The sequence below is a fragment of the Centroberyx affinis genome, unplaced genomic scaffold, assembly GCF_046629955.1.
Source record: "Centroberyx affinis isolate AG114_WGS23_722 - 3 ecotype Tasmania unplaced genomic scaffold, CSIRO-AGI_Caff_v1 ptg000243l_1, whole genome shotgun sequence".
NCBI lineage: Eukaryota > Metazoa > Chordata > Actinopteri > Beryciformes > Berycidae > Centroberyx > Centroberyx affinis.
Genome location: NW_027278927.1, coordinates 13417 through 157060, shown reverse-complemented (window position 1 = coordinate 157060; position 143644 = coordinate 13417). Strand labels below are relative to the sequence as shown.

At 43.5% G+C, this 143644-nt stretch overlaps 9 protein-coding genes across 13 annotated transcripts in view; 2 read left to right on the top strand and 7 right to left on the bottom strand.

Moving 5' to 3' along the window:
- The window catches only part of pan3 (poly(A) specific ribonuclease subunit PAN3), a 14023-nt gene extending 12256 nt beyond the window's left edge, over positions 1–1767 (top strand). The window contains exon 18 of the mRNA XM_071544025.1: positions 1–1767. This exon is cut by the window's left edge and continues 553 nt beyond it. The gene's annotated coding sequence lies outside the window, so the exon portion shown is untranslated.
- Positions 1768–2832: 1065 nt separating this feature from the next.
- On the bottom strand, positions 2833–50941 carry flt1 (fms related receptor tyrosine kinase 1). Its single transcript, XM_071543923.1, has 30 exons — positions 50529–50941; positions 47248–47341; positions 45716–45927; positions 43681–43805; positions 40629–40794; positions 40264–40400; positions 39343–39517; positions 38974–39091; positions 37965–38134; positions 37673–37820; positions 16773–16896; positions 15829–15937; positions 13556–13855; positions 11496–11642; positions 11270–11401; positions 9983–10089; positions 9342–9477; positions 8638–8742; positions 8252–8365; positions 7883–8002; positions 7097–7198; positions 6823–6920; positions 6602–6724; positions 5921–6032; positions 5555–5654; positions 5061–5166; positions 4657–4772; positions 4066–4135; positions 3811–3902; positions 2833–3600 (listed from the first exon to the last, which is right to left on the bottom strand). The coding sequence occupies exons 1-30, from the start codon at positions 50590–50592 to the stop codon at positions 3432–3434; spliced, it is 3891 nt and encodes a 1296-aa protein (XP_071400024.1). The 5' UTR covers positions 50593–50941; the 3' UTR covers positions 2833–3431.
- A 2528-nt stretch (positions 50942–53469) lies between these two features.
- On the bottom strand, positions 53470–64056 carry LOC139665201 (suppressor of tumorigenicity 14 protein). The gene is made up of 19 exons (XM_071544193.1): positions 63976–64056; positions 63140–63326; positions 62886–63010; positions 61619–61686; positions 61262–61452; positions 60545–60640; positions 59961–60180; positions 59431–59573; positions 59111–59208; positions 58866–58975; positions 58303–58436; positions 57716–57820; positions 57311–57421; positions 57054–57167; positions 56130–56249; positions 55808–55991; positions 55234–55505; positions 54732–54868; positions 53470–53637 (listed from the first exon to the last, which is right to left on the bottom strand). The coding sequence occupies exons 1-19, from the start codon at positions 64054–64056 to the stop codon at positions 53470–53472; spliced, it is 2664 nt and encodes an 887-aa protein (XP_071400294.1).
- A 761-nt stretch (positions 64057–64817) lies between these two features.
- On the bottom strand, positions 64818–73798 carry tmprss7 (transmembrane serine protease 7). The gene is made up of 16 exons (XM_071544203.1): positions 73691–73798; positions 73505–73572; positions 73083–73276; positions 72963–72998; positions 72468–72696; positions 72100–72224; positions 71839–71951; positions 71538–71644; positions 70810–70946; positions 70071–70178; positions 69751–69858; positions 69516–69632; positions 67792–67984; positions 66874–67142; positions 65163–65299; positions 64818–64986 (listed from the first exon to the last, which is right to left on the bottom strand). Exons 1-16 carry the CDS (start codon positions 73781–73783, stop codon positions 64825–64827), a joined length of 2196 nt encoding a protein of 731 aa, XP_071400304.1. The 5' UTR covers positions 73784–73798; the 3' UTR covers positions 64818–64824.
- Positions 73799–75890: 2092 nt separating this feature from the next.
- On the bottom strand, positions 75891–92178 carry spata13 (spermatogenesis associated 13). The gene is made up of 13 exons (XM_071543935.1): positions 91749–92178; positions 84076–85689; positions 81709–82164; positions 80389–80533; positions 80011–80135; positions 79504–79683; positions 78713–78892; positions 78202–78381; positions 77795–78027; positions 77459–77588; positions 76934–77309; positions 76707–76781; positions 75891–76604 (listed from the first exon to the last, which is right to left on the bottom strand). Exons 1-13 carry the CDS (start codon positions 91755–91757, stop codon positions 76423–76425), a joined length of 3885 nt encoding a protein of 1294 aa, XP_071400036.1. The 5' UTR covers positions 91758–92178; the 3' UTR covers positions 75891–76422.
- A 751-nt stretch (positions 92179–92929) lies between these two features.
- c1qtnf9 (C1q and TNF related 9) lies at positions 92930–94436 on the bottom strand. The gene is made up of 3 exons (XM_071543945.1): positions 94250–94436; positions 94052–94114; positions 92930–93780 (listed from the first exon to the last, which is right to left on the bottom strand). The coding sequence occupies exons 1-3, from the start codon at positions 94434–94436 to the stop codon at positions 93011–93013; spliced, it is 1020 nt and encodes a 339-aa protein (XP_071400046.1). The 3' UTR covers positions 92930–93010.
- Positions 94437–95969: 1533 nt separating this feature from the next.
- On the bottom strand, positions 95970–108013 carry tagln3b (transgelin 3b). The gene is made up of 5 exons (XM_071544112.1): positions 107995–108013; positions 97968–98149; positions 97443–97617; positions 97130–97232; positions 95970–96997 (listed from the first exon to the last, which is right to left on the bottom strand). Exons 1-5 carry the CDS (start codon positions 108011–108013, stop codon positions 96856–96858), a joined length of 621 nt encoding a protein of 206 aa, XP_071400213.1. The 3' UTR covers positions 95970–96855.
- Positions 99730–105247, bottom strand: abhd10b (abhydrolase domain containing 10, depalmitoylase b). Of its 2 annotated transcripts, none has more exons than XM_071544237.1 (5): positions 105129–105247; positions 104155–104338; positions 102185–102296; positions 101782–101919; positions 99730–101599 (listed from the first exon to the last, which is right to left on the bottom strand). In XM_071544237.1, the coding sequence occupies exons 1-5, from the start codon at positions 105220–105222 to the stop codon at positions 101258–101260; spliced, it is 870 nt and encodes a 289-aa protein (XP_071400338.1). In that variant the 5' UTR covers positions 105223–105247; the 3' UTR covers positions 99730–101257. The 2 variants fall into 2 exon arrangements, with proteins under 2 accessions (XP_071400338.1, XP_071400346.1); XM_071544245.1 differs by having other exon boundaries at positions 104155–104335; positions 105129–105222.
- On the top strand, positions 105835–114111 carry ythdf3 (YTH N6-methyladenosine RNA binding protein F3). Of its 4 annotated transcripts, none has more exons than XM_071544096.1 (6): positions 105862–106162; positions 106608–106632; positions 106991–107070; positions 107418–108272; positions 108420–109181; positions 113083–114111. In XM_071544096.1, the coding sequence occupies exons 1-6, from the start codon at positions 106139–106141 to the stop codon at positions 113104–113106; spliced, it is 1770 nt and encodes a 589-aa protein (XP_071400197.1). In that variant the 5' UTR covers positions 105862–106138; the 3' UTR covers positions 113107–114111. The 4 variants fall into 4 exon arrangements, with proteins under 4 accessions (XP_071400189.1, XP_071400197.1, XP_071400201.1 ...); XM_071544100.1 differs by having other exon boundaries at positions 106985–107070; XM_071544088.1 differs by having other exon boundaries at positions 105835–105872; positions 107418–109181.
- The last annotated feature ends 29533 nt before the right edge of the window (positions 114112–143644 follow it).

Below are 143644 nucleotides of genomic sequence, written 5' to 3'. Positions count from 1 at the left end.
TTTTTTGTTATTTTTATGAATTTGTGTGAGTGGCCTACAGGGTGTACAGAGAGCGCTAAAGTCACACACACACGGACGTAAAATACAAGAGCAGACTAAGAATTAAAAAAAAAAAAAATCCAGCTTTTCTATTGACTGTATCTCTCTTCCGGCTGGAGACCACACCCCTTCATACTGACGCACTAGGAGACGGGACACACCACTCCAGGCTTTCATAGAGGGTTGGGATGGAACCCATTTGTGAAATGGGCCAGCCCACCTTCGCCTCGGTTGTTGGTTCCCCCTCAGAAAGGACAAACCACTTGGGTGGGAGGGAAGGGTTAAAATGGGCTGGGTCAGTGGATTAGCGACATCTTGGTTCAGGAGGGTCAAGGGTTGCGGAACATTGGGCTCATAATGCGGGAGGGTGGGCTAGCGGATGCGGGGTCGGGGAATGAAACTGTGTGGTTTCTGTTGGCACTGAGGAAGGGGTGTCTTCTCCTGATGCTGTCTACCAAGTGTTTGTTACATATGCAGAGTCATGCAGCAACCACCTTTGGTTAATGGACACTGTCGTGATGTGAACCGCTAGGGATGGGTAATGTCGGATCGGCTGTCCAGCACTTGGGTGTCGCCCGCGGGTGGGGCTTCTCTCGAGGTGGAGCCACAGCTGCCTCTTTGTGGAATGTCCTTATTTTGGTCCCTGAGCCCCCCCCCCCAACCTTTCTCTCCCTTCTTCTTCCTTCCTTTTCTTCCTTCTTCCTTCCTTCTCCCATCCCGAACTTCCCTTCCCCTCAAGGTGTCCGGGCCCCGCTACATTTGAGAATAAGTGATGCTTTTTGTGACGATTTTTCTAGCTGGTATTTTTTTTGCTCAACTGTCGTGCAGGGATGCATGATGGGATATGGGAGTGCAATTATTTTTTTTGCCTCAATACAACTCTTTATTCTGTGGACCAATTCCAGCAGGGGTTGGGGGTTTAGGGAAAGGGGAGGGGGATAGTGGGCGAAAATGGGAACAGGGCGCCAATGATTTTGTTTTATTTGACTTTTAAGATCATGAGACACAAACGTGCTGGAGACAAAGCAGTGACATCACCAAACCCCCCCCTCCCCCCATGCCTCTGACCCGGGGGTCGCCCGGGGCAGTGAGTCAGAGGTTTGGGGAAGGGGGCGCTGGCTGATGCACTCACTCGGATGGCTTGGATTTCTCTCAGGATGACGAACAGCTGGAGGGGCCCAATGATTGAATGTGTTTGGCTGTCATTGGTCGCCCCCCCTCCAGTCAGATAGATGAGCTACGATGGAGTGGGCGGGACGTCTTCAGATGGGGGTTTTGGGAAGTTGAAGGTACTGTGGAGATCATGCTGTGAGGGATTACGTGTTGCCCTTAAGCACAGTTCCATATTTGAATTGGCAGTCAGGGCAGGTTTTTTTTAATTTTTTTTTATTGTTTAAAACATCAGCATTCTTCCAATCGAAAGTGTCCAGTTTGTAAATCGAATGCGTTCGGTGCAAACCTGCTTCGCCTTGATAGAAAACAAATCCAAGCTGTGCCAAACCACTTTTCTTGATTCCCCTCTTTGTCTACCCTTGTCTTGTTCCCAGTAGCCATTGGAGAAAGTAACGGGTGCAGACCTTTTAATGCTGTAGAACAGGAGAGTCACAGGTGTGGACCACATCCTCAAATACATATGAAAGAGACGAGGAGAGGTGAAAGGCGTAATCGAGGACAGTGCTTTGGCTGCAGTTGGTTTTACCTGCACTTGATAAAAGTGTTGTGGGAATCGATGGTCTGTACTTGGGGGCAACCCACCTGCAGGGAACTGGCTATGTTAGATCATGTACTACTTCCTCTGTTTTAGTGAAATGAACAGACAAAACATATTTGGTGAATGTGGTGCTTTAGAATACCCTCAACACACACACACATACACACACACTCTTTCAGACACACACACACGCACCTCTACTTGGCCTACACAATGTCAGTGTTCATATCACTATCTTCCACGTCATAACACACACTCCAGTAATATTAGTGATGACCTTCTCTCCCCCCCACACATCAACATACCTACAATCACCATCTTAGTATGTTTTATGCCCCTCTTGTGTTCATTGTCTCAAATTTTGCAATATTTGTGTGTACAGCAGTATTTTAATAAAGAATACCAAAACTGATCCATGCGGCATCTTGCGTCATTTTTGCGATTGTAGATGCTGATGATGTAGCAATTAGTAACTTTTTTTCAGTCAAATTTTAAATGTTTTTACGAACAAACAAAAAAACCGTAACAGTGACATCAACATATGGGCTGCATCGACATTCAAATGTTTGCGTTTTTCAGTAGTGATTAATGGCCTTGAAAATTGAAACATGAAAATATTGTCACTTTCTCCTAAAGATACATTTTCAGATCTAATTTCACCTGAACACAGTAGAACTTTGTGTAAATGTTTAGTGGATTAAGCCCTAAATTATCAATCACTTATGAATAGTTTTAGTAACAGGCTATTTTCAATTTGCAATATAATTTCACTTCACTTGTTACTGCTTATTACAGCTGAAATACACATTTTGAGATTTTTGTGTTTGAGTAAACATTTGAGCATCACTTAAAAGCAGCTGCAGTACTTAAATATAATCATTCTCTCTTGATCTATACTTTAAACACAAAGTTGGCACATGCTGCATTGATTGTTCACCACAAAAAAATACTTCAATGAACAGTATGAGAGCACAAAATTTACAGTTTATAGGCTCCTGTCAGTTTTGCTAAATGTATTGATAGTGATTCTATATCAAATAATATTTGATATAGAAATGAATGTAATTTATATTCAAATAATGTCAGCTTGAGATCAAATTTATGGCACAAAAATGACATATCCATGAGATAAAGATTACAGCATTAAAATAAATACCAATAGATACATTCTGTGTAACACATATAATTCCATTAATTTCTTCCAGCATATAGAAGTGTGAGAGGAACTATCATCATTTCAAACAGCAGTGTTCCTCTTCCACAAAGCTCGGTGCACAAGGTACCAACATAGTAAGCTCTAATAATACTAAGTCAGTAGATACATTCTGTGTAATTGCATGTGATAAGTACTATCAGGCAATACTTAGCTGCTCTTGGAAGGGGTTAGGTACAGGAGCATTATTGAGGTTGTACGACAGCATATGTGATATATAGTTTAGAAAAGAATGAAGTTATGGGTATGGTCTAGACTCTAGAGATGTGATATTGAGCTTTGAAGGAGGAAAATGCCAAAAAAATAGGCAATCAGGAAGTATATATTTCGGTGAAGGAAGAGGGAGTGATAACCTGCAGATACTACAATGAGGTAGAGGATGCAGACAGGTTAAGTGGACAAGGAGTGTGAGTTCCAAGTAATGAGTAGAAAAAAATAAAGATTCATTATAGTTGATAAAGGCTGATGCTAGAGAGAGGGGTAGAGAAAGGCAGAGTTATAGTCGGGAGGAGGAGAGCTCCCCTCCTCAGACTCCCAGTCGCACGGCAGGACAGACGGCTCATCGTCATGGAGACCTGTGATGTCATCGCACAGGCAGGGCACCTGGTTCTCCCGGCACTTACTGAAGGTGAAGAACCTGAATACACACACACACACACACACACAAGTTATTGTCTTGTTTGTGACGTATTACATGAACACAGCAGTGGTTGCAGTCGTGTAATGTAAGACTTCTTCTTCCAGTCTTGACTTTGTGTTTTCATGAGCATTCAGAGAGGATTACAGTCCGGACAGAGCGGCGAGGAAAGTAAAGGGTTAAGAGGTCAGGGATTACAAGTCACACCACCTGCTGAATTTCCTGTTCTTGGTGCCGCCGCTCCATGTCAGACGCTTCAGCTCCTCCGATGGCAGGACCATCCCACTGTCACACTGCTCATCCTGAAACACACAGGTCACACACATGCAGTGCATCAGGGAGTTCCTAGTTTGTGCCTCTGTTTGCTTCTATTTGCGCTGAAATGAGTCAATTCTCACTATTAGTTGTTGTGCATTTATTGTCTCCTCTCTCTGTGTGTGTGTGTGTGTGTGTGTGTTTTCTTACATCAGGGCTGGCTGGCTCCTTGCACTGTAGCTCCTCAAAGGTCTGAAGTGTGGCCATGCCCCTCATGTAACTGGATGGATCAGATTAAGATTCAAAACAAAAACGTTCAAAAGGTTACACTGAATTTCTCTTCCTTCTCAACCATATTCCTGTTTTGTGACCTGTTGTTGTTTTTTCTCTCCCATCACTTCCTCCTCTACTTGCTCTGAAATGCACCTGTGTTGAAAAAATACTTTCTCCCTTCTCTCCCTTGGCTCTTATTTCCTTACCTGCTGTAGCACTTATCTACTATACACAATTACTCTAGGGACACAGTAATAGCTGTAACATCTATTGTCTGACTCACATGCTGCTTACTAATGGTTACTAGTGATGTTTGGTGATCTAAGAATTTAATCTTATTCTACTGTGTCAGCTAAATGCCTTAATGTGCCACCATCACCACAATACTGTAAATGTGAGAACAGAAAAAAGAAAAGAGAAGAATGAAAAACCAAACAGCCATAAACAGCGCACTATGTAGATATTCATCTTGTACCTTTTCATTTTCTCATTTTCTGTTCTCAGTCAGTAGCAGTGTGACTTCCTTACCCCAGGTTGGTAACTGCATGCGGCTGTAGGTTGGTGGAGAAGTTCCCTGTGTAGCTCTCACTGCTGTGCATGTCTCCACTCATGAAAGATCCCAGAGGAATATAGTCCTTCCCATCCTGTTCAAGGGCAGCAACAAGGGGGCAAATCTGTATGACCTTATTTTGTGAGTGTGTGTGTGTCTTTGGGTCTTTGGTTTTCATCTAGCTTATCTCTGTTCACACACTGAATCATTGTCCTGGACAGTGGATAAATGTCACCACCTTATGACAAGCTTATATACAATATAAAATGACATGTAATGTAAATGTCACAACCCTATATGAACTGGAGTGTCCTTACTGAAGTTCTGTTCGCTGTCTCCATATAAACTTTGTGTGTGTGTGTGTGTGTGTGTGTGACCTGACCTGCTGAACCCTTGCCTGTAGCAGGTCTCCCAGTGTCTCCACCAGGTCAGTGAAGGTGGGTCGGTCTGAGGGACTGGCCTCCCAACATGCAAGCATGGTGCTGTAACTGTACACACACACACATATATAGTGTTTGTTAAATTGCAACCAAAGCACATGCAATATTATCTCTTGTAGGATCTTGAAGGATAATCTTTTACACTTGTTTTAAAGACCAAATCTATAGAGACATATGGGCAGCCCTGCCACACAAAACTATGGATTTGGAGTCATTTTTGTTAATACATGAACTGAGATAATATTGAAATACTAAAAGGTTCAAGGAAGGAGATGTCTGAAAAGCTTATTTGTTTGCAACTGCAAATTCCCCTCTTCAGAGATATGGAGATACCCATAACTGATCTACTCTGTGGGCCCCTCTACAGGAAGGTCGGGTTCAGCTACAGGACAGCTGTTTTTAGCAGTTTAGAGCGCTGTGAAAAATATCAACCCACATCTCAGGTGTGCTGTACTCTGGCGCTCGCATCCTTGTGCCCCCCTTCAGCCTGTGACAGAACTCCTCATCTATGTGAAGACCGGGGTATGGAGAAGCTCCTGTTGGACACACACACAAAGAGCAAGACATGAAACACACACACACACACACACGCAAATACATGAATATGTGAACACACAGACAACACACCCAACCCCACATGAATATAGACTTTGATTTAACTCAAGGCTTTCACACACACAGCATCTCCTATATATTTTTTTCTGCTCAAACATTAGAATAAAACACAAATCCCACACACACACCATATGCCAGATATGTACTGTACATGTCTACTACAAACACGTGGTGGGAGGGAGCGTACCCAAAGAGAAGATCTCCCACAGCAGAATACCGTAGGACCACACGTCACTCTGGGTGGTGAACAACTTGTCGAAGATGGACTCTGGAGACATCCACTTCAGGGGGAGGCGGGCCTGCTCAGCCAATCACAGTGCAGGTGGAGGGTTACAAAGAGCCATTTGTATGAGGAAACGTTAAAAGTTTGACATGTTGAAAAGTTGATGCAATTTTTGTATTCCCAACCGCTACTTATCCATTTTTCCTGATGTTCATTGCTCAATATTTATTTATATATAACAGTAAACATGTCGTCCCCCCAAATGATGTAGGCACCTCATGGGCCAATCAGTAACAAGAAGCATCAACCCTCCATCCTTTCAAAGTTTAAAGTGATTGATTTTGGCGATGTCTTTGGTGATAAGCAGTCATTGTTTTGCACTCAGTGTAGGCACTGTCCCAACATACTGTAATAATAGACACTCAGTGTAGACTGCGGCTTCTTCCATCAGTGTAATTGATTAAATGCGAGTGCCAAAATGCATCATCCCTCCAAGTTTCCTCATCAAAATTAGACAGTGATGTCTGAGATATCATGTTTGAAGCCAAAAACTTCAGTAACATTCAATAATGAGCTTTATTATGATGCCATCAATCATTTTGAACAAGTAATTGTGATAAGTATTCAAATGGTGGATATACTCACATCTCCCTTGCGGACATAGTCGGGGTCTTTGTAAATGTCCCTGGCCAGGCCGAAGTCACAGATCTTCACCACTTTACTCTCAGACAGCAGAATGTTCCTGGCTGCCAGATCTCGGTGAATACACTGATGTAGGTACAAAAAGAAGGAAGAAATGAACCACTTGAAACACACACACACACACACACACAAATACACACACACAGGGCAGAGGAGTACCAGACCTTGCGAGAGGCCAGAAACTCCATTCCTCGTGCCACCTGGAAGCTGAAGGAGATGAGATCCTTCAGGAACAAGGGAGAGTTGGAGACAGACTTTGGATCTGGAGAGAGAGAGGGAGATATTTGACACAAGGATCTGATGTCACTTTCCCTTTTTGTAATGATCTAGATACATATAGAAACCTTTCTTGGATGTTAAGAGGACAGTGTATGTCACTGATCAAGCAGCTTGAATATGCACCAACAGAGGAACATATTAAATCGTCTTCTGTCTTACCCTGGTCATTGTCCTTCTTCTCTCTCTCCTCCTCAAACCCGGAGTTAATGCTGCTCTGGCTGCTGGAAACGCTGCTCACACTCCTCGGCCCTCCATCCTTTTCTCCAATCAGCTGAGAGGGAGTAAAATCAATTGAATATGATTGAAAATCATGTGGCAGAAAGAGTGAAAGATACTGAAATGGATACAGTCAAAGGAGGTTAATGGCATAGAGATAAAACAGTTTTATCTCTATGGTTAATGGTTAGAATGGAGAGGCTGGGTTGTGGTATTTTTTATCAACATGTGGTGGCAGTTTTAAGCTGTTCAGTACAGTATATATTTATTTTTAGCGCTATTCTGCATTTTGTAGCTCTGCTACAGCAAACATTGTACTAGAAAATGATATTTAGTAACACACACAATATCAAGAATGCTGATCAGCATATGTATGATGTGTTGAAGCTTTGAAGATGGCACTATAATGCTTCGATTTTGAGTTATGTCAGCTTAAACTTTGTGAATAAATGTAGGAAACGCACCTCTTTTTCTGGTACAGATAACATCTTAGAAGCTTAAATAGATTGCAGAAGCGAGGTTTTGAGTATGTATGACTTTGTGTTTGCATGTTTGCATGAGGGGTGAATTTATTTAGCACTTAACCGAGAGGGGAAGATGAATGTGAGATATGTATGTCGTGTGTACTGTATGTGTGTGTGTGTGTGCGTGTGCGGTGTGTGTGTTTGTATGTGTGAGATATGGCCATCATGACACCATCTGGGTGTGTGTGTGTGTGATCGTAGACACGGGTGGCTGAAAGCTGTTGAGCTGAACTCACCCTGTTGTGCACAAACACCTCCCTCTTGCTCTTCAGGTAGGTAGAGAGATTTCCATAGCGACAGTACTCCACTATGACCATCAGTGGTCCTGCACACACACACACACACGCACACACACACACACACACACACATCATGATTATGGCAAGCATGCACAAAGACACTCACAAATATGCACACACAGTCACACGCTCACATGAATGCACATTACAGGCACAATATATGCAATGTAGGGACATGTGCACACTTAGAGATGCATGCATGCATGGTAGACACACACACAAACACAACACACACACACACACACACACACACACACACACACACACACACACACCTCCTGGCTTGGTGCAGGCTCCCAGCAGGTTGACTACATTCAGATGGTTTCCAATGTGGTTAAGGATCTTCAGCTCAGTCATGAGAGCTTTGTGCTCGCTGGCTGTAGCTCCCTCTGGTGGTGAGACAGGAGCAAAAACCGTGATGCCGGAGAGTTCAGTGTGCTAATGCTCTCACACACAACTCTAAACAATATTAATATTTAGATAAGACATTGTAGAGACAATCCTGGAAGTGCTGCTGCTTGAGTAAGATACAGTTTTATTGTGGTGTATTGCTGACACTGTGTAAAGAAAAGATAATTTGTTCTTCATAAACAATAAATAGTTATATTCTATTCTATGCATGCAGTCTATTTAAGGATCTTTTTTTAAATCCATTTTCTACCTTTGAGCATCTTAACAGCCACGGTCCTGCAGCTTGTGGCGTTGTCTATACCGAAGGCAGACGCCTGCATGACTTTCCCAAAGGCTCCACGGCCCAAAGGTTTCTCTGAGAGAGGGTGAGAGAGAGAGAAAGAGAGAGAGGGTGAGAGAGAGAGAGAGAGAGAGAGAGACAAGGAGAGAGAGAGAGAGGGTGAGAGAGAGAGAGAGAGAGAGGGGAGAAAGAGAGAGAGGGTGAGAGAGAGAGAGAGGGGGGGAGGGAGAGAGGAGGAAGAGCGAGGTGTGTTTGTGTGTTAAATTAAGATGCTTCATTAATTAGTATTATCATCCATCATAGACTTCAGTACAGTGCATCCAACTGGAGCACATTCTTAATCCCACCCTAGAGATAGCGAGAGCTGATTAGTTCCAGTAAACATAGTTTACACACCGCCGGCAGAGTTGATTAGCTCACCACAGACAACACACACAGTCTGATTAATGGAATGAGAGGCACTCCCAATAATATCTGATAAGACCTCTGAGAAAGACTTCTCATCTGTTTGGCAATCTTAAATACCTCCCCTCTTTCTCATTGTTATCACATTCCCCATTCATTCCCTCCCATTTTTATATCACAGTCCAAGCTAACAGTAGCATAAGAAGATCCATTTCTACAGTTTTTCATAAAGAGAGAACTCAGTATAGCTGTTTCCCAGTGAGGAGTACCTAAACTGAGGCGCTCCCTAGGAAACTCCCATTGGTTGGCATCGTACTGCAGCCTGTCACACTGCTCCTCCATTGGCCCCTCTCCTGTGTCCAGTATGATTGACAGGTACTCTGGCTTGGTGCTGGAGCGGTTTGGCTGAGGAGAAAGGAGGAGTGTTATGTAAAAATGAAATATTGTGCTCCAACAACAGAAGCAGATGAGCACACACCACACTTTAACCATTAACGGCAATGTTCAGTGGCTACAATTGTTTGAAGGGTGAAGTTTTACACATTCATCAGACAATCACACACCACAAATGATGATGACTCATGATGATGAGGTGGTTTGTGTTCATCACAAATCTGTTGGGTGGAAATCTTGTACTTCCCAACAGTCATATTATGAAGAATATGATTACCTAGAATTACCTAGAATTTTGCAATGATTTTTAAATAGGTTTCACTGGACCAACATTTATGAAATTGGACATTTGAAGGGCCAAGTAAACTTGAAATTCAATAAAAAGAAAGAAAAACATACTTACAAATCTTTCAAAAAACAGCAGCATTATACTTATCAAATACAAATGATGATATTCATTCATTTGTTTCATCATACTTATCAGAGAAGAGTGATACATCCTGCTCATTCCTCTCACCTGTTTGAGTTTGCGTATGAAGAGAGTGAGCAACAACCAGAAGAGAGTGGCCACCACACAGGTACAGGTGAGGGTGGGGATTTCCAGGAATGAGGCTTCTGAGGCACCTGCATGCACACACACACACGCACACACACACACACACACACATGCATACAGAAGTCCTTAGTCAGCATTACAGTTCCGCATCAGAAATACGTTGTAAGCACTAGTGTGTGACTGTTCATGATGTGTGTGTGTGTGTGTGTGTGTGTGAGAGTGAGAGAGATAGATCATTTGTAGGTGCTTGATGCTTTCATCATTCCCCACCCTTCCAAATGGGGGCGCTATTCTTTCACTGTCCCACGCTAATCCCCACATTTCTAGCCGTCTACCTCCACCGATGTGGAAACCGGCGAGACACTACCACCCATCCTCCTCATTAATCTCAGCCCCAGTTGTTGTTTTTTTGTTTTTCTTTTGGAAGATGTAGAAATACCCAGTTTACTGCAGAGTGGGGCCCTTCGGAGCTGCAGGCTGGGCCCTTCCGGAGGAAATAAAAAAGGGAGACAGTTTCCTTCCTGACTGATCAGAACACAACAACACACACACAGCCACTCCTCTTTCCAGGCCCGGGCTGGGAAGCGTCCGCCACTGCCCAGGGAATGGCACTCAGACAGGGGTAGTAGAACCATCGGGCCTGCCTCTTCTGCCACCGGATGTATATGTGTGTGTATCTGTGTGTGACTGTGTGTGTGTGTGTGTGTGTGTGTGTGTGTGTGTGTCAGCGAGTGAGGACAACTGAACAAAAGGCAAAGCAAGTTCCACATTGGAAGTATGCTAGACATACTTTGATATGTGTTTATTTTTGGAAATGGATAAACAGACATATCCTTTTCTGCAATTTAATATTGGGTGAGGCACCTTATAAGCCCTTCTGGGTTTCTAGCCCCATCCTGCACTATGTATAGCCTACATGTTTTTTTCTATCTATTTTGGTCTTTTTAATAATTGTGCAAATATATAACTAAACTAAACTAAACTAAACTAAACTAAACTAAACATTAAGGATTCAGTTTCCTCCACACCTCACTGTGTAAATACTAATGTGACTATATATATGACTATATATATCAGACTCAGGCAAACTGTTCTATTTCCAGAACTTGGAACAAAAGACAGTCAGACATCGACGCACCCATATATGGAAGAGACCCATCTTTGACAAGTTCATGGTAAACGCAGCCAATCAAGGGGAGAGACAGACACAGTTGAAAAACACTATTGGGTCAAGGAAGGAATGCTTACCGCTGACCCATATATAGGCAGAGCTCTCTGCAGACCCCCTCTCATTGGTGGCCTGGCATGTGTACAGGCCCTGGTCCTCCACTGTGATTCGATCAATATGGAGGGTCCCGTCCTCCGGTGTTATGACGATACCTGATGATGAGGAACGGCAAAAATGGACAAACTCTCAAGGCACCAGCTTCTTTACCTCTGAAGTTTGTTTGTCTGTGGTATTTTTTTTTTTTACCTGATCCCTGTGACAGAGTGCCTTCGTTCTTGTACCATGTGATGGTTGGGAGAGGTACGCCGTGGGCGGGGCAGCTGAGGGTGACTGAGCTGCTAACATTCACACTACAGTCTGTCAGATTGTGTAGCAGCACCGGAGGCTCCAGGACTGAAGAGGGACACACACACCATGAGTGTTAAAGAGGATAGTGCATATAACTGTGTGTGTATGTGAGAGAGAGAGAGGGTGTGAAAGGGTGTGTGTATTTGTGCAATTTTAGCAAATTACCTCAAGATGTAGAGTATATACTGTCATAATACAGTAATCGTTATTCATAGACTGAAATAGATTGCTCTTTGTCAGTTTCTCTGTGAATTGAAACCAGTTCTATTTCTTCCTGCTGTTCTCTGGAACAGTGCCAGTCTTGGACAATAATGCGCGCTGTTAGTGACACATTTCTGTGAAAGAGTGGCCTCGACTTCAACCTGTGAGTCAGCTGACATTAAGTTTCTCTTGGGTCCCTTAGTCACCCTGAAATACCCTGCCGTACAAACCCATTTCCTAAAATCCTCAACAATGTAGTATTTCATCATCCGGACTGTTATTAGCCTGTGAGTAAGACACAATGAGTCACAAACCATTTTTCAATTTCCTTCTCACCTACGGACACTATATTTAGACCAGATGACTCCCATTCTCTGTCTCTCGCCCATCATGCCTGAATTTTTCTTTCCATTTTCCCTTCCTCTTTCTCTCTACATATCTCTCCATATCACTCTCTTTCTGTCTCTCTCTCTCTCTTTCTGCTCCCCCTCTCTCTCTAGTAATTCCCCTGTGCTGGTCCTAGAGGAGGAAGTCTACGTGTTGAGCTCTGATTGTATAGAGAACAGCAGTAAAAGACATGAAGAAAAGTCACTTAACCAAGGCGACTGATTGTTGTTTCCCCTATCTTCCTCCTGGACAACAATTGATGATTGTCCGCGGGGCTGGGGCCTGACAGTGTCTGATTGGCTGATTGTTCCTCTGGCCCTGTGCAGGGGCCTGTAAATGTGGCATTGTGGGAAGTGCCATTGTGTGCTCTTCCTCCAGACAAGAGCTCATTCCCACGTGAAAGAGGTGCTGAGCTGGAGCGCAAGAGCAAAGGCAGGGTGGGGCCCCAGGAAGCTGAGGGGACCCAATTCCCAAGCACCAAGCCCTCTGTGACAGGAGGTGTTTGTTTGTATGTATGTGCAACATATGCACACGAAATGCAGGTGTTGTGTGGGGAATGGGGTGAGCTCAATTCATTTAATACAAGTGAAACTGCTTTGAAAATTGGTTTTCCGTTTAGTCACAAAATGATTGCTCAAGGGAGATTTCAAAAGCAGTTTCGAAATGGTTTTAGTTTTCAGAACAGTTTAGAAAATAGATTTTGCCTGTGTTGGAGGGATTTTGTGTGTGTGTGTGTGTGTGTGTGTGTGTGTGCGTGTAGATTGTAATACTTACCGTAAGAGTGACTAAAAGTGGTAAAAATATAGTACTGGACACAACAGATAATCATTTACGGTCAGCGTAACAGTCCTTTGTACTCAAGGTAACTAGTTACATAATGTGTTTGTTTTTTTCAATTATTGTCATGCATTATTTGTTACTTTTTAAAATTATGTTGTTTGTGTATGTGAATGTGTATTTTTCATTCACATGGTTTCATTTTTGTTAGCGCAAATTTAAGAAAAAATAAGTAGAAAAAAGTGAAAATTCCTCAGCATCTCATGCAATCTAGGTATGCTTCATATAAATGAGATTGGCTTACTGTTTGAAAATGCATTGAAAGACTATTGCTCTGTTTTTAAAACAGTAAGCCAATCTCATAAAAGTACTCTAACAAGCTACTTTTAATAAAGAGTAACTTTGTTACATAAATAATTACTTGTTGAGGTACATAATGAAGTAAAATAACCCATTCCTTTCAAAAGTAACTTACAATAATGATGATGATTATAGATGATGATGAGGAAGAGGAGGAGGAGGAGGAGGAGGAGGAGGAGGAGAAGGATCATCATGATAAAGATGATGACAAAGTTGATAATAAAAGTGCCCACCTGTGACGGCCACCTGTGTGTCCAGGTGCGTCTCCTGTCCAGTCAGCAGGTGACGGGCGGAGCAGCGGTAGGTTCCGGACTCGCTGGGTGTCAGGTTGCTAAGCAACAGGGTCAGAGAATGGGAGAACTCCCCTGATGTGAGCTGACCACTCGGTCGGGCGTGCTCTGTCCGTACTGTGTCAACCATTCGTTGCCATGACAACGCTGTGTACAGGTACTTATTGGCTACGCAGGTGAGCTTGAAGTCTCCGCCCTCTCTAGGCTCCTCCCCCTGGCTCACACTGAAGCCCCCTGGGACGTCTAGGGGGAAACACAAAGGAGGAGAAGGTGAGAGGAGAGGAGAGGAAGGGAAAGAAGGAGAGGGATAGGGAAGGAGAGAAGGAAAGAAAGGGGAGGTCGAAGCAGGGTAGTAAAGGGGGGCGAGGTAGGGATGGATGGAAAAAGGGAGGGAGGTGGAGGGAGCAGGACTGGAGGGAGAGAGAGCTCAGATCCAGAACATATAGCTCCTCACTGAGCTCCTGTTGGAAGAATAAGCCCTCTCAGTTTCTCAACATGTGGCTCTGGATCCTGCCCAGTGGCTGAAACCTACACTTTAAGAGTTGACTCGACCAAACCTCCATTTTCTTAACCTTTGATGACAATGTTGAATGGCTATTGTGGGTAAAAGGAGCTAGTGGAATACAGTGAAAAGGCTTTTTATTTACTTTAGCCATTTGAAACTTCCCGTGGAAACGGCGCAAGGGTTTCCTGATGGCAGATAGTGTTTATCTTTCCCGAACACCCCCAGGCCTCCCGAAATAAAGCGGACCCGCCAGTCCAAGGAAGTGCGCCGCACGGGGAAGTGCAACGATAAGAGCCCCAGGTTCCTGTTTCACTCTTGCTCACACACTCAAAGCTTGGCCAGCGCACACTCACTCACTCACACACACACACACACACACACACACACACACACACACACACACACACCTTCTTGTGTATCCATGGTAACAAAACCACCCTCACATCACGCACACAACTACAATATGTACACATACACAATGCATGACAACTACTTTGTCCTGCCAAGTATTGTAACTTACACTTGTGTGGTACCTTTAGGCTTTCTAAATTCAAAGAAGTAGAGAGAGATTTTTTTTTTAATTATATATATTAATATTTTTTGTTCTTTTGAAGATGTGTCACATACAATCACATTTTTGTGATCTATACATAATAATCTAATACATAATAGATATTTGATTAACTTCTTTGCGTCTTGTATTTAGTAGGTTGCCACACAATAATCATGCAATTTGTAACAAGATACCACTGAAGTAGACCGAAGCAGCATTTTAAAAACATTAAAATATCCTCTAGCATATATCAGACTTTTAAATATGAAAAGTAATATTTCTATATGAAAGTATTTGCTTTTGCTTGCAGCTTTGTGTTGTGATATATTGGCTGATGGTACAAACAATACCAGAGCGCTATAGGAGCCGCCCTCCTGCTCCTTGCCAGGAGACGTCAAACTCTCCCTTCTCATCGGTGACCCTGCTATCTCTCCACCCGTCCTTGACACTTCTACCTCCCAGCTCCCTAATGGTGGAGTGACCCTGCCACCCCAGTAATGACAGCAGAGTCACGCCATATCTTCTTTTGCAACCTGAACACTAATTTTCCCACTCCCTGCCCCATCTTTTCTGCTTGCACTCCTGTTAAAAACCAAAAAACAAGAAAACTTTGCTTTCTTTCCCTGGCTTATTTCTTTACATAGCATTTTACCTTTCTCTACCTTTCGCACATGGTCACTCTGGAATATTCTTATATCAGTTGTATGGGCACTGTGTCTTTCACCCGCTCACTTCTTATTATTGGTTGCTTATGATGACAATCTACACATTTAAGCTTGTTCTACAGTTGCATTTACTGTTGTCAGCATTTGCTGTTCTGGATTAAAACCTAAACTATAAATGCAAAAATGATTTGACTGGCCAACAGTGATAAAACATCAAGCGTATCAGCTGCCTCTCCGTTAACCACTTAACGAAAAGAGGAAGAAGGGGGGTTGGGGGGTGAGAAAGCCAGAAATGACAGAAAGAAGATGATAGAAACTATCTGAAGTGGGTGGGGGAGTGGGTGGGGGTTTGTGAGGGAACTCAAAATAGTTTTAGTACTGTAATGTGCTGTTTAACCCTTGAGAAAATTGACCAGCTGTGCATAGAAAAAACCCAAACACTTATTGTATATGAGGGCATTTAGTGTCCATGACTCATCTTGTCTGTGACTACCTGTGATGTAGAAGTGGAGGTCGAGCTGGTCTGTGCCCACAGAGTTGGAGGCGAGGCAGCGATACACTCCAGACACAAAGGCTTCTGCCACAGTCAGGACCCCCACCGTCTGTGGAAACACACACACAAACATCCGCATGAACAAACCAGCACTTAGCACACTCTGAAAAACAGGCACACATATGCTCACACAAACAAATGCATATACACACACACACACACACACACACACACACACACACACACACACACGCACACACACTCATTACCTCTGCCACTGATAGCAGGGCTCATATTTTCCATGGGCCCATTGAGCGGACAATGGGGGTCTCTGAGCCAGGCCTCCTGCCCACTTCCAGCCCAGAGGGCAGCTTAACATGCTAGCTTTCGATTAGTAGTTAGGTGTGTATGTGTGTGTGTGTGTGTGTGTGAGAGAGAGAGAGAGAAAGAGAGAGCAAGAGCAAGAAGAGGAAGAAAGAAGATAAAATGTTGAGGAAAAGTATGTGATGGTCCTGTTCATCACGCTATAACAGTTTTCTTATTTTTGATAGTGATATTTGACATTAGTTACCTTTTACCAATGGAAACTATACTGTGATGTGATGTCCCCTGTCTTTTCTTTATCAAAGTTGTTACATATGATCCAGCTTTCATTCAGGATGGTCAATTAATTCTAATGCAAATTGGAATTAAATGGATAATAAATGATTTCTCTGACAGAGGCATTGTATAGCTATTATACCTTTGTGTGGATCCGTATCAGTACACCTTTTAAATATGGTTAAATATGGCTGCCAGCCTTACCATTAACATAACTCTCTGAGTGCTCATAAAAAGCTGGTGGGCACACAGTGTGCCTCTGAAAACCTTGTTAAAAACCCAACATGGCTCCTCCGTCAGTGACAGACAGTGTGTACTCGTCTGCTCACCAGTGCTGCGCTCACCTTATTCTTTCCCTGAAGTACCTCCTGTCTGTGTGTGACGCTCAGGATGTGGTTGTGTGTGGACGTGCCGGGAACTCTCTCTCTCACCGGGCTCCAGAGCGAGGAGGATGGCGGACACACACACCTTGGAGGAGGAGAAGAGGGACAGGGACTCAGCTGTGTTGACACAACTCGTTTTGCACTGCTACCAGGTGTGTGTTGTGTTTCTGCGTATGTGTGTGTGTGTGTGTGTTCCACAGCTGTGCGCTGCAGGAGGAAGACCGGAACTACAGAGAAATGCCTTGATCATGTTATCGTCATCATCATTCACATAATCATAATCACCACCTACCCATTTTTATCAGTAACATCATGTCCTCTAGCCTATACAATAACCATTATCCTCATCCCATGTTATGTGTGTCGGTTAGGGCTGACAATGGTGAATCTTTGGAGTGCTATGTAATGCCTGATTGTTCATCTATAGAGGATGCAGAGGTGGTATTGTCATCCTGTAGATCAACTTCCTTCCATTCTTAACAAATCATCCCACATTTCCAGGACAACAGTTTCCCATCCCACTCAAAGACTCTCACAAGTCTGAATTTATAGATTACAGACTAGTGAAGCTATGGGAACTGGAGCTTATTCTTCCTCCAGCAAGCTGCTTGTGGTTATTTAGGCACGTCACTTTTCTGATGAGTAAAGCTGAAATCATACAGGACCTGACAAAGAGAGAGAGAGAGAGAGAGAGAGAGCTCTATACACACCCTTGATGGTTGGAGGAGGAAAGGTGCATTAGTAAACTACACAGTAATTGATACTGTCTGGAGATGCACGCAATCTACCTCCCTCTCTCCTTTCTGCAGTCTTTGCCAGTGACGAGTTGCTGAGCACTGCAACCCTGATAAACTCTGTAAATACCACTGTTAAATGTCAGTTAATGAATATGTCATGTTCAAGGGTTGTATATTTTTGTAACTATCATTATGAAAAATGGACAAATGTAATACACTGGCTTAAGCGCCGCGCAGTGGTTAGCTAGTAGTTTTATTATGCGCGCACCCCACTGCGCTGATTCCAATCCGAGGGTTACGCGCGGGGACACGCAGCTTCCTGCAAGACTAGCACCTGAGGTGATAAATATGTAAATCAAGGCGTCCACCTTCACATTATGATACGCGGATTTTGACTCTAACTTAAGTCCATTTGCATGTCTCGTGATGTAAAACACCGAATCTGCATAGTTTACTATTAAACGTCAGAAACATCAAATAGGATATGAGCTGGTGATTCACAAAAAACATGAAGCAATAACCAGTATCAGTAAAATTAATCAATATTAAAAACAATCACACGATCTCGGGCCACTAAATCCTTCACGGAACGCTTATTAATGCGCTTTTACGCACGGGCTGCCTTCTCGCCTTTAATCCTACTTTTACACTCTCAAACACAGCTTCATCTCATCCACGAGTCGGTTGAATTCATAAGGGATCATAAAAAGAGACAAACAGCCTGCAGGGCGCACGGGCGTGCTGCAAATGCAAAGTGCAAAGTGCGTCAGCGTTTACGCATGAATGGGACCTCGATGATTGAGCTGTGCCGCGTATTTGCAGAGCCAGATCCCACAGCAGAAATCCCTGCCGCGCTACTCCAGATAGCACGCGCCCTCTGCATGCTGGTGACAGGGGATGAGACTGACGTGCAAAGACAGACAATCAAGGACAAATCCCTTCGTGTTGCGGGCTTTCCGAACGTCATAGGTAATACTGACTGTACGCACGAGACCATCAGGGCGCAGACCGCACAAAACAAATAAATATAAATAGACAACATTCCATTGTAGTAACTGCACCCACACCGTCATTGTCATCACACATCTGGAAGGGCCTTACATCCTGTGTGTGAGCCTCTGCCCTGATAACGGATCAGGAAAGTGGATGGAAAGTGGTTGGATCGTAAAGGAGGCCACTGACCTCTTGGTAAATCACTCCATTTTCACCCTAAGAGCTGATATCAAGGACCAGACCTGGTAAATAACCATAAAACACCAACACTCAGCCCTGTCTTTGGTAATCCCCAAAGAGACAGAGAGTCTGAGATGACACCCATTGGAATGTTGCCAAAATCAAGAGAAATTTTTGATACAGACTCATGAAACTTTGGGTATCACATTGTGGTGGACTCTAATGTATATGACTAATTTTATGTATAACTGTGATGTTTTATATAATAGTTATTTACGTTATTCAATTTCGTTATCTTTACATAGGGCTTCGATAGCCATGTTTGATATTAAAGTGTTCAGGAATTTGTGCTGAGTTTAATAATGTTAATGTTACGACGGTCAATTATAGTGTATAGATCTGGGAACCAAAATTAGGGTTTCATGCATATGTAATGAGCCGTAAAACTAGACATGCCAGCCCACGCACACACCCCTCAACTGATCACAACAAAACCAAACACACACATTTCCAATGCGGATTTCATGCACTTTACGTGGTCGCGACACGTGTGCTAACGGAGTCTGACAACAACTTTGTTCCAAAGTTTGTCTCCAAAGACGGACTCAACTGCATCATCATCATCAAGCCAAGTAGAAGCCTGTTTCATCCGAAACAGTGAAGATTGCCTTGCTGCCTGCCTATCTGCCTGACAAATACACACACACCAGCACGTGTGTCTGTGTGTCCTGCCTGCTACAACCTCACTATCAGCCATCCTGCTGAGTTTAACTCTGAAGAATCATCAGAACCTCCAGAGTGGGTCGGCGTTAGCCTTGAGAGACCCACAGCCCTGTCCAGCAGCCTGTGTGCTCCAGCCTGCGTGCTTCACTCTGCTGCGGCCTGCTGAGATCAACTGAACAGACGTCGGATCTTCATCCTCCAGCACCTCGTCGAGCCGAGACTCCTCACAGCCTCCCGGCCTCAGCGTGCTTCATCTCCCTCCGGACCTCCGCTGGTGTCGTATGTACTGATCATTGTCCGCTGGGCATCATATCATACATCACACATAGCTATTCCATTACATTCACACTTCACACACATATCACACACTTTATTACGGCTCCCTATAGTTATAGTAGCCTAACCATTCAGTTATTCAAGATTCAGTGAGTCAGTGTTCCAGAGAGTTATACTGTTGCCCCTTTATTCCTATCTTGCTGACTCATGTCTTCCACTGCTCATCTTCCATGATTGTGTCTGCTGAAATGTTGGTTTAATTATCAGTATTGCATATTTACATGATCATCTATTCCTATTGCCATTGATTCATCAATTCATGGGCATACCTCTTGTATATACTGTACTATATTCACTTGTATATACCTGATTATTGAGTGTGCTTTAGTTTAGTAATAAACATATTATCTTGCATAAAGTCACCTCCTGTGTTCAGTGTGTGGGTTTAAATTCAAACATGCCGAGAATTCACTCCTTCAGATGAGACCTGTTGATGCTGTCTGTTATCTGGTGCCCCGTTCTTAATTCTCATTGAAGCTAACTCTAAATTATATTGATATCAGACACCATTAATACCTATCACCACTACATATCTGGTGCCCCGTGTGAGGCGGAGTTGTTTGAATTGCCCATACATTTCTGGCACAGCCCGTGGCGGATTTGCTTGAATTACCCACACAATCAACTCAATATTCAGTGTTCATATTTTATAGCAGAAGGTATAGGTGTGGCTAATGTGCTTGTTGTACTGGGAGTACTGATTGATGATGCTTGTCCTGTCATAAGAAAAGTGCTTAAGACTAGTTAAAATAGCAGCTCAAGTTGTGCACTATTAGTGCAGTGATATTAATGTTGCAGTATTGTGTGGCATCCACCATTATGCTGTAGATTGAGGCATTAACGCCTGATTATGCGTGTACCGCATCCTAGCCGATAATAGTGCTATGAGTGTAGCTCATTAGTCACTAGGCTTATTCTGTCTAGACTGTTGTTTTGAAGTGCTGATCTATACGGACGTGCCTATAGATTTAGCCAAGCGATCGCATGGTGTAAAGTTCCTTGGTGATAAAAGTCTAGCCCACTTTTATCGTCTCTGCTGGGCCGCAGATATAGGAACGTAATTTGGGTAAATATCCACTTGTAATGAGTAATTGAATGAGTTTGTAACTTGTTGCTGTACACTCATAGCTGGAGACCTGTTTACCCCTAGAGTAGCTCAACAGATAGCCATTATAGCTGCGCTCGTAGCCAAGCTAACTTCTCAAGCTGTGTTGTAAGCTATTCAGTGAGACCCTCTTGCTTAATGCTCAAATAGACTAAGCCAAAATCGGGTCGAGTGTCGCCGCACAATCACCACTGTGAGCCACAGGGCCATAAGTAAATTTATTGTGGGTAGCGCTTCTCTTGCTGACCTCTGTGCCCCAATCTGCATGAATTTCACCTCTGGTGCATCACCATGGTGACGTTGCAGTAAACCGCTCAGGTTACAGCGCCAACCTCCCACAGTGGAGAACAGCGTAACTGTCGGTTGTAGTTCATTGTAAGCCCACCTCTGTGGCAAAATTGTGAGTGCAGTGCACTTCACCTAAACTGACTAATCAGACGATTAGGTACCATTAGCATACTATTGTGTGAGTGTCTTGGATCAGAGAGGCCTACTAACCAGGCCTGCACCCAAGCATTGTGGCTAAGCTAATCGCTTTAGCCTTTACCACAGAGTAAGGTGTGCTAGCACCCTCCTAGCCTAGCCTAGCCTAGCAACCTAGCCTAGCCTAGCATGTGCTCATTTCAGTTAAGCTAATAGCCTTAGCATAGCATAGGCCGTGCTCTCCTAAACAAATAGGGATTTCTAGCACCCTCCTAGCCTTTATGCATGCTCACATAAGCTAAGCTACTAGCCTTTAGCATAGCGCTAGTTCACTGAGCAATAGTGTCTCTAGCATCCTAATTAGCCTAGCCTAAGCTAACTAGCCTAATGCTAGCTGCATCTGCTTGAACAGACTGGCTTGCTAACCCACTCATTAGCAGAGCTCAAGGCCTGCTTGCCTTAGCAGTGGTATTATATTAGCCAGTGTTTGCTTGAATAAACTGTGCTCACTAACAGCCTTAGCCTTTAGCACAGATAGCTGTAATATGAATGCCCTCTTCCACTAATTGCACTCATTCAATTGGAACATCCAATTTAATTTTGAAATCTACTTTAAGTTGGGATCGACGACCTCCCATCTCAACCTTTCAGTGCAGCCTTGCAACTAGAGCACACTATTCTAACAGTTTGGCTTGCTGCATTCCTTAGCCATCTGTTTAACTGCATGCTTGTTGCCTGTCGGCGTGTGCACACATTCACTATTATTTCTAATTAGTGTTGTGATAAGCAATCTGAGCAATTGTGTTCCACTTAGTATAGAGTTGAATCAACCAATAAGTGAAGTACACAATGGCACCAAAATTTCCTATCATGGAACAACTTGTGAGTGTTCCACCTGACACACTCAACCATACGAACATGGAGAAAATTAAAGATGATACTGACCTGAAGTCAGAGCTATTAGAGAAGCAGAATAAAGCTCTAATGAAGGCCACCATGGCCATGACTGACCTCCTAGCCCAGGTTGAGATGAAAGACAAACAAATAGCAGAGCTGACCCATCATAGTGACGAAATCGCAATCCTTAAAAACCAGGTCACTCAACTCACTCGATATCTTGATAAGTTTCACCAGCGAACCTGGGAAACCGAGACGAAACTGAGAGATGTGAAATGCAAATATACTGCGGAGAAAGATTCATGCAATAAATACATGAATGAGCTTCAACAACAAAAGGAAGCCTTGCAAGAAGCACAAGGTAAGTATGAAGACCTCCTAAAGGAGCATGAGGCAATTCAACTGGAGTGTGCCACCACAAAAGGTAAGTATGAAGACCTCCTAACGAAGCATGATGCAGCTCAACTGGAGCTTGCCGTCACTAAAAAGGAGAATGAGTTCATCTTATCTGAGAAGACGAAGCGGCAGGAGATCTTGAAAGATGCCCTCCCTGCTACCATCTTGATGAATGAAGGTCATGAGAATGGAGCGCCTCCCCATGGCTTGAGTACAGTTGAACCGACGGTGGACAGCGTCACTTCCATCCCAGCTGTGGAAGGAGCCTTCCCTCCTCCTCAGACTCCCCGAGCGGATCTTGAAGATGCACATCAATGTCATCAGCCTCCAGTCCCACTGGGCATGCATACAATAGACCTAGACAAAATCGCTAGGAATATCTTGAAATTTAACCCTGTCCTGGGTGGCTCAAACGACACAGCGACGTACCTCAGACAGTTGGAGTACTACCTTCGGAGACATCCAGAAGCACAATTGGATGACAAGGTGTACCTCTTGAAAGTCACCTCCAGTCGAGAGGTCAACAGCTTCATTGAACGTCAAGTTCCTGAAGTCCAAGCTAACTACGACTTGTTGGGTCAGGCCCTGACGCGGGAATTTTCAAATGTCAGTGACAATGAACCTGACTTAATAACCGCCATGACTGTTAAACAGTCCAAGAATGAATCACCTCATGCCTATTACCACCGCTTGCGAAAGGCATTCTTCGGTAATAGGAATGAACCAGGAATGGAAGAAGAAAAGTCATTTAAACAACTCTTCATTCGCAATCTGCATCCAGCGACCAGCCTCCACCTAGGCGTTGCTGCAGACGAAAGCATAATGTCTAGTCTCCAATTGCGCGAACTTGCCACTAGGGCGTTCAACAAATTGAAAGTGCCGCAAAGTAAGTCTGCTGAGCACCATGTTGTTGTTAACAATCTTAACTCAAAGGCCGTAGGCCTACGACTTGAGGGTGTGCCAACCTCGCACACTCCGCCCATGGCCATTAAGCCATCGCGCTCACCATACAATAAAGATTCTAGGTTTCGCTCCAAGCAAACTTACTTCCAGTCAGGTGAGTCTAGAGCTGGAAACCATCCAACTGGCCAACACGAACGCCAGCCCGTACGTAACCGCCCGTCAACGCGAGACTACGGTAACGATAGGACTTATAAGAGACCAGATGAACACCATCATCGCTATGGATCCCAGAATGATAGGTGGCGCCAAAGGTCATTCCGCCGCCACCATCGTTACCGATCCCAAAATGATGCACCGCATAGAGAAAGCCAAGATCATGGTAAATCATTCAACATGTCAGCTGATGAATTGAGATCCATGTGTAAAGAATTCACCTGCAGAGCGTTTGAGAAAATGCTCAGAGGAAAGAATGGTAAGCAGTTATGACTAGCGGCGGTGGACGATGATCCACCAAAGGATGAGCATAAACGCTCCAAGACCGGCTTGCCTACGACAACTGAAACCAAACAGAACACATGTGTAACTCAGACAGTGATTCCTAACATTGGCAACAGCCAAACCCTGAATCCTGGAGAAACATGTGATGATTTGTATTTGAGGCCAGACAATGTGCCAATGCCTGCCAAAGCTGAAGTTGCAACACTGAAGAGAAGACCGCCTTTCCGCCGGTTCTTGTGCAACCTCACCAGAAAGGGTACAAAGCGAAAGCCCTTTCTTTCAACCAAGCTTGAAAACTCTCTACTCTGTGATGCTCTTGTGGACATAGGAGCTGACTTGACAGTCATGTCAAGTTCCGTGTATGACCAGCTGCAAACAGCCTCGTTTTCAAATGGCAGATACCCCGACATAGACCATTGTGATTTCAGTATCAGAGGTTTCACGGAAAACCAAACCCACATCGATCGAGTGATGCTTGTTGAGCTGAAAATTGGACCCATGGTCCTCATGCATCCCGTCTACGTGTCAGAGATGGACACTTTTCCTCTGATCCTTGGTATGGACCTCCTTGATCGGTTTGAAGCCTTGATCGACCTCAAACGCTTGAAAATCTACGCTCAGGTCAGAGAGCCACTGCCCATTCCTGACAAGTGGTTCCACGAAGACCAGTACGATGCTCTATGCGTGGATATTCTAGCTCAGAAAACCATCCTTGATGACAACCTTCTTGACTCAGCCACAGATGAAACCAGCCAGGCTCGAGAGCCATGGCCACCTGCTGAGTTCTTCCACAACCAAGACACACTCTTGTGCTCTTTGGGCCCGTCACAGTCTGAAGGACAATGCCCCCTTGTGGTGAATGGCTTTGACTTGCAAACCGCTCATGTTGAACATGTGACATTGAGTCTCGGGACAGAAAAGTCTTCCATCAGTCTTGAACGCCAAGTGGGGGACAAGGTCTGCGACACCTTCAGTCAACCAGTGGGGGTCTCCAAGACATTCCTGCCCCATTGGTCAGACCCACAGAAGATCACAGACAAACTCTTCCCAGTGACCAACCAAAGCAAGATCAGTAGGGGTCAGAAGGACCTCACCTTTAAATCGGTTCAAAGGAACCAGAATGAACTGTTCAAAAACCCCATGGGACACGTAGGGGATTCTCCTGTTGTCAAATAAACAACACATAGGATTTCTTTTAAAGCACCCTGTGTGCTCATTCCCTCTTCTAACTCTTTAATTCATTGCTGCATTGAATAGTTGTAACTATTAGTGCGTGATACATTTAACTGTCCAGTTCACTCGTGATCATTTTAGTAAGAATATTCTTCCCTGACAGATATAACTGAGAGTAAGTTGATACTCTGTGTGCCAGAGCACACCTGCTTCATTGGTGGCGATAGACGCCACAGCATAGTCTAATTGCAGCCCTCAATAGTAACCGCTGTGATCTACAGTCTACTATCTTCAACTGCACTAATTCCAATTGATCAAAGCCTTGTTGTGTGCTGTGCTGTTTGACTACTGTGCCTCTTCTAACCATCGTGCATGCCCTCTGTGTCATCCTCACGATGAAGATTTTCTGGGTGCTCGTGTTCCGATTCAGCGCTTATGTTGCTGGTCAGAGCTGGACCAAAGATCAGTTTAGTGATGCTGAGATTGACATAACTCACAGGTTACACCAGTTTGAGAAGTTCAAGTTCACACAAGCTAAGCTGCATGGCTCACAGCGCTCCAAACATTTTCTGGGTGTAGTTGTAACAACTGCCTCCGCTGGTGACTCCCTGTTTTCCATCGGGACCTCCACAGTGAACGCAGTCAGATTGTCCACTGTTAAACAACAGGTTCATGATTTACAGGTAGAACTGCCCAAAATCCATCAACAGACAACCGATCAACTTACACAACCCAAACAATTGGTAGAAAATTCCAAGGCACTGTTGTAGTTCTCAACACTCACAACACTGTTTTCAGCTAAACTTTTCACACTGTAAGTCACTTAATAGAAGTGATGCAGTATGATTTGGCCCATACTCAAAAGGTTAACATGCTAATGACAAACATGCTCAGAGAAGTCAGTTCCTTCATCGACAGCCTGACCATGAGCCGCATCCTTCCATATTTGATGACTTTGAGCCTGGTGAATGATATCCTTTCAAGAACCATAGCTGGTAATGTCATTCCCTTGCAAATGCACCTAGTCTCCAACTTAGGTAATGCTCCTCATCTATACATGAGCACAGAGGCTCAAGAGGTGGTACTCCTGCTCAGCCTCCCAAGTGTAGACCATGAGAATATCTACAGGTTGAAGGATATGATGAATGTTGGCATGTGGAAAAGTGACATCCAGGTGAAAGTGAACACTTCTTCTGTTATGGCAAACCATGACAGTAATTGCAAATTGTACGTAATACCTAACCTAATAATGTGCACATTAATGAAAGACAATCAATTTTTGTGTCCAAGCAGAACCTTTGTGAGGAATGACACCGACCAATCGTGTGGCATTCACCCATCGAGCAACAGCTCGCAGTGCAGAGCCGAGGTTACCTCCCGCTCTGTCACAGACACCAAAGAAATGGTTGGGAAATGTTTGCTAGTTACTTCCCTTGCGTCCATTGCCACTCTCACGCATGGAAGACATGACACGGCTAACAGAATTACTCTACCCAACCTCACTATGTGGATCCAATGTCCTAGCCTGTATCCTCTGCCGAAACAAGCCTATAACAGTGATAATTTTGATGGCCTTGGCACTGGCTCTGGAAAGTTCCTGAGCCTGCGTGCCGTCCACTCCAGCACTGCCCCAGCTTGTCAATGATTCATGAAGTATGCCTTCAATGATGACCTTAGTTTAGCAATGATATACTGTATGTGCTCATTTAGCTACCACAACTTATGGTTAGGATATGAATGTAACTATTAGTTTACACTTAGACTTAGCGTGCAGGTTGTTTGTCAAGTTTATTAGTGATTATTATAGGAGAGACCCTTAGAGCGCCCTATCACACTGAAGCCACTTCAGACAAACACACTTCTGTTAATTCCACTGTTACATATACACACCTCACTGCCCATGTGTCTGACAATGATCATACTGTGTGCCAGTGATGGTTGTTTGTGTCCTGCAATGATGCTCCAGTTCTTTCCAGGAGACGCACCATTACCGGACAAGTGGGGGAATGTAGTAACTGCACCCACACCGTCATTGTCATCACACATCTGGAAGGGCCTTACATCCTGTGTGTGAGCCTCTGCCCTGATAACGGATCAGGAAAGTGGATGGAAAGTGGTTGGATCGTAAAGGAGGCCACTGACCTCTTGGTAAATCACTCCATTTTCACCCTAAGAGCTGATATCAAGGACCAGACCTGGTAAATAACCATAAAACACCAACACTCAGCCCTGTCTTTGGTAATCCCCAAAGAGACAGAGAGTCTGAGATGACACCCATTGGAATGTTGCCAAAATCAAGAGAAATTTTTGATACAGACTCATGAAACTTTGGGTATCACATTGTGGTGGACTCTAATGTATATGACTAATTTTATGTATAACTGTGATGTTTTATATAATAGTTATTTACGTTATTCAATTTCGTTATCTTTACATAGGGCTTCGATAGCCATGTTTGATATTAAAGTGTTCAGGAATTTGTGCTGAGTTTAATAATGTTAATGTTACGACGGTCAATTATAGTGTATAGATCTGGGAACCAAAATTAGGGTTTCATGCATATGTAATGAGCCGTAAAACTAGACATGCCAGCCCACGCACACACCCCTCAACTGATCACAACAAAACCAAACACACACATTTCCAATGCGGATTTCATGCACTTTACGTGGTCGCGACACGTGTGCTAACGGAGTCTGACAACAACTTTGTTCCAAAGTTTGTCTCCAAAGACGGACTCAACTGCATCATCATCATCAAGCCAAGTAGAAGCCTGTTTCATCCGAAACAGTGAAGATTGCCTTGCTGCCTGCCTATCTGCCTGACAAATACACACACACCAGCACGTGTGTCTGTGTGTCCTGCCTGCTACAACCTCACTATCAGCCATCCTGCTGAGTTTAACTCTGAAGAATCATCAGAACCTCCAGAGTGGGTCGGCGTTAGCCTTGAGAGACCCACAGCCCTGTCCAGCAGCCTGTGTGCTCCAGCCTGCGTGCTTCACTCTGCTGCGGCCTGCTGAGATCAACTGAACAGACGTCGGATCTTCATCCTCCAGCACCTCGTCGAGCCGAGACTCCTCACAGCCTCCCGGCCTCAGCGTGCTTCATCTCCCTCCGGACCTCCGCTGGTGTCGTATGTACTGATCATTGTCCGCTGGGCATCATATCATACATCACACATAGCTATTCCATTACATTCACACTTCACACACATATCACACACTTTATTACGGCTCCCTATAGTTATAGTAGCCTAACCATTCAGTTATTCAAGATTCAGTGAGTCAGTGTTCCAGAGAGTTATACTGTTGCCCCTTTATTCCTATCTTGCTGACTCATGTCTTCCACTGCTCATCTTCCATGATTGTGTCTGCTGAAATGTTGGTTTAATTATCAGTATTGCATATTTACATGATCATCTATTCCTATTGCCATTGATTCATCAATTCATGGGCATACCTCTTGTATATACTGTACTATATTCACTTGTATATACCTGATTATTGAGTGTGCTTTAGTTTAGTAATAAACATATTATCTTGCATAAAGTCACCTCCTGTGTTCAGTGTGTGGGTTTAAATTCAAACATGCCGAGAATTCACTCCTTCAGATGAGACCTGTTGATGCTGTCTGTTATCTGGTGCCCCGTTCTTAATTCTCATTGAAGCTAACTCTAAATTATATTGATATCAGACACCATTAATACCTATCACCACTACACCATGATAATTCAGTTGTTATGTGACGCAGATGAGGCCATAACAAGTGTTTGCGCAAAGTTTTATTTTCATGAGAGATTAATTCTGCAATTGGAGAAGGCGGTGAGTTGAGTAGAAAGCAGTGGTTGCTTTAGGGAACTCACCTTTAGACACACACCTATTTTTTTTTAATGTAATAAAAAAATATTTCTCAGTAATTTCTTACAGGCAAAAATGCAAGACAGCCTAATTCGTTTCAGATTTTGCAAGTAGCTATATTTTATTCTGTTTAAATTAATCTCCCATGGGTATGTTGCTAATTGGGTCAAAAGGATCTGGCTGCAGACGTGCAACTATTGCTACTTCATTGTATTTTCTGTAGGCTATTTTTTGGGTCATTTACCAATACACAGGATCTGATGTAACTAGCATCAGATCCTGCTATTGTGGGACAGCACCAACGTAGAAAGCTAGCTCATTATGACTATATTTTCCTTTGCTGTTATATACTAATGCTGCTGAAGACACACCAGTATAGCCTATTTCCCATCTGTCTGTCTGTCTGTCTGTCTGTCTCTATCTATCTATCTATCTATCTATCAGTGAGCAGGGGAAATTATGGCATTTGGTGATGACACAATTCACAATTCACAATTCACTTGGCAATAAAAATTATGTTTGTTATGTTTCGGATGAGCGTGGAACTATGAATTCCTGAATGCAAAGGAGTTATACCAGTCTAAGGTTATTACATAACAATTACATCAAATAAAAATTTTTGATTTGAGGTGTCAAAGGAAATTTATTTGCATCATCAGCACTATATGTCTATCAAATATCTCAATGTTTTGATAAAATGCTGAACAATGGCCTGTGATAACTGTATCCTCTGCTTCAGATATTCACTTAGCTCCTAGCTCATGTGTTTCTCATATTCCTGTCATTGATTTTAAACCCCACAAGCACTACAGTTTTAATGATCAAAATTGCCCTACAAATGTCTTTTTATCCTCAAGTCATTTTCTTTCCAATCGGGCACACAATGACTTTGATCTGGCTTGGGCTACCAGTTCTAACATACTGGTTGTCACAAATCCGTATAATATCATCCTCATTCCCAGAATCTTATGCACTCGTCTGCCTTGGCAGAAAGCTAGACCAAACAGTGTTTCTGTAAACAATCTTTTACAAATCAATACCCATCCTCTTGACTCAGATTTAGAATCTCTGCTTGACTTTAAAGCACGCCATGGTCTGGGTCTCTTGCATCAAATATCCGGAGCTTAATCCCAAAGTTAGACTTCATCACTGTTATGATACATGAATCATCTGCAGACATCTTTATCCTCACTGAAACCTGGCTTAAGAGAAAAAGAGGCCTGGGAGGATATGGGTAAGCTGTTTTCATATTATGCCTCATCTGAATTATTATTATGGGTGACCTGAATCTTGATTGGCTCACTAGTAACTCTGCTGGGCTAAAGGAGCTATGTGCTGAGTTCAATCTCACTCAACTGATATCCAAACATACTAGGCCAAATAGTAAAGATCCTTCAAAATCTACATTGACTGATGTTATAGTATCTAACAGGCCTCATAAATACTTAGCCAATGGGGTCTTTGCCCAGGATATCAGCTATCACTGTCCGATTGCATGTATTAAAAATACAAAAATTCTGAAATATAAAGCTGGTATTATCACAAAAAGGAATTTTAGACATTTTGTGGAACAAGGTTTTCTGCTTGACTTGTACTATTCTGATTTAGGAAGAATCTACCATTCCTGAACCTGACTTAGGCCTAGATCACTTCTCTAATGTTTTTAATTCTATAGCTGATAAGCATGCCCCTTATAAGAACCTCCCAATCAAAAATAGATGCAATCCATGGTTTTCCTCAGAAATCTCTGCTGCTATTCATATCAGAGACAAGAAATGGTCCAAGGCTAGACCTGCAGGCTCTCAGGTTGACAGACAAAGCTTTAGACAAGTGAGAAACCAGTGCATTAGCCTCGTAAGAAAAGCAAAATCTAGCTATTATTTGTCCTCTCTCAATACAAATTCGTCCAGTTTTTGGTAGAATGTGAATTCTTTGACAAAGAAATCTGCCACCTCTCTCCCCTCCCAAATTAACTGTGGACATGGTCTTATCACTAACAAATCAGATATGTGTGAAGCTTTTAACCATCATTTCATCTCCTCTGGGCATTTATTTGAAAGGCTGTCTACTAATATTGTCATTGATAATTACACCCCTATTTCTTCGGTAGAAACCCCCCACTTTATTCCTCTGTCATGAATATAAATTCTCTTTTAGGCCTACAAATTACACAGATGTTTATAATGCATTAATTAATTTAAATGTAAAGAATTCGACAGGAGAGGACAATCTGGATCCTTGCCTTCTGCTCCTTTAATTGCCACTCTGCTTGCTCGCATTTTTAATCAAACAATTTTCTCAGGCAGCATCCCCAAGGTTTAGAAAGCTGCACAGGGATTTCCCCTGCATAAAGGTGGCGATGCCAGTGGTCTAAACAATTATCGTCCTATCTCCAAGCTTTCCTATCTTGCCAAAATTTTAGAATCATTAGTTAATGCACAAGTAAGACCATTTTTGGGCAGGTATAACATTTTACAGTCACAGCAATCAGGGTTTAGACCTGGTCACAGCACAGTAACAGCTTCAAATCTGGTAATAGATGATATTGTCAACTCTCTGGATAAAAAACAACATTGTGCCGCACTCTTTGTTGACTTATCGAATGCATTTGACACCGTGGATCAAAGCATTTTACTGTATAAGTTCTCTTCCATTGGATTTGATAATGCTTCTCTTAACTGGTTTTCTGCTTACCTTTCTGGAAGGACTCAAGGTATTGTTGCTGATGGGGTTAGATCAAGCTCATTAAAGGAGTTTCACAAGGGTTTGTTCTTGGCCCACTTCTTTTTACAATTTATATAAATAATATATTCCTTCCAAAACCATACTGCAATGTCCATTTTTATGCTGACGACACAGTCTTGTATGCCTCTGGCTCCTCTGTCTCGAACTTGCAGTCCGCCTTTGATACTTTTCAAATATCGTTAGTCAGTCACAAACTTGCCCTGAACTCTGATAAAACTAAATGTATGGGTTTTTTTTTTCAAGGTCTCACTGTGTGAATAGCATTATAACTAATATTGGTATTCACACTTTAAATGGACCCCAAACTGAAACTGTAGATTCTTATAAATACTTAGGAATTTGGCTGGACACTAAACTATCCTTTAAGACCCATGTAACACCTCTCTCACAGGCTGAAAGTTAAAATGGGATATCTGTATATAAATAAAGCGTGCTTTTCGATGCCTAATAGAACAATTAGCTAGAAAAATTAGCTCCGCTATGGTACACTGGTGATAAATTTCATATTAACCACTGTGTCCTGTATGAAAAAGTGGGATGGTCTTCTTTGACAAAAAGAAGGGAAATGCATTGTACTTTATAAGGCTCTGCTAGGAAAATTACCCCATTACCCCTCTGTTCTCTAATCAAAATTAAAGCCAGTAAATATGGTACCAGGTCTCATGATTACCTAATCTTAGATATTCCACATGTAAATACAGAGCTTGGCAAAAAAGTTTTTTTTCAATACTATGCGCCTTACAAATGGAATGATTTGCAAAGGTCTTTGAAATTAGAATCCCTTGTCTCTTTAGAAAAGTTCAAATTCTTAATCCGTGATTTTCCTATCATTGACTGTAACTGTTTCCACTGATTTGTCTTCGATTGCTGATTGTTAGCTGCTGTGTAGCAATGTATGAATGAACTTATATGTCTTTTTTATATCTGTTCTGTTAGCAGGTCTCTCTTGGAAAAGAGATCTTGATCTCAATGAGACTTCCTGCTTAAATAAAGGAAAAAATAAATAAAATAAAATAAAAATAAATAAGTCCTATGAAAGCAAAGAGTAGCATCAGACTCACAATGTAAAAACACTGGTTCAATTAATCATAATCACTGTCTATGATTATTGTGACACTGTTCATTGATCTTCTGTCTGTTTATAGAGGTTTTGGTGCCCATTTCAAATTCCCCTCTCTGTCTATCTACGGTATATCTGTCTGTGTCTCTGTCTGCTCTCACTGTCCTGTGCCGCTCCCTCAGGCTGGTTCCTCTCCTCTCCCTGCCTGATTGCTCTTCCTCTTGGCATAGATAGGAACGGCCCACCCTGTGCATGGCACCAAGGGCCCTGACACTCACACACACACACACACACACACACACACACACACACACACACACACACACACACACACACACACACAGGTGCAAACTACTACCAGTTAACTCTCCCACGCCTCCCAGGAAAAGCTTTCTCACTCAATCTTACACACAAAACACGCACGCACGCACACACACACACACATGCACACACACACACACACACACACACTCACAAAAAGGCAAGAGATATGATTTGTTAGATGGTTAGATGCATGGACACAAACACGGTTAGACACAAAAATGTACACGTAAGCATAGACAGTCATTCCACAGCCACATTCACACAGTGTGTGCCTGCCAACAGGGTGAGCGGTCGCCTGTTTAATGTGATATACACAGAGAAGGAAATATGAATGAGAAGTCCCAAGTTGTGTATCAGTGGGGGTCATCTCCTGCCTTTTCTTCCTGTTGCCTAAAATACACTCTAACCGCTGTCCCTGTCCGTTCCTGTCTCAGACCCAAAATAACCACACAGCCATATAAACCAAGCCACAAATGTAAGCAAAGTTTAATGCAAAAACACAAACGACTGATATAACACTTCAAACCAATACATCTTAACAGTTTCATACACGTTTGGCAATTATTGTCATTTATCATATGTAAGTTAGTTGTATAAAATTATTAAATATTAGACTCATATATTACTCATAGAACATCTGTATACAAGGAATGAATCACATTGGGAGAGACCCGTAGAATGGGACACTTGTGTGGAGGTCACAGACACACACACACACACACACACACACACACACACACACGCAGACACATGCATGCACGTCCACACAAACACACACACAAATTCCTGCTGCTTGCACAAGTATACACATGCTCACATAATATACACACTTGCTTTACACACACACACACACACACACACACACTCTCACAAAGAAATGGACTACAATTAAACACTTATGGCAGTCATCCTCTTCAAATGGCTTGTTGTATCACACACACACTTAGTTGATTTTAAGGAACTTTCAAATACGAAGACAAAAGGTGAGATATACTGACATCATTTGACACACAAACAGAAGACATAATTTGACATAGGATGACACTTGACGACATAGGATGACATAATATGACATAGGCAAGTCATAGTCTCTGGTCTGGGGAGACTTCCTACATGGTAGGCGTCTGTGGACCGTCAGTCTTTTAATAGAGAACTGTAGGCATCCCATAGTGAACAACACAAAGCTTGTCCTCTCTCCTGTTCGCCCGTCCAGGGTGAGTGCATTTTGAACTTCTACTCATGACTAAAATCGGAACAGAACTCACAGCTTTCGTGGATGTCAGAATCAGATCAGGATGTCAGGGCTTAGGACAGGCACGGTTCATGCACCCATTATAGTACCACTCTAGGACACAAAAAGCAAAGCAGCTCCAGAAATGTGGCTAGTGGATGGATGGAATTGCACTTCTTCTGGCTCAAAAATGTCTGAGAAAAGTAATGTAAAAAGCGTAAAACAAGTACAGGGTGGCTGGGTGGGAGGGGAGAATACAAATGTGGGCAATGAAGGAAATAAATAAATAATAATCATTAAAGCAGATATCCTTATATCCTCAGTGGCGTGGCATTTATTTTCTTCCTCTTTTCCTGCGATCTCCAAGCAACTCCTCGTCTTCACTGCTCAGCAGTGTTCCAAGTCACTTTCCTCACTTTCCACACCGGTTTGGGGTCACAGGGGCGTCACATAGGGCTGGTGATGTCACTGAGGGTTCTGGCTGCTATGGAGAAGTATTGATGAGTGTGTGGAGGGGTGAGGTGGGGGTGGGGGGGGGGCTTGAGAGGGGGAAGGCGGCAGGGGGTTGTTCTTCTGATGAGGTGGAGGACGGTGGGTCGGGGTGGAGGGCAGAGCTGGCGAGGGAAGGGGTTGGAGAGGTATGTGTGGGGGGCAGCAGAGTTGGGGTGGGGGGGTGGGGTGAGGGGGTCTCAAGAATAGATCAAGCTCTTGAGGAAGCGGACTGTGCCACGTTTGAAGACGAAGGGACAATCACGCTGCTGGGAAGCGTCTCGCGTCGGGGAGGAAGCCAAACAACGAGAGGAAAAGCGCTCTGATTTTCGCACAGGAAGCCCAGTGCGCCTCCTGCCCGGGCCAGATAAGAGCGCTGCGGTTCCCAGGGCCAGACCCAGGAGTGGACCAGGACCCAGGACCCAGGACCCAGGACCCAGGACCCAGGCCCTCTCAGCCTGGCCTGGCCCGGTCCACTGTCCCTGGGCCTCCTCCAGCGCGGCGTCAGGCTCGTGGTGCAGCCGAGCTGCAAAGAACAAGGGCCTAGTGAGGATCCAGCCAGTCACTCTCAATCACTAGTCTAATGTAACACACTCAACACAGTCACTGAAACCAAACCAGAACCAGAACAGAGCTTTACAGAGGACCATGGCTGAACCAGTAAAGGGGCCAAATGTAATCTGCTGGGACATTACTGTGGACCATCACTTGAATTACTTACATATTACCCAATCCGGATGAATTTACATTAAATATTAACCATCAATTGAACTAATTAATCATAATACTTGGCAGATTTTCTTCCACCTGCAGATTGCATCTGACCCTTCTGTTCTCATACTGAAACAAAAACAAAGATGCTCTCATACATACTGGACTTCCGCACAAAATCAAAGTGCGATAAAAGCATAATGCCAAAATAAATGATTACCTCAACATCTCATCCTGTCTTTATATACAGAGCTACTAATGATAAAGGTTGACTTTATGGGAAGATGAAGAATTTGCCTCAGTGTAGCCAGTTTCAGTCTAACAATGAATATCACAAGCTCACAGAGATATGTTGGCGTCCTCAGCTGGCCAAAAAGATGACCATGTTCATTATATAGATTGTATTTGCAGATACGGAGGGGTGAAACCATGTTGGAGGCATGTAGGCATGGCGCCATGTGAGAGTGCCGGGGTTAAGGGTCAAGTACACTGATGATGTCAGTGTGTCTCAGAAGGGGAATAGAATATGGGCGGCTGCTGTGGAGCTCTCAGGTAATACTTAACCTTTCTGACTCGGTCATAACCAACACAATAAGTGTCTGACCTCCGAGAACCGCTCAATCATGTTTTTGCCAAGTGCTTGCTTGACTATGCATGTGTGTGTGTGTGTGTGTGTGTGTGTTGGACTAAATGACTGTCTCAAGGCATCACTGGGCTGGGCCATTTCTCATGAGAACTTTATATATAGTGTGTGTGTCAGATATAAGAAAAAGCATCACAGGATGCAGTGTGCAATCACAATAATAAACAGGCCTCTCACCCTGCGTCCTGCACAGGAAATTCATTAAATCATAGCGTTTGATTTGGAAACCAACAAATCGTGACTGAGAGCACGGAACTGGCCCCTATTGAAGTGTGTTTTTTTCTCTGCCCTTTCAAGTCTGAGTTACACTGTGTACTGAGTCTGTGAATGTACCAGGCACACACACACACACACACACATAGATTCATACACACACACACACACACAGATTCACACACACACACACACATGCACACACACACACACACACACACACACGCGCGCACGGGTACGCATACATAGGCTACACATTCATATACACTTGAACAAACATATGGAAAAAGATGTATGGACAGTAAGGGAACAAACATATGGGGAAAGCGTCACATGAAAGCATGCACATAAACACAAACATGAAACACACGCACACACACACACACAGACACACACAAACACACACTCCTACACATGAAAGGCCTCCAAAGGCATCTGTTCTGGTTACAAAAAGGAAACCCTGTCTGAACACATGCTGAAATAGACAAAACATGTCTCGGTTTTCAAAATGACACACACACGCGCGCACACATGTGCGCGCGCACACACACACAATTAACATGCAACAAATAAGACATACATTTTTTGGACTATTCATTGCCCTTAATTTGATGCAGCTAAAATATGTACAAAATGTACAACATTTTACAACTATTATTATTTAATTAACTAATGACCTAATGAAAAATTATTCCTCAATTTAACGTGGCACCATTTCTGATGGATTTGATTGATGATAATAAGTACCAAGCAGCAAAGGATACAATGAGCTCAGTATAGCTGTATAGTCTTAGGAAACACAAATGTATATTCTATATTCTATATTCATTCTCTCTCTCTCTCTCTCTCTCTCTCCTTATATATATATATATATATATATATACATATATATAAAAATTCCTCTCTTGCTAGGCTACTGTGTGTTAATTAAATGTGAAGGGCTTATATCCAAAATGTTATGTATGCATTTTGGAGAAAAAATACAGTATTTAAAACAGTATTTTCATTGTTCAATATTTTAAAAAACACAAATGAGTACATCCTTTAAAATGTTACTATTTTGTAAAGAGAAGGTTCAAAGCAGCTAACAATTTTAATACTACTGAATAGAGAAGTTTACTTTCATGCTAGTAATCATTATGATGGGGTAGGTGTCCTATATTTAAATGGTGGATAACTCATTTTGAACACTGTACTGTGTCCACTCTGCTGGGCTACTTACAGGCCTTTGGATGGGCAGGGGTGCCAGAGCCACTGGATGTGTGGAGCAGGAACTCCGTGGGACGTGCAGTGCAGGGCTTGTCTGCTCCCCCGCAGGACAGTGCCAGGCTCCTGCAACGACACCGCCTTCTCCCCTATCTGAGGACCCACTGTCAGCCAACAAGCCCACACACACACACACACACACACACACACACACACACACAGATATAAGAGCAAAGTTTAATCACCAAGAAGAGACGGACAGATGTAAAGGTGAATGGTGACTGAAGAATACAACCAGCGTCTCTCACCGTTGACCACAAGTGTGAGCGTGAGATTCTGGTAGAGTCCGTGTTGCTGGTTTCCTACCAGGATAGTGTACTTCCCAGCATCCTCCTCTGCTACATCCCGGATAATCAGGGAATTCCCGTCCACGTGGTATCGGGAGCACTGCTCTGCTGCCACCATGCCATCCTTCAACCTGTCAGAAACACAGAGAGAGGGAATCCTTGAGCAAAGTTTTGGAAGACTCAAAGGAAAGTGAGAGGAATTTCAATGCCAGAATTTCAAGGACAAAGTCCAAACAATTCTCATTATAAGCCAAAGTCATATAAAGTAGCAAAATAATTCTTGGATATACAATGCCAATTTATTAGATCACTTAGATGATGAAATATGTATATCATTGCTTGAATGCCATGGTTAATTTGTATTTTGTAATAATCTGTTTTGCAACTCTCTATCGCTGACTAATAAAACACAACAGTGATTCAACCTATATCCAGTTCATGAAAGTTTATACATTTTCTTTTACAACATCCCCGTGTCTGGTAGGTCTTTCCCGGGAAAAATCCTTGTACAGAAAGTGATGCATTTTATTTACCATTCGCTTGGAATAAATAAATAAATGTATATAATTATATCAATAAAACAGACAAACAGAAAATCAGAGGAAAAAGAAGATCAAGGTACTGGCTACACTGACTGGCAGGTGATCTAAGTGCAGTGCAGAAACACCACAGCAATGGTCGCTTAGCACCAAAGATAGCACCAAAATAAATAGAAAACAAAAAAAACATGCATCTTGCAGATTATGGCTTTAAGAGCAGTGGGCAGTCCACCTACCCTTTTGTATATTTGTTCTTGTTCTTTATTTAGACAGTAGGAAAGGGATGCAAAGGAGACACAGAAGGGGAGGGAGACACAGGAGAGAAAGCTGTGGCGGGATGGGGAACATGTGATTTCAGAGGCAGGGGACTGAACCCCTCGTCTCCCTCTGGGCACGGGGATCTTGGCTTGTCCCAAGCTGTGAGCTCTTACCAGATGACTTCAGGGACGGGGAAGGCTCGGAGTTTGGGAGAGAGCCGGTAAGACTTCTGTCCTGCTTGTGCCTCCATCACAGATCCTTCTCTGGGCTTCAGGCGGATAAACGGACGGTCTAAGAGAGGGGGGGATACAAATGTACACACACACACTTAAGATTGAGACAGTGAATGAAGAATTTACTTAGTACTCGATTGTGACATTTATCCAGCGCCCTAGACAGTGATTCAGTGTGTGGAGAGAGATAAGCCTTAAGAGGATGTCATTGTGAACCTCATGCACGTATGATTAATCTGACCACAGTGATTTCCGCGGTGGGAAAATGTGAATGTGTTGAAGGGAGAGTCTAGGAGGAGGACAGCTAACCATAGACAGTAACAGTAGCTTTGGTTTCTCGTCTGATTTTTTCACCGCTGGTGACGCGGCAGGTGTAGAGGCCTCGGTCTGAGCGCTGCAGCTTGGGGATTGTCAGAATGCTGTAGAACAGCATGTGGGTTCGGATGTTCAGGATCCGCTTACTGATGGAGCCCACGCCATTTTCCTGAAGGTGGAGAGGGAGCAAGAGAATTAGCAGAGAAGGTTGACCTTTTGTCCCTGTTGTCCTGTATTGGCACGGATAAACACTAATATTTGAATGTGTTAAGAGTAATAATCTTTGTGTCGATGTCTGTATGTTTTTTACAAAGGTAAATGCAAACATAACATGACAATGAGGTTGCAACACTGTATTTAGTTAATGGCTGTTGTAGGGGGGAAACCTTGTATCTCCAAAATGTCCAGCTTTTCAGGTAGTGAGAAAAAAAAGCTTTTTTGCTAGCTTGACCACAGTGCGTTTTTGACTTTATCAAATTGGTTTTGAAAAGGTTTTGTAAATCCAAGGGTTGCAGAATTTTCTCAACCCATAGGGAAGCATGTACTGTAATCCTTCAATTATCCTTCAATTCAATCCACTCCAAAAGTGGAGTTACAAGGTTTTCAGCTGACAGCGACGTAATGTTAGCTTATTGTCAAGAGCTGTCTTTTCAGCTGGTTGGTACATTTGTATATAAGGGGGTATATCATTTGTATATAATTGCACTGCTCAGAGGCACTTCAGCAGTACTAGGTGGCCTGCTGCCACATTTCAGACTGCATAAAGACGTGTACTGTTCTCTACTGTTATCTCAGAAAGCAGACTGTACCGTGCTAATAAACCCCCTCTCAACCTCTGTCAAAGGTCATTTGCCGTCTAAACCTGCACTTGGCTAGTTCATAGAAATTCTCCACGGACATTAACGTAGGTCTGACCTTTCCAGGGTAATCCCAGGTGATGTTGACTCTGGTGTTCAGCTCTCCAGTGGCAGTGCAGTTCAAGGCCAGTCTCTCTCCCTTCAGAGCCTGAACAGATCCACTGCTGTTCAGATAAACCTCCATGATGTTACTCACTGCCACAGGGGAGAGAAATAAGGGAGGGAATTCGATAAAAAAGAACAGAAAATATTAGTGAATCAAAAATTTTTTTGCAGGATACAGAGAACAGGTTAGAATTTAAAAAGGCAAATGAAAGTATTGTAGAAGTTGACTTTTATGCATAAACCACTGAAACACACATACACATGTGATATGTATTGAATACATTTATGTTTATGTACTGCAGCAGAGAGCACGCTGACCTTGTCTGTGTATAAAGTATATGTGTGACGAGTGTGCGACGCCGTCAGTGGTGGTCTGGCAGAAGAAGAGGCCGACGTAATAGTAGGTTGGACTGCGAATGGTGAAGCCTTGCTTGCTGTTCCAAACAATGTTCCTCTGGTCTGGGCTCAGGTCTTGGTCAGGGAACTGTGGGAGGAGGGAGGAGAAGACAACACTCATCAACCATTGATCATGTCAACCATGAACAGAACACACCCTCATGAACAAGTGGAAAAATTATTTCTAAGGAACACGAAATTGGTAGAGATAAGTTATCATCACAACCTGCAGAGTAGAAGAGCACAAAAAAGCTTTGGCAGAGTCACTGCTAAACAAAACCACCCATCATAAAGCAGAATCCAGGAGAGTAAGATGAGACAAGAGGCCCCAAACGAAGCCAAAGGCATCCTCACAGTTTTAGAAGCCGGCTCCTTGACTACCTTGACATGGATGGATGCTTGTGTAACCCTGTTGTTTTCTTGGAGGCAGACTCAAGGAAATGTTTACTAGAGTTTCTGTGACACGGTGGAAGCCTCCCACCCTCTCTCAAGGGAACAGGTGGACCCCCCTCAACACACACACACACTTCCCCCCAACTCCTCCACCCCCAGTGTGAACTGGCTGATAGACCCCCTCCCAGACTACGGCAGTGAGGTGACCCTTTCAGACGCCACTGAGCTCCTCCTCCTCCCTTCTCGATCCGGTAAAGTAGATGCTTCCCACCCCTCCCTCCTCCCGATCTCACTGAGGCGCTGTGTGAGTGCCCTCGGTGCCCCTTCTGCCCCCCTCTCCCCCTCTTTCAAGCCTGGGAGCCAGTACATGGGGATATGGAAAGGAGGCGAAGATGGAGGCTGTGGTAGAGGTGACCGGGAGGAGCAGAGGAGTCAGGATGTGAGAAACGTGACTCCAGTCCATCTCCTCACATCCTGTTACTACAGGATATAGACACTTTGACTGGAACCCCAGGTCAACCCCCTCCTCCCTCCCTGCTCCCGGACCTCCGGGACCTCCCGGTCACTTTCACGGCTAGAGCGAGAGAGGAGGGCCTCCTGGGTATTGTTCCCACTGAGAAGGGTCATATTAAAGATCCAGGCAAAGTGCAAAATCCTTCCAGGAAAAAAACACTCCAGAGTGTGTGACAGTGAGTGGATTCCTGGTTCAGGACAGGCCAGTGAGAGGGGTGAGAGTGGGGAGTGGGAGCTGGAGGAAGAGGAGGAGAGGTATTTTTGGAATAATTACCTTTATGGCCCCAGGCATTTTTGAGGGGAGGGGAGCATTTGTGAGGAGGTGTGTGTATTTATGTATGTGTGTGTGTGTGTGTGTGTGTGTGTGTGTGTGTGTGTTGGTGTCCAGCCATGTCTGTCTCGGGGTCAGAATCACGGTACATCCTGATGGAGAACTAGTAGGATATGACATGAAGGGTCTGATTTGTTCTAATGCTGTTTTTATCCTGAATCCTGAATCCTGAGTCTTTCAAGCTCCTGAGGATTTCAGGCAACATCTATTCATCACTCATCGGTGGGATTGCCTAATCCTGTTTTATTCACCTGAGCCTACGTGTAACTGCTAATCTAATACAGTTGTACCACAACACAGCTTCCTACAAGCCATAGTGACATATTATCCAGCGTATTAATGATCAGTGCCGCTTGGGTCTGCCAAAAAATTACAGTGATGATTAAAGAGCATGGACTGCTCTTTGATCTGGCCGGGCCAACAGTAGCTGTGTTGGTAGACATTGTGTTGCAGCCACCTCTGCTTCCTCCACCAGCATGCCAGCTGTTTAAAGCATCAGGGGGAAGTTGGCAGCCAGGACTCCAACTGGAGAGGAGGTAAGAGGGAGAGGGGGGTGTGTGTGGGTGGAGGGGGGTCGCTGGCCGGGGACCAAGGGGGCACTCCAGACCCCACGTCCTGTCTCCGGGGGTAAGAACAGTGCCAACAGGACGCCGTGGGCGCCGCTCGCTCGGAAAAAAAAAAAAACGTAAAGAAAGGGGCATCTCTGACACACCGGTGAGTTCTTTTGAAGACATAAACAGACAGACCTTCTCACACACACATTCACACACTCATTAACACACACACATCCAAATATACAGCCTCATTTACAGACAAATACACTGATAAAGCAACACACGCACATGCTTGCACTCACTCATGCATGCTTGCGTGCAACACACACACACACACACACACACACACACAGCCAGAGCACTGTTATGCTCTTCACTGCACTTAGTAACACTCTCCGCTCTCTTCCCTCACTCAGCGCTCAAGCACCAACACTCACAAACATATCCGCACACACTTTCACACATATCCGCAGACTGACACAAACAAACGGACACACACACACGCCACCGCAGAACGGCTGCCAAGATAAGAACAATGTGGTGAAAGATCTGGAGAGGGAGAAACGACGGGCCGGGGGACTGTGTGCATGTATGAGCCCTGATGGAAAAACTGGGACAGGCTGATGATGAACAGAGAGTGTGAGTGGTGTGATTGAGTGACGGAAAGAGAGGAGAAAGACATAAAGTGAACTGTGAGTGTGAGGAGATAGTAGATAAGAGCAGAAAGTGGCATTGCGTTCCTGTCGACTTCATGTGTGCATTAGGCCTGTCTGGATTCAGATTCAGATTCAGATTTATTGTACTTATAATAAATCTGAATCTGAATCTAGACAGGCCTAGATTCAGATTCAGATTCAGATTTATTATAAGTATATACAGTATGCACATACAAGGAATTTAGCTTGGTAAGTCGGTGCGGCGCAAATAGCAGACCGAAAAAACAAAACAATAACAGTAAAATGGCATCCAGTGCAATATTCAGACACAAGCAATAGACAAGAGGCAATAAGCATATATTCAAGCAGTACAATTAGTAGTTAAAATCAAGAATAGCACTAGAAAATATGAATGAGTATTTGTGAGTTCAAAAGACACACCAAATATGAATTAAAGGGGATCCAAACTGTTAGTATGCTTGATAAATCACTCATATTTTCAGTTATTATTAGGCGTCTGCACTAACCTTAACCAGCGAGGCGGTGATGTTGGGGTGTGTGGCCCGGCAGGGGATGAGCAGCGGCTGCCTCTCCTTCATGTACAGCACATCTGGGCTCTTACCCCGCAATTCCACAAATGGCCGCTGGCTGTCTGAAACCCAAACACTGCGGTCAGGGACACATACGGTACGAATAATGTGCATGTAAAATAAAATGCATAATAAACACAGACTCCAACACACACGCACAATATCACATACACATCGAAAAAAGAGAATGTACACCCATGTGTCATCTTTTAAATCACTTCTTAAAACTCACTTTTGTATGAAGCCCTTCTCATAGTTTTATTGATTTATTCTTTTATTTTATTTATTTTTCTTTTTTTACACCCTTTCACCTGTGTTTTAGCTTTGTTTTTATTGTTTTATTTGTTTAACTTTTATTGTCCTCTTTCATTTGATATATTGTGCTTTGTTTATCCCTTGTTGTGTTTTATTGTAATTGTTATTTTTCTTGTGTTTTGTTTTTTATGTAAGCACTTTGCAACGTTGTTTGGAAAAGTGCTACATAAATAAAGTTATTATTATTATGTGCCAAGTAAGTTTAAATGCATGCACGTAAACAGACAAGAGGACAGCCACATGCATGTGCACGTATACACACACACACACACACACACACACACACACAAGCATTACTGTCAACAATAAACAAAAATAAACATACAGACACTCCTAAACATACACTGGTTCCCCACACCCATTCACTGAATACCCATTCAGCAAATGACTGCCTGTAGTCAACAATAAACACACAGATTGTTTAGAGGCAATCAAACGGCCTCGCTGTGCTTTCTCCTCCCAGCTCGGCTACTGTAATATTTCTGTGCCATTGAAAGGTGTGGGTGTTGCTCACTGTATTGTTTGTTACTGTAGGGTGTTATTCAAGGAAAGCAAATCTCTGAACATTCGAACAAAAGTACCCCAAGGACTAGCGGACTGAGGGCTTCCTTCTCCTGCTTTGATTCCATATAGAGGACTGGGGTGGGGGGTGGGGGGTGGGGGGGGGCGAAGGGCTGAGGAGGGCGAGAGCTGCAGGCCAAGTCTGAAGCTTAATGGACATGGCTACCCGAGCGATTGATGGCTCCCAAGGGTCCTGTTGGCCAAACAGTAGCCTGCCCTGTGACCCTGGCCTCCAGCCCAGCTCCGTGCCCGGCCCGGCCCAGCCCGTCCCGGACAGCGACACCCCCAGGACAGGGAGGAGCCGGCCAGGCAGACATCATGCCTCCTCTGCCCCTGGATACCACTGAGCCACTGGCCTTCATCCTATCCTCCCCAGCTCCACACACGCACACACATGCACGCACACACACACACACGCACATCACTTCCACACACCTCCCTACCGCCACCTTGCAGAGAGACAGCGACATCCCCTCCTGCTCGGAGACCCAGCACACCCCCTCCGGCCCTCCCCTCCTCCCCCAGCACAGGATGCTTCAAGCAGGGCTGAGGAGAGCAGATAAGGCTGATGCCCTGGGAAACTTTGCCCAGGCCTGAGCCTTTCAGCAGCTGGGCTATTCCTGGCCTCGAGGTAGCACGTAAACGAAAGTAAAAAGGGTTTATATATAGACAAGAGGGAGGTAGACTAGGGCTGAGAAAAGAGGCAGGGGAGGAGGGGGTGAAACTGTGCCAGAGTCATCTAGAAGGATGTGTTGTTGGGACAAACAGTGTTTAGATATAATTGGCTCTCTGGCATTGGTCTGTATTTAGCACCCACCACATCCTGTTTAACCTGGGGATATAAACAATGAGCATGGGGGTGTGGGGGGGTGGAGGTGGGGGGGGCTACTCAATCAATGGGAGTAAGGCAGAGAACGGTGTAGAGGAGAGCAAGAAAAAAAGAAAGAGAGGAAGAAATAGAGGGCAGCTCAAAAAGAAAGACCAGGCATGGGAACAAAACACAAGAGGACATCCCTGCTGCAATAATCAATTGATTGTTGCTGATCACTGATTGGCTGACAGCAGCGGTCTCGTCCCTCTAGCTGGAGCGTCTTACCTGTGACGTAGACGTAGACAGAGGCTTGCCTGCGGGGCCGGTGCCGGTACCGGCAGCGGAACAGGCCGGTGTGCTGGGCCAGGCTGCGGCTGAGCGTCAGGCGGCTGCAGTGCTGCTGGCCCGTCCTGCCGCAGCGAGACTCCTCCACTCGTACGCTCTCCGGGTCTTTGGCCACGCCCACTGGGAACGCCCACACCAGCTCCCAGCGGCCCCTGGAGAGGTCAGCAGGTACAATGGGTTGAAGGTTTGCATGCGTTATTTGGATTGATGAAGATACATTGGTAAATCACTTTCTTTCCTTGCCAATGCATCTTCGCACTGTGTTCCAGAGTTTAATGAATTACACTGATTGGCCTAAAGGATATAATAGCTAAAGGTCAAAATCTTTAACTCAAATGTGATATCTCTCAGACATATATCATCCCAGATACCACTGGTCTGATTTTGATGAAACTTGGAGGAATGAAGCATTTTGACACTGAGTTCTGGCATTTACTAAATCACACTCATTGGCCTGATGGGGACACTGTGATGAAAGGTCAGAATTTCAACATCTTAAATGCCATAATTGCTACACCGCTAGTCTGTTTCGACAACGAGGGATGACGCATTTTGGCACTATGACTCTGGTGTTAAAAACATTACACTGATTAGCCTGATGGAGGTGTTATAATTAAAGGGCAACATTTTTAAACTTTGAAAGGCCATAACTGGTGTACTACAAGTCAAGATTGAAATGAAACTCGCTACGCAGCTGTCCTTACAAATCACACTGATTGGCCTAATGAAGGTGCTACAATTAAAGGTCAAAATTTTGATTTTGAGTGAAACTTGGAGGGATGATGCATCTTGTTACCGATTGGCCCAAGGGATGCCTGCATCATTCATAGGGGACGACATGTTTAGTGGTTTCTGTGTAGTCTTTACATCTGTGAACCCACTGACAAATATTATGTTAGCATACTATCCTTTTTTATCCATGTTTGTCTTTTATAGGATTTTTGCCTTTTATAGGCAAAAATGCAAAACAGCCTAAATCATTTCAGAGTTTGCAATGTATTTTTTATTCTGTTTTAATTAAATGAATCTCCCAAGGGCATGTTGCCAATTCAGTCAAAAGGATCTGGTCTGTTGCTGTAGGTTATATTTTGGTTCATATACCAATACACCGGATCTGATGTAACTATCACTAGTGCTATTTTGGGAGAGCACCAATGTCGAAAGCTAGCTCATTATGACTGTATCTATCTATCTATCTATCTATCTATCTATCTATCTATCTATCTATCTATCTATCTATCTATCTATCTATCTATCTATCTATCTATCTATCTATCTATCTATCTATCTATCTATCTATCTATCTATCTATCTATCTATCTATCCATCCATCCATCCATCCATCCATCCATCCATCCATCCATCCATCCATCCATCCATCCATCCATCCATCCATCCATCTATCCATCCATCCATCCATCCATCCATCCATCCATCTATCCATCCATCCATCCATCCGATCCGAGACTCACCTGCAGTTGAGCAGTAGTGTCTGGTTGGCCTCCACGACCAGCTGCCGAGCTTTCACATCCAGAAGAGGGACGCTGTACTTCCGCTTCACTTTATCTGGAAAGTGGAAGGGAATACAGAGTGCAGGTGGAATGGCATTAAAAAGAGACTGGAGATGTGGACTGAATCAGTTACAACTCATTTAACATCCAGTAGCCAAGATCAGTCCACACATTCAACTGGACCACAAAAGCTTGTATACTTGCTGAAATGGGGACTTGAGTCCGGGGGCTTTGTTTGAAAGAAGGTTTCTTGTTATCTGTTGTTAAACTAATGCAGTAATTGGATAAGTGTGTCTTTGCATGTTCAATTCATTCAAATCAGAGTAATTTGATTGGGATACTTCTGGCTACTACAGACTGAATCTCTTTGAATGGATCCAGAGTCACATGTTAAGACCCAACTGGCACCAGAATGGACTTACATCTACATGTCAGTGAACCCCCTACCCCCAAATAATTCAATTTCTATAGGTTGTAAATGGAGAGTTTGGGTGTCACATGGTGTCTAAGGGAACATTTTCTTTGGGAAATCCTGCAAGACATAAACATTGTTACTACCAGTAAATACTTCAGACAGTTCCTGTAAGCATTGTCAAAGTATGATCCTCACTGACCCAAACAACATGGCCAACATGACAAACTGGACCAAACTCTTAGCTCACTGCAGAACCAGTGTGAGCAAGTCCCAGTTCCACCGAATTCACCCCCGTCCAGGCCAGAACATCAGTGACCCTCCTCACATCCCCCCTCTCAGGCCAATAGGGCCACTTGACAACTTGTGTGGAAATGCGTAAGCAGTGTCCCTCTTGTTTATCAAATAAAGGCATTGCTCCACTCCATTGCTGAGGTTTATTAATGAGAGATAAAGACTGCTGTCCGTCCGCCCTTCCTTCCTCACAACCACAGCGGAAACATCATTCAGGGAAGTCCGTCCTTCAGTCCGGCTGCTCCTTATAGATTGTACACAAATGTAGCTCAACGCTCTTCAGGACATAACCATGTTACTGCTCTGTAAATAGTTAAATCATTCATATGGCTGTCAATGACTGAGTTTATCACAATAAGAACCTTTGTGTGTATTTAAGTGTGATAGTCCATTATTACCATTCAGTGTCAGCATCATTGTTCCCAGTGGATGTCCCATTGAGCAGATCTAGATTTACTCACACTGCTAGCGCTTCCTATACTATTTCCTTAGTTTTCACACAGTGTGAGTCACACACAGGCAGGCAGGCAGGCAGACACACACACACACACACACACACACACACACACACACACACACACACACACACACACACACACACACACACGGCCGAGTAAGGGAAGTCAAGAGCCTCTCCAGGCCCTGGGGGCTTTTCAACAAGCTGCAAAAGTGTCTACAAGCCCAATTTCCAGTTCCAATTTCCAGTTTCCAATTTCCATTACTCAGTACAGCTGAAATTACAACTAAGAAAGTTCTACAGTTTCTCTTGAAGGCATGATTGTTTGAATCATCAGATCCAAATTACAGCGAAAACAGCACCCAGGATGTGGAATATTGTTTTATGCCCCAGGGACAGGTTTCAACAATGCCCTAAAGACAAAACTATGTAGGCTCATTGTGCAATGGAAAACATTCATTGTCATTCAAGAAAACATTGGATCAATATGCACCTAAAAGACTTTTTAGAACTGAATTTATATCACTGCATCCAATGTTAAGCCAACAGATGATGGCCAGTTGCAACATTCTGAGGGAATTCATCTGCATTATTGAAATATTATCTCTATAGTCTGCTGTGATAAGGTAACGGCAGTGACAATTAGTAAATAATTAACAAATAAAACTGGTCACTGATTTGTAATTAAGGCTTTATGTATTTAAGTATTTATGGATTTTCTTTGAAATACATCTTCTGAAATAAAATAGCATTTATGATAAATGACGCTGCTAAATTTGTAAGGTCTTAATTATGAGGCTACGCAGTCTCAACATCTTATAGGCCTACTTAACTATATAATATATAGTTAGTTATAGTTAGTTATAATAAATGTGTACAATATGTAGCCTACATTTACAGTTGATTATTTATTTATTACAGGAAAAGTTAAATCATCATAAACATTGTTTTCCAGAATTTATATAGTTTACTTTGTGTAATCAACAACAGATATATCATTTACTTCAAAGAAAACTAGGCTATACTTTAAGAGTTTCATTCCAAAAAAAATGACACCTGCTCTTACAAAATGCTTGTTAGCACAAACCTAAAACAAATTAGGGTAAATCAAACGAATTAAAGGATACTAGGTAAATGAAACATCTACAGAATGGATCCTCTATGTGTAGAAATGCGGAATGACGAACAGGAAATTATTTTGGCCATTAAATGGACATATAGGCTGTATAACGGACTCGGTATATTTTAGATTAGTGCTCTTCACTAGATAATATTTTACAATCAAACAACATTTATTTCAGCCTAATTAGGCACAAAATACTGAACAACGAACACCCAGGCGACTGTTTTAGCAATAAGCACTGATTAGCTCCAGATCCTGCTCACTAGACATTTTCCTCGAGTCGGCCATGACCCCTCAGTCATTTATATCAGAACTTCCATTTGACAAACTCATCAGGTCCAGGAAACAACGCCCTGTGTGTGTCGATTCAACCGGGGCCAAGCGCACACAGAGCGGCTGCCAAGCCAGGTCGCAGAGCAGAGGTCCGAATTATCCAAACAAGTGTCCCGCAGGACAGCGCTTATCTCCCTCACAACACTCAGAGCTAATTGAGGTTTACAAGTTGAACAGCCCAGGCCACACGACCACACCGACGTCTTCAATGGCAGATAAAGTGCAGCCGCAATGGAGGCCCAATGCCATAGAGGCCAACTTCTGGGGTTTTTTCTCCAAAGAAACGATTGTGAATCTACTGCTTAGGTGTTGGAAAATGTTCTCTTGTGACCAGTAGTCCCCTCTATCTTTTAAAGGAGCCAACACATAGATCCTGAATTTGGTGTTTATCAGGGACCGTGCGTAATGAGGCCATCTGAACAGGTTGGAACAGTTCAATGAAAGCTCTTTCTTAGAGTGATCTATTTCGGTTGCAACTTTAAAACTAAGTCACAGTGCTGGTCTATATATCAACTACAGGACTTAACTATTAACTATGTGAACACCAGCTCAAATGGGTACCGCAGGTGTCCATCACACCTTGCGGCGCATTGCATCAGACAAAAATGTGAAGTATTACTCACCTTTTGCAAACACACCATACGGCAATCCACATAGTATACAGATTAAAACAAAATGCAAACGCATGATGCCAGACGACTCCGATGCACCGAGAGGGTTTTGTGAAGGAAGTTTTCGGTTTTAATCCTGATGTTTCTTTTTTTTTTTCCAGAGTGGACACTACAGCCGCCTCACTACAGCGCGCTTCACTGTGGCGCTCAGCACTGATGGCCAGTGAATGAAGGTGGTTGGTTTCCTGAGGATAGCTGCGGGAGATCACGCAACAGGACACCACGCTTGAACTCCAGTGCAACTTTTTCCCATCGTTTTGGACAGCGGCACAGATTTTATACTGTTCCCACAGCCGCCGGATAACGGGCTTCCGTGACGTCCATTGACACACCCAAGGCGCGTAACAGCAGTTCCCCCCTGCTTATTGTCACACAGTTGGCCACTAAAGGGTTGATAAAACTGTATTTGAGAGTCAAAAAGCCCTTGCTTGAGCCATAATGAACAAATTATAACACACTCAGGAGGAGGAGGCTCGAATTACGCACTAATGAATAGCCATCATGGAGTGGATTGCGCACTGTGCCTAAATCTTGCGCGCTCTGAATTGCTTGACGAGATGAGCAGCACGTAGGCACCGAGATAAACTGGGGTGGCGTGATCAGGACATGACATTTGCAGTGCTCAAATTTCCAACCAACTACATTCTTTCAGCGTTAATAAAACACACAAAGCTTCCATGATTGAGGCATGCGGCAACAACTATCTACTCAGAGCAGGAAACGTATCATATCTCCGCATTAAGTCAGATAACTCTCCCTTGCGTCTAATAATCAATAGAATAGAAATATCAAACACATGGTTTCCACTAATAGCCTACTACCACAATAATACCACTAATATACTCTACTTGACACCTTGTGGGTTTCGGCTAACCTAATAAATACCAATGTCAGACAAACTGTAGCATTTTGTAACAGTGTGGTAATGCTAATTCAAACGCCTGATGTAATCTCTAAGTGTATAGATGGTCAAGCACCTACAGGGACTCCAGTCTACAACCCATACTCTGCATGGCCAATAGCGCCACCTAGAAAGGGAGCGATATAGAGAATTCAGTTGCATGGTGCTTTGAACTTCCCAGACCAATCTCTAAGTCATGAAAAAGGGTGGAACCCCAATTCCACTAAATCATAATAAATGTCAGAAAAATATAAATAAAAAATATACAAAGAAACACACAACAGGCCTAAAATACAGAACCATGGCACACGGATCTGGTAGAGAACACAACACTAGGACCTGCTGCCACTGTTAATGGTGTCTTTAATGTGAATGCAAATCATTTGATACTCTTAAACAATGATAGACAAACTCTGTCTTTTTAAATCTTTTGGATGGAAGGTGTATCCTTCCCTCAGGACATAAAAGAGGTGATACTGCTGATTGGCCACTGGGCGGCGATGTCAGTTGGTAGATGAGATGGGGGAGGAGGGGGGGACTTAAATCAGATGGATGAAGGCTCTTTCAACTCATATTCAACTCCTAAATAGATTGTATGATTCACCTCCAACCTGACCCGTCACTGTATGAAAAAGACCATCGTAAGATTCTTGATTACCTGATTTGTTTTTCTAAATACAGCCTTCAACCAGCATTATTTAAGGTTTTAAGGAGGGTCACGTTAGGTTTCCATAGAGCACAGAGAGCAAAGGGGACACCATAAAGATAAATAAAAAATATCATAGTAAATCTGAAACGCAAAATTATGATATTATCATCCCCATATCTGGGGATTACTCACTCCGCTACAATTACAGAATATATTTAATGTAATGCTATGACTCAAATAAACTCATGATATACAAATGCACATACATACACATACAGTACAATAACAACTCATAGACACATACAGTGAGTCATGAACACACACATATACAGTACAGACGAATGTAGATGAGGGCAAAAAAAAAATACGGCTACATACTTGTAGGGAGAGAACTCTTTCCACATGCGATAAAAGGATTGAACAGGTTTCTTTTGTCTGTGTGCAACACATGGCATGGACACTATCTCCGCAGTGAACAATACAGCTGGGAAAGGCAGGAAAAGAGCGAGAGAGGAAGCAAGAGAGGGAGAGTAGATGCACTGTTGAAAAAGGAAGAGGAGAAGACAGGAGAACAGAGAGGGAATGTAAGTACAGGGAGTCATTGGCTTCGTTTACATGTGCGGAGTTACCCGGCCATACTGCGGTTAAGGTCTTATTCGGGTTAAGCTGTTCACATGCACCTTTGATACTCTGCAACTGAGTCTCTCTGTTGCCATGAATAAACCAGTGAACAGAATATTCCTGTCCGCCTGCGATGTCCTGCCCATAGAGAGAACAGTCCGCCTGCAAAAAAGTATGAAACGGTGCGGCTGCCAGCTTCCCCCACTGTGAGAGCAACAGTAGGTTACTTGTACTACAGGGGAAATAATTGATGATCTCAATAGTACTGCAAGTGCAAGTGTAGGTTTGTGCAGACAAAACCAAATGTGAATGGAGTAAGATGTTTCTATGCTACAGTAACTCATTCAATTTAGGAGCAAGCCATGGATCTATCTCATAATTGGAGTGTGAGCTTATTCTAAACGAGTTCTAATGTTTACATGCATTGACCCAAAACCAGTAACCGGGTTTAGAACAGAATTCTCTGTGCATGTAAACGTAGCCAATGTCAGTATTTTGAGAGCAGGTCTGGGCTAGAGGAGACTGTAAGGAAGCTGGTTGGTCTGGAGGTGTGACGACGCCCTCCGTTGTCCCGCTGCGACGGGCACGCTCCCATAAACCACCGACTGAATGTGTTCCCATGATATCATCCTTTAGTCTGACCACGGATTCCAGGTCTGAACCACTAGTCCCGTCTGTCAGGTCGGTCTGTCCCTTTGTTCACGTCTGACTTGGGTGTCCGGTCAGACTTGTCCTTTAGTCTGCTGACGGATCCAGTCAGTAAACTTGACCACCTGTGTGTAGACGCCGGGGCGGTTCTGCCTGGCGCAGCCTTCACCCCAGCTCACGATCCCCGCCAGGAACCACCGCCGACCGCGCTCCAGGCACACCAGGGGACCTCCTGAGTCCCCCTGCGCACGCACACACACACACACACACACACACACACACCGATATATGCAGAGACAAAAAAACATGAACAAATACATAAAATACAGGCACATTTACAGTGATATCACAAAACAGACACAAAGGACACACATACTTAAAGGAAAAATCCACCCTAAAATGTATCTAAATGTATGTTCTGGATCCATTTAGTTGTTTGGTGGTGCATTTTTCTTTTTCCTGTGGATAACTGGTCAAAGCAGACAATGTTTCCAGCGCAACTACAATGAAGTTTAATAGCAAAACATTTTCAACTATCAACATCAATGGTAAACATCAGGTTCTGGTGTCAGCCCCTCATCATCAAAGAACAAGGGCTTCTTTCTAGATTCATCATTTTGCACCGATGTTCATACATCATGCAGGGACAAATCCATCATACAAGAGGAAGAGATAGTTTCTCCACCAATAGTAGCCTCAATAGACCAGAATGCAATGCAGCCACAAGACACGTTTTGCGTAAGGCGCACAACACATTTTTTCTCACTCTCTTGCTCTTACTCTGCAATTGCCATCTGTTGCTACCAACATGTACAATAAACCCACAGCTGAAATGCATAAAGTTCAGACATGTTCGTTGGAGGTTGTAGAGAGGCATTCTGGGAAATGTAGGTAATCACTAACTGACGTAGAAGTAGAACAGGCAGTTTGAGGGAAATTTAATTACAAGACTTCATCACAAACTAACTAGACAGACGGACGGACGGACGGACGGGCGGACGGGCGGACGGGCGGACGGGCAGACAGACAGACAGACAGACAGACAGACAGACAGGCAGGCAGACAGACACGCAGACAGACAGACAGACACGCAGACACGCAGACAGGCAGGCAGACAGCCAGGCAGGCAGACAGGCAGACAGGCAGACAGGCAGACAGACAGACAGACAGACAGACAGACAGACAGGCAGACAGACAGGCAGACAGGCAGACAGGCAGACAGGCAGACAGACAGGCAGACAGGCAGACAGACAGACAGACAGACAGACAGGCAGACAGGCAGACAGGCAGACAGGCAGACAGGCAGACAGACAGACAGACAGACAGACAGACTCACCTGGCAGGCGTCCACCCCTCCCTGCAGGTTCCCAGCACAGAGCATCCTGGGAGTGACAGCGTCGTCGTACAGCTTGTTACAGGTTCCCCTGTTGATGATCCTCACTGAGGCCTCTTGTAAGAGAGATGCCAGCTCACCTATAATTAACACACACACACACACACACATATACACGCACGCACACACACACACACACACAAACATTTGGGTCAATTATGGCAAGAATCCTTGAAATAAATTGGTTGCTTGACATATCAATCAATTACACACACAAGATTAGGAATGGAAACATTTTATGGAGTTGTGGAAAATCTGCCCATGCCTTGATGCTTGTCTATGTTGAGTCTAGGCTTCTCCAATCAAAGAAAAAGAGTCTAAAACCGCATGCCAGATCATCTTCCCAATAGCGGACAAGATCTTGCTCTGAAAGAAGTTGACTAAAAAAGTAATTTCTAGTAATCTAGCTCTTCAGTTTAACGGGATACTCTTAACAAGCTCTTACCATCCTCCATCAGGACGCCCCAGCCTGTGACGAAGCAGCTGGTCCCTGTGGTGAAGGCATGTGACGGGGCGGGGACGCACACGGGCTGCACCATGTCGTTGAAGAAGATGGGAGCGCTGAGCTCCAGAAGGGCAATGTCGTAGTCAGAGGTGAACTGGTCGTACTGCGGGTGCAGCAGGATCCGGCGGATCGGTCTGATGGCCGCTCCGCTGCTGCCTGTGGTCATCACACGCATCCCCATGTAGGCCCGCCACGAGCGAGCCTCTGAGTATCTGGAGACACAACACACATGAACATGTACACGTGCATGAGTGGAGAAACACAAATTAGCATGAATTAATACATTTAAATTACATCGGAGACGCTGACAATGACGACGATGAACCTCATGAAAGATGACAAGTATGACACTAATCATGAAGATGACATTAAAATCTTGATCTATTATTTGTACATGGCTAATGGAAATGGATTAATGACCACAACTGGGAAGCAACAGGTGGCAGTTATTAATTATTAACAATTAATTATTAACAATGGCTATCATGATGACGGCGGCTGGCATTTGTCTCACTTTATGGCATCTGAGTCCTGGAAGCAGTGCGCTGCAGAGATGAGCCAGCGGTTGGAGACCAGCGTGGCTCCACAGACGTGGCCGTAGCGATCCATCTGCAGGCTGACCTGCCACGGCCACATGCCTGCCCCAGCATCAGACCCGCCCACTATCTTAGTCCGCTTCCTGGGCCTGGTACCACAACCTGGGAGGGAGACAGAGACAGAGAGAGGGAGAGAGAGAGAGAGAGGGAGAGAGAGAGAGAGAAAAAAAAGTCATGAAAATCATCTCTTTAGGTTTTTATCATAAATATATACAGGTACTCAACAGGGACAGTACTCACCACAGCGCAGTTCATCGGAGCCGTCACCGCAGTCTTTGACTCCATCACACTCAGGGTTGATCTTGCCCACACACTTTCCATTGGCACATTTGTAGGAGGATGGGGAGCAGCCTTTATGGTCTAAAGAGAATGAAAGACATCCTTAGAGAGAGAAGGGATCAGAGGAGACTTTTACACATACACAGGATCTAGAAACCTAGATAAGAGTGTAGAAATGGAGCTTGGAAAGGTGGGTGGGTGAACCTTGGGTTATCAAGTAGGCACCTCCCATCACAGATGTGGTAATAAGATCTTGCATCCCAGAACCATTCCCCTCCTCATCTGTCCTTAGTGATCACAACTAGTCTATACCACCCTGGACCTACACCCAGTTCACAACATTACACCAAAAACTGACCGGCTGACCCTGGTGGTTTGAATTGTCCTAGTCTGCCTTTCAGAAAACCCACACTACCCACAATCATACGCAAAAGGGAGTGACATACGATATCATACTACAAATATATTAGATGAGATTAAATGATATTAGATGAGATTAGATTAAATTAAATGATATTAGACTAGATTGGACTAGATTAGATTAGATTACTTTAGATTAAATTAAATCATTTTTTATTTTCAGATTTGTCTGTCATGAAATCACCATGCAGGGAAACTATACTACAGGACAAACAATTGCTAGTAGTTGGTTCCATATAAATACACATGATTGCACAGGCAGCTGCACTAACCTCATTATGCCAATCTCACAGCAGATTACAATTACAACAGATTATGATAATACACACTTTTATAGAGTGCAGTATCAGTATATAAAACTGTTCTCCGCTGAACTTTCCCATGGCCTTTCACAGACTGCTTTTGATGATGACTGACTGATCAGCTTCATGAATGACTGATGGAAAAAAAAACATGAGGACTCACATGCTCTGGTGCAGTTGATCTCGTCACTACGGTCCTTGCAGTCTATGACACCATCACACACTGCAGACTTGGGCACACACACCTTGTTGGAACACATGTGGTAGCATTTATTTCCTGAAAACACAACAGAACGAAGCCCGAAACACATAAGCGTTCAACACACAGTGAAAGCAAAGCACAGTACAAACACTGAAATGCACAAACACACTTACACACACACAAGTGCTTACAATAGTGCTAATATTGTCTCTGCTCACCACAGTTGGCCTCTTCACTGCTGTCTCCACAGTTGCTCTGGCTGGCACACTGGCTGCTGTGAGGCTTGCACTGCCCATTCCCGCACAACACTTCCCCTGGCCTGCAGGATGCTATATGTTTAACAGACACGTGCAAACATACACACACAAAAACACACAAACACGTACAAACGCACAAACCTGAGTCTAGCGCAAGGTTCATGTCTTTGAAATCCAGGTGTTAGCGGGCTTCTTACCATTTTGCTGTCCGTTGACAGTGGCAGCCAAATGATGATATATATATAAAAGACAACATGGCGACATCATGACAGATTCAGATTTAGCTCTAAAAATACAAAATTGGATGGGAATCTGCAAGCACTGAGCTAACTGTATTTTTATAGTAAAATGAGGCGACAGACTTACAGCATTTAGCTTCGTCCCGTCCATCTGAGCAGTCTCTCACTCCATCACACACCTTCCTCAGAGGGATGCAGCGTCCGTCTCCACAGCGGAACTGACGAGGACAGGCTGGGGATAGAAAGCAAGGAAAATTACACTCTGGAATTACAGTACTTTTCTTTCGGGGTAGTGATGGTCGGACTGGTGGAGAAGCACATGTTTGTGAACACATGGTTGCTGGTTTGAATCCCAGCACCAGCTGTGAATATTTGGGTGGGGGGAACTGAACGAGGAATACTTTCCCCTCCCTCAAGAATGACTGTGAAAGGGCCCTTGAGCACTACACCGTACCCTCATGTCCCTAGCTCCCCCTGTGTTCTTAGTTACGTTGCACGGTTAAATTAAAGAAATCAACCAAAAAGTCCTGAATCATTGTTTCATAGCAGGCTGTGTCTTTGTCCAGGCAGACCCTTATCACAGTGTGAAAAGGGTAAGTCTTGAAATGGATATTCATTGCTTTTGTGTCTACAGCTCAGTTAATACAAATCCTTACTCAAATGATGCAAAATGGCCCTTGCAAATCAAGTGAAAGCAAAGCATTTTGTACTTACTGCCCTCAGGAGGGAAGGCCCGGTAGAGCATGTAGAAGCCCTTGTGAGTCAGAGATTCGTCGGAGTGGAAGTGGAGGGAGATGGGAGAGGAGTAGACCCGCTTTCTGCTGTTGTCTGACATTGGGTTACACAGTCTAGAAGCAGAGGAGCACATAAGCATGGAACCTGAATTCTCTGTTCCACGCACATACAGATACCAAACATATGGAAAGGTTAAATAATCTGTGAGACAAATCAACACATACTGACATCTACAGTATGTGCACTGAATAATATTATCAGACCACTTTTTCATTTTTGTTAAATTGATCCTTCCATAAACAGATCTTTTTTTTTTTAACCTTGCTCAGCATTAGCATTCATACATTTACACATCTATTTCAAATCTAGGAGCTGCCATTCCTCCCCTAGAAGAATTGTGGGTTAAGTGCTCATGGACCCCTTGGTTGTTTTTGGGAGAGAAGACAGCATTGCCCATTCACTTTCCCTGCTCCAGATTTTCCCTTCTGGTCTGCCAAGTCAAACTGGCAACCGTCTGATCACAAGCCTGCTTCATTACTCACTTGACCCCTCCGATGTCCAACCAGTCTTTCTCACAGCCGTCTGAGGACGGGGAGTCCTGAATGTCCAGCGTTACGATCGTCATGGAGATCAGGTATCCTGGCAATGGCGCCTGATAAAGAAACCAAAGAAGAGCAAAGAAATAGTTCAAATGCTGGAATGTGGAGAGGCTAAAGAACAATCCACTCTCTCTCTCTCACAGACACACACACACACAAGCATCTATACATACACACATGTGGCTCACCCGTATTGTCCAGCTGCAATCCACGTTAGGAGGGTAGTAGGCTGGGTAGTGGGGTGAGGATATAGAGCCGTTCCAGGAGGAAATTGACCCTCCACAACCTGCAGGGGGAGATGGTGACACAGATAATGATCAATGCACAGAATGCACAGAAAGTCAACCTTGTACTACATATGATAATCCCTGCAAATAGAAGACATTCTTGCACTAAGACAACACAAACATATCATACAGGTGTACTGCAATACAAGAGACATACGGTTGTGTGTGTGTGTGTGTGTGTGTGTGTGTGTGTGTGTGTGTGTCTGTGAGAGCAGCCAGACCTGCTTTTGGGATGGCCTGGAAGTAGGCTTTGAAGATGGCTCCATCCCTCTGTCTGCTGAAGGAGAAGGTGACCAACATCACGTTCCCAGAAGACGTTAGCTTCATGACTGGAGTTGAGCCAGAAACAGGCAGCCCACACCACCTGAGACACACATGCAGGCATTATGTGCAGTACATATACTTTATATACAGTTATATAAAGTATACAAATGTAACATACATTATAGAAACAGTATTTACAGATGAGGCCATCAAAGAGCTCCTGCTTTTGCCACACGGATGCAGCACTGTTACTGTGGGGAATTGTTTGGAAATCCTGCAGTAACAAGGTGATTCTTGTTGGAAGGGATTAGGGGTCTTGCTGAATAGACACTTGCTGCCATGGGAGCTTAAAGCCCGGTCCCTGGGTTTAAGTTCTGTGTAATACTAATGCAAGTTCTGTGTGATACTAATGCAAAGGTCGTCACAAAGACTTCCAAACCCCACAAAGAATGAATTAACTGAATGAAAATAAACTCCTAAACTTTACCTAGCGATGATCTTGTTCTGTAAAGGCAGCAGGAAATCGTAGGCGGACAGCTTGTGGGCAGTGCAGCTTCCAGGCGTGGCGCCCTGAAGGTTGAGGATGACCAGTCGCACCACGTGACCCGAAGGCACGCGCAGACGCCACTGGTAATACGGCTTCTTGGGACTCACAAGGCTCAGGGTGCGGTTGTTACCATATTTGGCATAGAGGTCAAAGGATATAGCTGGACAGTGGAAGTGATTGAAGTGTTATATTGTGTATGTTAATCACATTAATTCAAAACACAAATACAAAGCTGTAGGCAAACAGCATAGAACAATGTACATAAGCAAAATTACAATAAAATCACATAATTGAATAAAAGGTAAATGCAAAGTCTAAATTCACTATATGCGCACTCAGAAAGCAGAAGTCGAGTAGCAGATCATCAGAATCAGCAGGAACAGGGGCCAAGACTTTGATAGATCTTGGTTAAACAGACAGCTCCTTACTGAGTCTGCTTCAGTCATCCTTTATAATCAGCTGTCACTCACCAACAGAGACTCTTTCAGTTTTTCAGCATATAGTCAGAAGCATGCTCTCCTCACCTTGGAAACCCAGCTGCCACTTCCCACTCTGGATGTTATTTGGGTTCTTAATCTTGTCCGTCTTGTCTTCTGAATCATAGTCATCAGGGTCCAAACCTACACACACACACACACACACACACACACACACACACACACACACATAACACATGTCAAGATACTTTGCAAATTTCAGTAACACTCTACAACAATCCAACCCTATAAAACATTTATAGTTTACACACATTATTAAAATGTGTATAAACTATTTATTTATGTATTTATATTTACATATGTATTTATATATTACAAACCATCTTATTTATAAAATGCTTAGTCTAAATAGTGTGAATGTTTATAATCAAGTTATTAGGGTCTATTATGGCATTAAAACTCTTGCTTTATGGTATGTCTCTAGGTTATAACTTGTTTATACGCAGCTTCAAAATATTTTATAAGCATCTATGATAAAGATAATGCTCTATAATGTATTGGTTATCTATTTATTAATAATTTAATTCACAACAAATACTCTGCTGGGTTTAGTTATTGTACAATGCAAAGCAAATATCATCTACTTTCTGCCAAAAGTCCTTGATACTAGGAAGTGATAGGACAGGATGCTTAAGCTCTAAAGATGGAAAGAAGTGACGGAAAACTGTGTATGTGGGCACGTGTGCACGTGTGCACGTGCGCACGTGCATGTGTGTGTATGCACATGACAGTTAGAGCCTGTACCCAGCAGGTGGAGCATGTCATCATCTCGCTCCATGTAGTAGCGCTCCTGGTTGCGGTTGTCCCGCAGCTTGTTGCTGCCAGGAAGCCTCCGCTGCAGCCTCTCTGGGCTGGACCTCCGGATCGCCATGGCAACGTCGTCCGGGGCGGAGAATTTACTCCAGTAGAAGACATTGAGCCCTTCTGCTCCTTCACTGTCACACAAAGGGTTTACAATGTTGCTGTTCTAACATTGACAGTAGGGGACACACAACTGTGTATGTTGTTGTTTCTTGTACCTGTAGTCATGCATATTCTTCATGACATGTACAAACTGTTTTATAGTTAGGTTTATCAGTATGTTTTTTTTATGCGGCATACCTGAAGGCAGTAATTCCTGAGCGGAGGTAGTAGGAGCTCCACGGGGAAGACTCGTACAGTTGTGAGACCTGTTTACCGAATGCAGAAGAGAAAGAGATAGAGGGCAGAGCACATAATGTACACACCAGGTGTGACATCACAGCGCTGCACGTGAGGTCACTTTTCCAGTGTAACAAACACAAGCTCACCTGGTCGAACCTGCAGCCTGAGTTCAACAAAAGCCTTGTTCTTGTGTGTGTGTAACAGACTCTGGATGTGTGTATGTCTCTGTGTGTGTGTGCATGTTGACTTTGAGCAGCACAGAGCTCCATTGTGTCTGAACCTGCCAGCCTTGTAGCAGTAGACCCTGGGTGGTATGGGTTCCTGGCCTTGGGTTCACCTGCTCTTTAATGAACAGATGGCCACACAGATACTCTGGCCAGCTAACTGGCCCGCTAACTCACCCACACGGCTAATTACAGGGACATTACAGGAAATCGGCGAAGATGATTGGGAACTTCCACCCACATTAATCGGCCATGTCTCCACTTCTCTTGAGCACAAAGACTTGTCTCCTATCCTCCTCTCCAAAATCAAAACGTCCCATCCATTTCCCTTCAGCACCTTCCTAACTCGGTCCAGCCCCCAATGTCCCTGCGTCCCCGACCTGCCCTACTGCCCTGTCTCTCCCTCTCAACCCCAAGCTGTGGTTCTCTAGCTCTCTGTAGTGTAGGGCACAGAGTGGCTGATTGTGTGAAAGCTACACAGACAATGTTTTTATTGAGGGCCTGCTCTTCCTCTCACTCTTGCTGCCTGGGCCTAGCTGGGCTCACAAATGCCGGGCTTGTCCTCGGCCCTGAAAGGCCCCCGTCCCTTGGGGGTCCCGGGACTCACTCACGCACACACACACACTCACACTGGACCTGGCTCCTGTTTCAGCTTTACATTTAACACCACCAGAGAGAGAGGGAGCGAGAGAGAGAGAAAGAGAGGGAGAGAGAGAGGAAGAAAGAGAGAGAGAGGGAGGCAGTAAGACAGAAAGAAGAAGAAGAAAGGGAAAACGAATGGGAATGAAAGACAGAGACACAGGGAGAGGAGAATGGAGTGGAGAAAGAGGGAAGCAGTGTTTTGCAAATGCAATGCACAGAAACCAGTGGCCTGCTGTAGTAAACCTTATCAAACTTTGACCAGCATGATCAGTTTTGGGCTGCAGCGGGAAGGTCAAGCAGTGCTCTTGGGTGTCATTCGAAGGAGAGTCAGTGACGCACGGGCTCGCCATTCTACTTACATAATGGTTCAAAGCCTGAGCCTGTAGGCGGAACTGCGGGGAGGTGGAGTCAGCCAGGTCTAATGAGAAGCTCAGGTTTGGAAACTCCACGCTGCCGCCGAGGAAGAACACTGAGGAGGGCGGAGCTGGAGGAAGAGATTTGAGACAGGTGTAAGACCGTAGGAAGGTTGAAATAAACACATTTCAGGACTGATGCAGTGACAGTCTCACACACACACACACACACACACACACACACACAGCACTGTACTCACATGTTAAGAAGTGTAGAGTCAGTGCAATGGCAGCGGTGAAGGGAAAGAAGGGCAGGACAACTAATATCCGTCTCCTCCAGGAGCCGCAGACCAGAGCTTGTCCCCCCTCAGCCTTCTGGTCCGCCTGAGCCTCAGGCTGGGTGGGGGGGCTCAGTGACTGGGTGGGCTCCTTTAGGACCCCCTCTCCCTTGCAGAGACAAGGACATAACTCACATATCATACCTCCTTCTATCTCCATGCTTCACTTGTTTCTAATTGTGTGGAAATTATTTTTATAATGTCACCCCATCACAAGAGGAATAAAGACAATTTCGTGTAGTCCTGCCAGAATCAATGAGCGGTGACATACATTTCAAGGCTGGGGCAGACACTTTAAGCACAGCTGATTTATTGAGAGCAACGGTGAACATCTTTGAGTATGAAAGGATCTTCTAAAACATTTAAGGGGTTGGCAGGATTCCCCGGGGGAGCGGACAAAGCGTGGCTGCAGGGGTCTGCTTTCCCACGGCCTGGCGCTGCGGTGTCAGCACTCAATCAAGCGGCTCAGCCTGACATGGACATTCATGAGAAACAGACCCGCATATCCCTAGAGACGGATTTTACAATTAAGATGAACCACGGCTGACTGGGCTTAGCAGGCTGAGATCGTTAAGTCTTCTTCTGGTGGGGCAAAACGCATCCAAAAGTTACATAAAAAGATTATTTGCACGATATAGCCAGCGTGTATTGAGAATATATATATATATATTGCGACAAGCCGTGCCTTGTTTTGCCGCCCCGTCTTTTTCACGGCACCGGACTGACGAAAAGAGCGACAGTGAAGCCATCTGTCTTACCTGTGCAGCAGAACAGCCGGGATGTCCATGCCCAGAGACGCTGTAAACTTCGCAAGTTTTGCTTTTGGGGAGAGTCCTCATGGCACTGTCCCGTTCAGCTCCGGAGAGGCGATATGCAACAATACCTCAGGCATAGAAATGATGGAGAGAGGAAACCCCTGCTATCGCTTCTTTTGAAAAAGTGCAGAAATCCGACCTGAGCGGGTCGGATGCGGCGGGCATTCACTCACTCCCGTTTACCTGGGCGGCAGGTGTCACACGGAGCCCCAGAATGCAGTGCGGGACAATGAGACCACTATGAAAGCGTACAATCCACACAACCATCCGTGCGACAGATATTGTGGGCAAACTTCCTCGCTGTGTATGTGGGAGCAAGCTTGGACGGACAAAAGACTGTTTGAGGGGAACGTGTGCGAGGTATTACAATAATTGGAATTTGGCTGGCATGGCGCTTGGATGCTCCACAGGGGCGCAAAGCAAGACAAAACCTACAATTACCAATCTGGCACCAAGCTTGTCTATTGTGTGGCTGTTACAGGACATAACATGGGCTTACTGGAAAGTCTCAATCTTGGGAAAAAGAAAGCAGGAGAATAGCAGTGATGATTGGATAACAGCAAGGTATTTTAGGATTAAAATCTTTGAAGGCACTTTGTGTTTTAGCTTTATTGAGGCTACACCTCTGAGTCACACAGCTGTAATTTCAGAGAGAGGCTGGTCTTGTTTTGTTACCTGACATGAAGAAGTTTACACAGTACACAGTAGTTACCTAATCATGCTTTTATTATTTGGTGTGATCAACAGAACATTTAAACACCTGCTGGCGAAGAATGAATGAGGGGGTCTGTGTCAGGTGATATGGCTGTGGATCCAAGAGGTGAACTTGTTGACCCTGGTGTAGACCCCAGGTAGGTTAGGTCTGCCACAGCCCGACCCCCAGCTGACGATGCCAATCAGGAACCAGTGGCCCCCGCCTGGTGCCCGGCACGACAGAGGGCCCCCCGAGTCCCCCTGAGAAAGACACACACACGCATGCATAAGTCTAATTAAAAGAAGAGTAATCACTGTTGACAAAGGCACTTCTGTAAGAATTCCAAAAAGGTATACTGTGACTTTTCACAGCATCTTTCATTTGTATTAATTTAAATGCAGGTGATTAAGAGAGATGTAATGATGAATGAACTCACCCGGCAGGCGTCCTGCTCTCCAGACAAGACCCCGGCACACAGCATGCGTGGTGAGACAGGGCCGTACCTCTTCTTACACTCACTCTGGCTGAATATGGACACCTCTGCTTTCTGCAACACTGTGGGCAGCACCTTGTCTGTCAGGGCGAAGGAGAGGAGGCACAGCATGAATGTGGATTATGAAACAGACTGCAAACATTTACACTTACACCTAAATTTTAGGCACTTAGCTGACACTCTTATCAGAGCAACTCACAATGAATGCAAGAGTGGATTAAGATGTTATTTAAGATTCACCAACATTACAAGGAACCAATAGTAAGGAGTAAAATGTCAGAGCCACAGTGCCCTGACGATTTCTCTTTGACCCTAGAATGATCATGCAAGTGCTAGAAAAAGAAGTAAAATAAGAGCGAAGGAGAGAGATATAATTATCCCAAATGAAAAACACAGCATAGCACATAAGCATTGCACTTTTGTGCAGGCATGAAGGTTACGCTGAGCAAGTCGACGAGCCATTGTCTCCATTGTCAAAGGGAAACTGGTAAACAAAACGGTTTTACGCTGACGAAGCAATTCCAAAAGCGCTACAGAAGCCTGTCAGAAGCTTAGGAAGGTGATATGATGTGACTTTAAATGACAAGAGCAAATTCAGGAGCTAAGGCAGGAGGTAGTCAGTCAGAGACACCGAGGGCACAGAGAGGTCAAGAAAAGTTGTCGTGTCTGCAGTATGGTCTAATGCCTTGGTTAATGTGGTCCATGACAGTATATGAGATACCTATCACAAAGGTGGAGGAGTTAGAAATGACTTGGGGGTCCCATGGTGTCTTAGTTGTATGGTTTTGTATGGGAAAAGGATTCTGGAGGTACCTATATCTATCTTAACAGAGGGATTAAAATGTGCAAAGGTAAGATTGGAGGTGATGCTGACAGAGTCTAAAGATTGGGGCGATAATGGAACTCCAGAGATGCAGTTCAGCAGGCACATCCAGTGCTCAGACAGGGGGATATTACAGAGCAGGCACAACAGGGTCTGAGGCAACTTTGTTTGGTAAAAGAAAGATGATTGTGGAACAAATACATCAGCAGGAGGAAGCAGCAAGACGTGCTAAGGCCCTCTCTCAGGCAAAGCAGGGTCAGTGGATGAATTGGGGAAAATGTAGAGAGGAAGAAACTCAGCTGGAGGGAACTGTGGGGTATGAAGGCAAGCCAGGTTAGATTCATTATGGTTTAGGGCTGCACAATATCTGACAAATAATCATATTGCAATTGCTTTGCTGAATATTTCAATTGCGATATACTGTAAGTTGCAGTATACAGACACTGATAACTCAATAACAAGAAACATTTTTAATAAAAACTGAGATGTTATTGCTAAAGATATGCTCTGTTTGAATACAACAAAGTTTTTTTTTGCAATGTGCAATTCAATTTATACGCCAGAAATTGGGCTCAGCACCAGAGGACCATTTTGACCACCACTCTCATAAAATAATTGCAGCTTCTTTTTCTTTTGATTTGGAAATTGAAGTAGCTCATATTGCATTTTAGCCAAATGACACAAGGGATTGTTATGTCACATCCAGTGTAATTGTCAATGGTCTTCATTATTTACTGTATTGTGTCATTGCATTTAAACTGCACTGTAAGACATATTGCCTCTAGGAGGACATTAAAGTTTAAGTTTAGGTATATCTAGGTGTGCCCTCACCCTCCTCAGAGCGGTATCCCCAGCCAGTGACCCAGCAGTGGTGGTTCTGGGTGAGGGTCTGGGAGGAGGCAGGCAGGCACACAGGCTGGACCAGGGGGCTGAGGGAGGCCGGCCAGGGCTTCTTCAGCTGTAGCAGGGCAATGTCATAGTCAAACGTGTGCGTGTTATAATACTCGTGCACCACAATCCGCTGGATCTCCGCCACATGCTTGGCGCTGCCCTGCGTCAGCATGCCGAGGTGGGCCCTCCAGTGCCGCGGGTCTGACAGCCTAGCAGGGTCAGAGGTCAAGGGTCAAAGACTGAAGAACACACTGTAGAGCAGATCTAATAAACTTCTTGACTGAAAAGCTGCTATGTATTTGACATTTTCATGATATCAAACACAAGTGCACATAATTGTGCAAATTGAGCATGATGAGCTGAAATGTAATATAAATGTTGCTGGGGGGTCAAAAATTATTAACTGGAAAAATTAATTAAACTTGTCAAAATGTAATAAAATGTCCCTCTAAATGGGTTGAAAATGTAATAAAAATGTTAATGTAATAAATTGCATTACATTATTACATGAAACAGTGATTATTACTTCATAAAGGGTGTAGCATATATTTAACTAATGATGTAATAATAATTTCAGTAGTAATAATTTATTGCATTCTTCTTATTTGTATAAGTTATTACATTATTAGTCATAGCATTATTACATGATCAATGAAAAATATGTTACACCCCTTCAAAAGTAATAATGACCGCTTAATGTAATAAAAATTAAATCAACACTTACATCAATATTTTCAACTCGACATTTTATTACATTTTGACAAGTTATTACATTATCTGGCAGTTATTACATTATCAGTTGCTACAGGCCTGTTATATAACAACAGATTCAGTTTATCAGCAGTGAGTGTCACCCACCTCTCCTTGCTGAAGCAGTGGGCGGCTGAGATGAGCCAATCAGAGGAGAGCACAGAGGCGCCACAGTACAGGCTTCCAGAGAAGTGGAGGCTGACCTGCCATGGCCACTCCCCCTCCACAGAGTTGAGTCCACCCACAATGCGGTCAGAGCCTGTAGACGAACCCACCTTCAGCGGGGACGGATGGCCACAGGCTGCAGAGCGCACAATGATGGATTTTGTCATATTGGTTATACTGTAATGGATTGGATTAGGTTATATTGTAAAGAAGCACAGAGCAGTAAAGTGTGCGTGGGGGATGTGTGTGTGTGTGCGGCATGTGTTTTTGTGTGAGTTTGTGTGAGTGTTTTCTGTAAGAATCTGTGTATATGAAGAGGCACATGCTGGCCTTGATGTGTGTGTACATGCACATATGCATATTACATCTCTGTGTAATAAAGTCATTAATTAAGTAATCAAGTTCAAGACTTAATTGTCCCTAATGGAGAATTTAGCTTGCCGCAAGGCATGCAAAACAATAAATGTTATACTGACAGTTCTTATAAATGTGCAGTTTATGTGCATATAAAGCATTTATACGTGCATATTTAATGTTTGTGTGTGTGCGTGTGTGTGGGTGTGTGTGTGTGCCTACACTGACCTACTATGCCTGCATGCTGAGTCACCACCATGACAGACAGGTCTGCTGCCACCTTATTAAAAGTAAAGCTTTGAGGTATGTGTGTGTGTGTACGTGTGCACACACACGCTTGTGTGTATGTACAGTATCAGTGAGTGATCAAAGGCCTGTTCCCATCACCTTGAGACCCCATCATGATAAAATAACAGCAAACAGAGAAAGCTATTACAGCAGGGTCAGCCCAGTGCTGCAGGTCAGCAGGTTTGGAGCACACAGCCCGGGGATTATAAAATAACAGCAACTTTCTCATGAAACCACATAAAGGGTCTGGCACTGGTAGAGAAAAGGCAGTGTAGTGGCTGTAAGGGCAGGCGGTGTACTCATTATGTACTTTAATTGCAGATACCTCAGGTGGGACATAGCTAACCTTGTGTGGTTGTGGTTCAGCTTGAGGTTGAGCTGATAAATCACTTACCTGATTTAATGTGCGCTTAATGTGTGTTTTTAATGTTTGTACTTTGTGATTGGATAGCAACCCGTGGACATATAGGACCCGTGGATGTGCTTCCATAATTCAACATATTTCTGGTTGAAACAGGATGTTTGAGTTGGAAATGATGCAGGGACAGACTGTTAAAAGTGTTCAAAAGCTCAAAAATGCTTTGCACTTACAATATTTGTGCATAGTAAATTCCAATCACCGGGACCATAATCATGATGTCTTAGGAAAAGGAAATTGGGTTTTTTGGGGGTGAACACCCAAAAATGCACGTCTGTACCATGTCACTCGTGTCACTTTGAAAATTGTGAAATTGCAGGTTTATGACGAGAGAAGCGGATTGTTAAAAAAATCTGTGATGGTATTATTGGTTGGAATTTTTATATACGCCATTAAGTAACCACTAATATAAGATATGCCTTTTCTCAGGAAGTGAAAGTAATGAGATTTTTATATAAAAAATACAAATTTTGAATTTTTTGGGGCATTTATTGTTAAATATGTGTATGCTCTGATATGGAGAATTAGCTAACAAGTTGAAGAAGTATTTTTTCATTTCATTGTGACTTTAAGGTGCGTGCATGGAGCATGGAGACTGAGCACTCACCACAGTCGTCCTCGTCACTGTGGTCCAGACAGTCAGGAACACCGTCACACTTAGCGTTCTTTTTCAGGATGCAGGAGCCACTGCTGCATTGGTACTTTATCGGAGAACAGGTGGTCTCTGGCAAAAACAGACAACACATTGTAATTACTAAACTGTAATTACTTTACATACAGAACACAGACACAAACATAGACACACACACGGACATTTATGTAAGAAATGGTAAAAAACATACCTTGAGTGCAGTTGATTTCATCTCTCTCGTTACTGCAGTCTTTTACTCCGTTGCATACATAAAAAGGGTGCAGAGGACTATTGCCACCACAGTTCTTCATGGGCCTCGCTATAAAGGTATTCAACATGGCAAAAATGTCTTTAATGCATGAGTAATTACTTACCAAATATAATAAAAACACATCATCACTAATACAGTAGAGTTTTTACTACAATGCCACTTATTAGCAGTACCTTACAGTGCTGTTTAGTAGTGGCACAGATCTTAGCAATGAAAGTGTCTGTTATGTTGTATTTAAGTATGGATGTAAGACAACGTACAGCAGAAGACCTCATCACTCTCATCCTGGCAGTCATCCAGGCCGTCGCAGCGCCGACTCTTCTCCACACACAGTCCTGTGGAGCACAGGAAGTGGCCCTCTGGACAGGCTGGAGACGCATGGATGGGGGCAGAGGTTAGGATGGGAATGTGATAGGGAAGAGGGAAGGAGAAATAGTCAGCCTAGGAAGTGAGGGTGGTTCAATTTAAAGAGATCACAGTGGAATTGTAGAAATTGGGAATCAAGATAAAACAGAGATAGCATGGGTTCAAAACCAAAGGGTGGAAAGAGTACTAAAATATTACTCATGTAGAAGTTCTGTCACTTGCTGAAATTTTAATTAAGTAGAAGTAAATTATAGGTGTAAAAATATACTTGAGTATAACTAAGAGTAAAACTAAAATGTAGCTCTTTCAACATGTACAGTACTCAAAGTAGAGTTACTTTTTACAAAAGACACCCTTTCTAAAAATGAGAGTCCATGTTTTAAGTTCCTAGTTTCTATATATTTTTTTATTTCTAAAATGTCTCTACAATGTATAGAATTCTTTCTTTTTTCAACAATTCTCTGTTTTTTTCTACAGTCTCTGTAAAGTATGTTGTGATTCTTTGTGAGATGTACTTCAAATAAACTAATAAACTCCACCTCTAAATAGACTGAAATACACATGTATTGTTGTCATTTCCTACAGTATATCCTGGCTGTTATGACAGTCATTCTCTGGCCCTGCGGTGCTTACGCTGACTGATATTGTAGCTGCTGTAGGAGGCCTGGAAAGGCTGGTCAGAGTTACGCGAGCTGCAGCGAAACTCCACCTCAGGGTTGTGGTCAGCGATTCGAAACACTGTGGAGTGACCCACGTAGCTCCCACAGAAACTGTAAGGAAATCAACCATCAACAAACCATCAGTTACTCAAAGAGGCTGTCAGAGGGTGTTGATATGGGACTAATATGTGCATGCACAAATGAATACAACATGAATCATTTAATTCCTAATCAGATATCCAACATTTAAAAAAATGTATGGCTATACTATGTCATAAAAGTAAAGTATATTATGGGCTACTATAAAGTGTGGAAGAGGATTAGAGCCACGTGATCTGAGATCAATCTCAGAATTCTGAGAATAATGCCAGAATTCTGAGTTCAAAGTCAGAAGTCAGAATTCTGAGAATGTCAGAACTCAGAATTCTGGGAATGTCAGAACTCAGAATTCTGACTTTATTCTCAGAATCAGAATTCTCAGAATATCCACTTCCATAATTAAGGTTATGAGTCACACTGCTTTGTAACCTGTTTTGACCTGTGACTCATAACCATGAGCTAGGTTTTTGAAATACTGACTGATGAATTTCACGTAGCAAAATTTTTCCAAAATAGATGTATAGCATTCTGTAACAAACTCTCCATATACTTGAACATATATACATATAGTTGAACATACAGTACATGGGTACACACACATACATGATCTCATTGACCTTCCACCAGCCATGTTCACAGCTCTTCATGTCCTTTGGTTTCAGTACATAGTTCTGGAACTTCAGTGCAACTCCTAAATCCTCATTAGGGGTCTATAGTAAAATAATTAAAATAATTATAAAATGAAGAAATCCACAGTGAAAAAAGCTGTTGTAAACCACTAGCTAACAGCTAACAGTAAACAAAATGTATTTCTTACCTTCTCTTGCAAACATACAGTACATCACCACATACAGTGGTACAAGTAGTGTGTGCTAGTGTGTGTGCGTGTGTGTGTGTACACTACCTGAAAAGTCCAGGTGCAGTAGCTCTGAGGGGGAAGCAGGCTGGGGTGGAAGGGGCTGTAGATCTGACCGGTGAAACCAGGCTGTATCTGGGTCTCAATGTGAGACACACACACTGTGTGTGAAAGAGAGAAGGCAGACAGAGGGACAGAGACACCCAGGGAATGTTCACATATGCTTATTTTCACCTCCAACCAACACAGTAATACTTGCATGTTAACCAGCACTGTTGCTTTTCAGATAACCAGGTAAACGTGTCTCACTTTCCTCAGCGATGGCCTGAAAGTGTCCTCTGAAGCTCTTGTTGCCATGAGTCATTCTGAAGGACAGCAACATGACATTGGAGGTAGACACCAGAGAGAAGGAGCTGGACACTGGCTCACACACCCTGCAGCACAGAGCCACACTTCAGTATGTATGGTTTGTTTTTTAGAGGACATAGACAACCAGTGACACATTGCAAGCAGTTATGTGACACAACATAACAGCTTTTGGAGGCAATGGTCCCTTCTAAAAACACTGAGATATTATTTGACTGATGGAAGCTATGTGAAGGTTTGTGAGACTGATTAACAGCTTTAGGAAAAAGGTATTTTCAGAGACTTTGAGCTCACCTATGGCACAGACTCACCTGAGGAGAGTGCGCCCTCTCATGGGCAGCAGCGCACCATACACAGTTAGGGAATCACTCACACAGTCGCTGGGCTCAATATGGAACGAGGAGATAGTCAAGCGGATCAGAGAGCCGGGGATGGAAGTGAGCTTTACATGGCAACTCACACCACCCCACGATGAATAGACATTTAAAGGGACCGTCGCCCCGGGAAGGTTGGCATACAGCTTATCTACACACTGTGAGCCTGGATGAAGAGAGACAGAGTTTATTCCCACATTCACATAGAGTCATACACCTCATCCCTTAAAAACACAGGTTAATACAACACAGTGTGACATATGATGCAGCAAAGTACTGAAATTATATTTATTGTGGAATAGGTAGGTATTTCTTGAATCAGAAATTACACATCAATTTTAAAATTGAAAAGCAACATACAGGTATACTAACCGTATACAGTGGTCAAATGCTTTATAACTCATCCCACTTTATTGAAGTTCTTCAACTCACCTACTGCAGTTGATGAATAATCTGAGCGCTGAGCAGCTGGGGAGGACAAAACAGTCAATCTCTCTATGACTGCACTCTGATAAACACACTTATGATGCACACACAGACACACAGACGCACCATTGATGAGGATGGAGTCTATATCGACCGGCAGGCCCAGTAAGTAGCCTACAGAGGACCTGTTCTTTGCGCTGGTGAGGACAGAGTCTCTGAGGATGGCTTCTATACACTCCTCACACACCGCTGAGCTCTTCAGATGAGGGACCACAAACACCATCCAGAAATGCACCAGCACACCGCCCTTATTGTTGTTACTGGGTGAGGACAGATCACAGCTGAGTTTGAGTCAAAACATCCATCTATACAGCAGTTTATTTAGGTGTGTTGCTCAGTTATCACCAGCTGTGAACAAGTGGTAATGCTTTTTTTTTTTAGGGGAAAAAAATGCAGGTGCTGGAATTAATAGAAAATAAGGACTGAACTGGTTACACTGGTTTATGATTTTGCTGTACAGTATGATTTTGACTGACAGGACACTATACCTGAGGTCTGAAATGACGGCATGCTTGTAGAGTCTGGCCACTGAGGACATTTTGTACACATTGCTCACCTGTGGCACACCAGCAATCAACAATGAGCACAACATCAAAACCATAAACATTCACAGTAATCCTCTCTAAAATCTAATGATTAGCATTAACCATAATGTGGGTTACACCAGTACATACCACATTTTGTATTTTGCTTGCCATAGATACAAACTCATGGGACTCTGCCTGGCGGTACTCTGGGATAAACTCCACGTTGGCAACACGGAACATCCCGGCAAAATACACTCCACTGTTGCTTTCCCTGCGAACTGACAATTAAGAAAATGACCTGATAAACATACACAAGGTATATCAACCAACTGTGCAGTGTACAGTGATACGGTGCAGTGTTAATGCAATGTAAATGTACAGAATAAACCACCTGCCCATCAGCTCAACACTGATATAGAGAGATATACTGCCCCATATATTGTGAAAGCATTGAGAATTGTGCATGCAATTTGTGAGATATGCAGTACATCAAAAAAGGTGTGAGAAACAAATCATGAAAAAGTCATGAAAGTATTAAAAGCTGGCAGAACAATGCATATCAAACGCACTAGCATTGTTATTACACTTACATATGAAAACCCATAGCAGCGACCACATGATAATCACGATCACGAAGACCACCACTGTGATGATGATAGCTAGGTGCTGGAGGTTCCACGGAGGGGGCCACAGCGCCCTGAAGCTCCTGGGCCTCCGTCTGTGCCTGCTGTACTTCCTGCACAGCTTTTGCAGAGTGTGGTCCACTGTGGCCACCTCCACAGACACATCTGCAACCTACAGGGGGGGGGAACACAATCCGGCTCTGATATAAAATACCAGCACGATATAACGCTGGCAATCAATTTATTTTGCCCTTTCAAGTGGCCGGCTCAATCCGTGCTGATTCTAAAAGGAATGTGGTTAATGATGCTCAAGCGATATGGAAAGAAGTGTCTCTCTAGAGGTCCCCAACCAAGCATATCAAATCCCTGGGGATTCAGCGCTGGGACAAAGGGAGTTGTTGTGAGAAAATGTTGGCTTCTTAGAGGCACCCAGCGTGCGTCTTGCTCTATTTGAGGACCATATGTAGGTTGAATAACTTGCTGGAGTCATCAAGAGGGCATAACCCGGGTAATGAAACCACCAGAGCCGCTGCCCTTCTTCTCTTATCACTCTCCGTCATCCGTGTCAGCTAGTGTACATTACAGTAGGGTGACGGATATGCTAATCAACCAATCAAACCCAAATGTCTCCAAGTGAATTGCACAGAGACCTGGGTGACCAAATGGATATCGAGATACAAATGTCATCTAAAGTATGTCATAGCATGCACTGGAAAGGGAAGTCAAGCAGAAATGGTTCACAGGCTGCAGTGGCTTGACGGCAATAATGTTCAAGTAAAAGGAAAAAGTCTGCCAGTGGATTATGTATAATGTGACTGTTGGTAACGTTGCTCCATTTCTGGTCACTTCTAGCGGAAAGCCTGAGAGCAACAGTAACTCCATCAGATCCAGTACTCACACTCATTGAGTTACCCATACATTATTCATTCAGTGTCATCCCATACCGCGCAAGTGGCACTTAATCCACCATGAGATAGCAGGGTATGTATTCACAAAGAAAAACAAAACCAGTTTATTTATTGTTACACAATGCATGTTCAGTGAAACAACTTAATCATAATTATGCCTGACACATATTAGTATGAGTGGGGACTTCTCCAGTACATATAAACCTCCATGGTTTCAGCTGGAGAAACAGTTCTAAAACCCAGAGTCACCCTGGTGGTAGCAAAATAACAGCTTATTATGGGTATATCTTACTTACACTGGCAGTGTCCAGTTGAGATGCATCTTCATCTCCGCTCGCATGCTCGTTCTCCACGCGCTCTGTGCCCATGACACAGGCATCCCCTCAATTCTGTATCATCTGATTCCTCAGTTCAGGTGGTTAGGAGCCATTCTGTTTCCCTCAGATCAAAAACTGGCGTATGAAAACAGCAGCAGACACAGAAAGAGGCACTGGTGTACAGCCATGCAGGACACTGTGCCCAAGGTGCATCCCATCCCAGCCGACAGGTGCGTGAAACCAGATCCTTCAGCACAGGCAAGCTGCGGGGAACCGGGGACCTTGCTGATGGCAACCTCCTTCAGTCCTGTGGCTAAGGTTTCATTCATTAACTTCTATCTCCCTCATTCATCGAATTCAAATGAACTAATATTCAACATGGCACAAAAGAAGCCTATCTGCTCAGCAACAGCAAGAAAGAAACGACTGTTTCTAGCAGCATTTTCAACAAATACTTGAAATGAATACTTTCAAAGGACACCATTCTCATTTGGTACTTTTGTACAAGAGTTTTATTTACAGTGTTAACAGGGTGGGTGAGTGTGTCAGCGGACTTGTCCTCTGGCCACTTTGTGCTCAGAGCTGACAGACTTGCAGTATAACTCAAAAAAAGGGTCCAGCCTTTGAGAAATCAAGTAAAACCATGTAAGTACGTCAACTTAAAAGCAGACTATACATCGTTGTCATAATTAACATAAAAAAATCTTTCAGCTGGAATTTATAAGACACAGAGGAGGGGGGGGTCTTGAACTATTGTAAGCAGCATCTTTAACACACCAACAAATAGGAGGGAGTCAGTATTTTAACACTTTTGGGATGCCCCTCCCAAATTGTAGGCACTGCACTTCAACATCCAACAAAAACATATACATCAAGAGACATACATGAGGCACAAAAAACAAAACACAGACAGTACATTCACAGGTAGGTTCTCGAAAGGAAAAAAAAAAAGAAGAAAAAATAAAGTGTTCTTTGAGTCTTCAGGACGGTTTGCTTGTGATCTAAACATTCAAAGAGAGAAAGAGGAGCCTTCATTTCCTGAAAAAGGTGTTGCGGGTGATGGCGTACCACAGGTGGGACGGCTTTCGTTTGGGGGGCTCGGCCAATGAGAACACCTGCTGCTGAGGCACACTGGTTGGAACAGTAACATGACGCTGGTGAAGGGGGTGAAGGTTTTGGTGGTGGGGTGGGACAGAACCAGAGTAACCAATGGCTAAAAGGAAGAGAGGCAAAAAAAAACTGTGTGAGGAGGCAAATTAAAATTATTATAGACTATAAAATGAATTAATTGCATGAAGAAGTAAATTTTCTTTACTTTTGATCTTCCCTTGTTTGGCTTTTCTGGCATTAAAAATGGCCTGTTTTCTTTGCTCATCACTGATCTCGATTCCTGCCATGAGGGAAGAGACACAAACACACTCTTTCAGTTCAAAATAGTTCCTACTATAGCCTTTTTTCAACAGCAATCCCTCTACCCCTTTTATTTGATTTCACTTGAGGTCACAGGTCACGATTGAAAGCAACCCAGACAGTATTACTCACCCATCTCTTGATCCTCCTGGACCCTGCGTCTCTCCCTGGCAAACGCCTGTAACCACCTCTGTTTGTCTTGGGCCTTCCTGCAGCAGAGTACACACACACTCTCCAGAGTGGAGGTGTGGCGCAGGCGCAGAGCGTTCCTCAGGGTCAGGCCCAGATCTGGGTCCCGCCCATCAGGCAGCTCCACCACCTCGGTCTGGTCCATATCCAGCCGTCCACGGTAGTGGAGCAGATCTCTGCGCAGGACATCTTTTTTGCAGAAGACCAACTGGTGGTCAAACAGGAAGAAGCTGCGCTGCTGAGTCTTGCCCTGCCGGACGATCCGGGTCAGTTCACCAGAGTGGATCAGCTCAGAGCTGCGTTCCAGCACATCAGCTCCCTGCAGCAATACACACAGTACACATGCACAGTCAAAGATTTATATAATTCAATCTTCATTACCTAAAGCTGTAAAAATATACAGGACTACTTGTAATGTGAAGTAACCAGTGTTAAAATTTTTGAGGAATACTCAACGCTCATCATCACCTCCCAGTGGAGAATGGCGACCTGCCAGTGAGCGATGGTGTCGACACTCTCTAGCCTTCTCTTCCTCTCATTAATCAGACTGGCCACATTCTTCATAGCCTCGTATGCATTGCTCACTCCATTGTAGTCGCTGCAATAAGTGAGAAACGGAATGAGTGTGTATAAGGATTCATGGTAAATACTGTACAGAGGAGCTTGAAAGTGTGTATGCAGGCTGGGGTGCAGTGAGGGTGCTGCTCAATGTGTGCGTGCAACAAAGAATGTAAACAGTGAAATAAAGGGGCTGAAAATATACAAGTAGCGCAGATAGCGTATAAGGGATTTGTCGAGGACTACCTGTGGTCCTTGGGTGTGTACTTGAGCAGTTCTCCCAGCTGCAGGGGGTATTTACAGATCTTCTGGACGGGTGTGAGCAGGAAGCCAGCAATGGAAATGTCAATCATCTGCTGGAGGAGCCGGCAGGCCTCAAAGAAATGCTTATATCGCCCCAGCTTCATCAGGCGATGCAGCTCAGTGCAGGCTGCTGGGTGGGTGTTACAGTAGTCTGAGTAGATGGAGAAGCCCTCCCCCTTAGGAAAAAAAACAAGAGAGAGAGATATTAAATGGAAATTATATGCTATTAAATGAGTGATTATCTGGGGAGCAAATGAGTGGGAGAGAGTGACTGAGACCAAGTAAGCGGGCGAGTGTGAGATTGTGACTGTGAGTAAGATTGTGTTTGGCTACTTGTGCGGGCCTGTTACCTGCAAGAGAAAGCAAGAACCGATTTCGCTGAGATGTGGCTGGTCTTTGTTGTACTTCTTCTCCAGGTCTCGGAGAAACTGCCTCTGGAACCTGTAGATATCTTCTATGTTGCTGAAGATGGTCTTCAATTGCAACTCAGTGAACATGCCTGGGTGTTTACGGCACTGGCGGATGTAACCCTAGGAGAAACACAAAACCAGTATATTAGTACTGACATGGATGATGGAAACAGTTCAAATGCTGGCCAACAGGAGGTGCCTGAGGGTTGAGTCGAGCATTCTAGGATAAGATGCCTTCAAGACCGCTGACCTAAATTGAGTTTTTGATCATTTCTAAAACTACAAATGTAACGTGGGAGTAACGTAATGTGGGAGTGTGTGAGTGAGTAGAGGTGTGACTGTTATAGATCAAACAAAGCAGAAAGATGAGAGAAAAGCAGCACTAGAGTTTGATTTACATGGGCTGCAGGAGTTCTACGCAGTAACAGCTGTAGTCCAGTTCAGCCCCTACCTCACAGATGTCTTTGAGGTGCTTGATGTAGATGCGTTCAGTATTCATGATCTCTTGGACCACGTTGGTTCTCATCTGCTCTCTGTGCTGGGAGCTGTGTGTGTCTCTGGGGGCTGGATCTTCCTGGTCCGCTACACTCTCCACACTCTCCCCACTCGAGTCCTCCTGGTTCACACGCACCTGTAACATGCACCGCATACACAATGGCAGCTCCTGAGTTGCATTCAAATAGACATGAGCACACACAAGTCTATTTGCTAAATGCTAACTTCTAGTCAGGTTTGGTTTCCCAAAACAGTATTTATTTTTGATTAAGTTTAAAAAGCAAGACTGAAACTATGTGGTTCCTATTTTTGAGATGAAACTAAACTGCAAAATAATACAATTATTGGCTATAGGAGACATGAAAATGGTTTCAAAAGGGAGGCAAATAACCAATTAAACTATGAAAGCCCCAGATCTACTTCACATCACTATGGTAACAACACCATGTGCAAGTTTAACCAGTGCCTGTTCGTCAACATTGATGCAGTGACAAGCAATTACACAGCAGACGCCCATCTGCCAATCAAATAACCTCACCATGGTTACCACAGCCTGCCTAATTAAGACTCAACTGTCAATCAGCACTGGTAACCACAGAAACCAGTTAAACCTCTGAAGTCCAAACCCCTCCACACAGTAGTAAGAGGGCTAGCAGGCCTTGTTTGGAGCAAAGCCAGTTTGCAGGCCTTTCTGTGGCGTTGGAGAGCAAACATGCATTAGACACACAGGTCAGGTTGTCTACTTACCCTAACAAAGCTGGAGGGGAACCAGGCTTCTCTGTCAGCCCCTCTGCCCCACCACCAGTCTGTATGAGAGGCGTCCAGGACGCGGATCACATCCCCAGCCTTGAAGGCCAGCTCCTGCTCCTCCATAGTCACATGGTCCCAGAGGGCCTCAGCATACACCGTGTGGCCAGAGCTTATCCACTGATCAACACATACACACACACACAGACACACACATACACACACACAGATAAGATAAAGATACAATTACATGCAAGGCAAGCCCATGTCTAACACACAAGATTATGTCTAGACTTTTTGGACACTATAGAGGTTGTTCGTTCTGCTGAGCTGTGGCCAAAGCTGTGCTGAGTTGTTGCCAAATAACTTGAGAACACACACGAAAACAAATTCTCGTGGCTGTTCACATGAGACACATGCGCAGGGTTACAGTTAGGACAAATGTTGCATCCTCATGGATAAAACGTACTGCAGCGTGACAGTGAAAATTCTCCTGTGCAGACTCACCTCGTTGAGCACAGAGAGCTCCACCCCTGGCTGCAGATAGGGAGTGACTTCACTGAGCTCATCAAAGCTGCCCTCCTCCTCACTTACGCTGTCATCAAGTGTTGCCGAGCACTCAGACACTCCATCTGCAACAGTAAAAAGAGGTAATAGAGTGTATGAGGCTAAAAAAATCACTTTCTAACAAGATACAAAAAAAACATTTACAAAAAAAGTCAAACGAGTCACAGACACAGCATATACACACCTATTTATACACCAGCGTTTTCCTCCAACACACACATTAACATGTCCAGACTCACTATCTCACAAACTCAAACTTGTGAACTCTTGTTTGTCTCCCCTCGCTCTCTTCCATACAAATGTGACCCTGGTTCTCACCGCTGAGCACTCTGTGGAGCTTGCGTCGCCCGAGGCGGTCCAGTCCGATGGGGGTGCTCTGGGAGAGCGTGGAGGGGCGGAACCTGGCAGACACTCCTCTGTAGGGGGGCACCTGGTGGGACGGGATGGGTGGGCGTGACAGGGGCTGCAGGGTAGGACAGAAAACATCCTTGGATTTAGGAAAACCTAATTTCTCCAGCATTCGTCACTTGCTTGTTGACTCACTGTCACATAAAAAATCATATTTAGCCAAGGCCTGCACCTAGATGATCAATTTTCTTTCTGTACTGTATAAATTAGCACTGTTAGGGCTGGCATCCACTGGTGGCATATTTTTCTACCTGTGCTCTTTTTCTCTTGTTAACAATGTAAAGGACATATTTTTGAGCACATCATAAAATGCAGGGAGGTGTTAATGGGCTACATAAATAACCTGTTAACCGGTTTCCTGCACACTTATAATCAGGAAAGTTATTTGGATTATTATTTCTTCAAAAGGCAACTAACAGCCAAGCTTACGGCCGAAATACATGGGACACAGACGCGGCGCGACACGTCTGCCGTAGAATGCCCGCAACAGAGCGCGTCCATTATAATCAACTGAAGCTGCTACACGGACCACGGAAGCCGCGCGCACCCGCGCGGGCATCGCGCGGCTCATCTCTATTTTTGCGCGTCTGGTCTATTTTTTCCCCTTTACGCGCGGCTACGCGGCCCTCAAACAGGTAAAAACTCCATAGAACTGTGTAAAAAACGAGTACAATCTGTTTAAAAATGATTAAAATAAATACCTCATTGTACCAGAGGCAATTTGACGCAGCAGAGCAACCTTGTGGGTCTTTTTACATTGCACATTAAAATAAATCAATCAAATCAATGTGTATCCATGATCCTGTAGTTAAAACGATCTAGTTAATTAATTCAGTACCAGTTAATATCGCCTACACTTCCAAACCCTGCATAACCAACTGCATTATCACTTGACAGAACCCAAAAAACAGTGAATCCAATCATCTATGTGGCAGCAACCACACGCTACAAAGACGGAGTCTGTGTAGCAGGTAAAAAAACCCCGCTCCGCCCCGCCTACGTGACGCGTCGTGTCCGTGTCCCATGTATTTCGGCCGTTAGTTAAACACCTGACTGCTTGAAAAAAACATACAAACAAAATTCCAGTTTATATAGATGGAAAGTCCTATAAACCCATACCACCTCCAGTGGATTTATATTCTTACTGGAAAAGTACAGAATTGTCATATATCCAGAGTTAAGAATCAAATCACCAAAATGAGTGTTTCCCAAGTTAGAGTTTGGTCTTACAGAGGGAAGGCGGTCCTCCTTCTCCTCAGCATCGGGAGGGAACAGGTCCACAACTCCTATCATTGAGATAGGCCGCTGCCTCCTGCTCTGAATGTCCCCGTTCATGCTGCAGTTCTCGGGGCTGTCTCCGTTCTCACATCTGCCTTTGCTACTGTAGTCTTTATGCGACGTTCCATTTGTAGTCCTTTCCTCAGGATGCAGTTCTGCTTCTTCATCGGGGATGGAGTACTTCCTGGAAACAAGCTGCCCATAGTCAGAGATTGGCCTAGGTCTCGCTCGTCCCGGCCTTCGCCTGGGGTTGACAGAGGATGTTTCTGTGGAAGCTGTGGCTGCATCTGAGGGTGATGTGGGTGACTCTGACAGGCATTTTGGTGAGGGAGGATTGGTGCTGCTGGCTGTTGGAGACTCTTCCTCTGCTTGCAGAAGTGCCTCTCGCCCCTGTTGATCCGACGTAGCCTAGGGGTCAAAGGGAAAGGTTAAAGTTCACAAGTCAATGAGGGCAATGATATTGACTTTCCCTGTTCAATGTTCGAAGTTTGTACACAGGCTGTAGAACAGACTGTCTGCTGGGAAGAACATCTGTTAATCAGAAACAGAACAAAATGTTTAGTCGACATGTCATAAAAGTACCACGTAGGTACAATTGTCTTGTTTGGAGCAGATTTGAAGGCAGAACCACAAGAACAAGTGCAAAGCCATTTCAATAAAGTTTCATCTGAATAAAGTTTTGTACTGTATAAATCTCATCAGAAACCTGGCATGATTATCTTGTGAAAGTATTCTCACAGTGATTGGCCCCACATATTGAACACAACCGCTAGGCTTATCAAGTTCAAACAAGAACAGCAGCAGAAATTGCACAAATATTCCTATCATACTCTATGTATGTATGCAAGTATTGTATGCTCAATGGTCAAATATTGGCTAATGGTTACTCATCTGGAAATGTGCTGTTCTATGTTGGTTAGTCAGCCAGTGATATCAAACCTCACCTCCTGGTTTTCTTGGTCTGGGTCCGGTCTCCTGCATATACACTGGAAAGGCACACAGTGGGCTAGCACCATTGTGAAACACACAAACGCAGACACAGGCCTGTGTCCCCAAGGCCAAGAACCTAGATTTGTTTGAGTCCAGTAAATGCCTCCTGCTTCTTGGTTTTTAGTGTGAACAAATCTGCTTTCTCCCATCCATCTTGATCCAATCCAATCCAATTATCGCTAGTCTTTGATCAAAACATATTTCACTATAACGGTGTGTTTATGCTCCTGTCTACCTGGTGGTGTTGCTAGCTGTCCTGGGCCCAGTGTGCATGGTGCTGGACTTTGATCTAGCGGGCTGCAGCCAGAGGGAGGGAAGCCAGAAGGAAGGGGGAGAGAGAGAGAGGGGACGTACTTAGTCATAGCTGCCTACCCACCCGCAGCCACAGGACTATGGAGCTGTTTTGCGCAAGGCCCACTAATCATAAACAAAGCCTAATCATTAACTCTGAGTCTGCTCCTTCAGTGTGCCTGGTAGCACAGCACAGCTGGCTTCAGCATGTGACCCTGCTAGAGCAGAAGTCAGTATATCACAAAGTGCGGGCAAACAACAGACAGGTCTTGGAAGGGGTGAATAATTGTAAGGGTGGTGGAATTTGATGGACAGCAAGGAGGAGAACCAATGAGACTAATAAGACATAATTTATGTGGCACCGGTAGGGACTTTGGACCACATAGAGCTCATTTTTTAGCATAAGAGCATGGCACTGATCAAGTAGCACGTCTGCATGAAAACTTATCTCAGTAAGTTGGAATCATGCCAGATTCAAAGATCACTTCATAAAATCACTATGAGGAGTGATGTGTTCCATTTCCCAAGACAAGGGTCAATGCCATTAATGATCCTTCTGCTCTACATGATAAGGATAAGATTTGATCGCTCCTTTGTCTTTCAGTGTACTCTTCCCCTTTGAAACATCACACAAACCCTGTAACCTAATGATTTCCAATCCCTCGCTTCTATTCTTTTGTGTTCACTGATAAAAAGGCGCTACTCGTGTGTGATAGCCTGAAACAGTTTGCAGCTTTGTTTTCTTTCAGCTGCAGTGCATTTCATCCATCATTGAGCTGTGAAAAAGCCCTGCAATCAAACAGACCAGCTGCATAAAGATGACTTCCTCATTTGATGTGATCATTACTTTGTCACATGCGTCCTGCAGTGTAATGTACCGGAATGTCAGCATCTGCTGTTGTCAATAGGCAGAGAGGAAAAGGTGGAGCAAATACTGGCTGCACACTGGACAGTTACTGTACATGTGCCAGGAGAATGGAATTATTTAAATTCAGGGTGCTGTCATCTTTATACACCTGACTGCAATTACTCCCTTACCTCATTTGGTGGTGACTTGACCTTGGTCTGTTCTTGGCTTCCTGAAGGCTCCCTTTGGCTGAGTGGAGGTGAATCCCATTCTGCTTTCTGGGTGTAACCACTCGTTGTGGTTACATCTAGTGATTCACAATCAGAAGAGATACCAGGTGAAGTCTGTTCCGTCCGCTCTGAGGGCTCCAGAGAGACTGGGCTGATAAGGGCCTGGTGTTGGACTGGGTTGGCTTCAGATTCAGGCTGTGGATGGACCATGGGGGTGTGTTCAATGGGTGCCTCTGTTCTCTCTGTCCCCTCTCCCATGACTCGGGCTCTGGTGGGCGAGGGCCGGCGCTGCCGCTCACCGGCTGGCAGACAAGGCACGCGGCGGGAGTAATCGTCATGGAGACGGCTCAGGGGTGACAGAGGAGAGGTAGGGGAAGGGCTGGGGGAGGGACTGTTTCTGCGTCGGACAGTCAGGTCAGTCATGCTGCCTACTAGCTTCAGCATGTGGCCCTTGGCCTTCAGGGGGCTCTTCCAGCGACTGACGCTGCGCCCCCGAAGGTCCACTGATGAGGCGCTGGCTGTCCTTTGGATGCTTGGTGTCCCGTTCGACCTGCTAGTCCTTGGGGAGTCTGGGTGGGGTGAAGGAGGACTGGGAGATGGGGCTTTGCGTCTGAAAGGGGACTTGAACAGGTGTAAGTTCTCTGCACTTTTGCTCAGTCTGCTCAGCACCTTCACATTTGCGTTCACATTCATGTCCTCTGTATGGACGTTGACCTTGGACCCCAGAACTGGTTTCTGACTGTCCACAGCTTCATCTGTGCTACTTCCTCCAAGTCTCCTCTGCCCTGTGTCAAGTAAAGAGATGCGTCCTGCTCCATATGCTCTCCTGATACTCCTTGAGAACCGCGTATTCCTCTGGAGACCATCTCCTTCATCATCTTCCTCATCCTCATAGTCCTCATAATCTGAGCCATATTGGCTCATTGTGGCCAACTTTTGGCCAATAAAAACGCCATTAGATACATTGTATCCTTCTGAAAACTCCAAATGGTTGGTTGCATCACCTGGGCCAAGGCCCACATTGGTCATGAGCATGCCATTAGCTGTTTCCTGACTGGGTGAAGAGGCACACTCTGCATCATGACCGGTTGCCCCTCTACTCTGGATACCCTGGAGCACAGAGGAGCGGAGCTTTTTGAAGGAGTCCATGACACCTAGTCCTGAGAGACCTGGCCAGGCCTGGGGGCCGCTGGTACTGTGGGTGCCTTGGACTGAAGGGGCCCCATCAGTGGTTGGACTGTGCCCAGGGACAAGACCCTTCCTCGAGTTAGAAAAGAGCCTCATAATCCTTGAGGAGTAGGGCTTTCCCTCTGGTTGACCTATAACAGGACTGGACCAGGCAGAGGAGTTGATGCCATTCAACCTGTTCTCGTCAGAGTGATGACTTGAGGTCACTGGCTGGGCAACACACCCAGACAGCAGGCATGGGACTGCACTCCTCTCAGCAGGACTCTGGAATGGGTATATATCACTAAGGGGTCGGCTCCGGATCAGGGACCGAGGGTCAGCTTTGGAGCCTTGGAGGCAAGGGAGGGAGTCTTCACTTGTGGACAAGACTCTGTCCTTTGGGTCCACCTGCAAAAACAACATAGATTAATTTAGCAATTTATGCAAAGTGAATTATAGAAGACTTACAGTAAGTAGGCTACGCTGTCGTATATGGAGGCCAGGGGAATAGATTAATCCAGAGCATACCATGGCCAATGTAACCCAAGCGCTTGAGCAAAGCATCTTTTGACTATACATTATGGTGCCTTAAGCCAATAGTGTAGTCTCTACAGTAGATTCAACACTTAAACTCACATTATCCAAAAACATTTAGTTCAAATGTTCCTATTCATAGGTTGTTATAAAGAAAATAAATGTGCTAAGCAGATGAAAGACAGGTCAGAAAGACAGACAACAAAATAAGGATAGATTTGTTCTGAAAGTTAACTGAGTGAAACCTTAAGAGACTGTTACAGTAATGCTGTAGCATATTTGTTCAAGACAGGCCATGTGTGAAAGTGTGGAAAAGTGAATTGATGAGAATCGCTCTTGAGCATGGCATTGATATGAAGAGTATGTATGTTTACACGACATGAGAGGAGCATGAAAATGAGCTGTGTTGTGTGTTTACAGTACTTTCCAATGAAAGTCTCCTCTGTGTTTGTGTATGAGAGAGAAGGTGCAACACAGAGAAGACAGCGAGAAGAGAGAGAGACTGAAGAAGAGTATCCCTCAGTATGCGTGGGAGCCAGGGGAGTAAGCCATCTTTCACTGAGAATACTACGTGCATTTCTCCTTGGTGCTGTATTTCGATGTCAAAGGAGAGTTGAGGCCCAGGTTGGGGTGGTGTGCTTAGTTGAGCTTTATGTGTGTGTGTGTGTGTGTGTGTGTGTGTGTAAAGCAGGGCAGTGCTAATGCAGCTGAGCCTTTGATGAGGGGCTTTGTGAGCATGACTAAGCAATGAGACTTGCTAATCCATTGTGATTAATGCAATAAATTGCCCAGTTTTCTCCAGATTACGTCGATGGTGAGGTGAGGTGAGGGGGAGGGTTGTGTGGTCCCAACTTCTATCTCAACTCCGACTTCCAGGGAAGCAGCACTGCTCAACTCCCTCTTACTGGTTGCAAAAGCCAGATGTTAGCGGGTTTTTTGACCAGTGTGAAAGGGGCTTTATTGTCTGTATGGTTCCTACATGTTTTCAATTTCAAATTTTCACACTTCCTCCAGATCTCTTTCTTGATTGGATTTAATAAATTTGGGCTGTGTAGTGACTGTGCAATGACTAAATTAGGGTCATGATCACTCTATAGCTGAAAACTTTTCTTCACCACATAAATATCATAACATGAAATAACAGTAGGCCAACAACTACATAAAATGTATAATTACGGTGTGTACATGAACAACAATATTTTCCATACATGTCCAGAGTTATTGGTCCTTTCAAGAAAATTATCCAAACATTTTCCACACTTTTCCAGACCTACCATGAATCTTCTATAAAACTATAAAACAGGACCGACTTTTGCTGCATGTTAAGGAGAAGTAAGCATACAAATAATTTAGCTAGTAGGCTAGTTTTTTTTTTAGAGCCAGCATGGTCCACAGATCATGACCCTAACCTTCTGTCTCTGTCACACGAAGCAGCTTCACGAAAAGGAGGCAATTTTTGACAGTTGTAGCACTGTTTTCACTGATTGTTGTGTGTGTGTGTGTGTGTGTGTGTATGTGTTTGTGTGTGTGTGTGTGGAGGAGGGTGGGGGTGCTGGAACGTTCCCATCCTCATGCACATTCTCCTGCAGCAGATGGGCTTGCTCAGTCAAACTCTCTGTGGAGTATGCTGTCATTTCAACCAGCTCACTCCATCCCACTGAACACTTATGTAAACACAGAGCCACCGCTGCCAAGCACCACTGCTGACAGACAGTAAACACCCCTCGTGAACAATGTGCCGCTTTCAAAACTATGCTGAATTGTTTTCTTGTCCTTTCCTCCTCGGCCACTGAGAAATCACGGTGAACAGTAACTGGAAAAATACACCGGATCAATTATTCCACGTTTTCTCGAAGCAGAAAGATAGGAGATAAGGAAAGAATTTCTACAGCTTGGGTGCCTTGCTTTTGTTATGAAAACTCACATCATCCTATCAGCCGTTCTACCAACTGTGCTTTCCCTCAACACCTCTATGCCTTCTCTCCTCACTTGGCGCCAACTGTCACAGGCCAGTTGGCATCTACTAATACTTGGCAGTGCTGCTAGCCAGGAGGAGACAGATTACACAGGTGGGGTATACAAATTCACAAGAAGGCAAGACATGACTTCAAACATCAACAACTTAACCAATGATGCTTTATCTACCCTTAACTTTCCTTTGTATTATTTCCCCATAACTCTTAACTCTGCCCTTCCAGCATTATGATTTTTATTGATATTTTATTTTTTCAGTCAAGCATAAATGCAGCATAAGTCAATGGCAATGGTAGCCTTGATGTGCATGGTATACACATTCCCTCACTTGTAAAATGATCTGTTTATTAGGGCTCCACAATAAATAATGATTACAAAAAAATCTAAATTGCAATACTGACTACTGCAGTTTTCATGACTTCTGCAGTTTCCATATCACCAGATGCTGCCATATCTTTTTCTTAGAGTGAAAGTGAGTGAGTGTTTTGCATTGCTTTCTATAGAAGGTATTCCTGTACTATCCACAATCCATGCATAGTACAGGAACACCTTGTACAGAAAGACATGAATGCAAATGAAGCTGCATTTCTGAGAAAATAATTGTATTAAAGCTCACTAAATCTTAAGCCCTAGCAATGTTTTGGACGTTTTATAAGGACTGAAAAATAAATGATGTAGAAAAAGTGTCCACTGTGTCCACTATGTCCACTTCTATAGTACATTGCAATATACTCATAATACAAAATTTCTCATATGTCAATTTCATGCCCTATTGTCTGTGAATGAAGATCACTTTTACTATGTTGTTACAGCACTGAGCTTTCCTATATCATCCCTGCTCTATCATTTACACCGCGGACCGGGATCACTGTTGTGGCTTCCTCCTGCTAAGCTTTGGATGGGAGCGGCGCTCTGGGGCCCTGGTCCAGAGTTAATTAAGGGCTCAGGGAGGAGCCCCCCCACACAGCAGCCAGCTGGAGCCAGCCTCAGATTAGACTCAGAGACGAGGATGGACACGCATGATACACAAACATGTATACAACAGGCAAAAACATGCACTCCACAAACACACATCTCACATGCGCAGTCAGGACATTCTTTCCCACCGTGCACGACACATGTGCGTGTGCACGCACATACACAGAGCAGGGAGGAAGGCATTCAAAGTCATTGACTCCCTTCTCGTTTGGCTAGAAAAGCCAGGCTCTTATGCAAGAGGTCATAAATGCATAATGATTAGTGAATTCCCGCCCACAGTTCACCTCTGCGGAGGTATGTCCCGCCCAAGGCTAGGATAAAACTAATTAGGCCAAAATGAACTGAGCATTAAATGAAAAAGACTGCCAGACAGGGAGTATCAAGGTAAAGTAAGCTTTGTAGTCATTTTCCATTTTCTGGCTTAGCTCTGAGACAGACACAATCATCCTGGAGCACTACCGCCATTCCTTCGTAAGCTGTCACTTCACTGGTTGTCTATTTGCCTTGATGACTGAAAGCTGCAAAGAAGGCTGTCCTGAAAAAAGCACCACAATGTTCTACAGGTGTGACTGGTTGATTGGAGTAGTGGCAATCAGTTTGTGTAACTAGGGTGCTGCAAAATAGTAGTTGAATACATGTTAAGTGCTTGAAAAAAAAAAAAAGAAATGCTTGATTTATTTTGGATGGGTCCACTTCTGAGGCAAGATTAAAATAACACCTGGCAATATTCAGTACTGAATATCTGAATCCATACTGAAATCTTTTTGCCCAGTTTTTTGTTAGCTCACCTTGGTGCAGCCTTGCCCTGGGCCCAGACTGAGGCCAAGCGTTTGGAATGAGATGCTGAAGGAGACTTGCATGTCCAAGGCCAAGAGCAAGCCCACTCAAGTGTGTGAAGGGACAGCGTGTGGGAGTGTGTGTGTGTAGTCTACTCCTCTTCCATCCCAGTATTAATCTCATTAACGAAGCTTTACCACTCTGTGTTCAGGACTGGTTTCACCCACATTTTATAGGCTAATCAGGGGGACAACTAGGCTATTCAGCACTGACTGAGAGAGTGACACTCATATGCTTCTAAGCGACTCTACATTATTTGACTGCAGGAGGTAACTTGGCCCATGTGCACTCTATAGTTTGGGAGTGGTAATGGATGACAGATGAGATAATATGGGCTAAATTCTGCCAATAGTGTCCATAATAAATGTATTATCTCTTCTGGGGTCAATTTAAAACCACATACAAATATCATTTTAACTGTATACTAATGCTACACAGATCAGCCTAGTCCATTGGCTAGTGCACCAAAGTGGCCACAAGTCTGGTAAAGGACAGATTCACTGACACTAGTATCCAACAAACATGCTTTATCCTTTACGGTCCCGGGTTGCAAACTATCTGAAATGATTTTTGAAATAGGCAACATGTGTCTAGTAGAGGTGAACTCATTAACAAGGTGTAGGCTACTACTTGAGGCTCCTGGTTGAAATCTCATATTTGTCTGTGGCCTAGTTCCTCATTTTTTGATCCAGTGGAAAAAGGCAGCATTGGAGAAGCCACGCCCCTTTCTATAGAGCGTGGGAAGTACAGATACAGGCCCAACCAGGGAGTGTCACCACTCTTACACAGGTAGCTACTCACTCACCTGATCTGCTGTGGATTGTCATAGAGACAGTCAACCAGAAATCTAACACCACACAGTGTACAGAGCTTAGAGAGGACAAAACACTACTGAGCCTCGTTGTCAACAGTCAACAGTAAAACCTGACAGCACCACAACAATGACCAAAAGGCTATTTTATCAGCATTAAAGAAACCATGAAACAGAAAGGTTTTAAAGAGTTCAAAACCACCAATCTGATATAGGTCTAACTGTCTATTTCTGACAGAATCAGAAACAAAAGTCTTCCCACAAGGAGTAAAACATGATGTGCACACATGGTACAGTTTACAATTTTGTGGAATGAGTGTGAAAATAGATTATGCTCCAATTCTAAAAGTACTTTTAACACATTTTTGCACTGTAGAAAATTGACCATGAACGCATTGTTTCACTGGTGTAAAGGCCCTTTTGTAAGTTTGGTGGAGTTAGTCAACACTGTGTCATTGGACTGAGATCGGCGGGTTGGAGCTAGGAAGAAAATGAGCTTGTTTCCTGGGATAAGGTACAACAGGAAGGAGACTTTGTAAGTAGAATAAGTTCATAAGCTACGGAAACATAAGGCTCTACTTAATTTCCAGTATGATTGAAAACAATTACAACTGTGCCTGAAAGAGAAAGTAGCCTATTGTATAATTTTCTTCTAAAATGTGAGTAACTTGCTGATGGAGATCTACTGTATCATTTAATTTTGACAGCACTCTTTAGAGCAGAGGACTCTGACCTGTTGGATGAGTCTTAAAATTATAATGATGGCAACACCAGGGCAATCTGTTCACCTCTAGTGTAAAGGTCCGCTAGGGCAGCCATTAAAACAAGTTAATGCAGTGGGAATAAACTGCATGGATGACTGCAGAATGATACAAATTGGGTAGCTATTACTGCCTGCTCAGAGAGAAGTACATTTTGAAAACAAGGAGCTATAAAAGGGGATTACACTGTGTAGTTTCCTAAGCTCGCAAAGAACCCGGGAGGCCAAACTGCTTATTTATTTGTGCATTAATTAACTTGCTTTGGCCATAAAGCTCTTTGTAGCTGGTGCAGCCCTCAACCCCCTCCCTCCTTCACCAACTCCCTGCACAGCCTGGCATCTCCCACATCACTATAACAACCAGGGCTGTAATGCACTACAATAACCCCCTCCGGTCCCGTTTCAACCGAGAAAATCATTACAAGAGTAATGTGAAACGGCACAAATACATGAAAGAATATCCCAAAACTGACGACTTGTTTATATTAAGTATGTATGACAACTTATACTTGCTGTAAACATTCATTATTTTTTAATTTATTGGTAACGTCAACAGTTAAAACTTTTGCTCACCCTCCTCATAGTCGATGTTGTCCTTCTGACTTTTCTTCACATCAAGAGAGCAGCTGTTTTTGTTGTCTGGCCATAGTGAAGGAGACGCTCTTCAAAAAGGCTGGGTTTCTCGGAAGTCCAAAGGTCTCCTATCTCGCAATCGATGAGCACTTGTAAAAACATGTCGGATGCAAGCAGGTTGGCTGCTTCTGTGCCAACTAGTTACCCCGCAACATATTGAGACAAATGGCTGGCTAACTTCTAAACACAAGGCTAGCCACTTAAGCTAGCTCACGGGTTCTCTAATAAAGTTCTACCAAATTGCCTAAACTGAACGGTTGTTAATTTCAGTTTCACCGACTGGAAAAACTATTTTGGTAGCCACATAAATACACAGAATAAATAGTGGATCGTACAATTTCTTCCGAAGTTGTTCAAACAAAGCTTAGAAGTCCGTTGATGCTCAAGTAAAAGAGGTCTTTCTTGGCAGATAGAGCTGGCGAGCATCATCAATGCACTTGTTGCAGTGATTGCAGGGGGCGGAGCCTCGGCGGGTTACGAGAAAGGTTACTGGTTGACCGCAACGTGACCATTTCGATGACAGCCAATCATGACTCATTGGATGAGACCGTGACCGTAAAGCCACGCCCACAGTGGAGCGCTTTCCATTGAAGAAAAAAAAAAAGGCACAGTGTTGAGAAGCATACCATTGTCTTCCGTCCTGCGCAGCTTTGGGCCTTTCTCTGAGCTATTATTGTAAAACAAACAAGACTCGACCTTCCAGTTATTGGTGCAGCACTCTCGGCGTGCTTCCTCGTATCATGCCAAGACATCTTATGTGTCGGATATTTCATTTGTGCATGCCCATCCCCAGTTCCAGAGAAGAAAAAAAAGGATGGCTTAGTGAATGTTTTGTATAGACAAACAGGCTAGAAGGAAACACATAGCAGAAGAATATTTTGAATGTAGAAAAGATGACAACATCTGGATTCGATCTGTTTAATATCACACAGTTTTCCATTAACAATAAAAAAATGACAAACAGATAACAGTGATTATATTTAACTACAATTACCTGTTGTTGAAGACCCAGTGAGCAAAATGAATATATAATATCATGGAGTAAACCATGTGAGAGCTGAAATTATAATGCACACACAATGCCATTGAGAGTCTACCAAAGTAAACGTAAAAATGGCAAGCTAATCTCGACTCATCTGTTCTTTAAAGTTATTTTTCTGGGTCTTTGAGATTAATAATTAGAAAGTGCAATCATGCCTCAATTAAGCCCCAAAGATTAAGAACCCAGAGAAAGTTGTGTCATCATCCTCATCAGCAAAGAGCCCATTGAAGAGCTCTCCTCCGGCTACCTGCAGCCACACCTTGTCCCCCACGTCCAGGTGCAGCACAGCGCCCCCTGCTGCCTGGTCCTCACTGCTCTGGTAGTTGTCCATGGTGTGGATGATCCTCGCCCCGTTCTTCACGAGAGCCACCTTCACATTTCTGGAGTACACAGTGATGTGGTAGGTGAAGTAGTAAGCACCCGCTTCGACGCATGTAAATCTTCCTGTCTGTGGATCGTAGTGATTCTGTTGGTTGTAGATGATCTTGTCAAACCGGATCGGTACGTTGACTGCCGGGAGTTTAGTGTTCTCCGTGAGTCCCACAGAGAAAGCACTTTTAGGGATGCCAAATGTGTCCCCCTTCTGGCCCTTTTCCCCTGCCTCTCCTCGAGTCCCTCTCTCCCCACGGTAGCCAATACTGCCTTTGTGGCCTGGAACACCAATTTCCCCCTTGGGTCCTGGCCTACCAGGGGGTCCCAAGGGCCCCTGAATGCCTCTGTCTCCTCGAGGGCCAATTTCCCCCTTCTGACCCTCTGGCCCAAGAGGTCCCACTTCGCCTTTAGGCCCTTTGGGTCCCGGTAGCCCAAGCTCTCCCTTATTTCCTTTCAGGCCTATGGGCCCTTGGACTCCTTGGGGCCCCATTTTCCCAGGTGGTCCTCTCTCTCCATTATCACCCCTTTTTCCTTTGGGGCCTAATGGGCCAACCGCACCTGTAAAGCACAAGCATTATCTTAAAGGTTCCCTCTCTTTTTATGGTTCTTAAAGGCTCCCTCTCTTTTATGGTTAATGCTTACTGTTCAATATATACATATTGCAAAAAGCCAGTCAAAGTAAGACACAAAATGCCAAGAAATTTTGTTAAAGTAAGTGCAAAGAAAGGATATTCAGCTGGTAAATGTAGATGAAAGATCTATATTAGGTCATACCACAGATCCATAACTTTCACTTTTCAGTGGTGCAGTTTATTTTAAAGATACATACCAGCTTCCCCTTTGTCTCCTTTGACGCCATCCTTGCCTGCTGGTCCACTAGCACCAACTTCACCTTTTATTAACAGAATAATTATGATATTTAAAATATTGAAATCGATGTTAAAAAAATACATATTGGAAAAAAGTTGTGTATAGAACCAAACTGTAGAGAGGATCATTTTTCTTGGACTTATTCCGTTTAACTTACCTTGATCACCTTTGTCCCCTCTGAGTCCGTCTCGGCCGTCCCGGCCAGGCATGCCATTGTGCCCAGGGTCCCCAGGTATTCCAGGATGTCCACAGACACAGCCTTTCACTTGGGTTTCCTCCACTGCAACACACCTGACGGCCAATAGGAGGAGCAAGAGAGTGACACTGAGTCTCATCCGCAGCATTGTCCTTGAAGTGCCTGTCTCACAAAACTAAAAGCACTACCATGCAACAGGTTTTAGACTCTAAGAATTGCACGCCAATGCACAGTTGAGTTCATAACCGTATGCCCTGTTCCAGTGTACACACACACACACACACACACACCAATGAATCTACAAGTAACAGACTGAAGTGGGAGAATGCAGGAGAACAAAAGACAACCAAGGCACCAACCAAGGAAAACACTATCTGGACTTTGGACAAAAGTGACATCAGTCCACTCCATTGGTCAGACTCTGTTTTTTGGTTTAGTTATTGAGTCTGCCCCTGTCAGTTCCACATCACCTGTGCCCCTCTAGATGCTTCTCCTGTTCTCTGGGGCTAATAATCAGCTTGGACTCATGTAGCAATGTGAGAATCGGGTATGCGAAAGGCCACAAAGTTTCACGTGTTGCCTTCAGATGAAGTGAAGCAAAACAGGATATTGAACTTATGCAAATGATTCTGCTGTCACTCCACATTCCCATGGATGTATACCCCCTTTTTAATAGACCAATAAAAAAAGAAAGACATTGGGTATGCAAGCCTTAGAATGATATTGGCTGTCATGGTTTCATCCTAACCTTTGATTCACATTTGGAATGTTAGACTCAAAGCACAGCAGTTAAATGGCCTCTGGTTAGCTATTGGAAACTAATAAATTAATGTGATGTTAAATCATGCATGCTTTTCTCATATGAGCCTTTTAAAATGCCAATGGCCAATAACAACTTGACCCCATAAATTGCATCACTGCCATAAACTTTGACCTTTTTATGCTCCAAAGCCCATCCTAACCCTCACCAGAATACCTTGGAGAGATGTTTCTTTTAAGTAACACCCTCTTATCTTCACTGATAGCATCCCTTAGATGTCTAGCACTTACATGGGGTGAGTAAACAGAAAGACTTCTGCACACTTAGATCCATGCAATATCCAGGTTTAGTGTGGACATTCAGTCACTGAACTTAAATAGGATGGGATATTCTTTGGAAATACTGTGCCAAAGGAAATGGAGAATAACAATTCCTAAAGCAAAGTACAATATCTATTATAAGCTTTTTGAGGTTAACTTCATGGCAGTTCTGTTTTTGTGATACTTAATTGCAAATTCTCTTTTTGCTTGACCCTCCTCAGAGGGGGTCAGAATGCAGGATCAGCTAGAGAACAGCACTCCTGGAGCTGGTAGGGATTCAATGTCTTGCTCAAGGACACTTCAGCAAGGCGAAGGCTTGCCATCACAGGGCTCTGTGGTTGAGGGACGGTCTCCCAACTCACTATGCCGCCCTGCTGCCCCTTTATCAGATAGTCTACAGTGGGGAGAGACAGCAGGGACGGGAGCAAGAAAAGAGGATCGAAAACATCCAAAATCATGAACAAGACCCAAACCCACAACTCTGGCATATACCCCCTCCCTCTAAGCCACCAAGGTACCCCAGCTTTTGAATTACACAGACTGATACACAAATACATGTTTACATACTTTATTTCTGCAAGTTTTCCACACACAAGCCTCCAGATATAAATACTGTATATTTCAAAATATAAACATGACAATACATAAATGTGCACATCCAAGCAATATCTGTACCTGGAACTAATAGTGGTAACTTCACTGTCATACATGATGGCCATTACACACTCATGTACTTGCCTGTGCACAAAATGCACACATTGTGAACAAAGACGTAATCTAACAAATAAATTACAAAGCCATGGTTCAGAATTAACCAAACTCATTTATAATTTGAGGCCAATATATCAGGACACAGTCTCTGTAGTCCCATAACCAGGCACAACGTGAGGTTGATTTGGTTACAGAGGATACTGCAACAAGTCTTCAGACAAGATAGCAGAGACATCGTTACTCATTGAGTTCTATTAAGTTTAAGGCAAAACAATTACACAATAACAGACCATCCTAAAGCAATAAACAATGACATACATAAATAAATGTACACACGAATACCAAAAAAATAGCATACAACATGCTATAACACTGGCTTACAGTATTTCTGCAGTAGTTCTTAAAAAATGTGTACAATACGATTGGCTTGTTTTGCAGAGATCAATCTTCAGTTCTCTGTAAGACTAAATTGATGTTGAATGACCTCATAGTTCGACAATACGCAATCATTTGCACATGGAAGGGAAGGGAGAGAACAAATCCAGAGTGAGGACAGTATATGGCCAAAGGGAAAAGGGGACAAGCATAAGGAATCAGTTCTATGGCATTTAACATCAATTTTAAAGATGCTCTGTTGGGGAAAAGCAGCAATCACAGGGAAACTGTGAGGTTAACACAGCAAGAGGTACAAAGGATTTGAAGGTTTTAGGGATACAAGGTTAGTGGGATCCTTAGAAAGTAAGGTCTAGGAGTAGGTTAGCTAGTGTCTGAGTCATCTACATGATCTGCCGATGCATACCGTAGCCCGTCATACCAGACTGGGACGCCCCGCGGTTGCTGCCCATCTGCAGGCCGATCAAACTCTGGCCTTGGCGCAGCTGTTCGTCAGTGAACTCTCGCCGATACCCCTGGGCTTTCCTACACACACAAAACAAGACAGGCATGGGGTGAGATGGAGGAACATGAAGTATTACGGAACTTACCAACCATGAACATACAACTGCAAAGATCTAAAGCTCTTCTGCAGTTTACAATTAGCTTTCTCTTTACCTGTGGAACCAGTCACGGTCTCCTCTGTAATGGCCATCATCCTTAGTGAGGGCCACACTCCCTAGAGCCATCAGGGTCCTTTGCACTGCTGCCATGTCCTTTCCTGCAGCCAGAACAACACACAAGCAAGCATTTCTCCGTTGAGTATTATCTTGTTTTGCCATGTAGTTGCATATGGATGTAAAAACTGACGTATACCAGCCTTAGATGGGATATAAAACACGGTAATCGGAAGCAAAGCTGTAAGACTTTTCGTATGAGAGAGACAAGTGATGTGTGTAAACAGTTGTGCTGATTTGTGAGAGCCCTTCACCTTCCCAGAGATCCACGGTTTGGAAGATGTCAGTGGTTATGACTCCGTAGGCTTCTGCTGCTTGCAGGAACTGAGAGATCTTCTCCATCTGTTTGAAGGCCATCTGAGTCTCTGGAATCTTCTTGACTGGTTCCTTCCCCCTTGGATAAAGACTGTTGATAAGCCTACAGAGGATCTGGGAGAAAGGAGAGCACAAACTGGCTTGACCATACTAAACAGGCAAATCAGTTCCGCTTTGCTACTTTATGTACAGCTAGACCCCACTTTCAGCTGGCTTATTAATTCCAATAACCACATATGATAAAATTTTACGGGGAAACAAACGTATTAATGTACCTTTAGACCAACATTATTTAGTTAAGCTCTCAGAGATGACACAGAACATTATTTGGTTGTGTATTTCAGCATTTTGTTTTTTTTACTTTAGGGACCTTTATATTTGACAGAGCTTGTAAATATATTATGTTGTAGCCTAAATAATTCAATGGTTATTTCTATTTTAAGTACAGGTACTTAGGCACTCACTGTTCCATCCATCAGCCAGTTCTGGAAGTTTTGTCGGCCTGGCTGAGGCCTCTCCAGGTTTCCTCCACACTGGGCTAGTATCCAGTCCACCAGCCGGAGCTCCAGGTCCGGGTCATACTTCTGCTCGATCTTCTCCTGCACCTCCCGGCTCAGTCCGTAAGTGGGTCCCCTGTTCGCCATGGCTGCTCTCCCAACAGTCTACACCAGTCTGTCGTAGCGCTGGAGGAAAACAAAGGTAGCAAACCTGAAGCTGAAAAAGCAAAGTTTACATTACTCTGTAGCATAAGAATTCACTATAATATACCTATTGTGGACTTACAGGGTATCTGTGGTACTCAATAGTGAGTTTATAGTGACCGTATTGTACATTATTGTTGTACAATACAAAACAATTGTACACAATTGGTATTGTGATATATTGTCGTATTTGGTATTGTGATATTCCTTTTGGGGTTTGTAGTTCTGCTGTGATCTTTATACAGTATCCTAATCAATTTCCTTTTTTTTTTTCATGTAATTTCATGTTCCTCCTTCTACTATAATAATCCCAAACTATTTCACTGCTTGAAGACACTGAGCCTGGTTTTCCTCCAAATCTTTCCTCCCCCAGTAGCACCTGTGTCCCTTACAGCTCAGTAGTCCCACCAGGCGCATCCCTGGAGACTGTAGCAGGGAAGGGTGTGGTCCTTGGCAGCTGTCCCGAACAAGGACAAGCCCTCCTATTACTATGGTAACCAAGCCCGTTTCCTGCACGTTGATTACAGTGATGCATGGATAAATAAAATGGTGGTTTAACTACGACCTCCTCATCATGACGTAACCACCAATATAAGTAAAGTCAAAATTATTTTCAGAAAAATAGTTTGGTTTTTCCCTTAAAAGACACTATCTTCATATAACTTACATCAGTTCGGTATAATGATGTAGCCTAGGCTACTGTGAATTCACGTTGTCAACATTTAGCCTACGTCACCCTAAAAAGGTGGATAAACTGTATTCCTCGGATAAATGGTAGGTAAATAAAGTAAATAAATGTTGATTTTCTCTCCACGAGCCTACATCCATTCAATAATTTCAAGTTATAAATGAAGAAAACCCGCCATCTAACGTTGCGACACTAAATTGATGATGCATTATACTTGAAAAATCATACAAAAAAATTACAAACCCTCGGGCAATTGCACAAACCATACAAACTAGGACAATGGATCGGTAAAATAAAGACATGTATAACCTGGCATGCAATTGTAGCAATTTCATTCAGTTAAGGCTGCGTGCACTTACCAAACAGAAAGCAGACGTGGCTTGTCCCGTGCTGGAGTGTTAATTCCGCTGAGCTGGGCAGGGCAGAGGATGCTGAACTGCTGAAGCATCCATGAAGCGCGTCGGGCCAGGCTGGGACTCACATTGTCCGGGAGTGGCGAACCACTCGTTTTATATGCCAGCGCCTCCGGGAGGGGTCCCTAGAGACTCCTAACGCACAATGCGACATAACACCGCTCTCGGACAGTGGCGAGTAGCTACTGTAACGCTGCTCAGATTCAGGAATACGAACTGACCGTCAGTATATGCCCTCAGACTGCGCTGCATGCCAAGGCACACGATGGTAGAAATGTATTTTAAGTCTTATTTTTAATTTTTTTTTCCGAGACTTGAAGCCAAACATAGGACATACACACTTTTAAGGTGTATGCTACTTGTTCCTCTTCTACATCACCGGCCCCTGGAGCTGGTAGGGATTCAGTGACTTGCTCAAGGACACTTCAGCAGTATGGATGTTTGCCCATGCAGTCCGATGGAAGGATGGTGTCTTTAACCACTAGGCCTCCCTGCTGCCATATCACTTTGAGTCATGCCTAGATTTCAATCTAGTTTACAAGGCAGACACAAAGGCTTATTGTCTCTTGCAGCTTGCCTCTCTTAGTTTCAATAATGAGAGCTATTGCTCTTCCTTTATTGAGTTAGAGTTATTTGAGGTGGATGAATGTTCCAGAGAAAGGCCGTCTGCAGAGTGCTGCATTTCAAAATGGACAGTATGTACCCTAGCCTACAAATTAGGCAGCGAGACAACAAGACAACTAAAATGTGGGATTCTTACAAAACATTTGCTGGTGGTGCAAAAATATGTTCCTTTACAAATCTGCTTTGAATAAAACTATTTTTAATTCTGAACAAAGGATAGTCAAAGTAAAATATCACAATATTAAAGCCAATACCCCCTTTTCTCATCCCTTTGGATTTGCACCATCTCTTCTGCATGCATCACACAGGCCATGCAGATGTTTGCTCCTATGAATGATGTTCTTTGGTTTCTGTTTTGATACGGTCACCTCAAAACAGAAACCTTAATCATGAGTGAAAGGCCACAGCTGCAGTTAGCAGGCCTGAGAGTTACTGGTTGGTTTCACCCCATTGAGCAGAGTCCGGCTAGTGGCCAATTACATGTTAATCAACAGCCCAGTGGCTCCAGCACGGCCGGCCTCTATAGCTAAAGGCCTACACGTATAGGAGTGGTGCAACAGAATGTTCTGCTAACAAAAATCAATCAGACACAGCTATAGTACACAGACCTTGATGGTGATCTTGCTATTTGACAAATTGCGTTCTTGTTCGTCAGTGTTGTTTTTTGCTGTGTTCATATTTTATCTGATTTCCTGTACCACTAATTTAAATAGTGTTTAATATGAACTGATTATGCAGTATGTATGCATTTCAACATCAACCGCACTCTGTCTTAATTAACAAATGTAGTGTTTGGTTGTCAACTGGTTATGCTGCGTTTGTGTGCAATGCTAATTGTGGGTGCTATCATCTCAAGCACACAGAGACCCGCACTCTGGTGTGCAGAGGTTTTATTGGCCAAAACAGGTGAAAAGTGATTAAAAAAGGCACAGGAAAACTATGGGTCTAATTAAAAGGACAGGGAAAAATAGTCAAACAGTCAGAACAGCGGCAGAAACAGCAGCAGTGGCAGACCTAGTAAAGGTTGACCAAAATAACACTTGACATAATAACCTGGAACGCATACAAACACAACCTGAAGATATAAAGGGACCAGCTTGCAGGAGAGCTCCCTTTCATTATAGTTTGCACTGTCTGTAACGGCATGTTTTAAAAAAAAATGGCTGGGGATAGATGGAATAAGGGGAGGAGAATGGAGCAGGATAAGAGATCATATTTGGCAGAGAGACAGCATTGCCATTGTTTGGTGATTTCCTTGAGGGTTGCCTTCCCAGCACCCGTACTCTTTCTGCCCCACCAACCACCCAAGCTCACCCCCCACCCCTCACTCAGACCATGGTGGTCAACTTGTCTATAAGGTCGTCGATGGTGTAGACCATGAGCTTGATGTCGTCTTTCTCGGCCATGCGGTGCTGGCCGTGTCGGCGAAGGATGACGTCCACATCGGAGCTGAGGACGCGCTCGGCAACCTGCATGGAGATGTGCCAGGGGACGTCCTCGTCCTTCAGCCCGTGAATGAGCCGTACGGGGCAGGTGATGGGGATGGGGCTCTGGAGCACACAGTGATTCTCTGCCTCGCGCAGGAAGTCCATGCTAAACCTGTACACGCCCTCTTCTGAGTGTTTGGTGGGCACCGTCCACTCCCCCTTCTCCTCCAACTCCTTACGTGTCTGGGTGGAGAAATTAGACTCAGAAGATTAGTCTGTAATATACATATACTGTATAGACACCATTATTGTCATCTTTTTAAAACAAATCATATAGGTTTGTCACATTAATCATTCATTCAATCACATATAAGATAACTTGTATAATAATAGCTCTGATCTATACTAATATTAGATGTTCACACCTCCAGAGGAAGAGAATTGAAGGATGTGACGAGGTGGTCAGCCGCAGTGGAGATGCCCACCAGCGCGGCAGTCTTCTCTGGTCGTGCAATGGCTGCCAACAGCATGAGCCAACCTCCTATACTGGAACCCACCAAGATCTAAAAATACATAATAACATCACAAACACATGGTAAAGCAGGTTAAGTGAAATGTCTTGGCTGACTGACTAATTACTTAAGACATGTAGACAATATTATATAAGAGACATGCCCTCTACATAAGAATCATGTAATCACAGCAGTGGAAAACTATTCATACAACCACAGTGCCATCTTCTGGAGACAATGGTGCAAGTTTTCACTACTGCACAGATTACTGATCATCATTAACTTGCATTGGGGTATTACTGTAAGAAATATGTACCTGTGGCCCCTCTGCTAACTCGTCCAACACAAAAAGGACATCTTTCTTCCAGGTACCAACGGTTCCTTCTGCCAGCACCCCCTCCGAGGCCCCGTGGCCTGTGTAGTCAAACCTGGGAAAATATAAATAGAACAGCCCATGGTATCAGAGGGTAAAACAATGCTGTGCAAAACAAGCTGTGCAAGGCCAAGGACAAAGTTAATTTTGATTTATCCTTTTAGATGTGATGAGTATAGTGCCCCACTTATGTGTGTACTCCGCTGAACATGAGGTTAGGCTTTTGAGTACTGAGTACAACAGAGCCATGTATTGTACGTCCAAACCCCTCGGGAATGGAGGCGTTACAGCAGAATGACATTTGGAACACTGATATGTATTGAAAATCCAACCCTAACCCCAAAAAAATCAAAAATAACAAAAGCACATGCACACTGGGCCCACTCTTTTGGAGGATAAATGTTTTTAGCTACAGATATCAACAAGGAAATCCCAACAATTACATAAAACCTATTCTTAATTTTTTTTTTTACTTTTGACACATTTTACTCATAATACAATTAATTTGGCTTGCTAGGTCAGAGGTCTGAGGTTCTGCTGTAATCAGAAATGGCTAGTATTTTAGCAGTGTATTTAATTACTTTTGTGAATTTTGTAAGTCATATTTGGCAGATGTGAACAAATGATTATGTATGAGCATAATATTTTAAAATGACTGAAATATTATTGTTTGATAGGAAAAATAGCATTCCCAAGACTCATTTGCTGATGTAAAAATGAGTGAACAACTCAGTATGGTGATATTGAGCTGATGAGACAATTTGTTGATAAAAACAACCAAAGAGATCTCTGGTAGGCCTACATCATAAGTCCTCAGTTAGGAGTAGATCAGAGGCTTGTTATATGCCTATAAACCCAAGACAAATTGTATTTAAGTATTGTTAGTGTTTTGTGATGTGTTCTCATCCGACAACTGTAGCCTATGATACAAAAATTATAATTAAATCAGTGAGCACATTTTTGTCATGATATGCAAGACTGTGACACGCACTGAACAAAAGAGGTTTGTAGCAAAAATCCTCTTTTCATTTAGCCTATCATACAAATTAAATTGCAATATAACTGTATGATGTTGTGGAATTATTAAATAGCCATATTATCTAGGCCAATTAATTTGGTATACAACTAGGATTCTCATTCTTGCCATATATTAGAAAAGGTTTGACCAGGCAATATTTCAATATATTATATGTTTTTATGTATATTGTGTTCGATTGTAATCGATTGAAGGGTCCAGTGGTTGACTTAAATGATAACTGTGCATTAAAAAATGCCCTTCTTTCAATACAAAAAGTTTAAAAGGTTTTTAATAAACATAATACAAAATTGTTATATTGGTAGGCCTAGTTAGAAAAGAGTATGTTTAGATTACACTGCAAATTTCAGTGATGGATTGTACACTAATGCTGATCATCAGTCAAAATATGCAGACCAAGCTGATTTTGACAAAAACGTAAATGACTGAACAAAGAGCCGCTCAAGGCGGAATTCACATCACTATGTTTTATAAACCAATTAGACTCAAATGACAGATGGCACCAGACGCCCTGTGCAAGGGATATCTACTCTCCACAGCCAATCCCATGACAACCCGTTTTGCATGTAACCTAGTCTATCTGGGAGTATAGGTACTGTGCTATGGAAAAAAATTAAACAGTATATTGCATACAAACAGACACTATTTATACTATTATCTATATTAACAGTAATGACAGTTTCACTTGGTCACCTTCTCAGGTGTGTCCTTATAGCAGAATGCTACTAAATCTGACTTTTATGCTGTCTGCAAAAGTACACATTGTATTAAGATTCACAAAATCAAGACTGTAAACCTGAGCAACCCCAGGTATGAGTAATGTACAGTTTTACTTGTTTATTTGTACCTCTATGAGTGGTCTATTTGAATAGCGTACCTCAGGTATGAGTGGCCTAGTGACTTGCAGAACTCCTCCAGTGCCTCAGCCTTCTGTCCATTCATGTTGGAGCCATAGCCGGGCAGGAAGACCACACCTGGGCTCTTCCCCTTCAATCGCCTGTAGGCCAGCTTTGGGAGGTCCGGCCGTGTAGCATACTGAACTGTGGACTTGTGTCTTACTCCTGGAGTAAGGAGACACAACACAAAGTAACATTGAGACAATTTGTGACCTTGGAACTGTAAAATTGTATCTGGGTGAAGTGCAGTTTTGAGATGTTGTGCAACAAAGATTTGACATCCCAGCTGGCAAAACTGTTGTGTACTTTCTATCTTACTAAATATTTCACTACAAACCGTTCTTTGTTTAAAAAAACAACAACACCACACAAGCATAAAGTAACATTCAAAGATCAGGAACATATGGATACAATTTTGATTGTAAACAAAGTCAGATAGCAAGCTCACACATTGTTAATATGGTATGCTCTCACATTGTTAGTGTACACTAAATTGAATGGAAAGATAACACATAACAAAAAAAATGTATAGTAACTTTGTTGAGTACAACATTTCACTGTAATGCAATTAATTATAACATATAGGCTGCTCTTAATGTAACTTTGCAACAGTGACACAGACTAACAACATGGCTACTGGGAAACATCCTGCGCATGTTTATACTGCGCCGACATACTGAATAAGCTGTTTGCCATTTCGGCTTAAGGTCGGATTAACTGAAGTTTACACAACTGAACGAAGCAAAATAACGTTAGAGTGCCCATATAATGTGCGAATTACAGCCAGAGCAAACAAAATCAGTCACAAGCACAGGTGTCGCGCCGTTTACATGCTCTAAATTTTTCAGACGACGGGGCCTGTGTGTGCCACACCCCCTCCAGCTTGTTTAAGGACCTTATTTACATATTCAGTGCAATGAAGTTGATACTACTTGCACTGGAGGCTTAAACTAACCTTCCAAACGCGTTGAAGACAAAGCAGAGACCCCTCCATTGCTTAAAATATGTGAAAGTCCTCTGCGGCAGGACCTCAGCGCAACGGCTGCCATACTGCTCCGCGACCCACTGAGGAAGTATCGCGAGAACAGCAGCATTCATTCTGATTCAGTGAGTGAACCAGTGAACACTGCTTGGCCAAGGCATACAGTTACTTACTTGCTACTCAAAAAATCACTATGGGCTTGGAAAATATTTGCTCTAGTTTGTTGTAAATGTTTAGATTTTTACTGTTAAAGTCTAAATGTGCTCTATCTTGCTACACTGCCTGAATATCATTTCATTATTATTGTTTCAACTATAATAGCCTAAAAGCCTGTTGGTGTAAGCAGTGTTGTGTGTGTGTTGTGGTGTATAAGAAATGAATACGTATTTTTACATAATCTGTATGGCGAAAGACAACACTGAATGATGTAACGTTACAGCATACTATTTGTCAAATCTGTCGATTGTGGGTCGGGCAGGTAGTAAGTGAACACCTTAAAGAAATGGCTATTGATGTCAAGTCCACTAGTAACAAAACAGTAAAAATGCAGTGTGTATAAAATGCTGTGAACGTAGAGAAGTTGCTGTGTGTTTTGCTGTGACTGTCATGTGCAGTGTCAGTTTGTAACATGACTCAGAGCGTCACAGGCGGAAGGTCATGGAGCAGCAGAACGGAACGGAAGCGGGAGTAAAAGCCTATCCGCCATTGTGGAATATGGTAAGAGATATTCCAGTAAGACACTAGTCAGTTTCGGAGTGACTGATAAGACTGTTACCGGATCGGACTCGCTTAACGTCTTTTCGTAGATACAAAATCGCCGTTCGTAACCGCCACAGCTACATCGTCGTACGGTGTGACTACCGGGGGAAAACATCGCCTATTAACAGACTGGTTGGATAGCCCGAGCTAGGAAAGCACCGGAGTGCAGAGGCAGGGGAAGCCGTGGACAGTCACAAACAGCAATCAGTTTCGGTTCCTGGAGGATGTCTGCGACCACAGTCGACCAGGTTCGTCTTTTTGGAAACTGATTGCTGCTACAAATCAATCGTGTGGCGAATGAAACTTTGCCAACAGTTTGATCGGTCGCTATAACCATGCCATCATAACCTAGCGCGGGCAGGCTTGCCAGATCAAACAGGCAAAAAAAAGTCTTTGATATGTGATAGCTATTAGCCGTAATGTAGGCCGACCAAAATGCCAACCAACTCCAGCTGTAGCCGGTTGCCAATGCGGCACGTTTACTGGATGTCAGAGCGTTTGACACCCGGTCAATAATGCAAAGCAACCTGTAAATGTTACATCCGGACAGATGGCTTGGCTTTAGGTTACTATAGCCGTGTGTTATGTGCTGTATCCATGTAGTACAGGCTATCTTGTATGTGTGTATTTATTGTTTCTTGACGCAATCTGACAACAATCTGATCTCTTTCCCTGTGCTGTCTATTATTTCAGAGACCCAAAGGACAAGGAAATAAAGGTAATGTGTTTTTTTAAGAGTTTAAATTGGAAATGGTGGATTAGATATTCATTTTGAAAAACGAGCTCAGTGCTGTAGTATATTTAGATTTCTAATTACCTAACAGTCATACAATTAAGGTACTCTGTGATAGTGCTTTGACAGCTTGTGTTGCTATTTGATGTCAGCATTGTAGACTGGCCCTATTGCACTTGTTTTGGTTATGCCTCCTCACTCTGAGATCTTGTCACTGCCATTCATGTCTGAGAGGATACATCTGTGTCTGTGCCAGGATTTAAATCGGTTGACATCTTGAGTCTGTAATATTTTGGGAATCAGTTAGATATGATGATTTAACATCCTCTCTTTCCACTCTCAGTGCAAAACGGATCAATGCATCAAAAGGATGGTGTGAACGATGATGATTTTGAGCCTTACCTAAGCGGCCAGACAAATCAGGTAATGTCCCACAACATACCATATATACACGGTCTGTACAGAGTGATAACTTGTTACCGTGTGGCCAATGTTTAGCTTATAGCCTAATGCTTTCTATAGGTATCAAATTCCTGTTATGTTCTCCTTGTGAGTGGCTGACAAACATGGAACTATTCCCACTGAATGTCATCCCAGTTTGTCTGAGTTTGTTCCTAAAGGTGACAGGTGTTCTTATATTGGGCTCAATATAAACCTATCCTATAATATAATGTAATCATTTTTACTTAGTTGATATTGTTTATGTTATTTGCACCACCCTCTGTCACTCATTATAGTCCATTAACTGGCAGCCTCTCTGCCCCATACAGAGTAACAGCTACCCACCAATGTCTGATCCCTACATGCCCAGCTACTATGCTCCATCCATCGGTTTCCCATACTCTCTGGGAGAGGCTGCTTGGTCCACAGCAGGAGACCCTCCTATGCCCTACTTGACTACTTATGGACAGATGAGCAATGGCGAGCCTCACTTCATCCCCGACGGTGTGTTCAGCCAGCCAGGTGCCCTGGGGAACACCCCGCCCTTCCTCAGTCAGCATGGCTTCAACTTCTTCCCTGGCAATGCAGACTTTTCCACCTGGGGCACCAGTGTCTCTCAGGGCCAGTCCACACAGAGCTCAGTCTACAGTAACAGCTATGGGTATGCTCCCAGCTCGCTGGGGCGGGCCATCACGGACGGACAGGCCGGCTTTGGAAGCGACACCCAGCTCAGTAAGGTCCCGGTGCTGAACAGCATTGAGCAGGGCATGACAGGGTTAAAACTGGGTACGGACATGGTGGCAGCTGTCACCAAAACTGTGGGCTCCCCTCTAGGAGGCGCAGCAGGTATGAGCAGTATGGCAGCCAATAACCTGCCTCCGTCTGTCAGCTCATCTGCACCTAAACCTGCCTCCTGGGCAGCCATCGCGAGGAAGCCGGCCAAGCCCCAGCCCAAGGTCAAACCCAAAGCCAACATGGGAATGGGGGGAGGCATCACCATCCCTCCTCCCCCCATAAAGCACAATATGAACATTGGCACTTGGGACGATAAGGGCTCTCTCAACAAGCCCCAATTAGCTCAGGCTATGATGCCCCCCCAGCCTATGGTGCAGCAGCCTCTCCTTGCGCAGCCCCAGCCTCTGTTGCAGAACCCTCTGCCCCCGCAGCCTCAACACCAGCCGCAACACCACCAACACCAACACCAACACCAACACCAACACCACCAACACCAACACCAACACCAACACCAACACCAACATCAACACCAACACCAACCCTTCCAGCTCCAGTCTCTCCAGTCCCCCCAACACCCCCAGCCTCTGCCCCCTGGCCCTCCTCACCCCCACCTCTCCTCTCAACCCGGCCCCCCCCAGCCCCTTCATCAGCAGCACCCCCAGCAGCCTGGGCCACCCCCCAACCGTTGGGTGGCCCCCAGGAACCGGGGTGCTGCTTTTAACCAGGGTGGCGGGATGGAGGGCTTTGGCCTGGGTGGGGGAGTCCCGCTGAGTGCCTCCCCTTGCTCTGGAGAGGTGCATCCTGTGCTGGAGAAACTCCGTGCCCTCAACAACTACAACCCCAAAGACTTTGACTGGAGCTTGAAAAACGGACGTGTTTTCATTATCAAGAGCTATTCAGAAGATGACATCCACCGCTCCATCAAGTACTCCATCTGGTGCAGCACAGAACATGGCAACAAGCGCCTGGATGGGGCCTACCGCTCTCTGGGCAGCAAGGGGCCGCTGTACCTGTTGTTCAGCGTCAACGGCAGCGGCCACTTCTGCGGCGTGGCCGAGATGCGCTCGCCGGTGGACTACAATGCCTATGCAGGCGTCTGGTCTCAGGACAAGTGGAAGGGCAAGTTCGAGGTGAAGTGGGTTTTCGTCAAAGACGTGCCCAACAACCAGCTGCGACACATCCGGCTGGAGAACAATGACAACAAGCCGGTGACCAACTCCAGGGACACTCAGGAAGTGCCTCTGGAGAAGGCCAAACAAGTGCTTAAAATTATCGCCACTTACAAGCATACCACCTCAATCTTTGATGACTTTGCACATTATGAGAAACGTCAGGAGGAAGAGGAGGCTCTGAGGAGGGTGAGAAAAACACACACACAAACAAATTCGGAGCCAGGGAATAGCTTGTTTGTGAATAGCTGTGAATAGCTGTGAATAGCTTGTTTGTATGCATGGCAGTTTAGTTTAGTTGCCCTTTGACTCAAAGTGACGCTAACTTTCACTGAGTCACTGTTGAAGACTGTAGCCAGCTATGTCAGTAATCAGCTGATGTTGTTCCACCTGCTCTTAGTCTTAGACAGAGGTTGTAACGTCCTGTGGTTGAATGAACAGTCTGGCGTAAATGGGACTTCCCAGAGGCCTGTCAGCAGATTTGTGTTGCCACCATTGCTCATCAGCAAGTTCAGGAAACACTGATCATCAGCCATCTTGTGCTGTTGAGAGTGCGATGATTTTCCCAAGTGGAGTTAGATGCACGGAGGTTTCCTGAAATAGCCCACATTCCTGGCATTCCTTCTCTCAGACAAAGACAGATGTAGGCTCTGATCTCCCTTTGAACGCCAGGCCTCTCCGCTCTCCACAGGCTCCTCATGCTTTATTAGCCTTTAACAACATAAGCCCCCGGCCTGCAAACTGGCTGCAGTGTGCCTTGCAATTGGTACAGTTTGTCTTAGAGGTTCTAATGGGTTGATTTTTCAAAACATTTCCTAGAAAAATACATGATTAAAATGCATGATTATGTTTCTCTGTGCTTGTAGTTCTGAAAAGCAAACATGGTGCAAGCCCGTCCCTGCAGAGGGGAAACTGAAATATGTTGCAGTGGTAATTATAGTGGTGCAACAGTGCCACAAATGTATTAGTACAAAATGCTCTACTACTGTGGGATATGATACCAGCCAAGGAGTGAATAACATGTTATCATAGCTAGCACTCTGCTGCATTCATTCCTAGATATACCGGTATGCTAATCTAATTGCATTTAGAAAACCCCCACGACCGGCTCCCTCTCTCTCGCCCCCTCTCCCACTGGTGGTGCTCCATTGATGCTGTATTGACTCCTTACTCCTGACCTTGTTAATATGCACTGGGTTACTTTCTCATAAATATTTCAAGTCAATGTTTTCAGGCTTCTGAAAACAACCTGTCAGTAGAGAGCCTGTTTCATCGCACGTTGTGCAGGCGTTGCGCTGTGCTGCTTTTGTAGCCCTGACCTCCTACATGACAGGATCAGCCCAACTGAGGCCTCAGCCTCCTTCGCCTGACAAGGTTAATTGTTCTCCATTGTTTTGCCTGTCCTTCTCGCACTTTGAGAGGTGTCAAACCAGCCCAGCTGCCTGCACTATAACACCTTCCCAATATGTTTGTAAAGCTAACTTTGACTCTAAATGTTGTTGCAGGGTTTTATTAGCATTGATCCCTAATTTGGAGATGAATACATAGAGGGTAGCCTATTTCTGGATGTAAGACGGAGTATAAAAATATAATGTGAATGCCAGTCAGTCCATGGCTACGGCTATATCACCCCAGTAAAGAAGTAGTCAATTGAGTTGATATGGATGTAGGGAAGGAGCTTCATTACCTGAAAAGCAGGACTGAGGTCAATTCGGGCAGAGGATTTTCTTCAAAAATGAAAACCTGAAGAAAATCCTTTTGCCAAAAAATGTTCTTACACCCAATCTATGAAGGAATTCTTGATAACAGTTTTTATCATTATGAAGTGAACTGCAATCTCGATTTACCTTTTTAAATCGAGTGAATTGAAAGTGATTTGACCCTCAACCGTGCTGAGTGAAAAAAGTCCTCTGTAGATTCAGATTTTGTGGAGGGCTTTGTCCACCCTGAGCCCCAGCCCTAGTCTGAGCAGCCCTGCTGGGTATAGAGTTACACTAGGGGCCTGGGTCTCACTGGGCCTTCCCCAGACCACTGACATGGACACCAAACCCTCAAAGAGAACACTGTCCCACCTGGAAAATGGAACAAAAAGTCAACCATCAAGTCTGCTCGGTGACGTCAGTCCATGAAGGTTATTATTTCCCCAGGCTGTTTTGAATTCCATGTTTTTGGTCTGTTGGGCAACACAGGTTCAGATCACATGCAGTTTATGATATTCTGGAATGCAATTTTTTTTTCCAGTGTTTTTTTTTTACTCCCAACTGCTGAACAGCATTCTTGCTTTTTTGTGATCCCGAAAACACCCTTGAATATTTGATATTTGAGGTGTGTTGTGATTACTCGTGTTTTGTTGAGTATGCATTGTACGGGTCTTATGTTTATCTGAGGCTGAGTGAGACTTATTACTACGTGCTGAAAGTAGTGAGTGCAGTTTCATGCCCCAAGTGTAAACATAGCTGTCTCTCTTTCTTACAGTGGATACGCTCTAGCTCTAACTCTGGTTCTTTGAACACTTAATAAAAATCACTACAGGAGTATAGGCCCACCCAAACAAAATAAATTAATAAAAGGAATTTAAAGGAGACTTATAGTTTGTGGTTCTCAGCTTAGACGTTTTTTCCCCTGAAGAGCCCTGTATGGAAAATGAGGGTTCACGAGGCAATCTCTTCTGTGAATAGCTAATCACCATCATCATTATCCTTGCTGGAGTGTTTGTGTTGTTTTTATCAGTTCATCAAAGTCAGTGAGGCCTAGTGGCATCTTAAATGGTACCACTATTATTGCAATACCATGTTAAAACATTGGTGATTCTACAGTCCAGGCTTCAAATGTCTGTCTCTGCCACCAGAAAGTTAGCTGCAGGTTTACCAGATACGCATTAGAAGTACCTTCCATAGGAAATCTCATAGAAAGGCATGTTCTTAATCTATGGCTAGTCCTAATCCATGTCTGTACGACCAGTTCTAGGAGTCATATTGTACAAAATCATTATTTATAATGTGTCCCTGCAAAATGGAACAATGCAAGACAGGGATACTTCTGAAGAGATAGCTGTAGGATCCCAAATAGCCAGAATTGATTTATTCTCATTGTGCTTACTTGTAAATTTAAATGACAGCAAATTCTACTAATCATTCTTTGGAGACCTCCTGAGACTCCCTTAGCGACCTCTGGGTTCACCAGATCCTGCTTTAAGAATTACTAGAACAGATGGATAAAATTGTTAAAACCCCCATGAACCTGTAACACAAAGTACAAGCTCTCAGCTATAATGGTGTAAACAAGCCACAGGAGCCCCAGTCTGGAACTGCAGTGTCACTCTCCTGTTGACCGACACTGTCAACTGATTACTAGCTTTGTTTACATAGTGATAGTGAAATATTTTTTCCCTCTGAAATTTAGTCTGGGCTTTTGCTCCAAAGACTGACAGTATGCGACAGCTAAATGTGTTTTTGCATGTATTTTGAATTATGATGGATTAATAAAATTCCTAAAAAAGATATTTTGCTCGTCAAAGAACATATATGAATAGACTCAAAATAGAGACATTCAGTTAATTCTGCACTGTATCGTTATAAGTGCACTTTTTAATTTCGAGTGTACAGAGTGAACGAGATTGGCCAAGCTGTAAGAACGAAGATCACAACAAATGCAATCATCTCAGACGGCTCTTCTAAAGAGTAAAGACATTATCAGTTTCCTTCCTCAATGGGTTTTGATCATCACTCTCGCAGTAGTGTAATCAGCGGTGCTTTAGTAGATCAGGTACCCTTCCGGACTCAAAGCTCAAAGCGAGTATAATCCCACCGTCACCTCAGACATGAGTGCAACTGTATCTGTTGACATTAGAGAATGAACTATGAGCAGAAAGCTTAAGTAAGGTACAAATCTTCAACTTGGATTTTCCCCCTCCAGTAAGTGACCAAGTGTACAATGAGTAGCTTTACTACATGTGTCACATGAATGGAGGCTGTAAGATCAGACCAGGAAAGCAGCTCTGAGCCCTGCTATTTATGTTTGTTTCTTCCTCATATTTCTCTCATTCTAATACCATCCATTGATAATCTCTCTTTTTTTTCTCTCTTGCCAGGAGCGGAACAGAAATAAACAGTAACCTTCAAGCAAGCTCTCTGCTAGAACTGCAACACTAATGACGTAGGACCTTAAATAATTTGCCTAACCACAAGGAGGAAAGGCTCTCACAATCTTTCCGCTGAAGATGACAATGTATCTGAACACTTGAACACGATGATAGATGGACTCATCTGTATCAGTTGACTGGTGCATCAAACCCCGTGTTCCTGTCTCACGAGAAAAAGAACGTAACCCACTTTGAAAACTCTTTGTCTTTAAAGCACTTTCAGTCCTTCTAAACAGCCTCTACCAATACCCTTAACTCTCTAACTCTGCTTTCTTCTTCTTTAATTATATTTGTGATCAACTAACTGACTAACCAGAGTAGTCAGAAGATTTCACCAGGCTTATTTGTAATTTTTTTTTTCAATGCCTCAAATGTTTGGGATATTGGTGAGCTTAATCGCCTCCTGAAGAGATTTAAAGATGACATGTATAAATAAATCGTTTACTTGAATCTGTATTCAGCTGTCTCATCCTCCTCAGACAGAGGCTGTGGTTGATTGACAGATGGGATGAATTAATTGGGAAAACGGCCACAATCATGCCAATCACAGGATGTATTCTCCCTCTACCCGTCCCCTTCCTTTCTGCATCCGTTTCTGTGTACCAAAAGATTACAATTATGCAGCAAGCTGGCGAGCGCTGGCTAGTGCACATCTTTGTTTTTCTCTCTTGTGATTCTGTCATTCTGAAGTGCATTTGTCTGAGGAGAAACCTGCTGCTCTGGTAGAACTAGTGGTGGCCTCCTTGGGCCGTGTGGGTGACCGTCTTTGCTCTGATGTTGACGTACTGTACCGTACCTCAGGCTCAATCAGGCTGTCTGTCCTCAACAACTCTAGCACTTTTTGGGAGAACCCCCGTATCACCCCTCCTGCTTGGCTTGATTGGGATTCCCCCAAAAAAGCAAAACATCAACTGCAAGGATGTGACAGTTTTCTCCTCTAGGTAACTCACTAGCTAAATAAACATTACTCATGTTTAGCGCAAACCGTGCTTCTGTCTTTTTACTGATTTGGCTCTGAATGTCTCATGTCCAACCAAAATGACTTTTACCTTAAATGTATGCATTACTTGTGGGTGTAATACCACAGTAATTAATATATTCATGCAGGACCATGCAGGAATGTTCCAAAACCTACTTGGGAGAAAGGTTTTATCTACCTTCAGGGAAAGAAGATGAGGTAAAGATTCAGACATGGCACTGACTTCATCCACCTGGATGGTTTAAGAAATGCGGCCCTATCTCCTAGACATCTGTAAGTGATATAGTGTGATGACAGACCATGGCATTTCCTGTTGCTGTCTTTAAAGGACCCTCTTGTTGTGAGAGAGACTGAGTAGAAACTCATTGAAAATACTGTTCATAAATTACATGTTTTCAGTTACATAGGCTAATGACCAGGCCTAGTCATAGGGTTCAACTATATGTTTTTTTTGAAGACCTACACTGATATTTTTAAACTGAAGCCAATATTTTGTGCCAATGTTAAATAACTTTAAATATGAGCCTTTTCATTCCAAAATAATCAGTGTTCCCCCAGAATTTTGCTTCCGTCAGTGTGGAAAAGCCTCTGAAACAGCATTTAGACCATTGGACACTAAAACTCTCCAATAAAAACCCATAATAATGAAATTGTTTTAGGTAGGTTAGCAGCATCTTAGGGCAGGTTGACCCACCTTTCCAAGGGGAAACTAGGGGAAACTTAGGGGAAACTCTATAACTCTATCTAATCTAGTAATTACAATAAACAATTTGGCAATTAAATCAATTAATAAAATGTGCAAAGAAAATAACTTTTAATTTGTGGGTTTTACAGATTTTGTTTACAGTGTTTTCCAGCGGTGGAGGACATGACTGGCCAATATCTCATAATAAAATATACTGCCCAATATATCAGCAAACTGATATATCAGTCTAACCCTAGTCATAAGTTAAAGCTGACAAATCATAAAATGGCAATGTCATGCACAGTAGGTTTGCATTCATCATGAGGGGCGATGTTTTCTACTGGTTCATTGCACTGTGTTTTCCATTGTGACTTAATTCATAGGGAGATAATCAAATGAAACAGACATGGATGCAGAATTGCTGCATGAAGGATGGGATGGGACCCATCAGGTTTGACAACATGGCCGTCACACCATCCACCACCACTATGCACCTGACGCCATTATATTCAGGACATGTGAGGACAGTGATGCCACTTCAGGTGCTAGATACCCCAATGTGAACAATTTAGATGCAAATGGCTCAGGTGCACTTGGACTTAACATCACTTAGTATTCCCAAATTCTGCAGTACAACAGAACAAGACACACCCAGTGGTTCTAAAGTGCAATGAATGATGTTAGTTCTACATGGAGGTATGATGAGGATGTACATGATGTGAGTTATGATATTAAACATAGAGGGCACAATCTTTATGCCCTTGGCTCATTGGCCCAGTGTCAATTTGTCTCACTATTCATCAGCTCTGCACACATTTGTTTCGTGGTCTAACGGCTAACATGTTTCAGTGTGTGTCCACCAGAGTGCGCCATCATATCACGCAGTTGCCCTCAGCTCCCAAGACTTACTACAATGCCTTTCCTGTAAGCAGCAAAGCTCTCTTTTATTCTCATGCCCTCCAACTCCTCCAGACACAATTATACCAGGATGAGAAGCACTTGTTGTGCTACCACATCTTTGTTGGAGCAATTAATGCCAGCTCGCCAGGCTTTGCAGTGAGAGGGGGGAAGAGAGGGAGGATGTGAACGAGAGTGAGAGAAATCCCCCTTTATGTTTGTCAAGGAGGAATAAAGAGCTGTAATTATAACAGTGGAGGCTTTGGATTGCAACTTCTCTCTCCTCTGTGTGTTAATTTGTACACCCATCAGGTTTTCACAGGCGGCCATTGAAAAGACCACACTCTTCCTGCCTCCATTTGTCTGTGCACACAACAGACAAACTAAGTAGGGGAACTCTATTTATACCATTCACAATGCCCTCACAATTACTGGTTGTATGTGACAGTGTTGAAATGTACAAAGGGCCAAATATGCTAACAGTGTTTTAATTAGAGACCTCTGGTTTGTTGGTGATTCTTACCTTGTTCATTGAACTGATGAATGGTCTCCCACGATAACAATCACACTCTCCTTCCATTGTTTCTTAAATAGCATACACTGCTGGTGCTTTAAAACAATTTAGAACAGTACATGAAAAATATATGCACTGCTTCATGCACCGAGATACTGAGAAGCTACTGTAAGTCCGCTCCCTTCTTTCATTTCATTTCTGCAGCTCTGCATGCTGTTGTGTTACTTGTGCCTGATTTTGTACTAAATATGAATAGAGACTTGATCACACATTCAGAGAACAACCTAATTTGGTTGGTTTCATAACTTTAATGTCACAGCAGCTGGTTTGGCCCCGTCCACAGTGGTCAAAGCTGTTCCAAGGGGATGCCAAGCAATCTTTTCACAACCATTAAAAATGTCCTTCCGGAGAGGAATCCATGTTGAGTGGAGATGAGAGAGAAGGAGCATCCTCTGCTTAGTGAGCTGCATTGCCTTTGAAGATTCAGTCACACTGAAGACTCATCAACACATGGCTCCAGGGAAGGTTAGGTCAAGTCTCACGGCTGACATTTCTCCCCGGTTTTGAAGGTTTTTACACTCTAGGCCATAGTGTGTCACTCAGTAAGCCCGCTCCAGACATTAGTCCTATTGATGACTACGTTAACTGACATTTGGTTGATCGATGGGGTTCAGAGGCAACCTGAAATTATTCAAAAATATGCTTCTCTATTTAGTAATTTTTGAAATGAACATTGTACTGAAGCATCTATACATGTTGCTTGATGCTGCTGGGTAAGTGACCCCAAGTATTATCACAGAAATGCGACTGCTTCTAAGACAATACATTTAATCAGATCCTCAACTCAGCCCTATATTCAAAGCTGTGCTGAAGTTTCAATGTGTTACTCAACAAGCCAGTTATATAATCAATAGAGTTTCATTTTCATTTGTAGAAATGGGGCTTTGACAGACAGTAATGTCTAAGTTTTCCTCCTGCCCTTTTCCAAGGTGTCTCAGTTGCCATGGTTATATCATTATCTATGAACTGAAAGTGGAGGCTGAGCATTTTCCCAACATAATGATATGATGTAGATCTAAGCTGGAGATTTTTTTTTATTGTTCTGCATACAATGAAAGAGGAATGAGAGATTCACATTTATTCAAGTAGAGTGTAATATTTTCTCCACATTTTTTGTAATTCTATAAATTCAAATGTTGAATAGAGCAATTTCATTATCAAGGAAATTACATTTTATTTTGTATGGTTTTCTTTGCATTCATATTTAATGTATGTATTTTGTAATTGTTTATATATTTATAGCAATGAATAAAAGTTGAAAGAGCAGTCACGCAGAACATTTTGGTGGCAGAGTTGCAGTTGTTTGAAAAGCCCACAGGGAGGAGCCATCTGTGGTGGGGAAGAGGTCGGACTTAACAGTTTGGTTTGGTAGAATTAGGAGATTCACGATTTTTAGAAGCCTGTCCTCGTATTCAAGTTATTTCAAACAGTTATGTTACAGAGTTTGCAGGTGATTTTGAGTGGAATGGCTTCATATCCCATTGACCTCTTACCACAATAGCATTGCTAACAAATTCAAAAAGGAGGGTGGTGCCAAATCCTCAGAAAACTACAAAAACTCTGGGGGGCGAGTGAACAGAACAAGGATCTAAAACTCTTTCTAAAAACATTTAATTCTCACTTTTTATACATCATGTGCAGCCGAACATCAAGTCTCTGCCACTCAGTGTAGTATCTGTACTTTCACATTAAGAAGAGGTCGAACTGAGCTCATTTGCAACATCCTAATTTCCTTTCCTTGCTTCCCTTAAGAACAGTTTAGTGTCGCTGTAATCGTCCAGCATCCTTAGAGGTATGACTGTATGACTGTTTATTTCACTGTGCTGTTTTCTGCTGTACAGCCTGTTCTATTTACAGGGTTGGAGAGTAGCAGAGTGTATGTAACGGGACTACACTAATCTGGTTACAAAAATGGGTTTGTGTTTAATGTGTTACAGATACTAACAGTACTCAAATCACGTATACGTAAATGATTAAAATAGGCAATTACTTGGATTACTTAAAAGCATGGGGAAACAAGGGGGGAAAGAATTTTGATTGGGATTATACGCATAACTGTTTTAGACAACTTGACATAATGGTTAGCTGTGGATATGGATGAGGACAATAACTATTCAAACTCTAATTGAGGAATTTGAAGCAATTGTCCTCTTCATATCCCCTTACCCCCCATACCATATAAGGCTCAGTCCTTCCCGCAGCAACCCGGGTTCGAAGCCGGCCTGTGGTCATTTGCTGCATGTCCTCCCCTCTCTCCCATGCCTTCCTGTCTCTCTCTCTATCAATAAAGCATAAAATGCCTAAAAAATAAAACTATTCCAAAAGTAGGTGCAACATCACTGAGTTGGAGTAATCCAACTAAATGTGTTGCTGTTTACAATTTTAAGAAGGTAGTCACTAATCTAACAGATGATATTTTTTAAGTACTCACTCCCTGTGTACCCTGTGTATTTGTGGGAAAACAAAATGTTTATGTACTGTAATGCATATAGGCAATGTTTCAAGTGACAGTGAACAAAACAAGACCCAGGGTCATCAATCTATTCACATCCCACTGAACAATTTTACGTTGATTAGACGTTTAAAACACGTCTAAATGGCCATAGCCGTCTAGGCTAAATTAAGTTTAAATGGGGTTGAAAAGTGAAAGTTTATTAGATGTCTATACATAGACAAAATTATCCTAGGCTATATGAGAGCTACGCATAGACGCAATGTTGAAATTACCTCTTGTGCTCAGATAAATTATCTTGTAGGCTAGTCTACAGGACTTCTCTGGTGCATATTTTTGGTATTACAGATGTTTATTCATTGTAATAATGTATTTACTGCTTGGTCTAAAATAGGTCTATACATAGCCGTAATGATCCTGGGCTACATGAGAGATAAAGCATAGACGCGATGTTGAAATCACGTCTTTTGCTCAGTGGGATGTTTCCTGGCAACAAGAAGTACCTATCTAAGCAATGCAGCCATGTTGATGCAACTCCTTGGGCAACACATGTTGCCCTATGTATCACTAATATAAGGGGTCTGTGATTAGGTGTCAGTCCAGATTACTCCCAGCCTGAGGAGTGTGTATGCACCCCGCTGCAGTTCTGGTTCTCAAAGTACACAGTTTTCACTGTCCTTCAGAGATCTAAAATGTACAAAAAGTACAATACATGAATAAAAACTTGGTAAAACGCTAACTTCTTTGATCCTACTTTCTTATGCTTTTCAGTCTACTGGAAAGCGAGTGCATACAGGTGATGCAAAAAAAAAAAAAATCAGAGGGAGGGAACCACAGGGAGCCGGGCTAAAATTTGTGCAGGCTCCAGGTGAGGTCTCTTACCTAAGATGGTCTGGACAGATCTGGGCCATCATTATTCATTTTACAGTAGGCCATACACTGTCCTTGTTCTGCCCTGAGGTTTCAGGTTATTGTCGATCCACTCTTTTATTTATGGATAAGTGAGACAGAAAGCAAGAGTGAGGCAGAGAGAGAAGGAGAATCAGACAGCAGAGAGAGGTACAGATTGAAAAAGAGAGAGAGCGACTGAGAGGACTGTTACTGTATTTATTTCACAGACTTCTATCTGTATGTTTAATATGCTGTGCTGCTCTATTAGGACACTTGGCTACGCACAGTTTACCCAGCACCAGGCTTCATATATGAAACTTTAATCTATGTAGCAGATGGATGAAGTATTTAAACTGGAGGAATGGAGAGAAAGCACTGCATCCAGAGGCTTGGCACCACATCTATACTTCATCACTGGACAAGAGCCTCTCTTGCGCTGTGGAGATGATGATTGGAGACTATACTGGCTATGGTCAAGCTGCTTATTGAATTCAAAGGTTGGAACGTGTCCTGTGCTGGGATAGTGTGCTCAGGCCAAGGGTATGCATTGCAGGGGGTAGGGCAGAATGGAAAGGTCTGAAATGTAATGCATTTGAAATGAAATGAAAAGGTACCTAGGAATGAAATATGAAATGCTGGCTGCTGAGGGCGGGAGTCTTGGGAGTCACGGGTCGGGACTCTGGACTCAAATGTGTGTGCACTGCATGTGTGTGTGTCCAAGTCTGAGTCTAAGTGCATGAGTATGGCATGGTGTAAGTGTAGGGTGAGTGTGTAATGTGATGCAGGCTGGCTTTGCTCCTGTGACTTCCTCTTCCACCCTCCTGTTCAGGCCTGATGGAGATTAAGGGCCATTAAAGGCTCTCTGCTGCATGTGCAGTTTCTATTGATCACATCGACTCAACCCACTGTAGCCAATGATCCGATTACAAGTGTTGTACCCCCGTCCCTCTTCCCCTCCCCCTCCCCCTCCATCTTCCCTCCGCCTTGCCCCTCCCCTCTCTCTTTCCTCTCGCCCACCCTTCGTGGTTCGCGGTGCTCAGTGGGGGGTTGCGACTGCCCTTGCTGATGTCAGCACCGGGGCATGCCCAGAAGGACTTAAGCCCCCTAGGCGAGCCTCTGAGTATCTGCTTGTGTGTCTGTCTGTATTTCTGTCTCTCTGCCTTCCTGTCCCGCTCGCGCATCTACCCATTCCTCGCTTCTTTGCTCTCACCATCTCCAGTCATCTCCAAACACAGCGGGGTTATGATGAGCCTTATCTCTACATGAGAGAGATGGATTGGCCGTGCCCCGGAGAGCTAAATGAGTTGAAACAGTCTGAGAGGCATCAACTCAAACCCTCCCCACCCCCGCCCCCGTCACTCCGAACATCACCCCTCCAATTGCTCGCACGGCCAAACAGCCCTGGGGGAGCTCTCTGCAAGACCACTGTGGTTATTAGCATTGACAGAGGCTCTTGGAAATCTTCTTAGCTTCTACTGTACAGGAGCTGTCCCACTATGTCGCCAATTCAGGGGGTTTCCCACAGAACTGGCAACCTGTTCCCTCTCAGAAACTTATCATCTATGATATGTGGAAAAACCATCTGGGGCCATGAGGGTAGGGTTTTATGTGGTGTTATCCTACACAGCTGTCGGAAAATGATTTGGCACGAAACTATATGTTATGGAAAGTTACAACAAAGTTTCAATCTAATATACTTCCAGTCCAGAACTGCCGAAATGTGAGTTGAGTATCTTGAATTTCCTGTCATGAGTTTGAGTTACATGATGGCCATCATGACACTCTCTCAAGTCGAGATTTGGCCTATTGAGAATATGTGACTGACTGACAGTTCAACTGCCTTTTTGTTGTGACTAAGAGTGAAAACTCTCTAAATACCTTGAGGACCATGTTAAATACTGTAATACATATTGTTCTTTTTTTTAAGTACAGTCATATGTGTGACAGAACTGGGTCTGATACCAGTCACAGCCGTGTGATAAGAGCTGTTCTCTGTCCTGGTTCTATCAATCAGCTGCACTGGTGAGGGATTCACACGACCCAAAGCAACCAGCAAACAATGCAGAGGGAATCACTGAAACTCAACACAGAGCGCATCGCACACCGCACATCAAGTCACCCCAGGACAGATCTCTACTAACACACGCCCACTGCGTTGGATTTCACTTACAAGGGATATTATACATCTCGTATTGTAGCAAGGGGGTCTATATTCAAGAAACACAAATTTTGTGATTCTCATTAAACATTTGGATGCTTTGCTTTGATACAGAATCCTTGGGGCCCGATCAGGGCCAGAGCTGGAACATGAATAAAAGGAAGGTCCATTATATTCAGAACCAACACAGCCTTGAGAATGGGACCACATGGGTTGGTGGGTGTGAGGGTTGTAAACAGCTTTGCTCCCTGGATGAAAGGCTCACTGTGATGTGTGTCCAAGGAGAGCACATGAGAGCGCAATATTGTAATGCGAGAGTCGGACCCCTGAGAACATGCAAGTCTGCCGATAACACAATTAAAAACAGATTTGCATCTATTTACACACCCCTATCATCAGAGTCATCCTCCAGCTTCAAAATGCATGGAGAATTCCATAAAGAAACCTACAGTAAGTGGCGAGCGTACATCTGTGCTTTGATATCGTGCACAGACTGGGCGAAGGCACTGACCTTCGCCGCTACCGCAATTACATCACAGGGTTGAGTCGGGCAGCTCCGGCTCTCATACATATTAATGCTGGTTCTGGAGGCATCACCCACACCTTTGATTCCCTGGGATCTGAGCTCGCCATTGCATGACAAGTGTATCTGGACACAAAGTGTATATAATGGTTTTCTGCTCCAGGAGAGATATAGACCACGAGCAAGGCCAGATCAAAGGCACACACACTTTCTCTGCAGGGGGAAGGGAGAGATACTGTGTGTTTGCGCGTGTGAGCGGAAGAGAGAATGTGTGTATTTGTGTGTGCATGTGTGTGAACGAGGGAGTGTGTGCAGTCAGTGAGCCTCATGTCAGTGTAATAGCAGACAACCACACAGAACCAGGTGAGAAGGGTCATACTGAGTAATGGACTGGGTGGTAAATATACATAGTTGCAACCAAGGATTAGTCAAAATCCTGTGTGAAGTTTTCCATTAATATCCTAATGAGTTTGCTGTCATTTTAACACAATAGGACATTTTATTTTGGACTGGATATATTTAGGGTGGACGATACAGGATGTTGCTAATTGCGGTAGTGCAGTGGGTGTATCACAGTGTTTCCTCCTCATTCATTCAGCGGAATCACCAAAATGTGAAATTTAAATAACATAATTCTGCCAAATTTGCCTTCACCACACAAAGAAGTGCTGTCTTCCATGTTTATAATTTATGTTTTATGTTTTTATTACAATAAAATATCAGAAGGAAACATTTTTGCAGTAGTACCATGACTAGGACTGACACAGCGGCGGATGAGGAACCAAAACTGAAATACCCCCCAAGCCCTACCGCTGCACACAATTACAGAGGAGACGCTGGTTGTATTTTCCATGTCATGTCATAACATGGAGCCCGCACAGAGACTCTTGTTGCCAGTAGAGGGCCTCGTTGCCGTGACATGAAGCACGGAGACGATAGGTTCCATTTTCTAGCATCCACACACTGACTTGACACCAGAGCAGAGACAATGCTGATTCAATGGCCCTGAATTTGGTGAAATAGATGCAACACAGAATACATTTTACAGACTCATCTAACAATTCTAAAGATTGTCAAAATATTATAATGCAGCAGGAACATCAAAAGAGAATTACTGAAATACAAAAAAACTATTGTGATGATTATTTTTTCTCTATTTGACTAACAATAGTGGTACACAGATGTAAAAATGTATGAAAATGTACACAAATTTGTACCTTTGCTAATGTAATATTTTGATGCATATTTTACAATTGCCATTTGAATTAATATGATGACATGATACAACAATAGGATGCACTATCTCAAGACTTCTTCAATTTGTAAATGACTCTTCATATGAAGCCAAACTGTTATATTTCCCATCATGCCATTAAAGGCCTAAAGCAGCGGTAACATTTCAGAGCTGGGAAATAGCTTTGCACACCAGGGAACCAAGTAGGGGGCTAACCATCATGTGAATGGGCACCATTTGCTGCTGCTACACTGTTTGTGTCATGCCTGAGCACAACAAATAACAAATCTATTCAAATATGTCTGTTTACATTTTTTTTTTGTGGAGTATTTCAGGAATGGATAAAATGACTGAAAGGTAGCAGAGAGCGGATGGATCTGAATATGAATTAACCTCAAATTGAATGACAAATTGAAACACACTGAATGACTATGCTCTGTATTAGTTACATCTGATCATTGCACCAGTATTCTCTCCTATTAAATCTCCATAATGAGTAAATTAGTGGGTCTCCATCTGTGGCATTGCAAACTTACAGTCGCACATGCTGACTACAATCACAGACTCCTGCTGGGAGTGTTGGTGGAGAATAAACATACAGAGATTATTTCACACACGTTAGAACAACTAGAGCACAACACACACGCATCAGACACAACTAGATACTACCAGAGGTGCGTTATAGTATGCACATATAAAGCCCGCAGACACACACACACACAGACACATACACACACACCTTGCTGAAAAAAAATCTTGGCGCAGAGAAGGCTTAATTTACAGCGTGAAGTCAAAAGCGGACCGATCTTTCTAGCAGTACTATTGATCTAGCTTCTCTCTCTCTCTCTCTCTCTCCGTCTCTCTCTCTCTCCCGCCCCCCCTCTGTGGTTACATTTCTTCCTGTGTCATGGAGTGCACTGTAACATATATCTCTGATTCATTGTACATTCATCATTGATTTACTGCGCCTCCTGCTTCATGCTAAGAAACAGAACACACCAGCTTGAGTTCGGTGTCAAGTCAGCTTGCTTCCGAAAAAAATAAAGAGTCTCTTTAGATTGTGAGGAGAGACTCTCGAGAAACCATGAAACAAAAACAGACAGCAAACAAACATCTCCATTGACTTACTATGGCCTAGATTCAGCACAATGTTTTGTTGGCTCAATTTAAGAGTGAGAAGTGAGCGTACATGCTTCACGAAAAAATACTTACTTACTTACTTACTTGTGCATTATCTTCTATCTTTTTTTATGTGAAACAATCAACATACAATATATCGACCACAAATGATTAAAAGCAAAATGTACAAGACACTATTTTAATTCTAAAATAAAGAAACGATTTGCTAGACATACATTTGAATGAATATGCAGAGAGCCTAAATGAGGCTGCAAGTAATTGCACAAAAATCACAACCCGTAATTATGGTTTCAGTCATTAACACTTTATCTGGGAGGAATAAAATAATCCATATCACACAATTCAAACTGCAATCCCCCTTTACACACATACACAGTCTTTTTGTCTCCCTGTGTGTGTGTGTGTGTGTGTGTGAGAGAGAGAGAGAGTATTTTTGGATACATGCACACACAAAAAGATACAGAAGCAGAGATAGAGGTATGTAAATATGCATGCACAGTCAGTCTCTGATTCACATGCAGGCATACTTACACACACACACACACACACACACACACACACACACACACACAACACAGCCATTTACATATCATCTGCAGCCATCTGCTCTAAATGATAGGTAATTAACTCAGGCCTGCCTTTGTCTCTCTGGCTGGGCGGCTGACATATAGGAGCTCTTCAAGAGGATATATGCGAATCAAGGACTTCAAAAGAATGAGAGGACAAGAGAGAGAGTAGAAAAAGGACAAGGAGGACTAGATGTGTGTGAATGATGCTGCATAAACCCAGAGAGGCAGTACAGAGAACCATTAAGATGATGGGGGGAAAAAAAGAAGATGATGGAAAGAGGACATGCTGGGTCAGAGAGGATCCACACACACACATTGTTGTGTCTGTGTGTGTGTGTGTGTGTGTGGATGTGTGTGCTGAACCTGCCGCGCGGCTCACCTACAGTTTCCCGATGAAGGTCAAGCGGTATTAAATAGAGCTGCTTTGGCCTATGTAGCTTCCAGTAGGGAAATGCTAAAGCTAACATTGGCACCTTCTCTGCTATACAAAAAGTGAATGCGTTCTGGATGCTATTTTAGACATTTTATATCATATATTCATGTATGTGCTATGAAAATGCACATACAGGGATTAAGCAAATTTGTTCCTTGAGCAAATTACTAAAAAGTGTTATTGGCAAATATCTATTATTCACTAAAATATTCACAAAAATTTGGCGTATATAAAATAAATAGTGCTAATCGCAATAACATAATCTTCCCCAGAGTCTATTCTGGTGCACATGTGATGCCTTCACAGCCCGATAAGGCTTATACCACTGCAATCACATGCCTTTGTTAATCCTCTGCTGTTCTATACCATATCCTGCTCCTGCAGCACTGTCTGCTCCTCCCGGTCTCCCTGGTATCCAGGTCTCTCTCTATTAGAGCAGCACCAGGCTATAATTAGCCAGGTATCTCCTGCAGTAATGATGAGTGGGAGAGGAGCCCTGCTAGGCTGGAGACCGGTCTGGAGCCAGAGCCGCACCGCCGCGCGAGGAGGAGCCCGGCTCCTCGTCAAATGGGATAATTAGAGTATGTATGGAGATGTGATTCCAGGTAAGAGGTGACAGAGAGCAGGGGAGAGGACGCCGGTCTACATGCTCACCTCCTCTTCTCAAATAGTGAGCGGGCTGGGCCGGTGTCGGATGCTGAACAAGACAAGGGCGGCGGCGGAGGAACAAGATATCACCGCCCTCCGCTGTAGACTGAAAAATAGAGATGTGAGAACAGAGAAGAGATAGCTTGGGTTTGTTAGAGGCGAGAAAAGAAAGATTTAGGGACAACATTTTGTGATGGAATGCTGGTGAAGTTGTAGAAAAAAAGCGATGTGAACATGTGGGAGCACAGGCTTAACAGCTTGATACAGTTTGGGCAGCATCTTTGGTGAATAGGGTGTGGTGCTGTGTGTGGAGACACTGACAGATGACCTGATGCAGCATTTCCCCAGTGGAGTGTGTTTAGCTCTGAGAGAGAGAGAGACACACAAAGAGAGAGAGAGAGACACAGGGAGAGAGAAAGGGGGAGAGAGAGAGAGAGAGAAAGAGAGAGATGATGATGATGATGATGATGATGATGATGATGGTGGCTATTCTATCTAGATCCCACATCTGCAGTCAGCACAAGCCCTAGCCTTTAACCGCAGTAGCCCTCCCTAGACGCCCGCCCGACACGCCTGCACCAGTCAGCGGGATACAAACACACTAATGCACCATTCCAGCAAACAAACAAACAAGTGTTGCCGTAGTAATTGCAGTGATTAGGAGATAAGCGCAGGGAGCAAACCGCGTGTTATGGAGGAAGCCCCTGTGTGACCTTTTACCAGGCTGCAGAGGGAGCGCTGCAGTCTGATTCTAGACACGTAGGCCTAGCGCCACATAGATCCATACTATAGGTCGAGGTTTTCGACACCATGGAAACACATTAGACTCTGTAGGCTCTCACCCTATAGGCCACAATAATTATGGACACAGTAAGTTATGATTCTGGAGGCCTTCACCACAAAAAGCACACAGCCAGTCCGTAGCTAAACCAGGATTTAAAAAGGACCTGACCTTAATGCTGTGACATTTTCACCACAGCGCAGTTGCGACAGGCCAATTATTTTCAAACGTCAGATCATACATTTGAAGGCGAGTCTCTTCACTCCCCTATACCTGCACGCTATCAAGCTTCATCACGGTGTCTTAAAATTATTTTCTACAAATCAAGTGGATTGTTTATTGAGCAGCATCTAATTAATTAAAGGACGTAACTACTTCACATCTTAGCTGTGATTTTTCACACAACTCCCACAATCCTCTTCTTATATACAAATAAATTTGGCATCACATGGTGAGAGAATGTACTTCTGGGTTCTTTATCCATTAGTCTGTGTGGATTGCTGCCATATAGTTATGTACAGCATATAGCAATATATAAAGCTAAATATTTTTATGATTGACAGACAGCACATACCCTGGCATTTTATAATAAAGCATGTTGTTGTATAAACAGTACTTCTATATATGTAATATGCTAGAAGCTTGTAGCCTAATATTTCTGTATTCACCAAAGAAGAAATTAAGGCAGCTGACAAACTATGGAGCTGACAACACATTCAGGTGAACTGCTAATTAATTAGGGTGTGTATGTCATCTTCACAACTGCACTGTGGGGATGTACAGAAATCTGTTCTTGCTTAGAAACTAGACTTCCAGTTTCTGGGAGACACAGAAACAGAGAAGCAGACTCAGGCTTTCAGGCTGGATAAGTTTCCTATGTAGCTACACAACAGACCAACAAAATACAAAGCCACACAGGTCCAAGTCATGATATAAACTAGCAAAACCACCAAAAGTTCATTTTACACGACATGCTTACTGAGCCGATATGAATTAGATGTACCAACACGCTCAACAATAATTTAATTCATGCTCAAAAGGTAGCACACTGATCCTGGATTTCATGCATACTGGAAAGACGGAAAAGAAGGTAAAATTTTTATGTTTGCTCCGTTTTTCACAGCAGTGTCACGGCCGGTAAAACTGGCTTAGTCACACAGACAGGGCTGAAGGTGTTAGAGGAAAATCAATGGCTGGATTGCAGTGTAAGGTCCTCTGGGTGAGGTAAACACAGGGTTTGCTATACATTCTGCCTCTGGAATGTCGCAAAAAGCCTCTGAGGAGGGAAGTATGTGCAGTTAGTGCGTCAGACACACACACACACAGACATGCACCTGCTAACAGACATGCAAACCCGACATGCAGTATGAATTATTAATAGTGTTTTTTTCTCACTATACTTTTCATAGTTGTAACAGAAGGAAAGTAGCATTAGGTCACTGTTAGTTATGGTCGGATTGGTTAAAAGGTGTCTCATGTTCGAGCCCACGTGACCCCCCCCCCCCCCACACACACACCCACGCATGCATACACACACACACACACACACACACACACCACCCCACACCCACTTTGCCCTCCCCTTTCCCGTGCAGCTCCAACTCCCAGGCTATGAAATGTACATCACACCTCCGATCCAAGGGAATCTCACCCCAAATCCTTCCTTTGAATTATTGAAGAGGACCAAGCCAGCTTGACTCTGATTATCCTCCAATCAATATGCCTCGCCTCTCCTCCTATAACATCAAATGCCTCCGACGATCGATCCAGCCAATCAGAGGAGCCGCTGCAGCTGGAAATGCAGAGTGTATTGTTCTGCATTGTTTACACTGACGCTGCTTGGCGCGTATAATAGGTGTGTTTATGCTCGGGACAGGCGTGATTGTTGATTGACTAAGATTCTCCTGTGTGTTTTTGCCGTCTGGTACGTGTCACAGATAATTCCACCTGTTTGTTTTGTTCATGCTGTTTGCAGGACATTCAAGGTTTAGTGGGATGCACATAATTGCAGAGATTGCATACTGTGCAAGCATGTTATTAACATGTATATGTTTTGTGAGGTGTTCTCTGCATGGGAACATGTATTGCTGGGGTTTACGTTTTTGTGCGTGTGTGTGTGAGAAAGAGAGAGAGAGGGAGGGAAAGTGAGAGAGAGAGAGAGAGAGAGAGAGAGAGAGAGAGAGAGAGAGAGAGAGAGAGAATGGATGCATGTGTGTATGAGGAGTGTGAGGGTCAAACTGCTATCAACCTCATTATTAATTTCATAAAACCTTTAAAGTTTGAATTGTGGAGTTGTAGTATGTAGGAATTTATTGACTGTGAGCACAACAGCCTTAGAAAGCCGAGCTGAGCACTAATGCAAGTCGGTTCATTTCACTCCCCAAAACCACCTAGTTTCTTGGTGACTGCAAGCGCAACTGACTTGTATTGATTTTCTTTTTCAATTACACACTGAAAGGTAAATCAACGGCAGACACCTTTTACAATGAGCAGAATGAATACAAACATATGCCCGTAACCCTACAATTATACAAGGCACACACTCTCCCTCTCCCAGGCCCATATGATGATTGCAGGAGGCGCTGGCCTATTATTTGCGAAATGGAACGGTTGATGTGTGATTGTTGTCTGTGGTGAAAGCTGTTGGTTCCTCCTTAGGATGCTGACAGGCTGCCGCTAGTATGCCTTTCTTACGAAGACAGCCTAACAAGTTCTCCACTCAATCTACACTGATAATCATGTTATTACACAAATGACCTACAATGGGCCTCAAACTGAAAAGCAAATACCACCGTAAGTGAGGTATATTCTTTATCATACACATAATATCATACTGTGCTGTACATATCCACTGTACATACAGACCTCACAAGGTACTGGGTGCTGCTACTTAACTATACAGATCTGCTGTTGCATTGCTAATCATACTATGTGCGTGTCTCATAATGTGCCACAAATTGAAAAGCAAATACAAGACTATTTGGGATGTATTTGGTGTCATACACATTATGTTGTAAAAGATTATACACACACAAGTAGTTATACTAAACGCTACACAGATTTGCTGTTGCATTTCTCCACACAGAGGCGATCTGCAGTGGGATGGATGTATCAGTAGGGGCCAGATGATGGCACTCTTCTCTCTGTACCAGGCTGTTGGATGCAACCACCGCGTGCTCCGACTGCATGATGCAGCTGGCCTCATTTTAATGATTTAAATCACTTGAGGTCCACCGCCACACATTTTAGAGGCTTGACTGAATTTATCCTCGTTGATAGAGATCAGTGCCCTCAGCCCTGGACGTTGCCAGACTACAGTAGAGGGAGAGACCTCTCTGACTGACACGATTGGATACAGCTCTCCGCTCTGATTTTACTTTTGATCCCGCCGCTCTGACTCTGGCCCTGGGGACAGATGAGTGGAATGGAGCGGTAGAGATACAGCAGAATGCTGCGCGCTCTTTTCTATCTCACCGCTCAACCTTTTACACAGATGCAAGCCTAGAAGGAGTTCTGCTCAGACGTAGACCCATGTGCTCTCACATTAAACCCATGCATTTTTATACTCTAACACACAACATCCCTGTTCATGTGCAGTATGTTTGCAGCATGAAGTCCAGAACTAACGCACTGGTAACCTACAGAATGATGTCTCTGCCTCAGTCAGCCTTACTAGCACACAGACAGGATTGAGAGGGCCTGTACAGAGAGGCACATACTGTATGTGCATGTATTTGTATGGGTTTTCCTTACAAATACAGGAGCAACCACACTGACACACTGCTAGCAGCTTCCCACTGCTTTGTGTCACAGTATAAAGCTCATGTTAGCTAGTTTTCAGTAGCTGTCCTTGAAGTAAGCTGGGACAAACACACGGGCGTTAAGTGGCCCTGCTCAACAGCAGAGCAGAGAGAGGTGGAGGGGGAGGACTGGATGATACAGGTGTAACCTCCACAGAGGAGATTTAGGAGGCTACGAAACTGTAACACACAACAGCTACAGTTTTTACATTAAGATCATACAATCCACATACAGACAGAACACCCTGTGTAGCAACTAACAGGTCATAATCCTAGTATCACCTTTAGCCTTTACACCTCACTCATCGCTACAAACACACACACACACACACACACACACACTTCCCTGCTACTGGTCATAAGGGTACGAAGCCAATGATTTTTCCCAGAAGCCCCCACCACGTGATTGGGCACACTCAGTTAATTCCCTGCGTTGACCTGGAGCCTGATGCGCTATTGATTAGTGTTAGGCTATATGTGTGTGTTTGTGTGTGTGTGTGTGCATGTGTGTGTAACAATGTGATGGTGAGCCACAGGGGGCACAGTGAGGCTAGTAGCATGGCGACAGAGGGCACACTGGTGCGCCAAGGTCAGATGAAGGACGTCGGCGAGTGCTGCAGAATTAGAGCTGGGAGCCCGAGCCTCTGCCTGAGCCTGGGCCGCGCTGCAGAGGGAGAGCAGAAAATAGCACAGCTGAGAGAGAGAGAGAGAGAGAGAGAGAGAGAGAGCGAGAAAGAGAGAGAGAGAGAGAGAGCATATAAATAGCAGGGCTAAGATTTCACGATCCTCCTCATAGTCACGTTTGCTTCACAGGTAGCGCGTCTCTTTTCTGACAGGGAGAACGGCTTTGTCTTTTCGTTGCCTGAAAGCTCTTCATCACTTCGTTCGCCGACAGTCCAGCAGACGAAGGCGTTTTGGAGCGCGCTCAGACACGGCCTACAGTGTTTCCAGCACACAAAGCACAGAGAGGAGGGAAATTTAGTTTATGTAATTAGTTTTCAATGAGTTGCAGAGTCATATCATATTCACTTACATTCAATTACTTTTTACATCAATGTTCACTTGAGGCAACTATTAATTTGAGAGTCTGCACATAATCACATAATATGTTAACACGACCCTGATGCCTGCATACCCCACTCTGTGTGTGTGTGTGTGTGTGTGTGTGTGTGGCATATACTGTATATGTGTGTGTGTGTGTGTGTGATACATGTGTCGATGATTGGTTTATTCTTATGGCAAAAGAAATTCTCCTAGTTACCAGCCCGTAATCTGAGTGAGGTTTCAATTTTGGATCTTCTCATGCATACAACCAATTACAGTAATCTAATGCAACATTCTGACTAATGCTTTTCAGTCGGGATGTGCAGATAAACCAGCTGCAGCCTGTGTGGTTACTGTGCGTACACATGTTTCCCTCCCCCCCCCTCTTTCTACTTTTTTTTATCATCTCTCTTTTTTTTGTCTCACTCCTTCAGTGTCGACAATCTTTCTTTTTTCACAGTGTCATCTATCATGGGAAATTTGACCCATATTGTGTAATCAAATGATCAATAGTCCTGTAATAGCGAGGGATGTGTCCAGGCCCAAACTCCAGCTACCATGACTGATTGAGATCTGTTGTCTTAGATGGCTGGATCCAAGTCCTGTCCTCTGTGGACTGGATGGCAGAATTAGAGGGCAGAGAGTCCTGGGGAGGAAAGCGCCTGGGAGTCACATGGTTTGATTACTTTCCCAGAAAGTTGGGGAACACAAGCAATTATTATGTAGAATGTGAGATATATTTTCAATTTGACCATTTAAATGACTTTTCTCTCTTTCAACAAAAACTGCTATAATTGGAAAAAATATTTCAAACTATTATGGCTTAATTATTTCAGTTAATATGAAGACATTAAAACTTGGTGACTTAATAGTCGAGGCCATATTGGCATCATAACTAAAAAAGGGATATCCTCCTACATGCATCAAAAGCTCTATCAAACGACTATGTATTTAATATTTGATCTAGAATGAATTGTATAAATGATAATTTCAAAATTTTATTTGATAAATTGTATAATATAAAACATACAACCTATTTACCCATTATTAGATTACTGACATAGTAACATAGAAAAAGGTTTTTGTGTTCACAATATTTGAATTGAATTTGAATACTGACTGCTTTGAAATGACAGTCATCACACATTAACAACAATGAGGAAAGTTTTGATTTTACTCTTATGCTGGAATAATAACCCACTGGTTCCCACACTGGTGTGTGGGTGTTAAATTGTATATTGAACAAGATTGTGGCCACTAAGTGAAATTCCAAGGCAGCTGTTAAAAGCCAATTGTGGGCTAGTTTTTAAAATGCCAACAGGCATTTCCTCTTATCTTGCATCACAACAATTAAAATCGTCTGGGAGGTAAAACATAATGAATCAAACCTGGACTCGTGGGTTTCCATAGAAACATGTATAATTATGGTAATTAGTCCATGCGAACACTCTATTCCTTCCAAATTAAGTAAATATGCATAGAGACCAAAAAGGCTTTCTGTTGAGAAAATGTGAAAACAACTGTGTTCTTAAATTTAAAAGCAAAACGAAAAACTTTCCCCCTTCAGAAGTAATGACATTTTGTTGAGCAGGGATACAACACTCTCTTTTTAATGATCCTCAAATTGAAGGAAAAAACTGGAGTTGCCATTCCCCACCATTCGTATGCCATGACTACTCATACTACATATCATTACAATGTCTTATTCTTAGTTTCCCAATTACTTTTTTGTCTGCATCAATCTGTAGTTTGGGGCCCTCTAAACCACAGCATATCTTTGAAAATCAGACTTTGCATTAGTCAGTTACAGACCAGAAATAAACACTATGCTTAAAATGTGTTTAACAGACATATTTAAAGACAACTTGTTTTGTATTTTAATTTTTGGGTAATGTGTGTTTTCATCTTTTTCCTGTTTTTGGAAAGCTAATTATATATAGTTGAAAAACAATGAACTCCATCAGGAATGAAACAGTAGAAGAAGGTTCCAGTGAAATACAGAGCGCCAAAGTGATCAGCATGAAATTGAATGATGCTAATTTCATCCACTGAGCTGCTGGGCAAGGCAATTAATAATCAATAATTATGAAATGTAAATCCACGGAACACAATTCATTATTTTTACTCTAAAGGGTTTGTTTGACTCTAAATGAATAGAAACAAACTGATGCACAACACACATCTTATGTGGGTTATATTTCATGAGAAAACCACCAAATACACACTATTTCTTTTTCAATGGACATTCAGCCCAATTAAATATGAATCATTAAAATAATTGTGAAATTACACTCCAATTTCAGATCAATGCTAAGCTTGCACTATGTCTTAGAGTGTGGGTAAGTATCTCTTTTAAAGATTTATGCAGCCACTCTAAAAGCCACGCTTTTTAAAATGTCAAGGGTCAGTGGTGTAGCGTCAGGAAGAGGCGTCACCTGTCACTGTCCCCCTCCACCCTGACCTCAGGGGTCAGACAGCATCCACGTCAGGTCACCGGGGGCTTGGTCACATGGTCATGGAGGTCTGTGGGGACTCCATACTAGACACGCGCTACAACCACCGCATGACAGGGAAACATGGCCGCTGTGTAAAGATTAACCCCTGACTTAACATCCTGTCAGATGTCCCACCTGAGCAAACTGAGAATTACAGTAGCTGTACAGTAGACAAGCCACGACTTGGTCAGATATAATCGATGCAGGTCTCACACGGTCAGTCCCTGTGTTTGGCTGACAGTGCTTTTGATCTGATTCGTTTTGACTTGTTGTTGACATTGTCTTCTTGCCAGACTCTTCTTTTAGTCCTTCGTCACAGCTCGCACATTCCCCCTAGCTCTCACTGCTAATAATATTGATTCTCCTCATGATACATCTTCAATGCGAATTGTCCACTGTGAATTTTCAATCGATCGAGCCAGATTATGAGGGAAATGTTAGCATGGTAATTGTGAAGTCATTGATTTGTGAAGTGATAGATAAAAGGCATTTATCATTTTGGAGTGCACAGCGTTCATGTATGATAATTAATTGATATTGATAGAAGCAGGCGGCGAATGCTGACATAAAGCAAGTGACTATGAGAGGCGGCAGAGAAATGATGATCTAACATTCATGCTGCTCTCATGTCCCGAGTGTCCTCAGAAGTCTAATACTCCTCTCCACAACATTCAAGAAGTAAAGGAGATAGATATGCAGATATCTGGTGTAATTGAAGGCTATTATCATAATGCACTCCACCTTGTGTATTATTCATATTCAAATGGCCTGGTTTGAGTTGAACATATTTCACAACCCTCTGCCTTGATTGCAGATTGAGAGTTAGAGAATGGCGGCCACTGATTTAAATTACACATGTGAAGAGGCAGGATGAGGGCTTGTCTTCTGTGCCCATCTAGAAGTTCATGGAATTTAAACACCAAATTATCAAGTTCAATATTTGATGTTTCCGCTATTGCTGTTAAGAGGAGGATATGAGATCCACTTGTGCTTTGTTATAAAATGGAGATTCCAGTGTGTACCAAACTCCCTTGTGTTAGCTATGGAGGCATTGTGGTGACTGGCGAGTCATTTCAATGATGAGAAGAGAGAGTTTGCAAGAACACCCATTAGCTTCACTCAAGTTGAGAGAATAATGCAGCTCTTGGAGTAAGAAGTCTTCCTCTAAGTGTGGAACATGTCGCGCTCCACACATACTGTATGATATTCCCCTCGCCAGTTCAGAGGAAAAACCTTTTCTCACCTCTTGAGCCTCTTCACCACTGTTGAGAAAAAGACCCCAGCGATTCTCGGCTGAGATGGCGCCTCGTTTTTTTTTTGCTCACCCCTAATCTGTTCAGTTCTCCAAACACTTTGTCGTACAGAGATTGCCAGTGGCGTGGATTATGGAGGCTCTATCCTTTAATTTCTGTATGATTGTCACTTCCGTACGAGCACCCCAGAGCCCTTCTTAGATCGCTAAATCATTTTCTTGACTCTCTGGAGGCAAAGGTGCCTACAAAGAGTGGGCCTCAGCCCTGTGATTCACAGGAGCCCAGACGCACCTCTGGATATATTTATTTCTGTGGGAAATATCAAGAAACTTGAACCTTGCTCTTAGTGACCCTCAGTGTGCTGCAATCACACTCCGCACAGCACCCTGTAATTACAAGCCCATCTCCTATCCATCAGTAGACAGAATAAAAACGCCTGTGAATATGATGTACTTCTATATCCTGGTAAATATCATAATTGTAATTAGTGTACTGATTTGTTTTCTAATTAAATCTTGTTTTTTTTTAAACAGTCAATACCAATAAAAGGTCAGTGAAAGGCAGAGAAATTATTTGTTTGTTGTCCTGACATTATTTGAAAAAAATTACTAAAAACCTAAAAAAAATAATAGCACCCCTGTGATTAAAACCATAATGAGGAGAAGTAATTACCATTTCAATTCGCTTGAGGTATAGAGGAATGGTTGGGGGTTGCTCTGAGGTAGCTGAACAATCATCAATCATATCAGACAATCATCTTAAGCAAAAACGCTGGTCTTATTTTGTCATAAATATGCCAAAATTGATTTCATGGAGCTTCTGACCTTACTGTTTGAAGGAGAAAAAATAATCATATTAAGCTGTCAGGTTTACTTACTTGATGTGATTGAAAAGCCACTCAATTAAAACCAATGATTACTCTTAATCTCAACAACAGTTTCTTAACACCAAGAGGGCATGCAAGAAATAGTCTCACAATGTGACATTATTCCTCACTTTCTAGCACGGACTCATAATTCTTTTATGAGAGTGAAGAGACTTGAATAAATACTCAGACTCTACATTGACAATGCCTCAGAGAGAAAGAACTGCTCATGCAGTTAGATGTGCAAGACAGCTGTTTAGAGAATAAAGAATGGGCAAAGTGGACAGCTCAACTGTGGGCAGATGTCAATAGAAAAACCGAGTGTAAAACCTACTTTATCAAAGAGAATGAAGGAGCACAAGATAGAGACAAAAGAGAGAGGGAGAGACAATGAAAGAATGGGAGTGAGAAGGAGGGAGAGATGGGGAGAGAAAAACAGAGCGACTCTGAGATTCCTCCACATGCTTTCCTCTGATTTGCTGAAATTCATAATCCTCTCTGTTCTTTCCCACACCCAGGATTCTTTCCCAGCATCCATAATTCTAAGCACTGAACCAATACCCTATTCATTTTCAAACTCTATTGTTTCCTATTGCACTGAAAGTGGCCACGGCACAGTTGCTGTGCGCTGCAGTGCTTCTTTTATACACCAGTAAGAGCAAATGATAAACACCTCAGTTTGTTCCTTTGCTGTTTTTTCTTCTTTTATGATATTTCTGCTGTGACTTATTTCTGCTTTGATTCTGAGCTCCGGCAGTGTCCAAAAGAAATGAACGGCCAGCATAACACGACATAGCATTGCAGTATCTTTCTCCGATGCTAAATATACACTGTTACACTCATCCCTTGTTATATTTTTAATGGCTCTGGTGCAGTCATGTTGCAAAATCTCTCCAGGCCCGATTCTTTCTCTTTCCCTCTCCTCTATGGCCCTTATCCCTCTCGCCTCGGGGCACTCGCAGGCCTGCCGAAAGAAATCACCCCCGCATCACTGGAGACATGCAGACACCCCCCTCGCTGCTAAAATAAACTGCTCACCTTCCCCCTGTATTGTTAGCCCCATCAGTCTTCGCTTTCAGGTGAACAGGCTACTTCTCCTCTGCTCTCAATCTTCCCCTGTGGGCGATTTCAAATCAGCTGAAATGAAATGGCGGCTTATGCTCGAGTCAAGCATCTCACTGACATGATCTCATTGGCGGCCGTGGTCGCTGAAACAACTGAGAGGTGATTTTTTTGACCTAAAAGCTGCAGGGTCACGTCAAAAAAGAGGGGCTGCCCTTGCGATAACGTGTTCCCTTTCTTCCTCGTACTACCGCAGCGTAGCAGCAGATTTGGTATGTATGGAACCGGAGGCATGAAGGGAACCAAACGTGGCCACAGGCAAGTACAAGTGGATTTGTTGCAGCGGCTTCCGTCTCTGTTGGTGTCCTGGGCAGAGCTCCTCCATTACACAAAAACTCCATGCAGCTGTTCCAAAATGGCTGCCACTGTGTTTCCGTTCTCCTGGTGCCACAGAGGACCGAGCAGGGAGGAAATATGTGCTGCGGCGGATGCATACAGATTAGGATTAGAGCGCGAGCTGCAGTGTTGGGGCCTTTGTCATTAACAGGCAGTTTTAATCAGGGTCTGTCCCAGGGCTCTGCTACTCGCCCCAGGAGCCCTGCAATCCTCAGAGAGAGGGAGAGAGGGAGAGAGGAAGAGGGATGAGAGAAAAATGGAGGAGAGAGGAAGGGAAAAGGAACGAGAAGGAGTGGAATGTAAAAGAAGCAAGGGAGGATAGGGGATAGGGAGGAGGAAGAGGAAGAGGCAGAAAGCGATGGAAAAAGAAGAGCCCTCAGTATCATTGGGGGCAGGGTGGGGGAGGCGGTGAGCACAGCGAGGATTGTGGGATGTGTTTTTGCCTCTACACGCTCCATATATCCTGTAGGAGGCAAGATGGCTGCTGCATGTGTTGTGCTCTACATTACGCTCCCTCCCAACGTGCTATTGATCTTGCTCCGGCCCGGTGTCTGTGTATTATTTAAATGTTAAGACGTCAGTGTTGGTAATCACAGGCTCCATTAAAAGGCGGGCAGCGCGGCCACAGCCACAGACCTGCAGAGAGCGCTGGCAGGGAGATGAATTATTAAGGAGAGGATGAGGTGGTGGGACATTTCCACCGTCGCCCTCGCGAATGTCATCCCGCTCAGCCGGGAGACACACAGGCACAGGCTGGCTTGACAAAAATCGACAGTGACTTCCTCCTCCCCCCACCCGGAACCGGTTTGATCCTGATTGCAGACACTGCAGCTGGCAATTTCCAGAATAATCTGCAGCTCCAGCCCTGCCTGCCCTGCCCCCCACAGATCCGCCAGCGCTTCCCACCCCCACCCTGCCTTGTGCCCCGGCATCCTCTATGGCCCTCCAGTAGCATCGATAATATGGACAGGAGGAGAGGCCTTTGATTTGCTGAATCAGAGGATCCCATCTCACCACCGCTGTGTGTGTGAACATGTAGATGAGCGAAAGAGAGAGAGAGAGAGAGAGACAGCGAGAGAGAGAGAGAGGGAGAGAGAGAGGGGAGAGAGAGAGAGAGGGGGGAAAGAGAGAGAATACATGGAATCCAATGGTTCCCTATACAATCAATAAAACTACTTACTGTATAACATGCTTATATTTTGTTTCACAAAAAATTATTTCACATAAAGCTAAATGATAGGAATCTTTTAGTTGAGATAAGAGCACAATAGATGAATAAAAAACAGAGATACTATATACAGTACATAAGAGTAAATATATGTTCATGGGTGTTCTGTAGATATTATTATTAAGTATATTAACCAATTAACAGTTCACAGTTACTTACATCTCAATTAAACCTTCAAAATGTCAACACTCCACATCACTTCAATTTACACTTTTATACGCTTTGTTTCAGTATCTGCATTCTCCTTTAGTGTGCTTATGTTTTAATGTTTATGATTTGATAGTGGTGTCACAAGCAATTACAACATGCTTGCTTATCTTTATGACATTTATTGTGAATAATGACAGCATTTAAACATAGATTGGAATGTGAATGACTGTCACACACGGAAACGTGATGGAAATTAAATTATAACGGAATAGTTCATCATATGATTGAAACTAATATCAGAGTAGAAACGGCCTACAGACAGACTTAACTTTTGAATGTCACTTAGCCAGCTTTACTCACTTGTTCATCAAGGACTCCCCGCTCATTACAATGTATTATTTTATAGGCCATGCAGGGCAGAGGATCGATAGTGAACACTGGTAAAATTCTGGCTGATTTTAATAGATAGGCTTTGTAAGTCATTGCCAGTCAGAAGAAACCTAGCGAGCTAGTCTCTCCTCCCCCACCCATGCTTATAACAAAATTAATTGTCCTATCTGAGGGCTTTTCCTCTCTCAGATTCATATTAATATCGGTCAGATGAGTATCCACCATATAAGCTTACTAGCTTACTATGTCAACATAAAATCCTCAGATGTTTTAGAATATCCCTGCTTCATCAACAATAACTGTAGAATAATCAAAAGGAGAATGTTCACTTATGCCTTACAGGAACAATGGTGTGTGTATATTCAACTTACACATTTTATACAAGTGTGAACATGTTCAAATGTTCCCTGTGTTTGTGACTGTGCCTATTGTATATATCAGCCATGTCATATTTTTAATAAATAGTCTATATTTTCCATGTGACTATTACTGCAAACTCTCACACGCTGTGTAAATGAAAGAATCAATGTAGGAAATGTCAAATTCCTTAAGGTAGAGATAATTATATTACGTGCAAATGAGTACATTCCAACTTACCGTATATTAAAAACCTGAATTTTATCATGAAAGAGAGAAATTAGATCATTTCCACTGAATCCATAATTTCAGTATTATTTACTCAAACATACAGATCCTCAAATAAATTCAGGTCATTTAAAGTTAAATGTTTACATTAATGTGCCCGCACTATCAGTGTCACAGATGAGGGTTTAATGCAGGAGCGTGTGACAGCACTGGCCTAACTTCCCAGCAAAAATGGGAAGTGCTCAGTCTGCATCATTCAGTTATTCTGCAAGGTAACCATTTATGTGTGCAGTTAATAATGACATTAGGGTTTTAATAATAGAGTGAAAATATGGACCAATTCTAAGGACGGCTCCACTGTATGGCCAGAATTTATACAATATCTTCTCAGGCACCTCTGACGAAGCGACAGAAGACATCAATGTTGGGGTGACTAAAACGAGTCACTATTTTCCCCAGAAATGGAGAGTAATTTTCTCTCTATTTGAGATACTAGGTCTCACCACAGATAGACATAATAAGATGTAAATTGGCTGAGGGCTGATATAGGGGAGGGGTGTCTCACTTGGAGTAACAGGAACAGCAATTAACCATGGGAGAGACGGGCGCACATTGTCTCCATGGGCACGAGCTGCTCCACCAATCACAACATTATCAACAAAACACACCAAAACAACATGGCCAGAGCCGGTTCCTTCTGAATAGGCACACTATGACAACTCTGGCATTTTAATTGTCCATATTACTAAGGTGTTGCTTTTTTAAATATTTGTATACAGCTTATTTAGCGAGCTTATTCAATTGAAATATCTTTATCATGGCCTTCAAATTGTATTTTAAGATTTCTATTTATATCTCTAATATATTTTTGAAAATTCTTAATAGGGTTAAAAGCGGTATTCATATAAATTTTGCTTGTATTAGCAACAGTCTGGTGCTGTAGACTGATAATAGAACTGCTGTTCAGTTAACTATTGACAAGACACATGCATATGTATATGACTTGCATAAGTATTCTATGCAGCATTGACAAGTTTAGGGCTGAAGATTGTTTGTGGCTCCTGGGCATCCAACTTAAAGCCTGTGATGTTTACAAATAGGCTGCAGAATTAATGGGACTTGGGGGAGTCAATTGGCTCTTTGTACCGATTGCTAAGACCAGAGAGAAAGTGGGAGAAAAGAGTGGGAGAAAGCGTGTGCACATGCGTGAATGTGTAAGTGTTTGTATGTTTACTTTTCAGCCCTTGTTCTGGGTGTAATTGGCGGCAGGCCTGGCAGGGCCATTCTTGAGATGCGTGTCTGTCTCTAAATGTGGCTCCCTATTATCGGTTGGAGATGACTGGTGTGTTTGGAAGGATTCAGCCAGAGATCTGGGGCAGCATTTCATCCCCAACAAACTCTATAACTGATAAAAGCACGGGTCTTTGGTTTATTCTAAGCACTGATGGTGGGGGCATGAGGCAAATCGGCAGTGATCAAAAAAGGTACCCATTTTATTTTCTCCTCTAATAGATTCAGCAAGTAAGTTAAGTTGCTCTCAATTTACGTAACATCTCTCATGGATAGGCCCTGCAGCAGCCATGTGAGTGGGGGAATTCAGTGAGTGAGTCATGTCTAGAGTGCAGTGTCTCTTTAATCCTGGAGACAGGATCTTTAGTCCTGGAGAGCAACAGCACAGCAGGACCACCGCACTAGTCAGTGACACAATAACATCTCTCTGGATGGCAAGTGATGAGGGTCACACCTAACACACAGCCCTGAAATTCACTTGTGCATGCCATTTGGTCTTTATTGTGATTGATTTGATTTCAGCTGTATTGTATTTGAGTGCCAGGCGCCCTAAGGTGCCTGACTTTCCACAGCATTTTTACTGTAATTGAACTAGATACTGAAGATCAAACCATCACAGAAAGAAACGGATACATACAGTATATGTACATTTTACACTAAATATTCCCACATGTACACACACGAATGCATCTGATGTTTTTACCCAGGAATGAATGTACTTTGAATGATAGTAGAGAAGAAGTAGCTGTCTGCCACTTCAGAGGCCCCAACGCTCAGGTGTAGGAGCTGTCCAGCAAGGCAGACGGACCAGTGCAATCGCACCCAATCACACTTTCATTCGCCGACCACACACACTTAACGTTATGGTCAAATATGGAAGAAATGGATGGGGACTCGCTGAGAAACCCTCAAAACAATCTCTCTCTGACTCCCACACACTGATCTAAGGAAAGTCCAAAAAAGCAAGAATGCCATTGCCAACAAGCTCAACTACATACTACTGTAACAGCCACATATACCATAATTTTAAGAGATCATTCACAACATAACCTTCTACTGTACCATGGTCAAGGCTAATTTTCTCATTTTGTCTATTTTTTTCTGTCTCATTTTCTAATTTCAGATTTCAATTTATTTTTGATTATTTTACATTTCAAATACATGGAAACCTTGACATGGGAGGATGGAATAATGAATAAATGGCATCAAAAAGCTGTGGAACTGTTTCTTTTGGCCTTAAAGTTTCTTATTCATCTCATGCACTGAACCTTCTCTACCTGTCCAAAGTTCAAGTTCAGTTGTTTGATGTTGGCTGTGTCTGTGTCCCTGGTGTGTGTGTGTGTGTGCATGTGTGTGTGTAAGTGTGAGAGAGAGGGAGAGAGAGAGAGAGAAGGAAGGAGCGAGTGTGTGCCTGCGCTGCGTCTCTGATGTGTGTGACAGTATGTGTGTACACTAGCTGTGTAATTTAGTCCTTGTAAATTTATAATTTGGTTAGCCCAACTGCTCTCAGAGTCTGTTGGAATGCTGCCAACCTCCTGCTGCGTGTGTGTGTGTGTGTGTGTGTATGTGAGTGTGTGTGCGCATGTGTGTGAACGTGCGCGTGCATGCAAGTCCATCGCCGTTACTACCATTCTGAGCCTCTAACACTCCACAGCCCGCTCTCCCCTATCCTCCTGGCTTCTCGCATCAATACACTACAACCTTCCAGCCCAAGGTTACAGCTAACCAGTCTCCTCTGCCTGCAACATGACAGCGCCGTACTACTCCCATCTACAGCTCGGCAGCCTTCTCCGCTTTCAGCATGACAGTGGTGTATATATCCCACCATCTGTAACTGTGGGCTCTACAGTAATGTAATTGTGGCTCTCTGTATATCAGCACAGAGCCATGGTGGTGCGGTAACCTAGATGGATGGGGAGCAGCTCGCAGCGCGCGGCTTAGGTAATCAGCTGGAGTGCTGGCACGGGCAGAACAACACCTGCTGCTGAG

Excerpts from the sequence above, each read along its gene's own strand:
- tmprss7 (XM_071544203.1), bottom strand. The coding sequence starts at position 73,783 with ATGTTCCGTGTTGCCAACGTGGAGTTTATCCCAGAGTACCGCCAGGCA. Across the intron at positions 70,947-71,537 it reads TGGAAGGTCAATGAGATCAT|TTTCTGTGGGAGCTACGTGG; the intron begins GTATGTGTGTGT and ends ATTTCCTTACAG. Across the intron at positions 69,633-69,750 it reads TGAAATCAACTGCACTCAAG|AGACCACCTGTTCTCCGATA; the intron begins GTATGTTTTTTA and ends TGTTTTTGCCAG.
- flt1 (XM_071543923.1), bottom strand. The coding sequence starts at position 50,592 with ATGCGTTTGCATTTTGTTTTAATCTGTATACTATGTGGATTGCCGTAT. Across the intron at positions 40,401-40,628 it reads ATACTTTATACACAGACAAG|TGAGTAACATCATGGAGGTT; the intron begins GTCAGCGTGCTC and ends CCCCTGTGGCAG. Across the intron at positions 10,090-11,269 it reads TGCCTATATATGGGTCAGCG|GTGCCTCAGAAGCCTCATTC; the intron begins GTAAGCATTCCT and ends GTGTGCATGCAG.
- tagln3b (XM_071544112.1), bottom strand. Across the intron at positions 97,618-97,967 it reads ACTGGCTGATGGATGGAACA|ATCCTCTGTAGGCTTATCAA; the intron begins GTGAGTGCCTAA and ends CCTTTCTCCCAG. Across the intron at positions 96,998-97,129 it reads GACCGTGACTGGTTCCACAG|GAAAGCCCAGGGGTATCGGC; the intron begins GTAAAGAGAAAG and ends TTGTGTGTGTAG.
- LOC139665201 (XM_071544193.1), bottom strand. The coding sequence starts at position 64,056 with ATGAGGACTCTCCCCAAAAGCAAAACTTGCGAAGTTTACAGCGTCTCT. Across the intron at positions 60,641-61,261 it reads TGACATGCTCCACCTGCTGG|GTTTGGACCCTGATGACTAT; the intron begins GTACAGGCTCTA and ends GTGTGTGTGTAG. Across the intron at positions 58,437-58,865 it reads TTGGACATCGGAGGGGTCAA|ACTGTGTAACCCAATGTCAG; the intron begins GTGAGTAATGAA and ends CTCTGCTTCTAG.
- spata13 (XM_071543935.1), bottom strand. Across the intron at positions 78,382-78,712 it reads ACCTCAAAGACATCTGTGAG|GGTTACATCCGCCAGTGCCG; the intron begins GTAGGGGCTGAA and ends TGTTTCTCCTAG. Across the intron at positions 76,782-76,933 it reads CCAGGAGGATCAAGAGATGG|GAATCGAGATCAGTGATGAG; the intron begins GTGAGTAATACT and ends CCCTCATGGCAG.
- abhd10b (XM_071544237.1), bottom strand. The coding sequence starts at position 105,222 with ATGGCAGCCGTTGCGCTGAGGTCCTGCCGCAGAGGACTTTCACATATT. Across the intron at positions 104,339-105,128 it reads GTCTTCAACGCGTTTGGAAG|GAGTAAGACACAAGTCCACA; the intron begins GTTAGTTTAAGC and ends TCCTTACTCCAG. Across the intron at positions 102,297-104,154 it reads CTAGGCCACTCATACCTGAG|GTTTGACTACACAGGCCACG; the intron begins GTACGCTATTCA and ends ATATTTTCCCAG.
- c1qtnf9 (XM_071543945.1), bottom strand. The coding sequence starts at position 94,436 with ATGCTGCGGATGAGACTCAGTGTCACTCTCTTGCTCCTCCTATTGGCC. Across the intron at positions 94,115-94,249 it reads AGGGGACAAAGGTGATCAAG|GTGAAGTTGGTGCTAGTGGA; the intron begins GTAAGTTAAACG and ends TGTTAATAAAAG. Across the intron at positions 93,781-94,051 it reads AGGAGACAAAGGGGAAGCTG|GTGCGGTTGGCCCATTAGGC; the intron begins GTATGTATCTTT and ends TGTGCTTTACAG.
- ythdf3 (XM_071544080.1), top strand. The coding sequence starts at position 106,139 with ATGTCTGCGACCACAGTCGACCAG. Across the intron at positions 107,071-107,417 it reads TAAGCGGCCAGACAAATCAG|AGTAACAGCTACCCACCAAT; the intron begins GTAATGTCCCAC and ends TGCCCCATACAG. Across the intron at positions 109,182-113,082 it reads AAGAGGAGGCTCTGAGGAGG|GAGCGGAACAGAAATAAACA; the intron begins GTGAGAAAAACA and ends CTCTCTTGCCAG.